This window comes from Mixophyes fleayi, chromosome 5 (assembly GCF_038048845.1).
Source record: "Mixophyes fleayi isolate aMixFle1 chromosome 5, aMixFle1.hap1, whole genome shotgun sequence".
Lineage (NCBI taxonomy): Eukaryota > Metazoa > Chordata > Amphibia > Anura > Limnodynastidae > Mixophyes > Mixophyes fleayi.
This window is the reverse complement of record NC_134406.1, coordinates 147,342,765-147,486,943: the sequence shown is the minus strand read 5'-3', so window position 1 is coordinate 147,486,943 and position 144,179 is coordinate 147,342,765. Positions and strand designations below refer to the sequence as shown.

At 39.8% G+C, this 144,179-nt stretch overlaps 1 protein-coding gene across 1 annotated transcript; it reads right to left on the bottom strand.

Moving 5' to 3' along the window:
* Positions 1-36,135: 36,135 nt before the first annotated feature.
* Positions 36,136-114,198, bottom strand: MARCHF11 (membrane associated ring-CH-type finger 11). Its single transcript, XM_075211307.1, has 5 exons — positions 114,113-114,198; positions 113,353-113,676; positions 71,194-71,349; positions 44,173-44,365; positions 36,136-36,609 (listed from the first exon to the last, which is right to left on the bottom strand). The coding sequence occupies exons 2-5, from the start codon at positions 113,551-113,553 to the stop codon at positions 36,284-36,286; spliced, it is 876 nt and encodes a 291-aa protein (XP_075067408.1). The 5' UTR covers positions 113,554-113,676; positions 114,113-114,198; the 3' UTR covers positions 36,136-36,283.
* Between the last annotated feature and the right edge of the window lie 29,981 nt (positions 114,199-144,179).

The following is a 144,179-nucleotide window of genomic DNA, read 5'->3' as shown; positions in this document are numbered from 1 at the left end:
TAGAGGGGGGACCCCACGCTTTTATTTTTTTTTATCACCGCAGGAACTTGAGCACTTTTGAATTTCCCGACCCCAGCTCAGTGCAGTGAATATATTAACTGACGTCACTGAGGGGGGGGGAGTTTAAAACGGACTCTGTAACAACCCCCTCTGGCACTGCACGGACCCATTAAACTTTAGAAAGAGAGAGGTGCCAAGGCTAAAAACGCTAGTGAGTGTCACCCGCTGCCCCAAAACCCCAGCCCTCTTTCTTTTATCAGGCAAATGTGGGTAATTTCTCTGGCTAACAGTAGAGATTTTATTAGCGAGAGGGTCCAGCCATATTCGTGCTCTCAAGTGAAGCCAGTCTGAGTACACCCAGCACACACCTCTATCTGACATGCGTAACGTTATGAAATCCCCTATCTTTAAAATAGGACATATTTTACCAAATTGTAAAAAAAACTAAATTTCTCAAAATTTTAAACCCTCAAAGGCACTCTGCAGCCCTAATAGCTTTCTTACAAAACAAACACCAAGGACTAGATGTACTAAACTGTGGGTTTGAAGAAGCTGAGATGTTGCCTATAGCAACCAATCAGATTCTAGCTTTCATTTTGTAGAATGCACTAAATAAATGATAGCTAGAATATAATTGGTTGCTATAGGCAACATCTCCACTTTTTCAAACCCGCCGTTTAGTAAATATACTGCCAAGTTTTTAAACGCCCTGTACACTGAGTTACACTCTCCCAAAGAACCCAAAAAAAACGGTGACTTTTGCAAAACAGAAAGTGGAAAAAAAACGGCGAGATTTTGAAGTTTAGATTATTCCTAATTTCTCATTTTGTATTATTTTTTCTGAAATTTGGCATGCGGCACCTGTGGACAGTTCTCCATTCGCATGCCAAATTTCAGCTTAATAGCTGTGATGTGCACAATACATACATACAGGAAATGCCTTGCAAAACTACCTTAGAAAAGCAATAGTAATTATGCGCTCAATTCAATTTTTTTTAAGATATCAGAACCAGCTGATTGGACTATTGAGTTGACAATCAGCCCTATATGAATTTACCTTATGGATGGTGTACTGTGGTGATTGAGCTCTATATGAAGTGACAACTTCAATAGGACTAAAAGGGGGTCATATCTGTAAATAAATATATTTTATGTTTGACCAACTAATTATGACTAAATTGATGCTGTATTAATCGTATGAATTTAGTGTCGTAATTGTCTACCATAAGTGGTCAATGGTAATAAAATTGATAGATTTTGTACAGTATAAATGAATGTAAAGTTATAAAATTATAAAAATATCCAAATGTTATTGCTTAAAATACCAAAATCTAAATGACAATAAAATCTAATACCTTAGTTAACCAACAAAATCACAAATCAGATTCTAAAACTCCTAAGTCATAAACTCATACTTTGGTTCTCCAATATTAACACAGTTCATAGGTTCATAGAGACTTGAAAAAGTCTGATGCAATCATAATTTCTCCAATCCTTGCTATACCTTATTAGCATGACATCAAAGTCTCATTATTAAAAGCAACAATTCACAAGAACCAACATAAACAGAAACATAATTTAAATCCATCAACCCAGTTTTCCCTTATTAGCAAGACATAAAATTCATCATGGTTAAAAGCAACAATTCATAAGAACATGACCGAAAAACAGGGGATAAAATAGTAATCGCATATAGTCCAAAGCATTGACCAAGCTGGGATGTCTCTTAATACAGTCCAGATTCAGCACACCAATCCAATATAAATCACTGTCTCTAGCAAAACTACCTGTTGAATCAACAGCAATTGTTACTTTTACATTAAAATGTCAGTGTTACGTAAGTGAGACACAAGGTCTGTTTTGGCTATGGAGCTTTCAAAAACAGAAACAGGTACAGAAATATGGCTTAGATGTTACCACATGGACACTAGTTATATGCAGGAATATAGTTGCCAAGTAAATGTCAGACGAAAAGGTTGTACATGTAAAGTTGGCTTGGCAACCTTTAGTATGATCATAAATACAACTTAGTCTTGGAGGTGAAGGCAGGTATTTTTGGTAACAAACCAATATTCTGCCTGAGTAATGTCACTAGTTCCTAGTAAAATAAAACAATATGGCTGCCTTCACTACATATAGGTGACAGGAAAAATGAAATGATATATAGCCCTTTGTAGATGATTTGCTTTTGCAATAGTGTTTCACAGTCCTGGATTAGTGTATTCATATGATATTGATATTCTAATTCATCTGATTACCCTATAACAGATTTCTGGAAAAGGTTTAAGTATTAAAAAGCTACATGAAAAGTATAGGAAATGCTTCTCTCAAGTTTTTCTTTATATAATACTATGTAAAACAATATAGGTTACATGATCTGCCGGTATCATTATGCTTTGCAACACAAGGCTTTCACTAATTTAATATTTTATTAAGTAGTCATTATTATAAATGTCATACTAATTTACTAATGGATAGCATTGTTTATGTGCTTATATCCTAGAAAAATCTATCATTCTCTCAAATCTGAAACTGCAGGTATTAGAAACTTAATGTGTTATAATAATGGATAGATGACAGAAAACACAGTGTACCTGCTTCAAACATAACATTTCTGTTCTGTAGATGGTAGGAGCAGTTATCCCAGGTACTCTTCCAATTGTAAGGTGCACTCTCTGTTATCAGACTGAACCTCTACCTGACTTGGGTGCCTTAGACCAGAGTTTTAAGCTAGTCAATGCTTTCACAACACTATGTGTGATATCCTTAGGCCTATTGAGCAATTTCCACTGGTGAACTATATAGTAAAACTTTGTTCGAGAGAGAGGTTATTTTATCAGGTGTATCAAGGCCCCATGGGAACTGTGGACAGATGCATGTCAAATATTATTAACTTTAGGGCTATTGGAAATGATAGGGTTCAACTGTTTTTTCCCTGCATCCTTAATTTCAAGTAGTCCTGAGTTGCAGTGCAGGTGTGCCTTCCTGAGAATAGCTGATTTGTGAGCTGCACTATTTACGACCTCTTCTATTTGCATACCTTTGTCAGTGATAGCCGTTTCTGATCCCTGCATTATATTCAGTTGCACTCTGGTTCCTGATCCCTGGCATTACATTCAGCTGTACCCTGGTTCCCGATCCACTGGAACTACAGATGGTACACTGCTAATCCCTGATTCCTGGCTGTGAACTCATTGGAACTTTAATAAACTTCATCATCTCACAGTCTTTCATTTCCTGCAGCACGCTACTTATAGGTAGCACAGAGGCTCTGTCCAGGTCCATACATCTAGCACTGAGCAGCTTAGTCCTCATCTCAGTATCTTCCGCTGAGCTCTGCATTACATCACTGTAATGCTTGGACTGTCATCCTAAGCAAAACAATCAAAAACACTACAAAGGATTTCAGTGTTTTCTTTTTGAACTGTCAGCCATTTGAACTGTCTGCATATCTGTTTCCTGTATATCCTGAGTCTCCAGCATTTATGTGTACATCACACTAATCCATATTACTCTTGGTATCATATTATCTGGTGCAAGACTGTTGCGTTGGCAAAGTTGTTCAGCTTTGGCAATGCAAGTTGCACCATATTATCTGCATTACCTTAAGTTTACATAAATTGTTGCTTCTACATACAATTAAGTTGTTCTGCGAATCTGATCATACCCTGGGACTGTTCCTGCTTTTGCATTCCTGCCTTTTTCTGCCGTTTACTTCGACTTATCTGTTATAAGGCTGTAATAAACATTTGCTTATTTCTCAATACTTCCTCATATCTCTGCCTTTGAATCCTAACAAGGAACAGTTTCTGACACTGGCAACAAGAATGCCAAAACCACTCGGTTTTGCCTCCATTACCTACAGTTAAATAAAGTAAAAGTTACAGATGCTTATGCCATGCTGCTGAGCAGAAGAGTTGTTAGACCAACTTGGTGAAGTTCACTCTATATCAACCTTGGACTTGAGTTTGGGGTGTTGACAGATACCTCTGACTATGGAATGCAAAGCAGTTGACTTTTATCACCCTACTTGGACTTTCTCAGTTCCCCCTAATGTTTTTTTGGGATAAAAAAAGCACCTTCCAGTTTCAGTGGTTGGTTATAAATATCCTGGTGGGATGTAAATGGTCTACCAGGCATACCTGGATAATAATGCCATCTTCAATGACTTCCATGTTCCTAGGATCCTAAAGCAGAACCATAACACTGGTCTGACTATGCAGCCTGAAAAGTGCCAGATGGGAGTGGCAAGGATAAAGTATCTCAGTTGCTGTGTAACGGTAGGTATGAAATGGTATGAGCCAATTAAAAATGGAGGCCATCATCATCATTTTATTTTATTTTTTAAAACAAGTCTTTATTAATGATCAAAAAGAAAAAAACAGAACACAACAAATTCCAAATACAGTGGTACATAATTTTGAAGTACAAAAGAGCAAAAAAAATGAAAAAAAAATTCTCACTAGGAAGGTGACAGCAGTATTTTGGGACAATGTAGCTATAACTACAGAAAGACTGTGGATACTTTATTTGTATTGTAAGAAACGATCAGAATAAGAGAAAGGGATGAATGGAAGAAAGAGTAGACAGATCAGTTAATAGAGTAGAGAGAGGGAACGAAGGGGAGAGTAGGGTAAGGAGGGAAGAGGAAACAAGGAAGAGGCGGGCGGAATGGCAAACCGCCAAAGGATTAGAGGAGAGGGACATGGGAGAGGAGAGAGGGGAAAGGCATCATCTTCATTTTAATAAGAAGCAGGTCAGAGTCTTTCTAGGGACCCAGAGGTAATATAAGAGGTCTGTACCCCTAAACAGTATGGTAGACAAACCCCTGAGTGCATATCATCAACTTTTTCCAAAAATTTGACTTGACTCAATGTGTTTGTGCATGCATTTGTATGTGTGTAAAATTGTTAGGTTTATTATTGCCCGACTATTTACCTTTAGGCAGCTACTGTACAGTAACTCAAATAACTTTTGGAGTCACTCACACAAAATAAGAAATATTATGAGCCTGCCATGAGTTTCCCACATGAATGTTTCTGAGTATACCGCATTATGTTGATAAACTGTGTTTTCTGGCCAACCCCCTATCAGAAATATAGGGTCAATCAGGGGGCTTCTCCAAATTACACGCACCAGTAACCTGCCCACAGTTATTCTTTTTAGTTTAATATCCTGTATTTGTCCCTTTAGTTGATCACTTCTCTTCTTATCAGGCCCAACACCCAGTGATCCTAATGCTGATTGCGGCAGGCTACTGCCCCTGATCTAACACTGTTGAGTGTTCAAACTCTTTAAGACTGTGTTGCATCTTGCTTCCTATGCTGCCAATTGCCCTTCTCAGGGCTTAGCAATATTGCTATAAACATATAGTCGAGAAAGCAAGAAAACGACAAGTAAGATAGACTTCAGGGAAATAAGCTTTGCTAGACTTGACTAGTGGGAGAAGAAAAACTTCAGGATCAACCCCAACAGAAGAACCCCTCTTCACTGCGGAAGATCCTGCTCTTCTCTGCCCAGTGGGAAGAAATCTGTATAGCTCCAACCCCTTGAAGATCTACCTTCAGACAAGCTTCTCGCCCCTTCTGTTCCAGGAAAACAAGCAGAAAGATGGCTTCAGCTGCCCCAGCTCTTGCCTCCTCCTCTGCTCCAACCCCTAGGAAGAAGAGAGAAAAGAAGCCAGCACCAAAGCTTCTCCATGAGGTTGGAACCTCTGCCTTCACCACACCTGCTGCTTTAGGAGAAGGGCAGCCAAGTCAGGATATCCCCCCCAGAACTTCCACCCTGGAACCCTGGATGAGGCAGACTGTCGTCCTGAAACTGGGGGAAATGGAGGGAAGAATTCCAGACCTCACACCTGGGACCTTTGATAAGAAGATGGTCCTGGCTTCTCGAAGGCTGAAACTCTCAGCATCCAGACCTACATCAAGTGCATTATCTACATCACTTTTGCCTCCATGGCGATTTGCAAGAAGTCAGCAAGACCGGAATCACCATTTTTCCAGTTTGTGGGTAACTGCCCATCCAGAGAAAGTAATGAAGTGTGACGGTCTCCATGAGAAATTCTCACACCTGTCACAGACATCGATAGCTTCCTGAGCCACTTCTGCACCATGGTCAAGGACCCCTCCAAGACCCTGGATGATAACGGCTTCTGAACAGGCAAGTGGTCTATCATTGTCAGGCTTAGGAAGGATGATGAAACAGTCAGTCTGCAGCATATGTCATCAAGCTTTGTCCTAAGTGGCTCTACAGGTGTTATGCCCATCAGCAAGAAACTGCAGGAAGTGCGGGGGAACTGACCACATGTAGAGAAGCTGCAAAGTTCAGCCTGCAGGAATTGCAGAGTGGCAGACCAAGGACTTGCCAAGAAAGACATCCTGCAACCTCTGTGGCCTGGCCAACCACATCTACAGGGACTACCCCAAGAGGGCCAAAACCTATGCTGCAGCAGCCAGGAAAGGTGTGCTGGAAAGTCAACCTGCCTCTGCTCTGCAGCCAAAGCCAGCACAGAGGAAGCAGAAGAAGCTTTAACCTCAGCCACGAGTGGGTAGGCAACCTTCCAACCTCCCTCTCACCCCACCCCCTCTGAACCTCCCTTCCCACTCCTTCCTCCATAGCTCGCATTGTGACAGCATCCCCCTCCCTTCCTGCTGTTTCAAGCCCCCCCGCCTCAGTCCAAACTCACTCCTCCCCCTGCTGCAACCCTCTACCCTTTTTCCCCTTCAGTAGCATTAACCTTTCTCCCCTTTAGTAGCACGAGTCCATGGCTTCTTTACCTGCAGGATCAATAGTGTTAGTGATACAGGACAGGAATGAATCAGTTGCTTTGGTGTCAATAGTCTTAGGGGAGTAGAGGTTGCTGTAGTAGTCCAGAATGACTCCCACGGTGCCCTCTTAACCCTTTCCTGGAATGCCAGTCTCATCTTGCAGCTCAGTCAGGGGCGTGTGACCGGAGTGAAGTTTTCTGAAACAGAGTTACATTTCTCACTCTTCTCCATATTCTCCACCTTGAAATGGAAGATAATGTGTCTGGATTCTTTCTCAAAGTACCTCTTCAGGCCCCCCTTGGTCTCCACCAGATCACCCTTCACATCCCAGTCACAAAGTTGGAGATCCAGCAAGGACTGCAGTTGTCTCTGCAGCCTCTTGAAGATTCTCTTCCTCTCACACACCTATTGTCCACCTTGAGCCTGCTAGAAACTGCAAATTTTTACCTTAATACATTCCCACCAGTCAGACATATAATCAAAATAACAGTTGTCATTTTTCCATGTGATGTAGGCATCCCTCAACTCATTCAACACATCCTCTCTCTCCACCTAAGTCCATCAAATAGTCCACCGTCACAAAAATAAAATGTTTGGTTGCCTGTGTAAAAGACAAAAAACAATGTTTGCAAGTCCCAGCCATCCCAGGGTGCCCTAAACAGTCTGGGCATGCTGATGCTTGTATAACTACATGCACCAGCATACCCATGGCAGCCAGGTCATGCTGGCACTTGGAGAACCACAAGTGCCAACATGGCCTGACACCCATGGCTGGCTGCAACCTGTATTCCACAAAGCAAAATGTTAAAAAAAATGACAACACCCTGTTTAACACCCCAAAAATTTTATAAAAATAAGAAAGCCCAGTAAATACATAACACACCCTCTTTAATACAACATCAATTTATTAAAAATAATAAAACCCAATAAACTCACCAATACAATGTCTTCATCTTTTGTCAGCAACTTTTAATCCAAAAATGCTTGTATACCATGTCCCAAAATATTTGTAGGGATATAGATCTATTTATTTAATTGGAATACTATTATATATCCCTACAACCAACCCCAACATTAAAGTAATAGCATTCTCATTTAATAAATAAGCCTATTTCCCTCACTCCAAACAGCCCCAGCAATAAATTAATAGCATTTGCATATAATAAATATACCTATTTCTCGCAACCATCACTGCCATTAAATAATTTATATTCACATTTAATAAATAGACCTCATGCTCCTCAAACTCAGGCCCACATTAAATTATTAGCCCCCAAACCACCCCATCTTAAATTAATAGTCCCCACTATAAAATTAAATTACCCCACCATCAACCCACAAACAAAATAGCACCAATTAATTAGCCACCACCTACCTCACACACACACACACACACTACATTGCTACAAGCCCCCTGTGCCATAACACACACATACTACATTGCCACAAGCCCCCTGTTCCATCACACACACATACTACATTGCCACAAGCCCCCTGGGCCATCACACACACATACTACATTACCACAAGCCCCTGTGCCATAACACACACATTACTGTGCCCCTTCATCACCATGCTATGCCCCCATATGATCACACTGCACCCTCCATGCTGCTTTTGCTCCCCCCTTCATCACATTGTGCCATGCTGCTTTTGCTCTCCCCTTCTCCTGGCCCCCCCTTCATCACCCTGTGCCATGCTGCTTTTGCTCCCCCTTCTCCTGGCCCCACTTCATCACCCTGTGCTATGCTGAATTTGCTCCCCCCTTTATCACTCTGTGCCATCCTGCTTTTCATCCCCCTTCATCACTCTGTGTCATCCTGCTCCACTCCCCTTCATCACTCTGTGCCATCCTGCTTCCCCACTTTCATTACTCTCTGCCATCCTGCTTCCCCCATTCATCACTCTGTGCCATTCTGCTCCCCCTTGATCACTCTGTGCCATCCTGCTCCCCCCTGTTATTACTCTCTGCCATCCTTCTCCCCCCTTTCTTCATCACTCTGTGCCATCACGCTCCACCACTCCCTTCATCACTATGTGCCATCCTGCTTTCCCACCCTCATCACTCTGTTCCATCCTGACCCCCCCCCCCCTTCATCACTATGTGCTATCCTGCTTTCCTCCCCATGCCTCCATTAATCTATTTGCCTTACTAATGGCTTGTTTTTTCCTTTTATTCTCTTCTCTTTTTTTGTTTATCTTCTTGTCTTCTGTTTTCTTGCTTGCTGGCTCCTCTCTGCGCTGCTCCTCACTGAATGTCGGGTGTGAAGTGATGACATCATGCTCGACATTCAGTGCAAACAGAGCAGAGAGCAGGGACGAGGGGAGCCGGTGCCGCGATCATGTGAGTATTATTTTTTTTAAAAGTACCCTGCTCCCCCCATCAGCGAAGAGGGCGAAGCTATCAGGTGTCGGGGGCCCACTGGGAAATACCTCAGCTCTCTGGCGGGCCAGTCTGACCCTGTCACTATCGAAGGGAAAGCACTGCTGCTGACAGCGAAAGCCTTTCCATTCTGCAATACATGGTCCAAGCTTTCCCACATCTTGCTGCTGTTTGCAAGACCATCACAAGGGCAGTCTTCCACTTCTTCTGGGGCTACAAAATGGACATACTGAAGCAGTCAGTTATGTACAAGGAGCCCCTCAAAGGTGGGAAAGGGATCCCCAATATCCCCACCATGCGAGCCTTCTTTGTTTGTAACTGCATCTGCAGGACTCTTAATAAATAGAACACTTGCTCTGCTGGATAGTCCATGTCTCTCTTTTTCCTCCTACCTCTTTGGAGGTTGGTTGGAACAAGCGGGACAGCTCCTTTCCTTTCCTTACAACTGCACTGGACAACAGGTTTTACCTTTTGGACAATTTGTGAGGGAACACCACCTGGAGGGACTAAAAGCAGGCTTGTGGAATCCAAAAGCTATCCGCAAGCTCATCAGAGCTAAGGATGTTATGGAGTCTGTTCCATGTGTGGGAGAATGTGGCCTCTAAGACGCTGACTAATAGACATAAAGACATTGCATGGATAGCTATCTGGGGGGTTTGCCTCTGAGGACATTCATGCACTCCCAGAACCTGTGCAAATATGTTTACACCTCCTTCTACATTACCAGAAGGGAAACTTCTCAGCATATTTTTGGGGACTGCCCCATTGCACAGGCACTGTTGGACATCTTGGAACACGAAATTAAGGACAGTGTGCCCAGGACTTGCCTTTCATACCATTCTGTATTTTATTAATTATTTCTTAGGGCCCACACTATTAAGGCAATCCAGGAAGCCTGGCGCCTTATGAACTGCTTTAAGTATGCTATATGGCTTCCAGGAATCGCCTCATTTTTATAAGGAAGAAGAAGTGTATCTAGGATTGACACAGGCTGATCCAGAGCCTGCTAATAGACTATAACACCATTGAAAGCCTTGAGGAGAAGAAAGATAATTGATTTTTGTCACCTTCTACTCTTTCTCCCCTGTGTTTCTGTTTTCCAATAAAGCTTTGGGCTTGTGACTCCCCCCTTCCTTACCCCTTCCACCCCATTTTTCATCACTGTTTTATTGAATTTTATTGATACCCCTTGCCTTTAATTTCTGTACCCTATCCTATATGTGTGTCTGTTCTTCATTAAAGCTTTGGGCCTGTGATCTGCACCCCTATCCCCTTCACCCACCCTACCCCTTATATCCATTACTTATTTGAATCTGTTGCGTTATTTATTGTTTATGTTTGATGGTGTATTGTGCTTTCAGACTTGAATGTAATGTATTGCATATTTTTTGTACCTTTATACAAAACAAAGATGCTTTTTCAATCAGAAAAATGACAGTTTTCTCATTCCACTGGAGAAAATATTTAATTTTAGCCTTGACCACATAATTGTAGGTATCATTTAACAATTAGTCTAGTTTTCTCCATTTGTGTTGTATTTGATTTTAAAGGTCAACCTATTGCTGGCAGCCTTGTGGTAATTAAATCAATTTCCATGTTTCATTTGTATACAAGAAGTAAATTTCCTCATGTGCTATCATTTCTAATTCAGTATCTGGAATCTGTAAAATGAGGCTTCCTTGTGCTCCTTCAGTTTTTCTTGCGTCTTACTTTTGTGTCTCATTAATGGTATGACCGGTTTTAAGAGGGGTAAGGTACTTCTTCTTTCAATTATCAACGTCCTTCAGTTTGTCTGCGATTTATTAAAAAACAGTTAGCTGGGAGTCCAGTAATCAAGACACACACGGGTATATACTTTTAAGATTCTGAGCTGAGGTAATTTATTTGAATCACCTTTTTATAGAGCTTATTGCGTCACTACATTAATTATTCCTCCCAAGCCTTTTAAGGATATAACATACTTTGCTGCAAGCTACAGCATAACATATTCAACAACGCCCCCAGTCCTTATTTGGATATCAGTAGTTTTCTATCTCACATGAACAGTCACCAGTTGAATTTCTTTATCTGTATTCTTCAGTTTCCAGCTTGCAATGTTGTGGGGGGACAACCAAATTCCATTTTCAGGTAGCACAACTCAAAGTGTTTTCTTATATTATCACCACCATTCTGACTTGTAAGCCTCCTAAACCTCCACAAGAGCATGCTCCAAGGCATCTCCAAGACAATGGTTGAGCTGATTAGTTTTTTTTAGCTATGCTTCAGAGCTGGAGCAGGAAAACTGGAGCTGGAGTAGAGCCACAAACAGAATAGAGCAGGGCTCCTGAAATTGGTTAGACAATTCCATCAAATATTCTATATTTATCCAAAATGGACAGTGAACCTATAAAGTATTCAGTCTACTAATAGCTTGAGTTTGTGAAGATAGCTAGAGGGTCGGTGGCAGTGTGGAACTCCTGTGGAGTTGTCTCGGGGGAGGGGTGTAGTGGCAGTTGCGAGCCAGAGATATTAGCCAGATATTAGCCAGAGAGGCTAATGCAGCCACTCCAGTGCCTGCACCTGGTGCACTGGTCTAGGCAGAGAGACGATAGTCTTGAGGGATATCAGAGCAGAGGGGGGTGGTGAACAGAACATGCTGGAAAGTCACAGCTTGAAGCTGAAGGGGGAGGATTCCACACACAACTCTGAGGAAGGAAATTTTGCAAGTCAGCCTTTTTTGGAGGGAGTCAAGTTCAGATCCTGGGACACACACTGTGCAGATAAGTAACTGTGGGTAATTTACATATCTGGGTAAATAATGTGGGGTTGGACTATATCCGTCGATATGGGCTGAATAGTCAGGGATAGATGAGTAGGCAGGTAAATGTGCATCAAGCATTTTTTTTAAAGCAGCATTTGAGCTTTTACCACAATGTGACCCCACTGGTGTTAAAATAAAGTTGTGGAACTACAAGTCCTAGGACTCTCCCACTCTACAGCCCCCTACATCTCTAACCTCCTCTCCATTCACACTCCTGCCCGCTCCCTTCGCTCAGCCAATGATCGACGCCTCTCCTCCACTCTTATCACCTCTTCCCACTCCAGAATCCAAGATTTTTCCCGTGCTGCCCCCTTCACTAGAATGACCTCCCTCGTTCCATCCGCCTCTCTCCTACTCTGTGCTCCTTCAAACGTGCACTGAAAACCCACCTCTTCCTTAAAGCCTACCAACCTTCCGCATAACCCCTTCATCTCCTCCACTCGCTCTCTCCCTTGCCTCATCTAGCTCCCCTTGTGCCTGTTCTGTTTTCCCTCCCTTAGGATGTAAGCTCACTTGAGCAGGGCCCTCTTTCCTCCTGTCTCCTCACCTGTTTTTCTGCTCCGTGTTTATTGCTTTTCCCTGCCTGGAGTTCCTGAAGTAGTGGTATCTCTGTTTATTGTCTTGTACTGTTTCACCCTGTATAGTGTACTGTCTGTATGGTGTACAACGCTGCGGAAATCTTGTGGCGCCTAACAAAGGATAATAATAATAATAATAATAATAGGATACAATTAAGCAAGGATACAAGTGAGGATTTCAAAGTTGTTGCTACAGTAGGGTTTGCATACTGTGACTTTTCTACCTTATTGCAAGTGATTGAAAGACCCTTAAAATCTGCAAACTGGACACCTGGTGCTTCCATTCCCTGCTGGCATCCATACAGAAGGGCCTCAACTTACAGTGCACTGCGCCATCTCTGTGGTGGGTTTCAGTACTGCCAGTGTGTGTGTTTGGCAGTATATTGTAGAAATATAAGTAAATATATATACATTCACCCCTTAAAATAATTCCCTGTATCAGGAGCCATTATGGTTAGCATCTGATATATTGATCCAGTGTAAAGGGTTGTGACCCAATTGATGTTAATGTCTACTGTGGTTGATTTTATTGTATTGTTCACTGCTATTTCAAACTATGCCAAAGTATATTTTTCACAAAAGCTGCATTCAGTGGTTCCAGTTCATTAAATGTGCCTAGCTGGCTTTTGCAGCACAGAGTGTGTCACAGTGTGTTTGTACTGGGCAGGGGGTTTCCCGAATCTCCCCTTGGTGTATTGCCAGAACACCCCCCAGAAGAGAAAGTGGCGATTCGGGTGGAGGCACTGAAAACTAAGTAGAGAGGTGAGAAGCATCAACATATCAATATATATACCCCTCACAACACATAATACAGAAGGGGGTGTCCGATACAATTAACTAGTTTTGACGGATTTCAATCAGGATGGGACACAAGTAGAATGACTCATCAGCCTGATAATTGGTCAATGTGTGTTTTTACACATTGACCGTGTGCTATGTCGTTTAACACATATGATAAAATAGATGCTGCAGAACAAGTAAATCCAAAATAAGCCTGGTTCAGTTAGCTATAACTGGCATTCCATTGTTCTTAAAGGGTATGTAAAAATGTAGCAATGCGTTGGTGATGTTGAATTGCACAAGTTTAAAATGTGTGTTTACTAATGGTGCATTTGTAGTGACACTTTAATCCCAAGGTCCTGCAGTCATCTTTCATTTTCTGGCAAATAAAACTAGCCTCTGTTGATAGAAATGATGCCCTGCCCTAAGCTGTGGGAGTGGGTAAGTATAGAGAAGAGGTGGGTTGTTGTTCATTTACTGCAGTTGAACTCTCATATATAGTCTGTCACTGCATTATCATCATCATCATGATCATTTATTTATATAGCGCCACTAATTCCGCAGCGCTGTACAGAGAACTCATTCCCATCAGTCCCTGCCCCATTGGGGCTTACAGTCTAAATTTCCTACTATAGACACACACTCACACACATACAGACAGAGAGGGAGAGACTAGGGTCAATTTTTGATTGCAGCCAATTAACCTACCAGTATATTTTTGGAGCGTGGGAGGAAACCGGAGCACCCGGAGGAAACCCATGCAAACACAGGGAGAACATACAAACTCCACACAGATAAGGCCATGGTTGGGAATCGAACTCATGACCCCAGTGCTGTGAGGCAGACGTGCTAACCACTACGCCACTGTGCTGCATTAGCAGAATGGAAGCAACAAAAGGGCAGTCATAAGTCAAAGTTCCATTTTACTGAGTGTGAAAAAACCAAACCAAACCACTGTCTTTTTAAAAGTGAAACTGAACACCCAAAAATTTAACAACAGCAAAACACTGAGTTTGAAATGCCAAGTTCTTGAATATTATTTAAACATAAAGAACAAAAGAAAGAGAGGAAAATGAAACCATTAAGGACTTCATAACAAAGTAGGAACTGCACATGAAAGCAGTGCCATCTACTGGTAGAAATTGAGAACTGAATGGAAGCAATTAAAAAAAAAAGATGGACATGAAAAATCATCATCATCATTTATTTATATAGTGCCAGCAAATTCCGTAGCGCTTTAATATAAAATAATATAAGATACTGTAGCTTTTTTTATATATATTCTACTGATATAACACTGCTGTTTTGTTTTATTTTAATCCAAATGCCTGTACTGTGAATAAAAACCACAAAGCAACACAACTTTCTTTTATACCAAATAAAATTTATATTCACCCTGATTTGGACCCACTTTTGTGACATAATTGGTTTCTTTTGTAACAATAATATAATAATTTAGTTATAGTATGTATGTATAAGGGGTGCAGTGCATATATGACCATGGGGCAGGGGACGCCACGCCAGCTGCTTAACTCATGGGACCACCCTGCACTCATGGAATGGGCCAATCCCCACCTCAGACATACTCTTAGAGGGGGTTTCCAGTTGGCCAGAAACCCACCCTCCAGTCCAGGACCAACCATTTTAATGATCAGTGTGTGTCTGCCATCATCTAACACGTGAGGTGCACACCACATAATACAAGGACTCTTAATGTAATGCTGGGGGGTGGATGTGCGTGGACTGTTAATTTAATAGTGTGGGTGGGAGCTAATAATTTGATAGTGATTTGAAGATATTAATTTATTGGTAAGGGTAATTTATATGATCATGTAAGCTATTTATTAATAGTGGCACCATGGCGGTGCCTGTTGATTTAGGGTAAGGTGATGGGAATATTTATTTAATGCTGAGGTGGTTTGGAGACTAGTAATTGAATGTAGGGTTGACTTTGGAAGGAGGGCTATTTGTTAAATGTAAATACTACATTTTTAACGCCAGGGCAGTATGGGGGGATATATGTGTACTTATTAAAAATGAATACTCTTAATTTAATGTCAGGGCTGGTTGGGAGGAAATAAGTCTATTCATTCATTCTGAATGCTATAAATTTAATGTCTGGGCTGTTTGGGGGTGAGGGGGCATAGGTCTATTATGTGAATTAGGGCTGGTTGCAGGTATGGAGGCCTAATTATTAAAGAAATATGCTATTAATTTTAAGTTGGGGTTGGTTGGGTGGTGTAATGTGGAGGCTATTCATGTAATGTAGCAGCTGGTTTTGCTATTAGTTTAATATTTTATAAAATGTGTAGCTATTTATTTTATTTGGTATTGGTGAGGGTTATGTTAAACATGCATAGGAATAACAATCCCATAGATTGTAAGCTTGCGAGCAGGGCCCTCTTACCTCTCTGTCCGTATGTATTACCCAGTATTGTTTTATTAATGCTTGTTCCCATTTGTAAAGTGCTACAAAATAAGTGTTGATGATAACAAGGCTGTGTTGTAGCGAAAACAGGGGGGGAAAAACAGGAAAAGTATAAACACTGAAGTAATGCAGGAATTAATAATTGCCACAATGAAATTCAGGAGTTAATCAGCTTTTTGTTGCATCACTAAAATAAACAATATCTCTTGAAGTATCACTGGATCAGATATACAGTCTTTAGACAAGGCAAGATAATGCAGAATATCTCTTGAAGCAACTCTGGTGCAAATCAACACAGAGTCCAGTTATCACTGCAAAGCCCTTCTAGAGAGCAAATGATAGTTACCGCAGTCAGTGCCTGGGTATTCTGAGTTGAGCTATATGCAAATAACTTGTAGATGGAGACCAGTAGGCAGAAGCCAGAAGACAATTAGAAACAGACTTGAATGATGCCACCAGCTATCAGGAGTCCATTAGAAATACAGTCAGAACCCAGGAGATTTGTATGATGCAATCCAGATATTACAATATAAATAATGCAGAACCAGGAAACACTGCAAGGTCAAGAACCAACTTGGACAAGATGCAGGAGTAAACAAGCATGAATATCCAACGCTATCCAACTCTACACTGGCAAAGTATGAAGACAGGAGGGGTCTTTAAATATTGCTGCTCACAAATGAGCTATTCAGAGAAAGCACATCTGCACTGCAGCTCAGACTTGATTGAAATAAAGGATACAGGGAAAAGCTCTTCAAAGGGAGACACATCTGCAAAGCTGCTCAGACTTGACAGTAAGCAAGACGTAACGAACAATCAGCTGAACCTTAGGTTATTAATATATAGTAGGGGCTAATAATGCAATGTGGGTTCTCTGTATTAAATGTGGGGCTAATAAATTAAATAAGGGGCTAGATGGGGGAAGGAGGCCTATTTATTAAATGTGGGTTCTATTGATTGAATGTTGAGGAGTAGAAGGTCAAACGTGATCCCTTGAAACTTTCCAGGAGGTGAACAATACCAATGCCTTTTCTAAACAGGGTCCCAACATTCCAGGATCCAACAAAGGAGAATAAAACATCAGTAGCAGCAGGTTGTCAATGCTGCAAAAATAGATAAAGCCTTAGGATCAAGTCTTTGGTTATGAGGTAATTTTGTCCTTTGGGTGTATTATGATATTGGGTCTAATGATTTTTTTACCCCAATGATTTCCTATAATTATTCTTGTGTAAGATGGTACTGTTTTTTTCTCAAACCCTTTATTAAATGAAAAGAGGAGACGAAAATATTTCTATTTACTGTGAAGAAGGGTTGGGTACACTTTAGCGGTGCAAAAAATTCTGACACCGAGGAGTCCTACACCTAAAATCCGAATGTCTGAAAAAACAATTTTAATATAAGCAGACTTACCTCCAACCCAATGCTGCAGATCTCCGATCGCAGCAGGATGCTGACCGCAGTTATTCCAAATAGACAGGTTTTACATCTTCGCGACCTTTATCAATTTTACGATATTGATGGTAATCGTGAAATTGCATAATTGCATAATTGACTTTATTTCCATTTAGTCTGGAGCGGCCCCATCCCCGGCTCCTACTGTCAAGTTAGGGAGGCTGGCAGGAAGCTAAATGCAATATTATGCTGTCACTGTAAGTGCCGGCACGGTGCGCAGTAAGCTCCCTAGTGAGGAGTTCTCGTTAGAGTGAGACTATGGGGCATATTCAATTAGCTTTTTGATTCGCGGTAACGCGCGTTGCCGCGAAAAGTGCGCGTTCTTGCGGGTATTACGGTACCGCATTAACGCGGATTTTCGTTCGCAACCCTATGGGCTGCGAACGAAAATCCACGTTATTGCGGTACCGTGTATTACGTTTCGCGGCTGTTCCGGCGCGTTACCGCGAATCTAAAAGCTAATTGAATATGCCCCTATGAATGGTAGTCTCAGTCTCACAAGACCTCTTTACTAAGAAGCTTACTGCGTCCTCAATTACAGTGACAGAAGAACACCTGCCGCCTGCTGCAGGCAGGATGGTGAGGAGGACCACAAGTAATTAGTAGCTAAGTGTGCTATTAATTGATTGTGGGGTTGTTTGGGGAAAATGAAGTCTATTAAATGTGATTATGAATTATTTAATGCTTATTGTTGTAGGAAATGGTTATATTTATTAAACTTAAAAGCTATTTAATTTATTGCTCAGGCTGGTTGAAGGAGGGAAGTAGGTTTATTTATTAAATGTGTATGCTATTAATTTAATGTTGGGACTAGTTGGAGGGATATAGATGTATTTATCAAATGTGAATACTATAATTTTAATATTGGGGCTAGAGGGAGGCCTAGTTATAAAACAGGGGTGCTGTTTTGATTTAACCCTGGGGCTGGTTGGAGTTTTCTGAATTTCATGTACCAATTTTTTTTCCAAATAGGGCCCCCAACATTCCAGGATATTGTTATGCACGTCTATTTGCTATCCAATAACGATTGTCCAATTGCTGTGATGTGGTTCCAAAGCACAATGTGATTTAATAGCCAAAAGTAGCAGAAAAACAAGTCAGAATAAAGTAAGTACAGCCGTTACTTTTAGCAGGCACCCTGGATCCAGTATACAGTCATTCAGGTCTGAAGGCTGTGGTCAAGTAGACTGAACAATGGTCCCAGAGCCCCCACTTATATACCATCAGTGATACAGTGAAAACAATACAGATGATGTGGCTTGCTTCCATAGGTTTAGGCTTCAGGAAGGTCCAATGTAATGCAGGTCATTGGCCAATTCAAACGATGCCATCAAGGGCTGGGGGTCAGCTCTCCAGAAGATGCATACTTAATCTTCCCGCCAAGACTTGGTCTAAACTGGTCTATTAGCATTACACAGACAATACCATTCTAATCATTTATTCCCTATCATTCATAACTAGTATACGCAATGTGCGATCCCTTCGGCGAATGAACCGAACAACTGCGGATAAATAAGGGATTAGAATGATACCAAACATGACATGTTTCCTGTGACTTGAAGCTTTGATCTCACTAACATGTATATAACATTATAATACTTCACCATAAACTCTGCTACATTTCAGTACAAATAACTATGTAGCGCATAATTTCAGACAAAGACAATCAAGTTGTTAGATATTAACTGAAATGACCATATCCAATTATCTGACTTCGACAATCCAGACAAGCAGCAACTGATCTAAAGAAACCAGCAGCCACAATTGCTGAAAGTGACAAGAACAGGTAGGAGAGAGCAGGACAGTCTACCAAATGTTCTAAATCTGGTGAGGCAATCGCGAATTTGGGTGACTGTCTTGCTTAGTCAGGATTTGGTCTGACTGCAAGGACAGTTGGTAGATATGTCCTGCTTCACACTGTACTGTTTGTGAAGACAGATTTGCGTGCACCTAACAGTAGTGCACACAGTATTGCCTGTGTATGTGTTCTGCAGTTTTGGGAATGAGAAATGTTATTAGCTTCCTAACCTCTTTCTATCTGTAAAAATTCACTGTAAGTGACTTTTTTGGGGGAATTTTTGATAATATTAGAATTAATATAGAGAATGATTTAAAAAAATAGAAACTGCCTGCTCAATCCATTGACCTTTGTTTTAAGCTATGTTTTCATGTGCAAATAGATCTAGTAGCAACTTATTAGTAGGAAATGACAATGAATATAAATTATATTTGTTAATGGCTTCCTCATTCTACAGATATTGCAAGCTTTCAGGATACACAGGCAGGATACCCTAAAAAAATGCAACATCTGAGAAATTGTTCACCATTAAAAGGTATCGCATTGTAGGCAAGCACAGAAGTGAATTACAAGGGTTGCAATGTTATTTCTTCACTACAAAAGACAATTGTTACTGTAGGGATCCTTGACATGTAACAATGGAGACCATAATATGTTAAATAACCTGATTCTAACTTTAATAATAGTAATGGTAATGCTGCTATTGATATCAATTTTCAGATTCAACATATTTATTCAGAGGTTTTGTGAAACATCTGTCTAGATGTTCAATAACACTCTCTTCACTTCAGACATAGGAATCTGTCAAATTGATCAGTAAGGCCTCTTGCACACAAGCGTTACTGCCAATGCACATGTTTAAAACTTAATAATAGTGCTTTGACATTAAAACTGCATTGAGCAGGGTTAGTGCTCTGTAAAATATAACAGAGTTCTATGGAAGCACTCATCCAGTACACAGTACACTATGCTTAAAGGAAGCTTTGAGAATATGTCCTAACCGTCTGTTAGAATAAGGACAAAGTACAAGATATTGTCTGCCCTATTAACTATTTTTGGTTCTCAATTTTGCACAAATTCCGCACAAACCCTTAAGGAGATAATGCACTCTACTGGATCCAGTTAGAACAGTACTTCACTCCAGAATACTGTGGTCAGAGAATGACTGACTAGCTGGTCCCAGGGAGTTTGTATATATATACACTCAGTGTTACAGAGAAAACAATACAGATGACGTGGCTTGCTTCTATAGGTCCAGGCTTCAGGAGGGTCCAGTGTAAACAGGTCATAGGCTAGTTCAAACAACCCCCTCCAAGGGTGAGGGTCAACTTTCCAGATGATTCTCCCGCCCAGAAACCAGTTTAAGCTAGTCTATTCACAATACAAAGTCAGTAACATTTTAAACATTTATTCCCTAACATCGCTAACTAGAGTATGCAATGTGCGATCCCTTCGGCCAATGAACCGGACAACTGCTGATGAATAGGGGATTAAAATGATACTAAGCATGACATAGTTCCTGCAACCTGAACCTCAAATATCACTAAAGTGTACATATAATCTTAATATATAAACTAAATAATAAACTAAATACTATCTGCTCATAAATCACTGGGGAATGGAACCATTATAATATGAGATATATAAATAACTACATGTTAGAGTGTGAGTGTGTGCGTGCGTATTTTACCGTGGGATCGCACCATGCCACGTGTTATTTGGCATACTGATCGCAATCGCACGGTAAAAAAATATTAACCAATATACTTTTGTTCATCCAATTATACAACTTCGACACATGTAATATAGCATCTTCCAATTAAACTGAAAAATGCAAGTATGATAACAGGGCTAGTAATGCATTAGATAAACTGAGCTCACATATAATAATTGGAAATAGCAATAATAATTATAATATTAATTACACCAATGTGGAAAAAACATTTTTATTAAAAAATGAGAAATAAGAGGAAATGGGACATTTCCATAAAACACATTTTACTTGTTTGGGGCGTCAAGTAAACAAAATTATTATAGAAACCTAAAATCAGTGTTAAGAATTCCTACACATTCCTGAGAAAACTTGGTCATTCGATGACTCAATGCATTAATGTAAACCCATAGCGCACTTCTCTATGATCATTTCATTATTTAATCATGTTTACAATGTCGTATTATCTACATAATCCCTGTTAAATGTTCATAGAACACAGTACCTTTGCGAAAGTGTCACTTTCTCATGGACTTGTTTAGAATCATCATTATTATAATTAGACTTCACAGCTTGAATGCATTAGCTTCCAAGAAATGTCATGAAGATATAAAACAGTTATCGTGAAAGATGAATTCATACTTATTGCAAATTCCTTTTACTTCTCACTCCCTAAAGAAGCACATTCAAGAGAAAGAGGCCACTGTGTGACTGGCAGTTTCTTGTATAGACAAAATGATCAGAAACATACCACCAAAAGAGCTACTCTAGAAATATATTAACAGGGACCTGTCTCCTGTTAACAGAGACTCCAGGATGTAATACTAGTAAATTTAAGAAATACTATAAATCTAAAAGCTTAAAGTAAAATACTTACTTTATATAATGCAGACTAACAACACAACACTAAGGGACATATTCAGTGATTGGATAACAATGTGTATATATCGGGCGCTTATGAGTTCACATAATAAAGTTCTTAATGAGACAGCGGATTGTCTTAGTTCACTATATTCCTGTAAAAATAATTCCTCCGTAGTGAATAATTCTGGAGTAACTGATCAATTATCAAAATACAGAAACCTTGGCGCTAAATTATTGTCACACTGGGAAAGAGAAAAACCCTGCAGCTATGAAGGGGTGGTGCTGACACCCCCACAGTATAGAATAATAAAAACAAGATATTAACAGCGCTGGGAAAAACTCAAACCATGACAAACATCATTAGTGAGATGTTAATCAATAATGTAATAATGCATTAATAATAATGTCATATGAAAAACAAGTGAGCATAAAAAGCATATAGTGCATTATCTTCAAGTACGCTTTTTAATACTTCATATAATCACCGACCAACATGACATAAGGTAGCAAATGCAGTAAAAGATATATAAAATATAAAATACAATAACATAAAAAAGGTTTCAGACAATCCTAGAGTGTACGTAGCAAGTTCACTCCTACCGGGTTTCAAAAGGTTATAGTGTATATCATATATTGAGAGAGATTATTGCTGAATTGTCTTTTTCTGTTTTTTCCTTCGTTTATATGAGAAAATATAGGAGGGATCCAAACAAAGACATTGATCAGTTACTAAAAACAAGATATTAACAGCGCTGGGAAAAACTCAAACCATGACAAACATCATTAGTGAGATGTTAATCAATAATGTAATCTCCAAATAGTGATGAACAGGAGAAACTATGGAGATTGTAATTAACTAATGATTTAATCACATACACAGTAGAGAATAAATGCACATCTCAATTATCATAGCAACAGTTACATCACAAAGAATATAAAACATCAATTAAAATAATCACCAAGGGTATAACATCGATCGTCTGCCTCGATAATGCTAAAATAAAAAATGGATACAGACAATTATAATCAGTGATAGTCCTGAATGTATGGACTCTATATCCAAATGAATAGACATGCACAAAGTGGACCATCAGTAGAAATTCCAATGTTGTAATGGAAAATGAATGTCTATGGATTAAAGACTGGATGGATAATTAAGATGTGTATACCACAATCTTACTAACTTCCGTAGAATCCACCGATGGTGTAGGTAGACCAGGGAGACCAATAATCTCTGGTTTGGGATCATTAACATCTAATTTGTCCTTTTATGTAGATCATTATCTCCAAAAATATGTGATTGCCCAGAGATCTTACATTAGAGATTCTATGCATATCCTCCAACTGACCCGGAATATTAGATGGAAACCAGGTTTTGCCTTTCTAACTGTAGATGTGCAGGCGTTGTATACGCATATTCCCCATAAGGAAGGTTTAAAAGTTATTGAAGATGTGCTTAGTAGGGATGACACATCTATGATTGATCATAACAACTTTTTGCTTAGTGCTATTGAATTTATTTTGACGCATAATTATTTTACTTTTGATTTGGTTACGTTTTTGCAGGTCATGGGGACTGCTATGGGGACCAGGTTTGCCCCGAGCTATGCTAACCTCTATATGGGGGCGTTCAAAGAGCGTTACCTGTGGGGGGGACCGTTCGGGGCGAACCTGGTCCTCTATGGCCGTTTCATCGATGACCTGTTTATAATTTGGGAAGGTGGTTTAGACTTGGCACTTCAATTTGTGGAATTTTTAAATTCTAATTGTTTTAATCTCAAGTTTACTCATGCATTCAGTTTAATTGAGACAAATTTTTTGGACATCACCTTTTTTGTGAAAGATGAGCAGATTATGTCTTCTAATTATACTAAACCGGTAGACACTAACTCTTACCTCCATTATACCAGTGGACACCATCGTCCCTGGATAGATAATATCCCTAAAGGGCAGATGTTGAGGTTACGTCGGAATTGTACAGAAATCGAAGATTTTAAGAATCAAGCACAAATATTAGAAGGCAAATTCCATGAAAGGGGATATCCCAAGTTGTTGGTAGATGCTGCAAAGGTGTGTGCTATGAATACAGATAGGGATGGTCTGTTAGTTCCCTGGACTAAACCAAGAGGTAATATGGGGGCTTGGAAGGAAGACAATCTTCCATTATTCGTTTCGAAATATAACAACAAATCTTATAGGATTAAAAAGATTATTACTGAGAATTTTAAAGTTTTGCAACAAGACAATATTTTACGTAATCACTTAGGGGTTAAACCTAAAATTGTGTTTAGGAAGAATTACAACCTAAAAAGCTTCTTGGCACCCAGTTTTTTTAAATCACAACTGTCTAGATCTTGCACAAAGCAAACCTGGATTCCATCACCATTAAATGGTTGTTTCAGATGCAATAAAAATACTTGTTTGACATGCAAATATATCTGTAATGGGGTTAAAGAGGTCAAATCTACCTCCAATGGAGCAGTATTTAAAATCTCACAATTTATTAATTGTGAAACGCAATATGTTGTGTACGTATTGAAGTGCCCATGTGGCCTTCAATACGTGGGCAGAACCACTCGCCCTTTAAAATCTAGATTTAGAGAACATCGAACCAATATTACCAAAGAACTCCTTACACATGGAGTCTCAAGACACTTTGCGGAGAAGCATAATAGTGATGCTTCAGGTATATCATTATTAGGGTTGGAGAAATTTGAAGCTACACCTAGGGGGGGAGATAGATTATCCAAGCTGTGTAGGGGCGAAGCAATGTGGATCTTTAGGTTACAAACCTTATTTCCGGAAGGCCTAAACGAGACAATTGAGTTCAACGATTGGTATAACTAGATTAGGGATGACCATAGATTAACTGTTCCATGGCGGTTTAGGTGTGTTTTTAGCAGCCATCTTTTAGATGGGATCTTGACCCATTAATTATATCTCCCTGTTTAACTTAGTATAGGTGGGTGATATCATTGGCTCATAATCTTATCTCCCACGATTATAGTTATATCTCATTTGTAGCAGTGTATGTTTATATATATTTATAGCAACTTTATCATCTGTATATCGTTTATTATTTTATGTCATTATTATCCTAATGATTTTTGATATTTGTCTTATTAGGTTTTTTTATCCTTATTATGTTATACATTTTGCATATTTTCTTTAAAAATATTGTTTATTTCTATTAAAGAGTTTTTATTATTAAACAAGTCATCAAAATTTTCTACATAGTTCTCTATTGTAGATATTGATTTACTTAAATATTGTATACATTTGTTTTATTATCATCATTACTACTAGAAAGGTACTACCATTAAGATCATTATGCACAAGGTGTGACCCTATCAATTAAGCCCATTCAGGAAGGGCTATTTAAAGATCCTGGATTTTGATTACCATCATTAAGGCTTGAGAAAGTCCACAGTACGGTGGACGAAACGCGTTGCCGTTGTTATCATATCAGCATTACGCTGTAAGCTATTTTTGAACAATCACATCTTTACCAGCTGAGCAGTGACCCAGTCCTATCCATTGATGCGAGTACGCTGAGTAAGGACATAATAGGAACACTCCGGCAGTAATCTTGTTTCCTACGGACCATTAGCAGGTGCGCACCTGCTTCCATCGTTTTCTCTACAGCAGAGCTAGCGAGCTGGCATGCTGTGAGTATCACTACCAATGAGCTGCAATCGGGATTCCTCCAATATTTAAGGCAAGTGTTGCATTTTATGAGATTCTGGAGGTACCAAGCTCATAGACTGTTTATCCGATTGAGAAGTAACCCGGTTATATCAAACTCTACCTACACCATCGGTGGATTCTGCGGAAGTTAGTAAGATTGTGGTATACACATCTTAATTATCCATCCAGTCTTTAATCCATAGACATTCATTTTCCATTACAACATTGGAATTTCTACTGATGGTCCACTTTGTGCATGTCTATTCATTTGGATATAGAGTCCATACATTCAGGACTATCACTGATTATAATTGTCTGTATCCATTTTTTATTTTAGCATTATCGAGGCAGACGATCGATGTTATACCCTTGGTGATTATTTTAATTGATGTTTTATATTCTTTGTGATGTAACTGTTGCTATGATAATTGAGATGTGCATTTATTCTCTACTGTGTATGTGATTAAATCATTAGTTAATTACAATCTCCATAGTTTCTCCTGTTCATCACTATTTGGAGATTACATTATTGATTAACATCTCACTAATGATGTTTGTCATGGTTTGAGTTTTTCCCAGCGCTGTTAATATCTTGTTTTTAGTAACTGATCAATGTCTTTGTCTGATCCCTCCTATATTTTCTCATATATACGAAGGAAAAAACAGAAAAAGACAATTCAGCAATAATCTCTCTCAATATATGATATACACTATAACCTTTTGAAACCCGGTAGGAGTGAACTTGCTACGTACACTCTAGGATTGTCTGAAACCTTTTTTATGTTATTGTGTTTTATATTTTATATATCTTTTACTGCATTTGCTACCTTATGTCATGTTGGTCGGTGATTATATGAAGTATTAAAAAGCGTACTTGAAGATAATGCACTATATGCTTTTTATGCTCACTTGTTTTTCATATGACATTTGGAGTTGAATTTACACCGCAGAAATTGGGATCTTAATGGTTGCCTATTCGTGCCTTAAAAGTAAGCAGACTGGAAGGGGTTTTCTAACCCCACCAATTTTATATTATACTATTTATGTTGTGATAAACACTTTGTGAAGTTGCACTTTCATATACCCTACATGTGGTGCGCACTAGGAGTGTTTGTCCATATACACACAATTATTTCTTAAAAGCCTTATTTAGGTTATAGTGTATATCATATATTGGGAGAGATTATTGCTGAATTGTCTTTTTCTGTTTTTTCCTTCGTATATATGAGAAAATATCGGAGGGATCAGACAAAGTCTTGGACATTTCCAAACAAAGACATTGATCAGTTACTCCAGAATTATTCACTACGGAGGAATTATTTTTACAGGAATATAGTGAACTAAGACAATCCGCTGTCTCATTAAGAACTTTATTGTGTGAACTCATAAGCGCCCGATATATACACATTGTTATCTATTCTGTATTGTCTTGTAGAGGAAAGTGGGTTCTACAGTGTCATATTAGGGCAGCTTTATATGAGAGCGCTGATAAAAGCCACAAATCCTGTTTATTTAATATTCAGTGATTACCTGATATTCCATCCTCACCTTTTTTAACACAAACAATTGCTATTTAACATTCATGTATTAATATTTTGATATGTGTACAATAAGTACACAATATCTCCATACCATGCCTGTCATTTATTTTTTTTCACTATAACACTCAGTAAGTATATACTGTATGTGCACTATGCGAGACCAGAAAAGGAAGGGGTATTTCCTAGACCACTTGGCTGGCAATCATGATCTTAGATAAACCTGAAACAATGGGTTGTCCCCAGGGCCATAACGAGGGTGGTGCGGGTGATGCCGTTGACAAGGGCGTAAGGCCAAGGGGGAGCAGCAGCCGCCCGCTACCTGCCTCCATACCTTCAGCCCTTAAGTTCCGCTTAAAGGCTGAAGAGAGAGAGATATAGTAACTTACAAAAGTCTGATGCTTCTGCCCATAAGTTCCGCAGTGGAATGCAAGTTTGCGTTCCAAATGCCGAACTTCCTGTCAGTGGAACGCACATGCGTTCCACTGCGGAACTTATGGGCGGAAGCATCAGACTTTTGTAAGTTAATGTTAAAAACCTCTCTCTCTCTCTCTCATGCAACAACATAATGAATAAATCATACCATTAAAACATTTTCCAGTATAACACTTTAAAAAGAATTCAGCTAAATTTCTGAACAGATGCTTTGCACTGGCTATTTTCACTGAGCGGTTAATATGATTTTGGATGGTTGTAGTTGTGTTACGATGTTTCACAGTGCTCAGAAAGTGTTGGGAGAACTGTATATGAATGAATGTTTTTAGTGTGTACCATGGATGGGCTCTCTCTCATTATATGAAGTAAATTCATAATATTAAAAGTACTTCAACCCTCCCTTAAATTCATGCCCACTGCAGTTTTTGTAATTAAGTTTATATATATATATATATATATATATATATATATATATATATATATATATAAAACAGAAACAGACATAGATCCTCTGCACTCACCATGTACGGACAGGGGTGCAAGAGGAGGTTGCCCACATTGTAGAGACAAAAAAACAGGGATACTCTGTACTCTCCAAACACATAATTAATGCTGTACTAAATACTGTTCTATATTAAAAACAGGGAATGTTAGTTCCACATATTGCAATATATGTTAAGCTGACCAACTCACGCCAAAGTCTTCCCAATCTGGTCAGTCCTAACATGATCAAATGCTATGCTATTTTATCTGGGCGTAAGGCTTACCTGCACACAGCTTTTAAAGGCAAGTCTTTCCCAAGCACTAGCAGCCATGGGAGACCTGGGACTCACCTGACACAAGTTGGAATTAATTAATGTAAAGAATGGGGTGCAAGAGTGATGGGACTTACATTGTATAAACAGAAACAGACATAGATCCTCTGCACTCACCATGTACAGATTGGGGTGCAAGAGGGGGTTGCCCACATTGTATAGACAAAAAAACAGGTTTGGAGAGTGTAGAGTATCCCTGTTTTTTTGATCATAGCATTTGATCATGTTAGGACTGACCAGATTGGGAAGACTTTGGCGTGAGTTGGTCAGCTTAACATATATTGCAATATGTGGAACTAACATTCCCTGTTTTTAATATAGAACAGTATTTAGTACAGCATTAATTATGTGTTTGGAGAGTGCAGAGTATCCCTGTTTTTATATATATATATATATATATATATATATATATATGATTTTTTTTTCAGTAAAGTGCTAGCCACACCCACACATTAGGTTGGCCACACCCACTTGTCAAATGCCACTCCCACTTAGATGGGGGCGGCGGTGCCCTGTCTCGCCCAGGGCACTAAAATGTCTAGTTACGGCACTGGTTGTCCCCATACAATAACGGCTCATTGTAGTCAGTGCTGCACTGCTTCTTAGTAAAGGGAGCAACAAATTAGAGAGTGGCACACTCTATAGCGGCAATCATACAATGGTGATTAGAAAAACAAGAAAAAGTGGGATCTGTTCTACCCTTCTTGTGTACCTGTGTTACAGGTAAGTAGTATTGCAAGATGTTTGACCACAAGTAATAATACTGCAATCACCACTTTACACCCACTGCAATATATGGTAGTATAGCCAACCTTATCAACGGAACCCCTGATTTAGGCTATCCCAATACTATTAACATTATTCATACTGCTTTTTAGCTGAACTTTACCAAATCCTCTCTTTATTAGGGTAAAGTAAATCCCAAAAGACTTCAATTGCCAATCGCATAATTCTAAACTGCCTTTTATACTGCAAAGGCAAATGTACATAAAATATCCAAGAACCAAACCAAAATATAAATGGTGCTATTCATTCATAGAATTAGCGTGTAACACTTTAAAGACACAAACAATGTTGCTGATTAAAGATACTAGACAGATTTTCAAAACAATTATTTTTTTTTGCCTAAGGCAACTAGCCTTGTCAAGATGAAGATGTGTAGACTAAAACCAGATATTTGAGTTTAGGGCATAAGAAAAGTAACTAACTAGAAATAGCAAAATGATGATGCAGTTTATGAATTTAAGTGACAACATGCACCACAAGACTAAATTGAAAACAGCGAACCAGATGAAGGTTTAAAAATGTTTATATTTAATTCTCCAAAACTAGAAGAAGAGCAATACAATTTCACGGTATCTTTTGGTCTATCCTTGTACAGTTCACTCTTATGTTCTCTCTAGAGACAATGATTTAGTTAAGGATAAAAAATGTTGCTGTCAGCGTAAACAATCTCATTTTTCATTTGTACATGCTTTTATGACACCCGATGCTCACAATTAAAAATTAACTGCAATGATTCAAACAAAGGTCCAATTGTAAACTGTGATTGCAAAATGTAACCAATGTGCAAGAATGCAGATTTAAAGGGCATTGCTAATCTCCTGATGACCGGGCAGCAACAGATTTGAAAGCATGGAGTGTGATGTCTTGTGGTGAAGGCGCCACATGAGTAGTTAGTCCATTCCTGTATCCATTCAGGTGCTCCCTTTTCCTGATATGTTTTATCTCCACCTTTAAAATCCCCTGTAGGTTGATCATGATCAAAAACATGATCAAAAACTGGGCTTTATGCCAGGAGAGGGTGGAAGCCCTTTAATTCTATTTCTACTGCAACATGCAGATGGTTGGATCAAAATATGGCATTAGCAACAAAAATCCATGGATCCATCCTGCCTTATGGCAATGGTGTAGGCTGGCTGTGATACCATTTAAGCATGGTTTAAATGTCACAGCCTACCTGTGGATCACTTTATGGGCACAGTCTACCCATCTTTTTCATGGCTACACTTCCAGCAGGACAACACAACATGTCACAAAGCACATCATCCCAAGTTGGTTCCACAAACATGACTATGAGTTCCGTGTACTCCACTGGCCTCCACAATAGGCAGATCTCAATTCAATAGAGCATCATAAGGATGTAGTGGAAATTGAGACTGACTGCATGATTGTGAAGCCAACAAATCTGCAACTAAAGAATGTTTCCAGCACCATGTTGAATCCATTTCACAAAGAATTCAGGCTGTTCGGAGGGAAAACAGGGATCCCACTCAGTCCTAGAAAGGTGTACCTAATATAGTGGAAACCTTGTGTATGTATTCCTCTTTAAATCAACAATGTAATTATTGTCCCCATTGAACATATTATATTTTCCCATATATTCTAAAGGGCTTGTGCAGATTGAAGTTCAAAAATAACAATAGTTAAAAGTGTAGACAAAATCTTGTACTGTGTTGTTACTTTTAGCAGACTGACAATGTTCTCAAAGCTTCCCTGCAATATTGCAAATTACATTCAGTACGTTCTGCTCTGGCTTTCTGGTGAGTACAGGCAACCAATACCAGAGGACCCTCCCGAATATACGGGTGTTTAACAGTCACATGTGGACAGACTCTAGTGCAGTGGTGTGATGCCGTGCAATGAAATATTGGGCGCCAGGCCATCTCAGTTCAAAACAGAATAAAACTTTATTGAACTCCTCTTCTACTCCAGCACAAAAGAGTATAACGGTTGCAGGTAAAGGTTATATGACCACTTCCCTGTGATTGGCTGTTTGCGATTGCACCACTGATGCTAATTGGCTATTTCTTTGTCGCTTGGACATATACTATGTTTTTGTTTGCGTGTCTAAGCATAACTTTTTTATTCATACACAAGGCAGGGAGTTGTTTTAGCTGTATTAGAGAAGTTTTAGCAGTTTTATTGATGTCTAATACGGAATGAGTTTGTTATATATAAAATAAGAACATGGGCGCAAAAGGGGCATTAGTGTCTTGATGTGTGCCTGGGGTAAACCAGGCGCATATACTACTGGTGCAGACTGGCACGGATCTTAATTTGCGTGCAATTCAGCATAATATATTTACCCTATTTTTATGGATGCCCAATTTGCAACCAACTCCGCATCAGATCCATTGTATATACAGTGGCTTTTTTTCTTTTTCTTTTACATTTCATCCAAAATGCAGACTTATACTCCATGTTATAATCTTTGTATTACTGTCATTATTTTTTGTATAGAATTATATTTGCTAGTAACAAGTATAACAAATTCTTGATAATCACAATATTTTGTAAAAAACCTTATTATTTATAACAACATGGAATACAGAGTGTAGAGAATGGAAACAGAAGTACTAGTCATAGATATATAAAAAAAAAGAACTAGGAAAGGGACTAGGAAAAAGATATGTATAGGTCTAAGAAAGCAGGTGGTAAGGGGCAGGTGTAAATAGTTGCTGATGATGGCGGCCAACAGCACTAGCAATATTGTCTACAGAGTAACCCTTCACAGGAAGGCCAACCATATGTGATGGTAGTGTAGAGTTTGGGTATAGGGCTATCAGCATATCTCTGCTATGAACATAGGTCAGGATGTGCAGTCAATGCAAATGCCTGGATTTTTGTTGGCTGTACAACACATATGTCCTCTTGCTTAGGGTATAGCACATATGGTATGAACATTTTATTAAACAAATCTTGTCACAATAATAGTGTTTTGGACAGTGATTTATTCTGGATAGTAGTTGACAATATTCAGAACGTATTTCTCACTAGGTTCACTGTGTGGCATTTTGTAATTTAGTAAAGGTGCTGGGACAGATTTGTTGAACATAGAAGATATAATAGATTTGACCATATTGCCATTATATTAAACCATGATGCTTAGATTGTGATTTTGGGAGATGTGCACATTTGTATAATATTTCATTGTTTATTAACTGATTTATTCAAGAAACCAACAAAGCCAAACAACATTTTACAGAAAAGCACTCATCACTCACTAGACTAGCGAGTTCATAAACACAAGGAGAATCATGTTTTATGTCTACTTGTGTCAAAAGAAAGTACCTTCCTTGACAAACACATTATCTGACAAGAGATATAATCGATGTGCAACATAGTACAACTACTGCAATCCAGAATGCATTAGTAGAGAGGCCTAGACCTTGAAAACTGAGACTATAAATCAAGTCAAACAGGATCCTTTTTATTTCTATGTATTATATTTTTGTACTCAGCAGACCCTACATAATAAAAAATATTGGCCTGTTTTGACAGTTAATAATATATATTGTAAACTTTAAAACCATCATTGTGATGATCTTTTAAATAAATCTGGCATCAGCAACACCAAACACTGGGCCTGATATAAAAATAAGCCCAAAAATTCCTATAATACATTCACGATTAATGCAGAAAGCACCTATCAGCTTCAGAGCTGAATTTCAGATGCAGCCAATCAAAAGTGACTAGCTAGTGCTAACAACCGTCATCATCATCAGCTTGTATTTGGACCTGCCCTCTTGCAGGTGCAAAAGATATGGCTTCTGACAGGCGTATATGCGTCTCCATACTGGTCTACCTCAGTATGCATGAACATGCCTTTCCTGTGCTTGGCCTACATTAGACTGCCACTTGCTACGCTGTCCTGTCTCTCCAGTTGTAAGGAGGCGCAAGTGTCAGATTCATGCAGCTCTGCATACACGCATATACATGTGCTCTCTTCGCAGTGCAATTTTTGTCATTTCCACTACGCAAAGTGATGTAAGTTCAACTAAGCTTCAGGCCCATTGTGTCACACCCTATGAAATTAAATCAGATATAACTGCATTACTTCTGTACCTGTAATATCTGAATTTGCTCACTTAAATATGAAGGTAACATTTCTCATGTCAATATAGAAAAATATTATTAAATGGACAAAAACAAATGTGAAGCATCTAAAAACATAAATGTGGGACTGTTAAGACCATACAAAATGTAGGTGTGAGTTTCATATAAAAATGACCATACTATGAACTTTATTGACTTTATTGGTTAAATGCTTGGATTCTGAATAGGAATTACCATTTCAAATATTTTTTGTGATTAAATAAAAGACATTTCCACCTTGGAGCTTGCGTTAATTAAATATGCTCCTTGCGAGGGGTCAATCTGAAAGAGCAGCCAAAAATATCCCCACTTATCCTGTTAATTAAGGAATATCAGGAGTCTGGTTTCTGAGGAAATAAGCAATATGAGTCAAAGGGGCTCATTCAATTGAAAGCTATGTGTCTGGAATTATTACGAAGGCACTCCGTTGCTAAGCAACATTGTAGATTTTTCCTTGCATCTCATAGAGCTGCAAAGGAAAATCTGCAATATCGGGGTACCCTAGAACCCTGAAATGTGCATAGCCAGACATTGTAGTGGTGTCAGGCAGCACATCGCTTTTATTTGAATCAGCCCCTAAATGTATGGTGGCTACAATCAGTAAACACAGAAATACATTTTCATGTTCTGCTATTTCTAAGCTATGGGAGTTTTAATCTAATTGCCACATCCTGCAATGAAATGAATATCATCACTGTTAAATAGATACCATGAAACTTTAGCAGTTTAGCTAATCATTCATTGAAATTGATGTCATTTTTTTAGTGCTTAAGTTGTGTTGTTATAAAGGGGCTGCAACCTGAAAGTTGTATCTGCTTATTTGGGCCTCTCACAGTGTAATGAATGTATTAGACATTGTTTTATGTTATCCCTCTCTGCAGGCTATGAACAGAATGAGGGGGTTGGTCTGACACTTATTTGCCCTTTGTTCTCTGAAATATGTATGGTCCTCTCCAGTGCACCTTACTTAAGTGACAAAAATAAAATATTTTGGCTCATTTATGCATGGACAAACTCAGTCTTATTTATTAGTCAGATTGAGGTCACTTGTAAGGGCTGAGGCTATTAAAGAGGCAATGTGAGGACCCGTTGGCTGTATAATGTTTTTTAGGAAGAGTTCTACATTATAAAGCTGGCGGATCCTCGCATTGCCCCCTTAATAGCCTCAGCCCTTACCAGTGACCTCAATTTGACTGTCAGGATGTCTGTTTCTCTGAATTCTGGTATGTCACTATTTAAAAACATCTAATTTTACTCAAGTCGCCAATTACATCTGTCGCTTTTCAAATACCGTTGAAACTGTTGTCAGCATTTAGGTCTTCGGAATCGAGTACTCAACCTCTCCAAACTATTATATTGCGAGATGATTATCACACCTCAAATTGATTGACAGATCTATGTGTAAAAAAGACAGTTAAAGGTATCTCAGATGAAGGGTAAGCTCTGCAAATAGACTAACTAGCACAATCACAGAAACTATAATATTCTTATACAGTCATCCCTCAACATTTACATTAGACATATACAAAGGGACATATTAAAAAATATAAGACTCCCTTTAGAATAAGTATGAAAACTTTCATAATAGAGCAATTTCATGTAAGGTTTTCAATCTGATTTTTTTTCTGGTTTCCAAATCTAAATGCAAACTTAGCCTTATTACTGTATTGATTTACCATAATTGTGTCCACTGTTAACAGGATTTATGAGGTATATCTATTAAATAACGAGACTGATTAAATAACTCACCTTTATTTATTGGTATTACAAATTTAATATTTGTCCCCTTCAATATACTCCCCATTAGCACTTATACATCGCTGTAGTCTTGTTTCCAATGGTCGAAGGCATGGAGCAAATCAATTTCTGTCACTTGTTTCAACATATCTCCTATTTTCTTCTTTATAGCATCAACTAATGGAAAATTTGTCTCTTTAAGCACTGATTTAAGTTTTGGGAAAAGATAAAAATCGTAAGGTGCTAAATCAGGTGAATATAGAGAAGTGTAGTAATGTGTTTGTCGGTCAAAAACTGCTTCACAAAAAGTGCTGTGTGAGCAGGCGCATAGTCCCGGTGAAGATAGAAACCATTTTTCCACAGTTGCGGCCGTTTCTTTCTGACTCTTTCTCTCAGCTTTTTAAAAACTTCCTTATAATAATACTCATTAACTGTTGTGTTTTCTGGAACCCATTATTCCAAAATTACACCCTTGATATCGAAAAAAACAATGAGCATTGCCTTGAATTTTGACTTGCTTTGACAAGCATTTTACATTCTTGGTTATGACGTTGTTTTCCAGTGCATAGATTGTCTTTTGGTTTCAGGATCGTACTGGAAGATCCAGGTCTCATCACAAGTGATTACTTTATGAAACAGGTTTGGATCTATGTCAAGTTGCTGCAGAATGTCAACACAACATTCATTACGACGTTCTTTTTGCTCTGGTGTGAGAACTCTTGGGATCATCGTTGCACAAACTTTTGTCATGTTAAGATCTTCACGCAAAATTTTTCATATGGTGTCTTTGTCAATGTTCACGGATTCATTCGAACACTGAGTGGGCGGTCTTTTAGAACAATCTGATTTTGAAGTGCAAAGTCGTCCAGGGCGTTCATCATCTTCGACATTCTCACGTCCCTCGCTAAATCTTTTGTGCCACTTAAACACATGCACACAAGACAGGCAGTCATTCCCATAGGCCGTAGTAAGCAGTTGAAAACATTCTGTTGGTGTTTTGTGCAATTTTACTAAAAATTTCAAATTAACACATTGTTCAACTTTTAAACCTTTTCGGCACTCTACAGAGAACACAACCAAACTAAATGGCGACTCACAATAAACTAAACGTCATAGAGTGTTGCAGCTTGTCATGCAGGTTCAGACAGGTTCAAGGTTACTACATATGCAGTTATAACCGGTTCTGACTGCTTTGTTTACTGGGTGGAATCACTATCTCGTTATTTAATAGACATACCTCGTATGTCTTGTGACACAATTAGAACATAGGACAAAATCAAAACAAAACTGCCCACTTAATAAAAACATTCATAAATGCTCATAAAAATATATTTCAAATCTAATTCACTCTTCACTAATTTGATGTTGCTCATACCCATTTTGATAAACTAAGTACAACTGTTCCACAATGTATAAAAAATACAAACAGCCAAATAAAATATTTTGAATCTGAAAACTGTATTTTTAATATAACAGCTTCTATAAAAAAGAATTAAGTTAAAAAAATGTTTTATTATATATTTAAATACTTTAAAAGTGCTTTGGGTTCATTGCACCAACATTCAAAAACATTGTCCACAGCCTGGGGGAATGTTTGTAGTTGTCTTTACAGAACAGACGTTTTCTTCCTTATACTGAAGTCACTCTCATAACAACCTCACCAGAAGTATTGTCCTCTATGGATTCTTCTGGAGAAGTTCTCATTCGATTGAACAAATGTAGCAGTACATATCCACATTGCAATCGGGGAGAGCTTAACTGTGTAGAATTAACCAAGGTCCTGGATCGCAATGCAGTCAGTGGTAACCACAATGTCCTACTAGTTGAAGGCACTGCACGGCTGCTCTCCTCTATGTCTGTTGCTTTGTCATAATTCAACACATCCCAATGCAAGTTCACAGCTCTCCATCTTCTGAAGACCTTATACACAGCCGCTCCTTCATGGATAATTAAACCTACAATCACATGAAATATATATTTTAATCAGGCTTAAAAAGTTAACGTTTATTGAATAAACAATTAAAAGTGCTGATGATTGAAAGAAAAACTCATGAGAAGCTGAAAACAAAACATAAACAAAATGAAGGAAGAAGGCAATGACTTGTGTTTTCCTTACATGTGCATCTGTTTACTGCTATTATATACAGAGCTAGCAAACGTAACAGTTTAGTTTCATAGATCCAAAATATTTATTAATTCCAATAAATACATACCTCCAAATATATCAAATGGTCAAAGATGGGCACTTAAGATTTGTTATAAAAAGATGCATACTTTGGGGCTGATGCCGTGAGTACTATCCCAGTTGGTGCATCGTATCTTGTGTGAAATCACTCTGCGCTTGCCCAGAAAGTGAGCACACACATGTGCCCATGCAGATTTGCACAATTCTGCAACTGAGAGATTGGATAGGGGTGTTCTAACGTAGGCTGCATACAGTAAGGGTGTGTACAATTGTGAATGGATGCAGACCAGGCGTATATTATGCTTTTGTGTGCATATTTAAGCAAGATAAAATGTAGTACACGAGACAGGGAGTTCTCTCAGCTATTTAAGATTGGGTTCTTAAGTTTTTATTAATAGTGAATGTGTTTATTGCACGTAAACAAATGAATAAAAACATGGGCACAAGTGGGAAGTAAATGTCTGTGATGTGTGCCTGATGTAAAATGAGTGCATATGCTACTGGTGCGAACGTGCACGGGATCTCAACATATGGGCGTAAATGCACAATTTTTTTGATGTCCAGGTTTTTTCAACTGTGAAAAAGTTTTTGCCCCCTTTCTGATATCTTCTATTTTTGCATATTTGTCATCTAATTGTTTCAGATCTTCAAACAAAACTGAATATAAAATAAAGACAACCTGAGTAAACACAAAATACATTTTTTAAATGTTTATTTCATCTATTGAAGGAAAAAGTTATTTAAAAACAACTGCCCTGTGTGAAACAGTAATTGCCCCAGTAGTTACTCATTCAACCAATGAATCAAATTGAATTGATAATTTGCTTCAATTAGACAAGACACAATCAGGCTTGATTACTGCCAGCCCTGTTGAATCTAAATATCACTAAAATATAACATTTCCAGCAATGGGAAGTTTTTAAGGTATCAGCAAGTAGAACGCTATGCCGCGATCAAAAGAAATTCCAGGAGAGAAAGTGGGAGCTTTTATTTCCAAATGGAGAAAGCTTGGAACAGTGGTGAATCTTCCAATCTATCCAGGAGTGGCTGAGCCTACCAAAATTCCTCCAAGAGCGCACAGTCGACTCATCCAGAAAGAACCCAGAAAAACATATAAGGAACTGCAGACCTTCCTCGGATTAGTTAATGTCAACGTTCATGATTCCACCATAAGAAAGAGTGGACAAAAATGGTATCCATGGGAGAGCTGCAAGACGAAAACCACCGCTAACCAATACGAACATAAATGATCATCTCACATTTGCCAACAAACACACTGATAACCCCCCAAACCATTTGGATTAATATTTAGTAGACTGATGAGTCATAATTAGAACTTTGTGGAAGACATGGGTACTGTTACATCTGGCGTCAAGCTAACACAGCATTCCACAATAAAAACATCAAAACAACAGTGAAAAATGGTGGTTGTAGTAGTGTGATGGTGTGGGGTTGCTTTGCTGCTTCAGGACCTGGGTAACTTGCCATAATTGACGGAATAATAAATTTTGAGGGATTATTTCCAATCATCAGTCCGTGATCTGAAGCTTAAGTACAATTGGGTTATGCAGCAAGACATCAATTCGAAGCACAAGAGCAAGTCCACCTCTGAATGACTCAAAAGAAACAAAATTAAGAATTAAGGTTTTGGAGTGACCTAGTCATAGTCCTGACTTGAATCCAGTTGAAATGCTGTGATCAGACCTTAGACTGACACTATTCATGCTCGAAAACCCTCCAATATGTGTCAATATTTCTCCACAGCAGCCTATTTATTAATTTTCATAATTTTAGCCATCTTTTATCAACGCTTTTCACAGCAAGAAGAGATGCATTAATACAGCAATTTACAAACATAGTCATACAGGGACAGCGCCTCAGATAAACGGTTCTTCCATTGAAGACTGCAAAAGTAAGATATTTCTAATCACAGTGGCAAAAGATTACTTCTGGGGTCTCTCCTAGGCTGTATAAATTGTACACGCGCGTCCATAAGAGCGTTCCATTGGATTACATCTATTAACGCCATCCTCGGATGGCGTTACCAAGCTCTGAAAAGGTAAGCATTTTAGAGCTTGATAAATAAGCCTAGTGCACTGTAGAAAGTCTAGTGATATCTCCACCATTACAATGTTACAGGATTAATAAATAGGTCTAATACTTCATTTTGCTATAATCCTGCGAAAACGGCCATAATTAAAGGCAAAGCTAGACTTGCAGCATCCATCATTGTTCTCCTTCTCTACATTCACTTCATTAGCCTTTCCATAAGCAGATAGTAGGGCTTCATCAAATAAATATTTCCAGTAGGGATGGCAAAATTACTTCAGACCACCTAAGCATGCATAAATATCACTATTTTTGGATGCTTTATTTCTAAGATGACCTTTACCCCTTTAAATCCAAATTAACGGATTCAATGGAAGATTTATAAGAGCACTATAATACTCATTCACAAGTCATGGGTTCATAATATTTTAATATAATATATATATATAAGCTTGTTTTTTATTATTGTTATATGTTCACTGATAAAAAAATATTATTACGTGTTATTTTGAAAGTGTTGTTAATATAAACCACAATGAGGAAATCCCTCTTGCTTAGCAATTGTTTTGTTATTTCCTTTGGCTATGGCTGTTTGTTGACTCTTTCAGCATTAAATGTGAAACAATACTTGAATGGCCTGCAGTAACTCATGCCCTTCTCATAATGAATTTTTGGTCAGCTTGCTTTGCAATTAATACTTATAAACTAAGAGATTTAATGATGTATGCACTGCTGTGGAAATGTCAATAAATGTCACATGTTGTCTTTTCCAGGCTTTGTCTTAATTAATTGTAATCAAATACAATAAAGCAAATGTGATTTTTAAGTACATTCTCATAGCATACATTGCAGCTGATTTGCATCAGTGTTTCTCAATACCAAGCACTAAATAAATATCATATCAACTATCGCTACACAATTTTGGAAATTAATTAGTGTGACTGAGCTATGAAGAGGAACGGATTGTGAGTCTTGTAACACTATGATATGGAAGGTTGCAGGTTCCTTATTCAGGCAAAATGGCAGTGACTGCTATGACATACATAAACATGACATACATAAACAAACTGAATGGTCGGGAACCAGTTTAGTGGATGTGTATATTAGTTAAATGAACTGATGTGAGCATGCAGGAACACAGGTACATGCAATATTCTGGCTATGTTGGATTATTCTGACTTACACTGTATGAACAACTGACCTCAAATAGCTGTGTAGTTTGGTGTTATTTGTGTTATTGTGACTATAAAAACAACTGTACACAGAAGGGTTGAGAAAGAGAGAATGAGGCAGCTGCAGAATCAAATGAGCATTTATAAAGAGTAGAAAGACAGAGAGCAGAGAGACATAGCTAGAAGAGTGTAGATGAAAAGATGGAGGACTTTTGAAAAGTTACGATAATAGTTAAATAAAAACATAATCTGCACAGAGGGTAAAGCGGGAAAGTCACACATGTATTGGTAAAGGAGAAAAAAATGGATAAAATAAAGAGAAATATAAATGGGAAAAATATTGGCAAATTATACAGAGAATGATGGAAAGAGTCCAGTATTGTTAGTGAGAAATCACTGCCGTTTCAGAGTATATGTACAACAAGAATTAGGTTAAGTCCAGAACTGATCTTGTTTGACTCCCTTCCTTTTATTTTCTTCTTCAAAATGATATAACCATCTGGTGATCTACCTAAATATAAATAAATCCCCATCAAGCCACATCCCCACAACTATTTCCTCTGGGGTTTTTTTGTGTGTTTTTTTTACTGTGATGTGTCCCTATATCCCATCTCTGCAAAAATCATGTCATCTTAAGGTCTGTAATATATCTATAATCTGCCCATGTTACCAAAAATGCAATTAAGATCTTTAAATATTACACTACTATTATTGCTACTACTAGATCTGGTATCACCTCCAGTCCCCCACACGGTACCACCCTATTTGTGCCTTCCCCTTCCCTTTAGGAAGTAAGCTCTCACGTGCAGGGCCCTCTTCCCACCTATTCTCCTTCTACTATTGCACTACCCTCTGCATCTCCAGGCTTGGTCCCCTAGCCATTTTCTTGAGGCCAAACCTACTACACATCGGACTTACCTTCACTTTTACTAACTGTCCTGCAAATACCATGATCTGCTTTACCATGTTACCTGTGTAATCTTTTAATTAATGTTTGGCCATTGTGTTATTATGTTTAGTCTGCTAACTGATTATCTAATGTATTAAGAATCGCAGCTGCCTGTGTATTGTATACTACTGTAAATTTCAAGTACAGCGCTGTGGATCTTTTTGTGATGCCTTATAAATAAAAGATAATAATACTATTGCCCCAATATAATTCCCTCCTCTTTTTCCTCTCACATGCCTGCAAGGCTTTGTGCAGCTCAGGAAATTCCTGCCTCTGAACTTTTAGAAGACCTCTTAAAACTCACATTTTAAAAAAGGTCTATACTTATAGCAAACCAAAATTCTTGGTTTGGGATTAGAGGTTAATTTATGGTTATCTTTTAGAACCAAGTGGATAGTAAACGGTACATATGTATGTACGTATTAGGTCTGAACTTAACACATTATACGAGATTTTGGTCTCTAAAGACCATAGTGCGATCTATAAAAGAAAAGAAGAGATGTTGATATGAGTAGTAGTTAGCAGGGTTTATATTCCTTGTATATACTCTCTATTTTTGGCTTTTGGCGATTAGCGTAATATAACTATACAAATGTAGTCGCTACACTGAATAAGTTCCTAGTGCTATTTTTAGTATGTTAGTTTCGTTACACTTTTTATTTATCATGCAGATGATGGACGAAAAATTACCATAACTATTAGGGAGGTTTTCTATTCTGGTATTGATTATAAACTTGCAGTCACAGAATAAATGAGGTTGGCATTTAATATATGTGCCAGAATCTACACAAAAAATTAGGTGCAAAAAAAAAAAAAAAAATAACAAATAAGATTAAGAATTGTTACAACATACGATCTTGAGATCCTTATGTACCTCTAGATTCTCTTAAGGATTAATAGACGTGGAGGGTTGAGATCTTTGTATTATGTGATGTTATTTGATATTATTATCATCAAAGGGTCTTTTAGTGACCCGACTGAACATCAGATAATATGTCTGTAACTAATATGGTACCAAACACAAGATTAATAAATTAAAAATTAAGAATGAGGAATTCTGAAAGGAAAAAATACTAAGAAGGGAAAAAATACTAAGTTAAATGTAAGGTTTTTATCATGTGCTAGAGACACGTTGTTAATAAAGGGTGTTTCTCTGAGTGGATAAATCGGTCTTTGCAATGTGGATTAATTAATAATTAATTATTAATTGGTATAATGTCAGGTGTATGAGATATAATGATTCTTAATTACCTGTGCCTAGACTATATAATACATAAATGGGTGACTTGATCACTATCTCTGATGAAGTTGTAACACACAATGAAACGCGTAAGATAAGTTACCCAAGCTTCCAGGGTGATTGTTACTCATTCGCAGAATCAGCTTACAGAGCTCACACCAATACGGGAGTTAATAGCAGAATTGCAAAGGTTCATTTAAGATCTTGGAGCGGCGGTTGACGATACCAGAAAGTACCGCAAGAGACCTTTTACCTTACCACACATCATAACATAGGACGGAGTGGAACAAATTCTCGGCACATATACACATAGGAACCAGGAATCTGGTGTCCAGTGCGGAAGGAGGATCCCGACTGTAACACACTGGCGGCTCGCCAGTAACGGAGTCAGCAGTGCAGATCGAGCATGTCAATCTGAACCTAATATCGGGTAAGCTCATGCTTTCTACTACGGATGACTTTTTTGCACAGATACCGATGGTTTATACATGATTATGCTGACTAATATTATACTTACCGTTTAAAATCTTTGACATCGTTTGGATAAATTCGGGACTCTGTATACCCTCTATTGGTGATCAGAAGTACGTGATACCGAGACACCACGGACTCCTTGTGATATGAGTACATCTTTACCAAGTTTGAATTGGATATGATCTTATGAGGTCTCAATTGCATTTATATTGTGAGCTTATCTATATAGGTTTGACTATATTTATACTGTTTGGGGAAGTGTTGCATAGGTGCACCTAATGTATGTATCTTCCTTGATATATCAATGATATCTGCACATAATATGAGTATGTTTATATATAATTTTAATTGTTTTTTATATTAAAGTTTTTAAGATCCACATTGCATTCGCTGTTTTTTTGGAGGACAAATTGACACTACTGCATTGCTGTTTGTTCTATACTTATAGCAAACTGTATCTTATCTGACACACTTTGCCCTCTATTTGTCCAAAGTTTTTCAATACATAAAAATTCAGCTTTGTGGCTAGTTCTTACAAACAGCTAAAATGACAAAGTTATGATTCTTCATTCTTAGTTCTATACAGGGTTGGTCCTTCTGGAGAACACAAACTAGTTGAAGCTACTGATCACCAACAAACTGAATAAACTGCAAGCCCAATGGGTTCATTTACTATTGGGCAAAAAGTTAAATTCAAAACATCTTCTTTCGTGCTTTTTAATTGCCTTTCATTGGTCTGCTTTCCAGGAGGCAAATTTGCAGTGATATTACATGCTGATATCACTAAGGATTTCTTCTTTTAATGTGGAAAGGCCTTACTCTACCACATTAGCTAAACACATCATAGAACGCTATGTACAGTGATCAAGAAGGTGGGAACCATACGGACAGTTCCTGCCTCGCTAGACATCCAATTTGTCATTGACAGCTGTGATTCACAGATGATAGCACACGGGAAATACGGGTCTCTTGATATGTATGTTCATAGATATCTTTATGGAAGAAGATGTTAATATATGATGTTTCCCCTTTGTTTGCAAATCTAACATTGATGTAGAACAAAACTTCATATGGTTTTAAGATTATAGGCAAAATATAATTAACTCTGACATTATCCCTTACTATTAAATATTTCTTATAATTACACTGTGACTTGCAAATTTAACACATCTTCCACTTTTTTTTCTTGGATCTTAAAATGAAACAAAAGAAGTCTCAATTGCCAATTAAATTATTTGTTATAAAGAAATAACAATGTCTTCAAGTCACTGCAAAGAACACACTTGAACAAATTATGTGTGCATTAATTATCTGTAGTACACTAACATTAGTAAAACAATATTCAACATGAAAACAAAGGAAGCTAAAATAATATAAATGTATTAAATACATGAATAAATACAGTTCCCCAAATTCAGTCATTGCCTAAAAAGCATTTGAAAAACTTACCTATACACACTAGATCCATAAAGCCATACATGCCGTAGCATATTTGAAAAAGGATGTCTCTTCTTTGCCATACTGCGAAAGGGCTAAATGCTGACCACAGAAGCCACGTCACACTAGATACTAGGAATAATGATCCAAGGATTACAGCAATCATTTGAACCTTTTCCACCAGCGTCACTGTAATACGCTGCCACTAAAAAAGAAAGAATAGTTTATCAACTAAATAGTGTAATACTTATTATTTGCTCTTTAACAATAAACATTATTTATTTTATTATAAAACATGTTTCTTTTATACAGCTTTCCAGGTGGTGGAAAAAAATCAACGTTTCCTTATATAAGAGACAAAAGAGCTAATTTACTAACAGCGCATTTAAGTGCAAAATTTGCACTGAACCATAGCAACTAATCAGCAATAGATTTATATTTCTAGTGCAAATTAGACAATAAAAGAAAGTGTCTAATTGGTCGATGTGGTGTAGAGCAAATTTGCACCTAGATGCATTTATTATTTCATATTATACATATTTTACTATAAGTAAAATGATAATTTGTCCACTAGAGACATTATTGCATTTTAGAATGGGGCTCATGTAGAGTTGGGCGTACGTCAATTTTCTTGCATCCTGTGCATGAGCACCAGGAATGCGTATGCAGAAGTCTGAATATTTTTTTTGCATATTGTTCACCTGCATCTCCATACTCCTGGGGAGGTGGAATAGCACAGGTAGGTGAGAGCAAGCATAGGCCGTGTAAAGTAGGAATGTGTGCGCGCAATTACAACACTGTTACATGTGGACGCATCCACAGATACACCTTTCAGACGTATCTCTTAGAGATGCTGGAATGTTGGTGCAAGGTTTTGCAGTTACAATGATGACTGTTAGCAGCACTAGCTGCTTCTGATTGACTGCTTGGATCGTGACTCCTCCAGATGATAGTACTTAAATCATTAGCGCTGTGGCTATATTATATGTAATTATTGCCGCCTTTTAGCATTACCTAATTGATATTTCCATTTGGTCTACTGCAGAAAAGAAAACTCCCTTTTGATTTTTAAAGGTGATAACATATGTTTGTATTTAATTTTATTTGATAAGTCATTTGTATTTATTTAAATTTTATATTGAAACTTATATTGCGGCTTAAGTGTTCTCCCTTGTATATATGACACTTCATTACATTATTATATTGAGTACAAATAGGGTAATGTGACTTTAGCATTCACTACTAACACTGTCAAATCACCTCTCTACACTATCCTGGGATGTAAGCATACGCACTTCTTACGTCTGACGCATGTCTGACGCTAATTCTACTATTTTAAAGCTGGATGCACATTGAGATGCGTCTGACTGAACAAATGTACTTCAATGTGTTTTCTTGGGCTTCTTTTCCTACCTATGTTCAGGGCAGAAATCCAACTCTTATTGAGCATCATACTATTTTGCCTTGATCAGCAGTATGGTTCTCTGCGCAGAATATTATGCTACAGTGAGGTCACACACATGTTCCTGTATGAAATATAATCATAGACTATATTATATAACTAGATGGTAAACGTCAAATAAAATGTTGCAGCTGTTTATTTTAGTTTCAAAATGAAAGTGCAAAAATGTGCCTTTAAAAAGTGTTTTGTTTTGTTAAGCATCAACCTTCCATATGACCAGGGCCGGATTAACCATAGGGCTAACTGGGCTACAGCCCAGGGGCCTATGGCATCCAGGGGGCCCTTGAAAGTGCTCAGCAGCAGTATTGATCCGTCGGGGGCGGGGGCGCCCCCGGCGCGATCAGTGCTGCTGAGCACTTTCCCTGCAGTCCTTCGCCGGCGCACTGTAGTCTCCTTACTGAGGAGATCTCGTGAGTCTCACTCTCACGAGATCTCCTCAGTAAAGAGAGCACAGCGCGCCGGAGAAGGAGGTAAGTGCCGGGGGGGGGGGCGCGGTCAGCTCGGGCAGCTCCGATCACGGGGGGGAGAGGGGGGGCCCGCAATCAGCTCCGATCACGGGGGGGGGGGGGCCCTCACTGGGGAATGGAGGCCCCCTTAGCCCATGGGCCTCCATTCCCTTAATCCGGCCCTGCATATGACTAGTAGTTCCAAAGTAGCCAAAATAGCGAGAGGCTGTTTTCTCAGTGGTGAAAATTTACTAGTAAGAAAAAAAATGTCACATTTTTGCCAATCAGAAGGAAAAATTAGAGATCAGTAAAAACAATTTTTGACACTACAAAATAAAACAGCATTCACCTCACTGATGGTTATGGAGAGTTTTTCCCTTATGTTTACAAATTCAACATTAGTGCAGAACAAAACTTTCTCATATGGTTTTATGATTAAAAGTAAAGTAATGATCAAGAGTACCATTGCATTGGAGGATAAAATAAAACAAAAGAAGTCTCAACAGCCAAATGAATTATTTGGTATTGCTCTATTTGGTGAAATGGCAGAACTTCAAGTCAGTGCATAGAACATATCTATGTATGCATTAATTAACTGTAGTAAGCTATCATTGGTGACACATTCTTCAATATGAAAACAAATGTAAGCTAAAAATATATCAATAAATAAAGTTCCCCAAATAGGGTAATTTTCAATTCCAGACTTCTACTGTCCTCTAGTTTCACTTTCTGATACATTGCAGAACAGAATGAATAATCTGTCAATCAATATATTATCCATTAGTAAATGTTTAAAAAGCTGTTAGTAAAAATTATTTTCAGATTTTATATATAAAAGCATAAAATAATCACAAAGCTATCAAAGATGCACTTTACATAGATTAGATATGGAAAGATATCTTGACACTCACAGATGTATTTGTTTGCAATTATTTATGTAGCACCTACAAATTCCACAGCACTGTACAGTGCTCATTCACATTAGTACCTGCTCCAGTGGAGTTTACAATCTATATTCCCTGCTGCACAGATTAATTATTTTTTCAGAAGTCAACCTACCCACCAATATGTCTTTGGAGGGTTGGAGGGAACCAGAGCACATGCACAGAAACACAGGAGAACAAACTCCACACAGATAGGGCCCTGGTTGGAACTGAACCCATTGTGCCACAGTGCTGGTCACAATCAATCATAGGAGTTAAAAAAAACTTGGTGTAGCATTATATCTAATTCACTGCAAGCTACTGCCTTCTTTTATTAGTCACAAGCCTTGCAAATTAGTTATATACCTTTCAGCAGTTTACAGTTGAATAAGGTCTTAGCATTGTATTAAGGGCAGTGAATTGCATTGTACATGTCCCGTTTTTAGGATGCATTAAAATTTAAGATCCAGTTGTAGAATATATCTGCTGATGATTCCAAAGATATCTGATAGGACATCCTCCCACCCTGGACATTCTTCAGCAGACAACCCCACTCAAGACATTATTTGAATGATTACTACGCATATACAAGACCAACACTAGCAATGTGCTTAGAAATACCAGTGTCTAAAAGATGTCTCTTAAATGGAATGGAGTGTCTTACCTATCTCACCACTGCAGTCTAATAGCTGCAGTAGTGTCCTGAACTTTCTGAGGGTGGGGTCTCTGATATTTGGATTACCCAATAATATCTGAAATGGACTGGTGCATCTAAACTGACTTCTGGGTCATACCTGCAGTCTCTGTTGTAGCTGTCTCTCATAATGCCTAAAAGGGGTCCTTTGATAATAGGGCTCTCCTAAAAATGGTGGGGTCTCTGTCATATAATGGGTGTAGCATCCTTCTCCTGGCCTGGGTCAGCTCTTGCAGTCTCTGTTGCAAATCTCTCTTATAGTTTTTGGCCGCGTTTTCATACTCTCCTTTGCCTGCACTAGGAGCTAATCTATTTCAGCCTCCTGCATCTCGCTCTCCATACTCAACACGCACACTGCAACTGCCAGCTCTGTTCTGTGTACCGTTGTGCCCTGAGCTTCTCTCAGGAACAGAAGCGAAAGCTGGAACTACGCGTCCCATCATCCCCCATGGCATAATCGGCCTTATTACTGAACGCACAAACTTTATTAGCAAGTGACTCAGGCCCATTAGCAGAGTTTGGGGATTCAGCTATTTTTGAGATAGAGATGCCATCAGCTTTCCACTGCCTGGGCAATGAGGAAAAGCTCACTGCCACCAGGATCGTTTGCGGGCCCCTGGTGAGTCCAAGCCCCTTATAATAGTACTCCCCATACCGCCCTGATGGCGGCCCTGCATATAGACATTAAATAAACATGCATAATGTATAATTTTAAAGCTAGATACTGAAGTCTTCAACCAAAAACACGGTGTCATCAAGTTTTTCTGTTTCATTTATTAAAAATGAATATTTGATGTTATTTTACATTTCATTCCCTATTTGACCTAATAAATTATTATATGCTATGGTAGCTTGCAAAAGATTTGTTGTCTTTAGAGTAGATCAAGTCTACTCTAAAAACAAGTACAAAAGTCTAGCAATCCCTGCCTCACAGTGTCCTTCTTTAGGGTGGTGTTATACAAGATGTTTTTCTGCTACAATTTTTCTCCCAGGAAGGTGCAACACTTTTTTTGAAAAACAGGTTTGCAATTGAAATTATTGTTACCTTTTATTTTATTTTTATCCACTTACATAGTATGCATTGCTTTACAGGGAATATTTAATCATTCAGATCTGTCACTGCCCCAATGGAATGTCTGATTCCTCTCTGAAGTTACCACATGTAACAAAATGTGCATGCGTAATTTTAATATTGTTACAACACTGAAAGCACACATATTATTCTGTATGGAATTTTTAAATGTGCACTAGCTTTCAGATTATTGGGCTACATCCAGCAGCATAACAAGTGCCAGGAATTTCCTGAGGATATCTCAATGAAACTTGTCGGCTAATTGAATCTCCAAGTGTGGAAACAGATTGCTACATTCACAGCTCACTGCTAAGCTGCAAACTATTAGAGCGGACGGCTGGGCCATCTTAGGAGCAACATCGGGATCCCTGCAAGTATTGGTATATAATATCACTTTTGGCACATTGACTTTAAGTTTCTGAAGAGTGGGTTGTGCGTTCCCTAAAAGACACATGTTTACATCATAAGGTATTTTGAATCTCATTTCAGGGTTTAAGATCCTTATTCATTTGAATGTAACTGTCTAGAGATTGGGACTTGGTACAACTTTACATTGAGCCATTTGTTTATTACTAATTGAGTTGTGAAGTTGCTCAATGGTTATATGTGTTGTATCTCCTGAGATCTAGGGGTTGATTTAATACAAAAGTGTTTTGTGCTCCAGTGTTCATGCTTATAGAATAGATTGTGTGCATTTTATGGTTAATTTGATGCATTTTTAGAACAAAAAATATTTTCATGTAACAGTGATGTGTGGCATTTTATATATAGTTTGATTTATAATTTTGTTCAAAAGCTTCAAGATCTATAGCGCTGTATATTTTTTTTCTCTTTTTCCTGCTACAGTGGAGCTTACAATCTATATTCTCGACTACACAAACACACACCCAATGGGGTTCATTTGGTCGGAACATACAAACTCCACACAGATAGTGTCAGGGTCTAACCTATGGCCCCTGCACTGTGACCCAGCATGAATGGAATTTGCGCAGATGGTATCACATGGGCAGATTTTTTTTTTAGTTTTGAAGTGGGTATTTTTACCGTATGCTTCTTTAGCTTGGTTTTGAAAACACGTTAAAATTGGAATGAGTCATGTCAAATCATCATCCTCACGATTTATTTATATAGCGCCACTGATTCCACAGCGCTGTACAGAGAACTCACTCATATCAGTCCCTGCCCCACTGGAGCTTACAGTCTAAATTCCCTAACATACACACACTACAGAAAAAGAGACTAGGGTCAATTTTGATAGCAGCCAATTAACCTACCAGTATGTTTTTGGAGTGTAGGAGGAAACCGGAGCACCCGGAGGAAACCCATGCTAACACAGGGAGAACATACAAACTCCACACAGATAAGGCCATGGTTGGGAATTGAACTCAGGACCCCAGCGCTGTGAGGCAGAAGCGCTAACCACTGAGCCACCGTGCTGCCCAAATAATGTAGTAGAACCTTATTGACAGGCCTGGTGTGATGGCCACACTACAATTTTACTGACAGGGAATCCTTTACACTAGCCACACCTATTGCAGTCTGCTTGTTTGGCCCAATATTTGAGTGACTGGCTCTGTGAGTAATTTGGCCACACACTTGCAGAACCATCTATACACACACACATATATATATATATATATATATATATATATATATATATATATATATATATATATATATATATATATAGATATATATGGCAGGGTATACTACTGTGATATATCTTTCTATTTTTTTCTATCAAATTTTGTATTTTTCTTATTACATGTGCTGGTCTGTTCGCTTGTTGAACAGCTATGTCCTAATTTCTTGAGCTTATTTTGTTTGGTTTACTTTGTTTTTTTGCGTGGCAATTACCATTTATAACTCTATTTTCTATTTAATATGAATATACTAATTAATTTAAGCAACAAAGGCCAATGTCTGTTGTGAGAGTAACTGCACAGCAAGCAGCAGAAAAAAGACGAAGGGCAGAGCCGGATAATGCCCGACTACAAACTATGACTGATGAACAAAGAGAACGCCAACCTGATTGTCATTGCCATGCAAATATGACTCCTCAGCAAACTGGCCGCCACAGAGAAAAACAATCGAAGAGCGGACAACACAGAGGTAATATCATGTCAATGTCTGCATTGTCAGTGGAAAAAAAGGCCACGCCATCCTTCATATCGGTAACTTTGATGAAACAAATATTAATGCTCATAACTGTGATCCAACATGTTCTTACTCTTATTTTTTCCGTCATTTTGACGGGCTTTTAACTAGTATTCTTTATTTGTTCAGATGTGGGGCTATGACTGGATTATAGTGCCCTTTGCCTCATACAGTACAGTCAATGACTCACACAAACTTCAAAAAGGGAACCGGACAAACTTATTTTCCACCCAGTCAAATCTGATGCGAGTCGACTTTGCTTTTGTATGGGGACATTCAAACATCTTAAGTTATGACAGGCTCTTCAAATATCCAGATACACATTAGTAGTGGTTGCAACTTGCATTTTAGGTTTATTTTAGGTCATATACCTAAAGAGGGAATCCAGAGCTGATGCACGGCCTTAGAGACATTGCAAACTATTTTTTATGTTTAAAATCAACCATTGTTAGTGGTCTGGATTATTCTATTATAGGCATGCTTCCTAAATTTTCCTAAATTTTCCTTTATTTACTAAGAATGACTTTTTTGAAAACGCACCTAGAGGAATACAGGTAAAAATATCAACTTGAAATCTAAACACCTACAAGTTACAAAAAAAACAAACTGCTACCATTTTCCAGAAGATGGCGCTACAACACAGTTTTTTTTCCACTGGTCCACAGAGTATACAATACCATATACTATTTATATTGTACATATACACTTTTTTCTTATTGCCCTAATAACTAAATAGATGTTTTTTATTGGACAATTAGCTCATTTGCTTTGCATCCAGTATGCACTTTATATTAATCTGCTGTGGCTCTGCAATAAACAAATACAGGTGGCAGCTTATCCCCAAAACAAAATATATGCACATGGATCACCACCGTATTTATGACTGCAGCAGATTGATTATTTCATCTGGAAAGTTTATGTCAAGCTTGGTAATGCATCACACAAGCTAAAAAGAAAATAATCCTCTCCATCTGGTTATCTGATTTCTGTACCAATGAATTTGGCACAAATATGCAGCCTGTCATGCAAATTTAAAAATGACACACATCTCAAATGTGACATGTGGCGATACGATACCATATGATACTATTAAGTTAGTTTGTCGATCTGACAGGAGTCTTCAATAGAGGTTAATAAAGATGTCAGTTTAACTCATTTTAATATCAAAAACATTTACAAAACACACACAATAAAGGTGTATATGAACCAATAAAAGCTGCATAATTAAGGAGATTCTGGTATCTGTGCATACGTCCCAACATTGAAAAGTGCAACATTTTATCAAAATAAGACCCATCACATATCCAACCAAACCTAGATTTGCTAAGGCGATGTCCATGTTCTGTTAGGCCACACCCCTTTTTGGGTCTGATAACCAGGGCAGTCAACCAAAATTGGGACTGTTGAAGGGTATGTCTTTGCAGACATACAGATGTGTTTTGGATTTGCATAAGGTGGTAACAAAACAATTGTATAACAACATACATGCAATCCAAAACAATGGCTAAGTAAGTGACAGTAAAAGTAAGCCTAAATTCTTGACAAAAGATGTCACAGAAATTTATGTTAGGAGATTCCATGACAAAAATTTACAGCGAATGCAAGATACTATCAATTTCACATTCTACATTTCACAGGTAAATGGAAAGTGATTACTGACATATCAACAATCAGAATAATGGATGATTCCTAAAACATAACAATAATTTGTACTGATAAATGGACAATTTTTTTAAAAAGAGTGGAGCAGTGGAATCATTTACACGTGTTGGGACATATATTACTGCTTTTGTGCTTGGGCCTGTTTTTGGTTGCTTTGTAAAATATTTGAGGAAAAAAAAATAGTTTTTTTATTTTGTTACAGTATAAGTGATGAGTTTGAGCAGGGGTGTCCAACCTTTTAGCTTCCCTGGGCCACATTGGAAGACGACGAGTTGGTTTGGGCCACACATAAAATACACTAACACTAACGATAGCTGATCATCCAAAAAAACATAGAAAACATAGTTAACATATTAAACTTACTTGGAAATGAAGTTTGTAAGAGTTAGGAAACCTGTTGCAGAATCATGATTAAAGCAGTAGTCCCATTACCAGCTGCAATTTAACTTACCTGCATCTGCCCCTTAGTGGGGTTCGGGGAATTAAATGGCAAAAACTTTTTTTTCCTCTCTTTCTGCACCCATGAATCATTTTTTTTATTGACCAGTTTGAAATTGTCACCGATATAGGTAGCATCAGGAGGACTAATAGAAATCTACAGAGATTTAAAGATAGGGTGGCGGGAAAATGGCTCATGGAGCAGCCTCCGATGAGGGTAACAGTGGGTGATAATTTCACCCTACTCAGCAGTGCACATTTAAAATGGTTTAAAATATAAAAAATACAATCATCTCTTAATATTTATATTAGATACATACAGAGAACACAGCTAGTTCATAATTGCATGGTGCAGAAAGTCCAAATTCAGAGTAACAACAATAAGATACTGGATAATCTTTCACTGCTGCTGATAGTTCGCGCAGGTGACTCCTCTGTGCTGCGCTAAGCAATGTGTGTTGGGTGTGATGACGTCACCCCCGACATTCACTGCGAGCACCGCACGGAGGAGGAGACCAGGGAGGGAGCCGGAGCGCCAGCTGACGTGACCGCAAGGTAAGTATTTTCTTTTTTTTTTTTTGCAGGATATTTTTTTCATTAACAGCGGTGCCCCCTTGCCACAACCGCTGGGCCACATTTACAGGCGGGCTGGGACAACCCTGAGTTAGAGCATTCCTTATGCATAAGTATTTTCTCAAAATTATGCGCATGACTGCATGTTTGAATCACTAAAACAAGACTATGTTCTGCACAAAAGATGTTAAAATGAGGTACAAAGTGTGAACAATAAAGCATTCACAATTTCTGTGGTATCATTGAGCTTTATCACTGCTCAAAAGGCCTTGCCTTTGACACCACTTGGAACTGGGATTATCAGCTACATTCAATAAAGTGATGTTTGCTCAAGCAAGGTAAACGAAATAGTAAGATGCTAATATAACAATGTATCTGATATTTCCAATTATGTAATATGCTTGAATTAAAGACTCTTCTCTTAGTACCACAAATTATTTTATTTCTATATGAGGGTTAAACAAACAGTACATTAGGGGTAATGTTAAAAATCCACATTTAATAGGATGAGGGGGCCTGATTCATCTTCGGACGTATCATTTGCACCAGCGACAGGGCAGGTGTAAGTGCTGATTGACAGTGATGAAGGTCACGTATGTATGCCAGAACATGTTTGCAATTAAGAGCAACTGTAAAGTGCATTTTATGCACAGTCGGCATTACTGTGTATAAAATGGAATATGGCATATAATCATGACCAAAAGTTTAGAGAATCACACAAGTATTGGTTTTTTTACAAAGTTTGATGCTTCAGTGTTTTTAGAGCTTTTTGTCAGATGTTACAAATGTATACTGAAGTAAAATTACTTCAGACCCCAAATTTCGATGTTTTGATCCCTGAGCCACTTAGTTATCACTTTTTCCTTAGGGCAAGGTGCTCCATCATGCTGAAAAAGGAATTGTTTGTCACCAAACTTTTGGATGGTTGGGAGCAGTTGCTCTTGGAGGATGTTTTGGTATCATTCTTTATTCATGGCTGTGTTCTTAGGCAAAATTGTGGATGAGCCCACTCTCTTGGCTGAGAAGCAACTCCACACATGAATGGTCTCAGGATGCTTTACTGTTGGCATGACACAGGACTGATGGTTGCTCTCATCCTTACTTCTCCAAACAAGCGTTTTTCCAGATGCCCCAAACAATCTGAAAAGGGGTTCATCAGAGAAAATGACGTTACCCTAGTCCTCAGCAGACCAATCCCTGTAGCTTTTGCAGAATATCAGTCTGCCCCTGATGTTTTTCCTGGAGAGAAGAGGCTTCTTTGCTGGCCTTCATGATACCAGGCCATCCTACAAAAGTCTTCTCCTCACTGTGCATGAAGATGCACTCATACCTGCCTGCTGCCATTCCTGAGCGAGCTCAGCACTGGCGGCGCCCCGATCCCGTAGCTGAATCAACTTTAGGAAATGGTTCTGGCACTTGCTGGACATTCTTGGGCACCCTGAAACCTTCTTCACAAGTATTGATCCTCTCTCCTTGAAGTTCTTGATGATCCGATAAATGGTTGATTTAGATGCAATATTACTAACAGCAATATCCTTGCCTGTGAAACCCCTTTTGTGCAAAATAATAATGACTGCACATCACATGTTTCCTTGCAGGTAACCATGGTTACCAGAAGAAGAACACTGATTTCAAGCACCACCCTCCATTTAAAGCTTCCAGTCTGTTATTCTAACTCAATCAGCATGAAAGAGTAATCTCCAGCCTTGCTCACCTGTGCTAACTAGGGAATCATTTACCTGATGTCAGCTGGTTCTTTTGTGGCAGGGATGAAATGTAGTTGAAATGTCGTTTTTGGGATAAAGTTCATTGTCATGGCAAAGAGGGACTTTGTGAAAAATAATATTTGTGTTATTCTCAACACTTTTGGCCATGACTGTACAATTTTGGTCATATCTGTTTTACAAAATCATAAATTATTAAAATACATGCTTTGTCAAATTCAATTCAATTATATTTGGTTGACAGAAACATGATAAATATTATTCCTAATACTGTGTAATGCCTGTTCACATTCAAAGCATTTCTCATACCGTAAACTTGACTATATGTAGTTTATGACAGTATGTTGTTAATGTAAAGAAAAAAATGTTTAAAAAATAAAATAAAATTTATTTTTACTAATGATTATAGTATTAAAAGGTGATAAGGTAGGTAATATATTTTATTTCCCATGTGTTTTAATGCGACTTTATATTGCACATTTGTGTTGTGCGTATCCTGCAGTTGTCCTGTCTGTGTGCATATGGCAAGCACCGTATAGTCATAGCGTACTTAAGCTAGGTACACACAAGAGAATTTTTAGACTGACGTGTTATCTACAACAACTTTACCTTCGACCAAAGGTCTAATCACTCGGACGGATAATGCGTACACATTAGTCACGTTTTAGAAGATTAACGAAAGACCGACCGTCCGGGCAGCTACTTTTCACAGCCAAGATTAGAATTTTGTACACACTGAAACGACTTATGATGTCCATGTAACGATATCCCCAAGAAATTTAAATAAAGGGCAGAGCAAGTTCAATTGTAACCACGGCAAACCTCATAAAAAAAGCTAGGTAACAAGGTAACACTTTTTTTCATACATCCATTAGCACGTGTACAGTGTACGTTTGTTCACAACTGCACATCAACAAATTTTTTTGCTGATGTACGAGGTTTTTATACATGAATGGCCTTCACCCACAATGGTCATATACAGGTACCACTACTGATTGGTCCACAACTGAAACAAACACCATGTCTGAGTGTATAAAATTACCATGGAGCCTGTCTGGCACTGAGGGACATTAGAAGATGGAGGATGAGGAGCATGAGTCGGTGGGGTGCAAGAAGAATAGAAGAAAATTGTAGAAATAGTGGTGGGGCATAGAGAAGAAGAAGAAATGCAATTAATGGCCATGAAAAGAGTAAAGGCAATGAGCCTGAGAGAGGTGGAGATGATGGTAAGAGTACTGAATCAGTACAACTACGACTGCCAAAAGAGAAAATACAGAAGAGTTAATACCAGAAAGGAAGTAAGTTCATTTTCATGGCAAAGAAATTACTAAAACAAATTAAGGAGAAACTTTGAAAGAAAAGAAAAATATTTCAAGTACAGAAATTTTGGTCAGACCTAAAAAGTAAAGAACAACGGAGACTGATGCGAATCCGTAGAAACATTAAAAAATGTGATTTTGACATGTTGTGCAACTGTTTGAAGGACTTGTTAGTGAATTTGTAGATGAACGACTGACAATAGCTTATAGTATGTTGAAAATGTTGTATTATTTCCAGAAAGAAGAAGGCATGATGACATGTGCTGTGTAAGTACTGAAAATTTTAAAGATGAACGCGTACTTGTTAAAGCAGAAAAAATAGATATCAAATTCGAAGAAAAAAAGATGTATTAAAAGAAGGTATTTGAAGTCACGTGTGGAAACTGTAAAATGTTTTGGGGAGAAATATATACCGTTATAATAACCAAAATGGCACCTGTTTTACATTACCTATGGAGGTAAAAGGCACCAGAAATATAACAAGAGGGACCACAACATAAACTTATTACGAGCAGTGCAAAAGGTTAGCAAATGGTTCTTTACTTGATGTTGGAAAAGAACTTAACTTTATTACAGATATAGAAGTTAAATGCTAAACAATTTTTTTCCGTTTCTCGTAGATATCACTGTCCTATTGGACGAACGTTCTGAGGGAGAAAAGAATGTTGGTAGTCCTTTGAAGGGTGTGGTCGAGAAGATGGGAAAGCTTGATGATATTTTAAAGAATTAAGGGCAAACATCAGTAATGTAAAAAAAAATAATCTAGAAAAACACTTTATGGAGATGTTTTTTTTTTCAGGTTATGTCACAAAGCACTAGCCACTTTAACCATTAAAAAGTCTAATGTTATATTGCTAATATAAATATGCTGAAACTTTATACTTTTCAACTGTTAATTTTTCCTACAGAATTCAACAATAAATCTGTTGGATTTACAATGTGTTGTTTATTATGTGTATTTTACAACTATATGCATTAACAAGTAAATAAAGGTTTGATTATAAAACATGTTGAATGTACATGTAAAGGGTTACAGAACACAGGTGCAAGATGCATTACCATTTACACAGGTGTACTAACATGCAACCAGACAAATATAAAATACACATCTATAGAAAACACAAAAACGTGTTATATACTAAAATTATAAAATTATGCAGGCCACAAAATGTAATACACATATTTTGCATTTTTACTAATGTGTATTGAGTATACAATAAAATGACAGATAGCTATAATTAAAATTAGTTTTTTTTATAACACTACACTGATATATAATTAATGCAATAGACACCTGCTAGTGCTTTACCGTTAGAAACACCTAATTACCAAATGAATGACGTACGGACACTGCACCACGTGGGTCTGGTACAGGCATCAGAAATTAACATACACACGCCCCCAAAGTAGTAGCAGCTTGAGGAACTATTGGCAGTTGCTCGTGGATCGATCGGAATCTTATACACACTACATGATCGTTAGGTGGATGGGAAAATATTAAACAGTACAACCAATCAAATTAGACGAAAATCGACACTATGGAATGACTTTCGACCATCGTGTCACTATACACACTAACCCGAATTCCGACCGAACGGTTGTATGTCGGCTGATTTGCCCGATTATTGTAAGAAAATGCTCCAGTGTATACCCAGCCTTACCCCCGTATTGAAATGGAAATGTTCCTTGAGATCTGATTGTACTTGTATATGGGCAGTCATGCCTGCATTATAAAAATCAAAACTGCTTTCCTTGATGAATCAGGTCCAGGAAGTCTAAGGGCCTGAGTCTTTAAGGAAAGTAAAGCATAAAAAAGGAGTAACTGTGCACCTGAGCAAAACCATGTTGCATTGGAGGGGGTTGTAAATTTAAAACGTGGGGACAGATTTATAGTTTGGGTAGGAAATGTCCTAGATCTACTTTAAATTTCACTGTAAAAATAAAGCTATCAAGTATTTGTGTGCTACATGAAAAAACAGCCAGTATTTTCCTTATGTGCAAAATAATAAACTAATTTGCACCCCTTGTATTGCAACATGGTTTGTCCCGGAGAACATTCCTTTTTTTGCCTAACTTTCCTTAATGACTCAGGTCCTAAATGTACAAGTAAGCAGTGTCTTCACCTAGGTTTTTCATCTTTACAAACTCAAAACCATCAGTGAACTTCAAGTCAAGCCCCAAGATGCTCATACAATTAATTACTAAAGTCTTTCAAAAACTATCTGCTAACTAAAGATGCTTCTATACAGACAAGGAGGCTAATATATTAACACAAACAATGTATGTAATATATTAAGAGAAACAGGCAAAAAGGTTTGTAAAATTGTTGCTTTTTCACTGCACAAATATTAAATATTCCATTGGTTATTAAAGCAGCAATCCCACAAAGAAGGCATTTTTTTTATAAATAGCAAGTTAAGTACCTTTTATGTATGCAAAAACTATGGCTGCCAGTTGCATAGACAGCTCTAAGCATGTCATGTGACTATAAAGGTGGAAGGAAGGGTCTGTACACAGAGCAGACAAGCTCAGAGGAGCATTCCAAAGCCTCTATGCTCACTACACAATGTGTCATGTGACTGTGGTTGTCATGGTATTTCATGAAACTATGCAGAATGATAAATAATTAATAGCTGCCTAAAGAAACAAAGAAATTAAATTTGTTAAATACCAACATAATTCTTATAGCCTGCCACAGAGATTTATGTTAAAAAACACATTTATTTTATTCATGGGATTGCTACTTAAACAGACATAAGCCCAAGATGAAGTCCAACCTTATCCACATGTGCATCCTTGCATGTTCTGTACTACAAAAGGGAAAATAATAATATGTCGCACTAGTATATAATATAAATAGACTTGCTATCTAAATATCTTATATTGTTTCACAGATCATTCTATTCTATCATTAAATTAGCATAAGGTGCAACCACCAGTGCAATTTACAATATCATTATAAAAACGAGAACGGACGCTAGGTAAACCCAGCGGTTTTTTTTGTAATGTTCTGTACTATGCTTTATGTATGTTCTATACCTTGCCTATTACGTCCTATGCATGCTTATTTTTTGGGTATTACTGTATTTATGCTTCTTGAAATGTCTGCATTTTGCATTTGCTTGTTGAACCTCTGTGTTTATGTACTGTGCTTTATTCCCCAAATATGTGGTGCTGCAGAAATCTGCAGCGCCTAATAAACAATAATAATAATGTTGAGAGTAGGAGAAGAACTGGAAGATGGTAAATGAAAAGACTAACTATGGAGAAATATCATTTATCATAGTATGTATAATTGTATGCCCATGTGAAAAAATAAGGCTTCTCCACAGAGCTCTGGTAATAATGACCTATTGACATATTAGTTACATTAAGACTGTGATAACTTGCAATATGCAGCAGAATATTGTTTCACAGTTTGCAATAATAAACATTTGTTATATATAATAAAATAGAAATATATGGTTTGGATATAAAAAGGAAAGGGGTTAACTAATAAGTATATTATAAACTGCTGTATATCCCCAGCTTACACAACTAAATGTGTAGAAAATCAGATTTAAGATATGCTTTACTGGGGGTATGCTAATCTCTATCCACTACTATAAACTGCACTCCATGCTTGAATGAATGGTAGCGATTAGGGAAGCAATCATTCAAATATCCAACATTTGTTCCCATGCATGGACATCATTCTGTGTTGCCCTTTATGCACAATGCAGTCTAGAAATGAGTTGCTGAAAAGTTTGTGTGAAACACATTTAGGAGCAGACTCAATTATTTACAGAGCTGCAAGGAAAAATCAGTGGAGAAATTACCATAGTAACGGTAGTAATGCGCAGCTACTACGGTAATAGTGCGCAGGGAATTGAATCTGCCCCTTATAGTCTAGAAACATAGCTGAGAAAACACTGGTTAATTCAGTCTGCTTTGAGGTATGGTTCCCCCAGCGTTTTAGATGTGGGTCCATGGCAGAGCCACATGGCCTGAAGTTAGAGCCTAGAGGAAGAGCCCCCATTACATATAATAACCGGGGGGGAGGGGGCAGAAAATGATGTGCGGCGGTGCCACGAGGCAAAATTTAATGACCCCTTTAAAGGAAATAAACAGCCCCATTTAAGGAAAGCCACATAATGAAGGGGCAGTGGCAGAGGGTGATCCCCACCTTCAGGGATACCCTAAGAAGAAGGAGCAGTGACAGTGTATATGAAACTGTGCATGAGATCTGCACATGACTAGAGGTCCCCAAGAAGAAGTCACCAAAAGGGGTCAGTGCTTAGTGACTGTCACAGTATGCAGAAAGGGAGGGAGAGAGTTCCACTAATTACAGCTCCTTAATTAAGCATTTAAGAGTGTCAGCACCCTTGGAGAGGATTTATGGCCAGAGGCCATGGCTGAGATCCATTGAACATAGAGAGTACATCATGATGTACTCAGCATGGTTGGATCCTACAGTCAGGAGAGTGCTGTGAGATATTGAGAGGCTGCACGTCTGCAGTGGAAGAATCCCTGATACCTGGGATGGGTAATACCTGAAAACAATCTGTAAGTGTTCCCTAAAGAATGGTTGCAGCATCAGGAGCTTTATGATGGAAGGTCACTGGATACTTTAGGACTACTACACAGCAGCAGTAGGAAAAGAGGATTTTTGTATTTGTGTTAAATCCTTTTCACTGATTCCATCTGGGGGATACTGCTACATTGGGGTGTATGAGGACGCATGGAGTTGGCACTAAAATAGTTAAACTGTTAATGTAACTCTTGACAGAATCTCCTCCCCTCTGCAACCCCTGTAGCTCCTCAGTGTAATTGAAAAGCCCCATGGAAGGGAAACAGAATAGTATGCAACCAGCAAAAGCAACAGAAGAGCGGAGGGCGGGAACACAGTGTCCCTCAGATGGAATTGGAGAAAAGGATTTAACATAAGTACAAAAATCCTCTTTACTCTTTCATCTAATCTGGGGGACACTGCTACCATGGGGACGTTCTAAAGTAACCCCTTAAGGGAGGGAAAGCACTGTCAATTCACCCTGCAAAGCTTTGCGGCCAAAACTTGCATCAGGAGATACAAAAACATGAAAATGGTAAAACCGGGTAAAGTGTGGACAGAGAACCTGGCTGGCGCCAGCCAGAGCTGATCTGCCGATGCACCATTGCGTGTAGCCCTAGAGGTCCTCCACAGAACGTATGGAATACGCAGCAACGCGATCAAGTACAGGCCGATCAGAACAAATATAAGCCTGCCTGACTGGGGAACATTATCCATGTAGCAGCAGTTTGTTTCGCAGCCATCCAGCACCTCTTGTGAGCATCATATTAAGATGAAAAAGAAATCCATCCTCCTCATAGCGGAAGTCCTGTCCACATACATTCTTAGAGCATGGACTACATCCAATGAAGTTAAGGATCCCTTATCCAAAAAGGCAGTCACCTCCTGGAAGACTGGGAACACAATCTTTTGATTAAGATGAAAAACAGACCACTTTTTGGTTGGAAGGAAGGTATCTTGCACAATACAGCCTTGTCAGAATGGAATACAAGATAATCTGAACGACAAGAGAGAGCCCAAAGTTATAAAAACATCAAAAGACCCAGAAGACCACAGAAAATAACTGTGGTGGATGACAGAAGAATTTTTTCCCTTTTGAAGAAAAACTCCTTCACAACATATGGCCAAATTAAGAACACTCTCCAGGAGGTAGGTGTATATGTGTCAAAGTCAACAATCAAGAGAAGACTTCACAAGAGTGAATATAGTGGGTTCACCATAAGATGTAAACCATTTGTGAGCCACAAAAACAGGAAGACCAGATTAGAGTTTCGCAAACAACATCTAAAAAAGCCATTACAGTTCTGGAACAACATCCTATGGACAGATGAGACAAAGATCAACTTGTACCAGAGTGATGGGAAGAGAAGAGTACGGAGAAGGAAATGAACTGCTCATGATCCAAAACATACCACCTCATTAGTGAAGCATGGTGGTGGTAGTGTCATGGCGTGGGCATGTATGGCTGCCTATGGAACTGGTTCCCTTGTATTTATTGATGATGTGACTGCTGACAAAAGCAGCAGGATGAATTCTGAAGTGTTTTGGGCAATATTATCTGCTCATATCCAGTCAAATGCTTCAGAATTCATTGGACGGCGATTCACAGTGCAGATGGACAATGACCCGAAGCATACTGCAAAAGCAACCAAAGAGTTTTTTAAGGCTAACAAGTGGAATGTTATGCAATGGCCAAGTCAATCACCTGACCTGAATCCTATTGAGCATGCATTTCACTTGATGAAGACAAAACTGAAGGGAAAATGTCCCAAGAACAAGCAGGAACTGAAGACATTTGCAGTAGAGGCCTGGCAGAGCATCACCAGGGATGAAACCCAGCGTCTGGTGATGTCTATGCGTTCCAGACTTCAGGCTGTAATTGACTGCAAAGGATTTGCAACAAAGTATTAAAAAGTGAAAGTTTGATGTAGGATTGTTTAGTTTGTCCCATTACTTTTGGTCCCTTAAAAAGTGGGAGGCACATATAAAAACCGTTGTAATTCCTACACCGTTCACCTAATTTGGATGTAAATACCCTCAATTTAAAGTCTGCAGTTAAAGCACATCTTGTTTGTTTCATTTTTAAATCCATTGTGGTGGTTTATAGAGCCCAAAATATGAGAATTGTGTCGATGTCCCAATATTTATGGACCTGACTTTATGTAAATGCGTATACACAGCTTTATATAGTTATGTGTTTATATAAATACACATATATATCGCCTAACTCTACAGGGATAAACCCAGAGTTGTACTCCCCAACACAATTTTGTGTTAATATACATAACAGAATAATCCTCACAAAAGAAATAATCTCAACAATAAGACTATCTATGTGAAGGAATTAGTAAAAGTATGTAAATATTCTACAGATATCTATTTGCACAGATATGTAAGACAAAACTGATGTAGGGTATTTATAACTACAGAACCATATTTAGGGCAGAGTACCCACAGATAGACAGCAGCCTGTCAGTCACACACAGTATACTGCTGATCAGTAGCAGCAGATAGACAGCAGCCTGTCAGTCACACACAGTATACTGCTGATCAGTAGCAGCAGATAGACAGCAGCCTGTCAGTCACACACAGTATACTGCTGATCAGTAGCAGCAGATAGACAGCAGCCTGTCAGTCACACACAGTATACTGCTGATCAGTAGCAGTGTCTGTGAGATAAAACTGCTCAGGAGTTTCTTTAACTGTCTCCAACTGTCACTTCTCCTGAACTGGCTCCAAGGAACATACCAATTTGCGAAGGGGGAGCAGTCTTATATGAAAATGACATGCTCCTCCTCAGTTTTTAACCACTATATGTGTATAATAGTACTTGTATCTGTCAAGTAAAAATGTTGTGTTATTATTTAAAAAGAAAACAGACAAGCCATAAACAATAACACCACAGAGATAAATAGATAGTATAATCACTTTTTTTTTTGACCCTGGCTAATGCCTTGAAACAGTATGGAAATTAATCTTTAGGTAATATGAATGTCTCAGAATAATTTAACTGAACACTCATGTAAAATACTGTCTCCATTAGCTTTAGAGCCTTATATAATAAAACTCCACGGGGGGGATTTCTTTTAACGCGCTAAAACAAAAAAAAATGAGCGCTCTAAAAATATAACAGTTTATACGGTAATATGCGCGTAAATACCGTTAATACGGGAGTTTACTCGCTGAATTTCATCTTGCAGCTCAGGGAGCTGCGAGATGAAATTTAGCGAGTAATTACCGTATTAACGCTAATATTTTTAGAGCGCTTTTTTTTTTGTTTTAGCGCGTTAAAAGCAACAATTGAATACCCCCCTACATGTAGTTAGATAAATATAGACAGTTTTCTCTCTATTACAACAAGGAACCTCATTAACTAGTTATTCCCCAGTGGGGTACTTAGCTGCTGAGCACCAAAGGCCTGTATGAGCATGAAGAGGGAAGGAACCTGGCCGCTGTAATTTAATAGCTGATGTCCCGTCTTCTGTGAGGTGAGCAGCAAACCTTTCATTTAGGCGCGAAAAGTTCCCACCCCCAAGTTCTGGGGGATTCTCTCTGCTCTCGCTCCCCGCATTGTTTGCTCTCTGACTGTTCTGATGAGCAGGGGACTTGGAATCTCCCTGTAATAGATGCTCACTGATCAGGGCACGACACTCTATGCCTGAGGCAGCGGGGACCTGTCAGGAGAAATCAGTGACAGCCTTGTCGGCGCGTGGCTGTCACTGCCTCTAACTGAAAAAATCTTCCAGCATAACTGAAATGAAAGGAACGGTGCTCCATTTAGTCCTATGGGTGTAAGTGCTGCTGACAGCACTTACCCCGTCCTAAGTAAAAATAAACAATAATAAAGGAAATCTAATCTAATTAACAGCAAGTACTGCAGAGCAGTACTGAAAACAGCAAAACTCCTTAGGCACTTAACTGAAACTGAGGAGCTACAGGGGTTGCAGAGGGGAGGAACTTCTGTCCACAGTTATATTAACAGTTTAATTAACTATTTAAGTGTCCCCCAGATTGGATGAAACAGAAAGTCCCCTTGGAAAGTATCCCCATACCGTGATGGGGGCGTCACTCAAAGAAGGTAGTATGATTGCAGTTGTAGAGGAGTGCAAGAATGTACTCCATGCCTACTGCGTCCCTATATTTATGAGTAGCACTCACTGTCTGCTGTGTAACAACTTCAGCCACAACAGCGCTATGCCTGGTGCCTAATATTTATTTAAGTTTGCATTGCACCGCCACTAGTGGCCACTCAACACAACAAATATGTTTAAATATCTGAATATTCAGGGAACACCTTTGTTGTGGATGCCACACCCATGCCATAGCTGGAGCAAAAGAGGAGAGCAACAGCGAGTGGGGTACCTCACAACAACAGGACACCCCAAATAAATGACCACACAACACCAGAACAGTGGGGTTCACATTAATACACCTATTGATCATTGTGTGAGAACTGTGACTCAATAGCACATCTGGGTGCTTCCTGTGCATAAATGGGTCCACCAGTTCCCAGGAGGTTTTCTTATCTATCCTATTTTACTGATTCTGTGCAGATAACACAAGTGAATATCCCAGAGTCACTAAAGGCCCCAGCATGTGGTAGTTTGAAGGATTCTTACACTAAGAAGGTGGTGCCTGCGGATCTCCTCTTACACCATGCTCCATTATGACTCAAGCTCAGAGACATGATCAGCAAAACCAGCTTGAGAGCTACATCCTGCCATGCTGAGAACTAGAAAAAAGGGAAAATGGTGCTTCATCCACCTCTACAACATCAGATAAAGTGCTAGGGTCAATGGTAGTCTCATGGTTATGGTTCACCGAAAGATCTGTCATGCCTAGGAGTCAAAAGCCACACATTCTATAGAGGCCTCCTGTTCTATGGCCACACCACCAATCTGTCTCAATGCCAGGGACTAATATGTGAAATTACATTATTACAGTGTTACCGACAGAAACAACTAATGTTGCCGATGAGGTTAAAGGAGGCAAAACCTTCCCCGAGCTGCACTCTTCTTGCCTTACCTTATTGTCAAACCTTCTTGCCTTAAATCAGGCCAAACAACACTTTGAGTGACAACTGGCAACCCAGAGACTTCAGTGTCACTCCATCCACCAGTTAAAAAAAATTGCTGCCAAAACTGTCAAGATGCCAAAGTCCCTTCCCAATCTAAATCAAGATGGCCATTTTAACATTTGGGAAAAAGGTTTTTTTGCTTTTTTAAACTTTTTTTTACATTTTTCATACTTAGATTGGGGGATCTATCACCTTGCCACTTGCCAAAAGTTTCCTGTGGTAGAATAAATCATTCTATATATGTAAGAATAATTGTTAAGATATATAATTCAAATAGTCCCTTTTTAAAATGCATGTGAATAATTTATTAAAGGCCTAAACATTCATATACAATATATACATATACAATATACAATTTATTTTTCACATAAAGTAATGATATCACAAGTAACTACCTTTTATGAAATAACAGAGGCCAGATAATCTTATGATTGGATAAATAAATTATAAAGATTTATTTGAACAGTCTCCTGTCATTCGCTTAACAGTACAAATCACTTGGTTGCATCAAATCTTTTGCAGTTTAAAATCACTTGGTTATATGGCAGTAGTAACACCAATATAACCTCAATACTTTGAACTCATTACTTGGCTGAAGAACTAACATAGCGGCACTGTCACTTCCATATCTCCTTGCAATTTTTAAACTGCAACTTTCAGATTCTGACTTTATTACATCATTCTCAACTGCTCTTAGGGTATAGCTAAATGCAGAACCAAAGTACCTTGGATACCTCTCAGACTAAGCATCCACAACAAGGGGCATAACCCATATTCGCCAGTGGGGACTTGCAATGCTTCGCCATCTCCTCCATAGGCCCCTCTATTCTGTTCACTTGCTCATGGCCCACTCACTGCCATGCCTCATAGTTGTCGCAATTCCCCAACAAAGGCTATAGTTCTGTCCCTGCTCGCAATGTTTGATTCACATACAAGTCAGGCTAGCAGCATTCCGTGATGACCTTACATTCCATCTTACCACTCTCACCGTGAGACAATAGAAATAAGAGCCCTGCTCAAAGAACAAAATCTAAACTATGGGGTATACGTATCAAGCCACATATAGAGGAATGAACGGAGCATTTCCACTCTTTTCTCCATTTTTGCCTCTGGGTGGCAGTAAGGCAGACTTGCATAGGGATGAATGCACTTAAATGCCAGGCTTGTAGGCTTCTGTTGCACTTAGCTTCAGACGATAAAGTTCCCGTGGCTTGTTTTGAATTTATATTGAATAGTCTGCCATTAACAGTGGCAAACATGCCTATATAGCATCCAAGTACAGGAAGTTCTACTCTCTTTTGCTTCACAAAATCCCTCCATCCCGCCCTGTCACAATATGTCTGTCAATTATGTGTGGTGTTTGTGTTGTTAATCTAATTTTATTTTTCCCTATTCAGATGAGGCACAGTTGGCTGGAAAGCATTGTAGTCAGCGGTTAGTACATGGTGCAAGCGTTTATGTTTGGCCGCAGCTGTCTGATTAAGTGCTTACTTCATTAAAGCAAGTATTTTATAGGCAGGCCCTGTTATGCATCAGTGTTTTGCAAAGTTGTTGTCTATTTTTGTTTCCATTTATCCATGTTAACAGATATTCTTTCAACAGGTTGACAGATAGAAGCCTCAGCAAAATTGTATTGCACCTGTTTCAGCCTTATGCCTAACTTTCAAATGCTGATGGAAAATCTGGTCGCACAGTAGTCACACTAAATTATCAGACTTGTTTGTTAAGTTGTGTAACATTGGTTTAACTTACATTAAAATTCCTGTTGATATGTTATTACAGGTTGGTGTATCTTTCTTTGATTTGCTGAGACTAAGAGATATGAGAGGCCTTTTTGAAGGTTAAAGGGTCGTATATGTGGATGTTGAAGTGTATCAGGTTGCCCACCATTGACTATTCTGTTCAGTACCACATGAGCAGTTTAAAGTGCAGTGATAGAAAATATCCTCTGTCTGACATATGTCTCTGTGCTATGCCAAATAAGAAAGCTGAACAGTGACCTAGTGTGTACTGATTGGATGGATGATTGGTGGCAAATCACTAAATACTGTGATAGTATTCAGACTTTCAAGTGGACAGTCTTACTTTCCACTAAATCTGAGTTGATTGTCTTAAGTTTCTGACAGATGCAAACATGTTGTGCCAAACTCGTGTTCTTGAGCTAGTGATGTCCTTAGTTACCTGGTTTATTTTTTGGAACTTAGTGTGTCTAGCTTAAAGCACTCACAAGCCTTTACAGTTGGATTCTACTAAAAGCCAGTGACCTAACATTTATGATGAGTGCTTCTTGCTATTCATGTATTATTATTTTAAAATAAATAGAATAATAAAATTGACCTCTACTCTTTCAAAATCAGTTTGGTCAAACCAATCCTATGTCAATTGGGTGGAGCTTTTCTCAATTTCCATAATTACATTGGATGAAAAGCTAATGGATGGATGCTGCCCATAAGATCTTACATTTAAAACACCAACTTTTGATATATGTGAGTACAATTGACTTGCTGGCTGGGGAATTATTAATACATTTTACCAGATGCCACCTTTTCTCTTTTCAATTCAGATGCCCGGGCCAGACAGAAAAAGTCTATTTTGGGCCGGTAGTGCGGCCGTCCCAAGTCTATTTCTTGGTGACTGGCCCCTCCTCCGGGAGCAGCCACCTTCCTTATGTGCCGCAGATCCTTCCGATCCGTCCCCCCTCTCCTCTCCTATGTGTGAGAGCCCAGCTGTCACATGGGATGTGCACCACGTGACAGGTGCCATCCCATGTGTGAGCAGCAGCAGACAGCGCGCGTGGAGGGAATAAGGTAAGTGTCTGTGTGATGTTAGTATAACAGTATGTTATGTTAATATTGTGTGTGCACCGCTATGTTAATAGTGTGTGTGTGTCTCACTGTGTTAATACAGTGGATGTGTGTAACTATTAATACAATTCTGTGTGCCACTTTGTTAATAGTGTGTGTTTGTGTCACTGTTCATACAGTTTGTTGTGTGTGAGTGTGGGCTACTATGTATGTAATATAGCGTGTGTGTGAGTGGGGGCCACTATGTATGTAATACAGTGTGTGTGTGAGTGGGGGCCACTATGTAATACAGTGTGTGTGTGAGTGGGGGTCACTAAGTATGTAATACAGTGTGTGTGTGACTGGGTGCCACCATGTTAATACATTGTGTGTGAGTGGGGTTCCACCATGTTAATACATTGTGTGTGAGTGGGGGGGGCACCATGATAATACATTGCATGTGAGTGGGGGCCACTATGTTAATAAATTGTGTGTGTGTGTGTTTGTGTAAGTGGGGGCCACCATGTTAATGCAGTGTGTGTGAGTGGGGGCCACTATGTTAATACAGTGTGTGTGAGTGGGGGCCACTATGTTAATACAGTGTGTGTGAGTGGAGGCTACTATGGTAATACAATGTGTGTGAGTGGGATCACTATATTATTATAGTGTGTTAGTGGGGGGGCCACTATGTTAATATATTGTGTGTGAGTGGGGCCATTATGTTAATATAGTGTATGAGGAAAGAATGGAGGGGGGTCTTAATATATTGTGGGAGGTAGGCTATTTTGTTCTTGGAGTGCATGTGGGTGATAATTATTTAATGGATGCTATTTTATTTGTGGGGCAATTTAATTTATTTTTTAGAACTATTTAATTTACTAGTGGGACCTATTAATTTAAGGTTAGGTGACAGGGTCTTTAATTTAATGCTGAGGTGGTGTGGGAATATTAATTGAACACGGAGCTGATTATGGGGAGGAGGGCTATTTATTAAATGTGAATATGAATTATTTAATGCCGGGGATGGTTGTGGGAAATGGTTATATTTAATGTAAATGCTATTTAATTTATTGCTGGGACTGTTTGGAGGGATGGAAATAGGTTTATATATTAAATGGGAACACTATTAATTTAATATTGGGGCTGATTGGATGGAAATAGGTTTATTTATTAAATTTGTTTGCTATTTAATGTCAGGGTTGGTTGGAGGGAAATATATCTATTTAGAAAATGTGAATATTATTATTTTAATGTTGGGGCTGGAGGGAGGCATAATTATAAAATGTGCGTGCTATTGATTTAACTCCGGGGCCGGTTGGAGTTTTCTAATTTTTATACCCATTTTTTTTCCAAATAGGGCATCTAACATTACAGGATCAAGAAAAGCAGCAACTGAGTTAAAGAAATCAGCTGCCCGAAGTGGTGAAAATGACAAGAACAAGTAGGAGAGAGCAGGACAGTCATTCAACTGCCCTGAATCTGGTGGGACAGTCCCAAATTTGGGTGACTGTCTCGCTTAGGACAGTTGGGAGGTATGTCCTGCTTCACATTGTACTGCTCGTGAAGGCAGAGCTGCGTACACCTAACAGTAGTGCACACAGTATTGCCTGTGTATTTGTCTAAAATGATAATCATGTTACATCATAGGAGTGCCCCCCAGAACCACCCCTAATATTATTTGGTTTAGATTAACCCTAAAACAATTAATAACCCTATTAGTATACAGGGCGAAGCAAAAACAAGCCCTTTGTTGGCAAAAACATCAGTTTTTTTTAAAGCAAATGGCCTTTTTGCATTTTGATAAATCCTATTATAATCAGCTAGGTATGTATAAAATTAAAAGGTGCTGTAGGGAGAAGGAACATGTCAAATAAACGCAATATAAAGTGAGGTTTGCTTTTTTGTTGCATTATTTATTTTTATTATTTAAGATTTTTCCTTTATAGTAATAAAGTATCGTTGGATTGAGCAACACTAAAATAGCCTCTCTTTATATTGATAAATATATATTGTACCGAAAACCACCTAAGAATGGGCCGCTACTTATGGGCCAGTGCTGGGTGCTTGCCTCCTGGGCTAAAGTCTGCCAGCCAGCCCCTGACCTGTGGATTGTGTATGAATTTGGTCAAAATAAAATCAAAAAAAATTTCTTACCTGACATGGTTTCTTCAGTTTAATTGCTATGACATGGTATCTATAGCAGCATAGTTCACAGGTCCATGATCCTCTTTCACTAATCCACTTTAGTAAGCAAAGCTGATGTGTGTACCTCACAGATCCATTGCAGCGACATGGGTTGAGCAACTCACCCTGGATGGAGAAACAGAAAGGAAATCAATATGAATGTTATATATATTTGGAAATATAGGTTTGCACAATTTTAGCAAATAAAAAAAACAAAAACCTTTATACATATATAAGATATAGATTGTAAGCTTGCGAACAGGGCTTTCTCACCTCTTTGTCCATTTTACCCAGTTTGTTTATTAGTTTACTATGTTTGTCCCCAATTGTAAAGCGCTACGGAATATGTTGGCGCTATATAAATAAATGATGATAATGATGAAGATATATATATTTATACATATATATATATGTATATTTATATATATATATATATATATATATATATATATATATATATATACACACACATATACACATACATACACACATGATCACCACAATGCCGGAATAAAGTCAAGTGGTTTATTTAAAAAGATCGAACTGTAAAATATTGTGTTATTTATGCTCTTACACTAGAGGTGCTGTGAGAGAAATGCTGTTGACCAAGAGTCTCCTATTCCTGAAGAGAAACGCCTGTGACCTTCATCACTTCATCACCAGGGTTTCAGTCAGACCCAGGATTGCCTCCAGCACTCAGTTTTTATGCTCAGGAAATAATTGAGTATCATTTCCTCATGTAAGTCGAGTTGGGTTCCTGTGTGTATTGCTTTGATGAACTGCATTCTCTTAGAGTACCACAGGGATGTAACATTTATTTAGCCCTCTGGAAGTGGAGGGCACACATGAGATTGGAAATATTATCTTAACCTTTAAAGAAATTAACCTTTAAAGAAAAACAAGTAAAACTTATTTTTCCTAACATATTAATGTTTCCAACACACATTCTGCTATTTACAGGGCACTTACAGGGAATGAACCAATTTAGCTGTTAAAAACAACACAGGGTGAACTTTATTTTTTTAAGCAAAGGGCTGGGATTGATTGGTCTGTTTCTGCTACCATTTCATTCTGCTGTTTTGTGTTTTTGTGTTATTCTCTTAATTCTATTTGTGCTTAATTGTGGGTAATATGCCTTACATTGTAAAGCAGCTGTTTATGTGAAACTGAATCTTTGAACACAAAATTGTTGATATAAAACAAGCTATCTAAATATTTTCAGAAGCTTTCTAATATACTCTATACCTGGATGGAAGCCACAAATTAATCATGCCAACTACTACCAGTCAAACATGGAGATTTTATGCATTAAAAGTAATACATTTACAAGTCAAAAAAAGACTATTTACAACCACTAATTAAAACAAATAGCACAAAACACTAGCCATGTTGTATATGTAAGTTTATTTCCTCACTCATTGTGGCCCCAGGGACATTACTAACACAGCTAGAGTACTCTGAAAACCATTAAATGGCAACTGGTAAAATACATTTGTTCGGCATCTACTCTTTAACGTGAATAGAAAATGTTGTGATAATATGATGTGATAACAATACATTATCTTTTAAAAGACCTAACCAGAGAATGTGTGAATTACACATAATTAATAATAATAATGATAATAATAATAATAATAATAATAATAATAATAATAATGCTTGACTCTTGGCTACCAATGTTTAAAACATGTTTATGTAAGTGGACCAATATAAACACCTAACCACAAAGCTAACACATCACTACGTATAAGAAAACCAAGGTGTAAATGTAATATTAATTATACAAACTTCATAAATAGTAAGTGGGCAGCAGGGTGCTGACAGTTTTAACTTCAAGTCAGTCCATTTAAAGAGGCCGTGGAGCTGATGCTAGGTGAAAGGGAACATTATTAATAGAGATGCTTGGGCTCGGTTTTCTGAAAACCGAACCCACCCAAACTTACGGGATCCGAGTAGGCTCGCAAGCTGGCTTTGTACTTTCGTGCGTCCTCAGATCTTAATCGAGGCAAAACATCATTGTTGCGTTGTCGGATCTTGCGGGATTTGGATTCCATAAGTACCTCCCTCCCAGGAGATCCAGCGCCATTGCTCACAAAGAAACAGGGGTTGCAGTGTTCTTGTCACACTCCATTCTCCAGTGACATTGCTCAGTGCCACTGCTCACACAGAAACAGGGGTAGCAGTGTTCTTGCTACTCTCCAGTCTCCAGTGCCATTGCTCATACAGAAACAGGAGGGGTAGCAGTGCTCTTGTCACTTGACAAAAATTGACTGGAAATTACTGGAAATTAATGTTATTGAGGTTAATAATAATGTAGGAACAAAAAAGAGCCAAATTATGTAATTTTAGCAAAAAAAAATAGGAATTTTAGAAAAAAAATAGGGATCCAAAACCAAAACATGCGAGGGCGGTTTTGCCAAAACCAAAACCAAAACACCGGGGTCAGTGAACATCTCTAATTATTAAGCTTGGTAAGCAGTGTGAGAAGGGGCTAAAGTTTAGGTCCAGCCTTGGTGGTTCCCATTAGGGTAAATAGATCAAGGGCTGTTACAACTGTACTACTTTAAAATAATGGACGCTTTATATCCATTACCCTGTTATTGGAATCTGTGGTTACTCAAAGGCTGGTCACTGTGTGCAAAGTCCTGTAGAGGCTTTCATGGATGGCTGGAGAGGGTATTGGAGGTCTCCAGAAGATTAACTGCTAGAGGCTACATATTTTTTGTTTTAATTATGTTAGTTTTTTGTAATCTAATAAGGCCTACAGTGGTTATTGACATTCAAGTCAAGCAGTTTGGGTTTATGCATTTAAAGAAGACTTATGTGTTGGAATATAGTGGAATTGGTAATGTGATCATATGCGCAGCAACCAATGGTCTGCCCTTCATAGGCTACTTTAATTACTGTACACAATGGCTTTTGTAAACTTATTGTGCGCCACTCCAACCAATAGACTACAGCACTGCTTAGCTCCTTCTTCATTTATGTCACTGCTGAGGTGAAGGCCAGGAAGAGGAATAGGTGGTATGTGGTATGTAAGTGACAAAGACCAGACAGGCTGGACACTTGGGCTAAAGATGAAGTAATGGTAATTTTCCCTATGCTGTAATAACTGCACAGTACAAGATTCTCTCTCGCTCTTCATTCAGAGCATGCCTGGCATTTATTATATGAGCACAGCAAAACTGCATAGAGTGAGAAGCATTATGCTTCTCTGCAGCACACTTTCTTCAGTGTAGCTCCCTGTTATCTCACTGTTATAGGGGACAGACTACTGAGGAATTAAAGTGATATCAACGGAAAATGTTACCGTTAAGAGTACTTGGCTATTGCAAGGTCAAAGGTAGTACATAATATTATACTTTAGAAGAGAACTTTGAACTATAGTCAAAACATGAACCTGGTATTAGCCATATTCTTTCTTGCTTGCTACAAATGAGCTCCCTGTGTGTTAATATTTTCACACGTTTTCATTAGCACTGTCATTTTGCTATGTGCATTTTTTGGGAACTGCAGCTGCTAATGACAGGGCAGCCACGAGGAAGCCATTGGTCTGTGCAGTCGCTTTCCATGCCTACAATCCAGTTTAGATGGTACTGTACATGTGTGGAAGTGGCGATAATCTGCTCCCTTCAGGCCCCCATAAACCGCCCACTCAGCTAGTAGAGTGTATAATTTGGGTACATGCAAATTTAACAAACCCTTAAAGAGCAAACATTTAAAAAAACATTCTGCTTGCATGTTAAAATGGATGTATTAGGCATTTCTGACACAGGTAGGGTTGTCACTTTTTCTTAAAAAATATACAGGCCTTCCTTTATATCTTATTTTTAGTGGCTAGAGGCCTGCTTTAGAATTGGGTAGAAGTACATTTCCGTATCATAAATTTGCATGACACATAATGTTAGTATTTTCAGCTGCATGTGCCATAACAACTGCAGCCCCTTGCATTTTGAGAGACAGATCAAGAGCGTTCACGTATAAGTGCAGTACAGTAAAGATGTGAAGATATGCAACTTGCATTCGTGTATATTTGCAACCAATGTGCAACGCTAACTCACACCATGGCTGGTAAGATATTGGTGACTAAACTAGTCACAGGTACTTTGTACAAACACATAGTCCCTTGTCCTGAGCTAGTCTGATAACATATATATGGAACAAAGACAAAGGGCATACCTACAATGCAGCTCCAATCTAGTGACATTCGGTGCCATTTAGCTATGCAATGTGCTTTTCATATTGAACTTTTGGGTGAAATTCTTCTTCAAGTCCTGGTATGGCTCTCACTGATATAGACACACATACTATTATTACATCATCTTTTCATTAAGATATAACAGTATACATATATCTACATTCTATCGTGTTTCATGTTCTTTATTAAAGTGTGTAAACAACATGATCTACACTAATTAATAAAGTAGTGTGTTTATACATTTTAAGAATTTGTTGGCCAACTGTCTCTAATTTCCAGGAACAGTCCCAGGATTTAGAGATTTGTCTGTAGAAATATTCCTACTTTTCTAAATTGGCTTGCAGCTGTGTAGAATTTCTCTTATTCTGTTCAGACAATGCTGTTCTTAGTATCTATTTGTATTCTATGGGTCATGTAAGTAAGTATTTATGAAATAATAGCATTTACAATGCAAATAAGTTGATTATAACTGACTTCAGTGAACATTTTATAATGGAGATTATAGTGCACCAAGATCCTGAAAATAATTTACAAATGGATCATTTTCACGTTACTGCTTTCTTTGATTTTGTGCATAACGAATTTATGCTGTATATATTATTAAAGTAATTCTATCGTTTTAAAATAAGCATTGCCCAATCAATTGAATGTGTTTCCAAAGCACAAAGTTATTTATTTTTAGCAGGTGTAAATAGTCAACAATTCAATACATTATTATATTCTAATAAAGTACAGTACAGCACAGCCAATACCAAAAGTTACATACATACATACCGCTGCAATCGCTGCGCTTCCATGGGTCCCAATGGAACAGTGTATCTGTTAAATAACTGTGGTCAGAGTAGACTGAGAGCCACAGGAAGCGCAGCTATATTATATACAGTACAGTGTTACACTTGAACAATAGAGATGACGTAGATTGTTTCTATAGGTCCAGACGTTGGGTGGGTCCAGGCCAGTCAGGTAATAGGTTGATTCAATCTAAGGAATCCAAAGGTGGGGGTCTTCTCTCCAGGGGGTTTGCTCCTTTCATAGCCAGTATCATACAAAGGTTTACTCTCTAATATCAATAACTAAAGTATGCAATGTGCGATCTCTTCGCTGACTGCACCGGACAGCTGCTGATGATTAGGGCTTCAATATGATATCAGGCATGACACCTTTCCTATAACCTAAACCTTTAATAACACTACAATGTACATATAATCACTATATATATATATGTATATATATAAACTAATAATAAACCGAATACTATCTGCTCCTGAATTACAGTGTAACAGAACCAATATGAGATTATATAAATAACTAAATGTTGTAATGAGAGTGTGTGCGTGCATATTTTACCGTGCGAACGCACCACGCTACGTAACACGTGGTGTACGCTTCGCAATACGCACGGCAAACCAATATTAAACCAATATACTTTCGTTCATACAATTATACAACTTCAACAGTCCACCCTTTGATAGTATAATAAACTATCACCTTAAAGATGTTATATGCAAGATCTCAGTGCCACGTTTCATTGTTATGTAATACAAATCCCCCTTGGTGTATGACCACGCTCTTTGTAGATCTAAACAAGTTATCATAAAAGAGAGTCTTAATCCTCTAAACGATTTCTTCTTTTACTATAAACCGTACACTTCTGGAGCTTGGAGATAACCTTTTGCATGCCCTTCAAGGGTGCAATAAAACACTTAATACATTATTTGGAAAGGTACAAGGTACAATAGAACATGTATCAGCTATACAGAATTCCCTACAACAGTTCTTCAAGTTTAACAGGTTCTTCTGTCCAACGCATGTCTTTAAGCTCAGAATACATTTAAACACTTCATGTTCATCAATAGCATCATCCTATGTCTATCAATAATGTCATATGCAATCTCCTTCAGCCTGCGTTAATATACACACTTCTAATAATGTCATCAGTTCTTTTCATCAACACTTGTGGGCGGGCTATTGTCTGTTCGTTCTTCCCAGTCTCTCAATACTCAGATTTAACAGTGATAGGCTTGCAAAGCATTGGGAGACTTCAGACTAAGGGACCTAGCTGTCCTACTTTTTCCCTTAGTGACCTCCCGCCTATAGTTTCGGGTACCTCAAGAATACTTAGTGGAAAGAGAACTAATCCTACTTGATATAATCACTGAGGCACGTGTGAGCACGCCCAGCACTTTGTTTGGTCTAAAACCTTACCCTCCCAAGAATGATAATCATTCTCAAGGATGCCTGCTCAAGTCCGAATATTACTGGACTGGCATCGCTGGGTGTATCTCTTTTTTAACCATGGGGTCGCTGTACTTACGGACGTAATGCTACTCAGACAATAGCCCCTCGCACTTTCTCCAAGGTTTCTAAATTTTCCTTTACCCCTGAATTGAATAGAGTAATTGGCTGGACTGATTATGCTACTAACTTCTTCCTCCCCAATACCTCCTTATCATTACCTGAACCAGTCTCTGTCACCTGCTTATAATCAAAAGAATTAACCGCCCTGAGAAGAGAATGAAATGAGAGAACACAAAACAGGAAAAACTATAACTTCATGCTGGACAACAGTCTTAGTCTTTGGCTCAGGTGCTACTAACTGCATTCGAGGCCTTCCAGTACAGACTCATGAGTGCCCTTGGACCCTTCTCTGAGTGTTGGCCCATCTGCAGTGGGTGGAATGGGCACCAGTGTGTCTCTGCTACCCTTGAAGCCGTGATGCTGGTAGCCTACACCTGGTACCTGTCTGTCAAATAACCTAAGCTTAAGAAATTTCTGCTCCACAACTTACTCTCCCGATCCAACATCCTGACAGTTAGTGTGACCTTTCAGGAAACAGTGTTTTGGACGTTCTTTGTTGCTGTCTCACTATTTACCTTCTCTCAAGATCTAACCTAGCCTCACAGTTACAATCTCATCTCACGAGGGGTCAAGAACATTTCAAAAACTGACAGGTTAGGAGTCTGCCCAGGAGTGATCTCTTGGTAGCGGGAAAGGACTAGTGGCCGAAGCTATCAGTCACTTCAATCAAGTTCCAACTCTTATTCTATTCAATTCGTTCTACCGAGTACCACTACTTTATGTTCACACTGGTTTATGGTTAATTGAAAGTATGTGATTTGTTACCACTACTCATACATTAAACCTCTATTATCAATAACATGAATACCCCTATCATCTATTATAACTCTAGGACTATCACATTGAATAACAAAAGCTTTCAGTATGATACAGTAATACATTAGACACATTTCAATACACCTCTACCCAGACATATTTCATTGGTACACCAGTGTATACTTGAGGATCCTGCATGGTGGTAATTGGATGACATGTATTTGTTTTACCTGGAGGAAAACCCATCAACAGGAGGGATATGGGATGGCTCTATTGGTCTACCTTGTCCATCTCTCCAGAGTCCACCAGACTCCTCACCACATCTCTTCACCTTCCAGACAGTTTATTCCTCAGGTAACACAAATCTTTATATATTAACCAATATCTGTATGTGTGCATGTTTGTGTGTGTGTGTGTTCACATTTTAAAACTAAAACAATACAACGAAAAACAAAGCAAAACATAGATTTGTTAACTGTCACATAAAACCCTGCTGTCTATTTGACAGCTATGTTCGCCCTGGTGTGACAGCCATGTATGGTCGTGTGTGTAAGTGTGGACTTTACTAGCAGCTACTTCAGTTGGTAACTGTGTCACTGTATAAAGTCCTCTATGTAGTGTCCTAATCATGTGCTGGTATTGCTATAAAACGATTTCTCAGTCACCTCAACATCGCCCTCTAGATGCAAAGTCTGTTTTAGGCGCATCTAAAAAAAAACCACTATCACGCATGTGCAGAAAGCACCAAATCCGCCTGCATCTTGGATGCAATTAACACTTGCAACAGTTTGCGACTCCCTACGAGAGAATGGGAGGAACGCAGAATTGTGAAGGTGTGACCATGTAAGTAAATCCCAGACGCAGTGAGGCGCAGACGCAACACACGTCAAGACAGGGCTAAAGCTGTGTGGCAGGAATTAGGTGGCGCAAGCGTTAGCTAACTGCAGGAACTGCTCGCAGCTTGATAGGGTATTAGGAGTGGGACGCAACTGGGGTTGCTTGCCACTCGTAATACGCTACCAAGCTGCGGTACACTCCCACTCCTACACTTCTTAAACGGACTTTGCGTCTGACTCTAAATGAGGTTCTAAAGCTCTAACATGTTTTAGACATGTTCACTTTGCTTGAATTTACCTCAAATTTGTTAGTCTTTCAAAAGTTCGAGAATCTCTTTGAAATCTCCTTGTATTCACTGGCAATGTTTATTTTACTAATTTTACTTTTATTATTTTGTTTAAAGCTGCATCACACCTAAATCGCCATAATTAGTGTGTTTGCAGCCTCTGTAGCTAATACTGCTACAATTTAAGATATATTTAAATGCGTATTAACACAAGTGAGTATAGAGGAAATGTAAATATTGATAATATGGTCATCATAAGCTAGAATTTAAAATAAATGATGAATATTTCCTATTTGAAAATTAGTCATTGCTGAAGGGTAAATAGACTGTGTTTTTGAGTGCAATTGTTACATATGAAAAACACAATGAAAACCTATTTTTGTACACTGTGATTAATTTGTTTACAGCTCAACCTTCTATACAAAAATCAGACTGATTTCGACTCACTTCTTGGAACCTGAGACAAATGAATTATGGCGACAACTGATTTATGAAGACATACTTATCCAAATTGTGGAAACAAAAAGTTTCATCTATAAAAAGTTTCATCCATAAAAAGTGTCTAGCTTTTTTGGCAGGATCCCCCAATGGTGAGCCAAAAGAGAGAGATACAAATTATAATTTCCTCGGTAAGAAAATCAGGAAGAGATGATTGTGCTGTTACTGTAACATTGTATAAAAATAAACACAAAACATAGGGGCAGATTTACTGTTACTACCGTAATAGCTGCACATTATTACCATTACTACGGCAATTTGCTGATTTGTGTGTGTGTGTGTTTGATGGCAAGGGAGCTTGTAGTGGCAATGTAATGTGTGTGATGTCAGTGCTGTGTGTGTGAAGAGGGGGGCTGTTGTCAGTGCTGTATGTGTGAAGAGGGGGGGGCTCATGTCAGTGCTGTGTGAGTGAAGAGCATACTTGCAGACTTTTTAAATAAGCTGTCCGGGAGGGTGTCCGTCGAGTGGGCGTGGCCACGCAAATAGCGTTGTTAGGCCCTGCCCTTGTCAAGCTTTGCTATTTTCAACCAATCGCAAGCAGGGTGCGATGCCACAATGACGTATTTAGCCCCGCCATCTCCCACTTCACCAATGAAGATAGCTGGATCTGGGAGGTTTGCCTACTTTCTCGGGAGTCGAGAGAACTCCCAAAAATTCGGGAGTCTCCTGGACATTCCAGGAGACTAGGCAACAATGGTGAAGAGGTGAGGGGGCTGATGTCAGTGTTGTGTGTGTGAAGAGGTGAGAAGGGGCTGATGTCAGTGTTGTGTGTGTGAAGAGATGGGGGGTGGCTGATGTCAGTGCTGGGTGTGTGTGAAGAGGTGGGGGGCTGATATCTGTGCTGTTTGTGTGTGTGTGTGAAGACCTGGGGGAGGGCTGATGTCAGTGCTGTGTGTGTGAAGAGGTGGGGGGGCTGATGTCAGTGTTGTGTGTGAAGAGGTGGGGGTGGGGCTGATGTCAGTGTTGTGTGTGAGGAGGTGGGGGTGGGGCTGATGTCAGTGTTGTGTGTGTAAAGAGGTGGGGGGTCTGATGTCAGTGTTGTGTGTGTGATGACAAGGGGGCTGATGTCAATATGTGTGTGTGATGACAAGGGGGCTGGTGTCAATATGTGTTTGTGATGACAAGGGGGCTGGTGCCAGCGTTGTGTGTGTGATGACAAGGGGAATGATGTCAGTGTTGTGTGTGTGTGTGTGTGTGTGTGTGATAATAAGGGGGCTGATGTCAGTGCTGTGTGTGTGTGTGTGATGACAAGGGAGCTGATGTCAGTTCTGTGTGTGTGTGTGTGTGTGTGTGTGTGTGTGTGTGTGTGTGTGTGTGTGTGTGTGATAATAAGGGGGCTGGTATCAGTGTTGTGTGTGATAACAAGGGGGCTGATGTCAGTGTTGTGTGTGTGTGTGTGTGTGTGATGACAAGTGGACTGATGTTAGTGTTGTGTGAGTGTGTGATGACAAGGGGGCTGATGTCAGTGTTGTGTGTGTGTGTGTGTGTGTGATGACAAGGGGGCTGATGTCAGTGTTGTGTGTGTGTCTGTGATGGCAAGGGGGCTGATGTCAGTGTTGTGCGTGTGTGTGTGATGACAAGGGGACTGATGTCAGTGTTGTGTGTGTGTGATGACAAGGGGGCTGATGTCAGTGTTGTATGTGTGTGTGTGTGTGTGTGTGTGTGTGAGATGACAAGGGGGCTGATATCAGTGTTGTGTTTGTTTGTGTGTGTTTGTGTGTGTGTGTGTGTGATGACAAGAAGGCTGATGTCAGTGTTGTGTGTGTGATGATAAGGGGACTGATGTCAGTGTTGTGTGTGTATGATGACAAGGGGGCTGATGTCAGTGTTGTGTGTGTGTCTGTGATGGCAAGGGGGCTGATGTCAGTGTTGTGTTTGTTTGTGTGTGTGTGTGTGTGTGTGTGTGTGTGTGTGTGTGTGTGATGACAAGTGGACTGATGTTAGTGTTGTGTGAGTGTGTGATGACAAGGGGGCTGATGCCAGTGTTGTGTGTGTGTGATGACAAGGGGGCTGATGTCAGTGTTGTATGTGTGTGTGTGTGTGTGTGTGTGTGTGTCTGTGTGTGATGACAAGGGGGCTGATATCAGTGTTGTGTTTGTTTGTGTGTGTGTGTGTGATGACAAGAAGGCTGATGTCAGTGTTGTGTGTGTGATGATAAGGGGACTGATGTCAGTGTTGTGTGTGTATGATGACAAGGGGGCTGATGTCAGTGTTGTGTGTGTGTCTGTGATGGCAAGGGGGCTGATGTCAGTGTGTAATGTGTGTTTGTGTGATGGCAAGGGGGTGTGTGGCATGTAATGTGTGTGTGTGTGTGTGTGTGTGTGTGTGTGTGTGTGTGATGGCAAGGGGCTTGAGGCAATGTAATGTGGGCGTGTTGGCGCAGGAGGCTTTTGACAATTTAATGTGTGTGTGATGTCAAGGGGGCGTGTAGTAATTTGTGTGTTGAGGGCAAGGGGGTGTGTGGAAATGTAATGTGTGTGTGAAGGTAATGGGGCGTATGGCAATGTAATGTGTGTGTGATGGCAAGGGGACTTGTGGCAATGTAATGTGTGTGTGATGGCAGGGGGGCTTGTGGCAATGCAATATATGTGTAATGGCAAGGAGGCTTGTAGCAATGTAATGTGGGTGTGAGGGAAAGGGGCTTGTGGCAATGTAATGTGGGTGTGAGGTAGGTGGCGGCTAATAGGTGCTATTTTGTATATGTGGTGATGGTGGCCCAAGCATTCCAGGATCCAGACAAGCGGCAAACTGAGACACCAGCAACCACAAGTAGGGAAAGCGACAAGAAAAGGTAAGAAAGAGCAGGACAGTCTGCCAACTGTATTTTTCTATATGGGCAGTTCCTTTGCACAATGTTATTAAATAAACACAAATATGTATATTGTGATAACATTTTCTGTTACTGGTTTACTACTGCCAAATTTAGTTGCTCATATTGTCCTACTTTCTATGTATTAGTCAAAGTGTACGGATCACTCATACACAGAGGAAATTATGTGGGTGATCCAATAATCATACCACTCAACTATCCCAATGTCAGCAGGACAGTCCTGATTTAGGGCTCTGTCACGCCCAGGGACATGTTTGTCCATTGGGTGGGAATGCTGAGGAAAGGGTGATATGTAATGAGCAGTGTAGCACTTTACAGGCTTCTGGTGGCATAGTCAACTTTGTACTAATCCCGCCTCCTTTTGTGTTTGCCCTGCTTATAGTTGATATGGTCCTGCCCACATGAGGCCACTTCCATACATTTTTCCAGGGCCACTTTAAGTTCCCAATATACGCCTGGCTGCTGTCCCCCCTTTTTATAAAAAAAATAAATAAAAATCATTTACAAACCGTTGTCCAAGTTGCATTACTTAAAAACATGTCGCCTGGATATGATTATTTTAATTAAGACTGGAATACAGTGGAAGATAGATTTATTTTTACACACTGAACTATCCTGATCAATGATCTGTTTTTGCGCATGCAATTTATATCTGAACGCAAATGACACTTACGACTGCCTGCAACTTGAAGGGCGGTACGGTGGAGGAAAGGAGCAGATGAACATAGACCATGTATAATAAGGGCATGCCAAGAGTGGTCCAATGCAGATGCAGCAGATTCAAGTCCTGGGTTTCTCGCAAGTACATTTGTTTCAGCCATAACATTTGTACCAACTACAGGGCAGGTGTAAGTGCCGACTGATAGCGATGATTGTCATGACATCCTCTTTGATTGCATAGCACTATATAGCACAGAACAACTTTATGCAAGTAAGATATTATTATTAATATTTATTTACAAGGCGCCACAAGGCATCCGCAGCGCCGTACAGAGACAAACAAAATCACAATACAATGGGAGACAGCACAGTACAGTAAACACAGCAACTCAGTACGCTCAATGCACAGCTAGAGAGGGCGGGGAAGGGGGAGGGAGGATCCGCAAACGACGGGGCCCAAGAAGGAGGGCGCGGAAGACAGGGAGACCCCCAGGGGGGAGGAGGGAGTGAGAGTGGACGTGGGGTGGAGGACCCTCGAGGAGGAGGGCTAAGTAGCTGGAGAGCAGAGTTAGAAGTGGTGGAAACAGGAGGAGAGATGGCCCTGCTCAGAGGAGCGTACAATCTAAGGGGAGGGGTGGACAGACAGAGAGACGCAGGGGAGAGAGGGAGAGTAGGGGGACAGAGGCAGAAGATAAGGTAGGAAGTTAAGTGGGAGACAGAAAGGCTTTAAGAAAAAGGTGGGTTTTTAGGGCCCGTTTGAAGCTGGACAGATTAGGGGAAGTTCTGATGGAGGGAGGGAGCTTGTTCCAGTGGAGGGGGGCAGCGCGGGCTAAGTTTTGGATACGCGCGTGGGAGGAGGTTATAAGGGGGGAAGAGAGGCGACGGTCAGAGGCAGAACGAAAGATAGATCATAAAAAACACATTGTATGTTCAGTATGTATTTAAAGTAAAAAAATATATAATTTATTTCATTATTCTTTAACAATCCATATTTTACTAATTATTAAACTGTTATTAGCTGTTAAATTATTTTTAACAGAATTATTTTGAATTGGTTTTGATACCAGCTCTGTCCAGTTGTGGGACCCACAGAGCTCAACTGTCATTGCTGTTTCAACATCTGTTCAGCTACTCACTGATCTCAGTTCTGTTTGCTGTTACCATCTCTGTTTGGCTGCTAAACCCTCTGAACTCAACTGTCAACATCCTGCTGGACCTCTTCATGTCAGTAAGGCAGAAACTGCTTACACCAGCCAGGGGCAGTAAAGTATCCCTCACCCTTTCAATTGCTGCACACAATTTGGATCAATTGTTCCTTTCTACTCTCTCATTACCTACCCTAGCTAATACACATTCATTCATGTCTCTTCATCATGCACCTACTCAATTTACAGTCTTTCTATTTTACAGTCTTTTTCTATTTACTGTCATCAAACTTCTCTCCAAACTCCTTTTCTTTCTCCATCATCCTATTCCTCCCCACCGATTATGATTTCCCCTTCGCTACTTCCCTCCTCGCTGTCAGTAGTCTCGGCGGCCATGGGCACCGCCGCGACACTCTCTTTACCTTCCTGCTGGCGTCCCGGCCGTTGCTATGGTGACCGGGACGTCAATTCCGGTTTCGGCGTCCCGGTTGCCTAGGCAACAACCGGGACACCTGTAGTTACATCGCACAGCGCCCGGCCAGCTGTCAGACAGCAGGGCGCGTGGGCACAGGGGCTCTGCTACTCATTTACTGGCTGTATGCTAGTAATTCATCATGCAGCCACCTGGCTGATTACTCCTAGCTGGGCACCCTGTAGCCTCATTGGCCATTAGCAAATTTATCATTAGGCTATTCCTGTGAATGCTGGTAGGGCTCTGTTCTGATTGGCTCCTTGTACTATTTAAGGAAGTGAGGACTGAGCCTCACTGCCGGTTATAGCGTCCTGTTCCAGTACTGCTGCCTGCTATTTGTTCCTGCGTTTGGTGTTTAAACCTGAGATTGATTACCCGTGTATGACCTTTGCCTGTTCCTGGACTCTAAACCTGTGCTTCTGACCCTGATCTATTGCCTGAACCCGGATTCTGAACCTCGGCTAGTAACCCTGATCTTACGCCTGTCCCTGGATCCTGAAACTGTGCCTGTGACCTTGACCTTTCTGCCTATACCTGACATATCCTCTGGTGCCCCACCCAGTCAGCTGACATCTGGCCTGTCGCTACTCCGTGTGCAACCTCCTATACCTGTGCGCTACCGTGTAAGCATAAACTCATACTACTCTGAGCATAAGACCTGGGGGCATCTGAGTACCTGTGAGCACAACCAGTTCCTACGGGAAAGGCGGCTGCTAAAGGTGAAGACCTCTTCTACCTGTTCTATGAGTTTATGCCGCACTGGTGGCCATAACACTCGCTAGGCTGTTCACATGAACTGTTTTGTCTCTTGCACACACCACACTCACCAGCCTATATAAACAGAAATAAACCTCACACCCACAAATCCTCCCACATGCCACCCTTCACTCCCTAGGTCTTCGCGAAACAGCTCTCTCCAAGTTTCCCTCTTACATCTCTGGCCGCTCTTTTAGTGTGTCTGCTTCTGGCTCCCCACCCCCTTTTCACCTTTCTATTGAAGTCCCACAAGGCTCTGTCCTTGGCCCTCTGCTCTTCTATCTGCACACCACCTCGCTTGGTAAATTCATTCAATCATTTGGCCTTCAACACCACCTCCATACTGATGACACGCAAATCTATCTTTCCTTCGCTGACCTTTCTCCCACTGTCCAGGTATCTAGCTGTCTCTCTGCTGTAACTACCTGGATGTCACAGCGCTTCCTGAAACTCAACATCTCCAAATCGGAACTCTTCTTTTTCTCATCTTTTCTCCTGCCAATGTTGCTATCCCTCCCAATATCTCCCTCTTGGTTGACAACATTACTCTTTCTCCTGTCACCCAAGCCGCTGCCTTGGAGTTACGCTTTATTTAGCCCTCAGCTTTACCCCTCATATCCAGTCCCTCACGAAATCCTGCCACTTCTGCCTTCGTAACATTGTGAAAATCCATCCCTCCCTCTCTCAGGAAGCAATCAAAATACTGGTCCATTCACTCATCATTTCTCATCTCGACTATTGCAAAATCCTTCTCACTGGTCTCCTTCGCTCTTTTGACCTTCAATCCATACAGAATGTTGCAGCTAGGCTCATCTTCCTCTCCCACCACACCTCTTCTGCTTCTCCTCTGCATGAATCACTTCATTGGCTCTCTGTCCATTTCAGAATTCAGTTCAAGCTCCTTACCCTCACTTACAAAGCCCTTACCAACACTTCTCCTCCTTTAATCTCTGACCTTGTCTCGAGGTACATACCTGCCCGGCCACTCCGCTCCACTTATTACCTCCACCTCAATTCACCTCTCATTACCTCTTTGCATGCTCACCTCCAAGACTTCTGCTGTGCTGCCTCTAATCTTTGGAACTTCCTATCCTGTCTCAATCGACTCTTCCCCAACCTTCAGTCCTTGAAACGCTGTCAAAACTCACCTTTTTAAGCTCACCTATCCTACCACCTCCTAACCATTCTATCCATCACATACTCTTCCTCGTCTGTCATCTAAATTTTTCTCCCAGTTTGTCCTACTGTGTCTCACCACCCCTCCCTTTAGAATGTAAGCCCTTGCGGGCAGGATCCTCTCTACCTATTGTCCCATGTCTGTATCCTCTTCCTCGTACGTCATATCACATCTTTTGTTGCACTCTGTGTGAGTCCCACATAGCATTACTCACACTCATCTGTGCTTGCTTCTGCATTCGGCGCTACAGAATCTGTGGTGCCTTATAAATAAATAAATAAATAAATAATAATAATAACATGTCCTCTTACTCACCCTGCTCCTTCTCATAGCTACTGTTGATATCTCACCTAACCCTGGGTCCCATACAATCCCCATTATCTGTTCACGCTCCTAGCTCCACCCCAAACCTTTCCATCCATCCCATACTTCCAATCCCATCAACCTTATCCACATATCTCCACTACCCTCTTTTCCCTTCTCCTGTGCACTATGGAACGCCATATCTGTTTGTTTTTCCTCTGACACTACATCCCCTTTCCTATGGGGGACTCTCCTTCAGCCACACTCATAGACCCAGAAACAAGCAAGGTGGTAAAGTAGGCATTCTACTCTTTCCAACCTGCACCTTCCATGTCATTCCCTCTCAACCCTCCCTCTCATTCTCTTCCTCTGAAGTCCACACTATTCATCTATTTTATCCTCTCCACCTTTGTATTGCTGTAATGTATCGCCCCCTCAGGTCCAGTTTCCCAATTCAGTGATAACTTTGCGGCCTGGCTCACTTATTTCCTATCCTTTGACCTGTCTACACTCATACTAGGTGATTTCAACATTTCCATTGAGAATCCCACTGTCTCTTGTGCCACTAAACTTTTTTCACTTACTTCCTTCTTTGGTCTCTCCCAATAGTCCTCATCTCTCACCCACTGTGATGGGCACTACCTTGAATTTGTCTTCTCCGGCTACTGCTCCATCTCTAGTTTTTCCAATTAAGCCTTCCCACTCTCGACCTTAACCTTCTTTCCTTCAGGCTCATCTTACCCCATGCCCTTCCCCCTGCACCCAAATACACACATACACAACGAAACTTAAGTAATCTTAACCCAATCCTCTTCTCATTCTCACTAAAACAACTATATTCTCCAATGACTGCATTGTCCTGTCCTAATCAGGATGCCTCTTGCTATAACAAAACACTCGCTTCAGCCCTAGACAACGCAGCTCCAGCTACTACATATAGTCTCTGATGATCCAAACCCCAGCCACGGCACAACAAACAAACCTGCTACCTACAAAGGTACTCTTGCACTGCAGAGCGTCACTGGAGGAAATCTCATTCCTATCCCGATTTCCTCCACTATAAATTCATCCTTTCATCTTACAGCATTGCCCTTTCAATTGCCAAACATACATTCTTTAAATCTCTAATATCCACCCATTCTTCTAACCCACATCACCTCTTTGCCACCTTCAACTCTCGTCTCTTCCCACCTGCACCTCCTCCTCTTTCCTCATTCACTGCCCATGATTTTACCACCTATTTCAAAGACAAAATTAACATAATTCGACAAGATATTTCCTAATGCCAAATTCCATTCACTCTACCCACCTTCACCTACACACCCCAATCCACCCTTAATTCATTTTCTCCAGTAACTGAAGATGAAGTCTCTGCACTCATCTTATCATCTCACCCTACAACATGTCCCTCTCAACTACTATGCTCCCTCTCCTCAACTGCATGCCCACCTCTAACTCACCTCTTCAACCTGTTTCTCTTCACTGGCACATTTCCATCCTCCTTTAAAAATGCACTCATCTCGCCTATTCTAAAGAAACCATCTCTCGATCCAGCCTCTCTTTCAAACTACCGCCCTATTTCTCTCTTCCCCTTTGCCTCCAAACTACTTGAGCGATTAGTGTACAAACACCTGTCTCATTTTATCTCCTATCATTCCATTCTCAACTCTCTGCAATCATGCTTCCGCCCCCAACATTCTACTGAATCTGCTCTCTCAAAAATGACCAATGACTTACTTACGCAAAATCTAATGGTAATTTCTCCATAGTCATTCTCCTGGACCTCTCAGCTGCTTTTGATACTGTTGATCACTCTCTTCTCCTTCCCTTCATTCCATTGGCCTTCTTGACACAGTTGTTTCCTGGTTCACTTCCTACCTATCAAACCGCTCTATCAGTGTTTCTACCTCTGGCACAACCTTCCCTCCACTCCCACTATCTGTTGGGGTCCCACAAGTCTCTGTTCTTGGCCCTTTATTATTTCATTGTACACTTCTTCTCTTGGGGCACTAATTTTGGCCTCCAATACCACCTCTACGCTGATGACACCCAAATCTGTATCTCTCCCCCTGGCCTCTCTCCTGTACAAACAACTGTCTTTCTACTATCTCCACATGGATGTCCCAACGCTACCTAAAGCTCAACATGTCCAAAACAGAGCTTATTATCTTCCCTCCTGCCAGAGTCACCACCTGCACTCAAATCTCCGTCACTGTCAATAACACCACAATTTAATAATAATTTGACCTTATACTGCACATATGCATGAGTGTATACTGCAGTCTATTCTGTCCGTCTAACATATAGCAGGTAACATTTGAAATGGAAACATATCTTGAGATCCCATTGGATTTGCATATGGTAGGAACTATGCTCAAGTTCCGTGCTCTTCTTTTGAATCAGGCTCAGTATGTACAATAGTACTTGTTGATACTTGTTACTTTAACTAATAAGCTGCTTTCTCTATTATTATTATTTTAGAAAGTTATTTATATATTTATATAGTGCCAACATATTACAAATTGCTGTACAGAGTGTGTCTATTTATTCACATCAACACCTGCCCCAGTGGGGCTTACAATCTATGTTCCCTACCAAACACACTAGGATTAATTTTGTCATAAGCCAACGAACCTATCAATCTTTGGAATGTGGGAGGAAGCTGGAGCACCAGGAGGAACCTTAAGCAAGTATGGGGATAACATACAAACTAGACGAGCTTAGAGATTCAGGGGGTCGTGTAGCGTTGGACGTAGTAAGAGCACAAAGTGCTTTTACTTATTGTGCATGCACAGAGGTCAGACTGAGAAATATCTCATTATTGTGCCTCTCTACACTTAGACGATGGCCTGGGCATGCTGGACCCTGTAGTGCGCCACAGAAAAAAATATTATTTACATCTATTTTATACTATAATATCTCACATCCACCGCGCCCAGGGGTGTGGCAATTGCCCTAATGCTATTCAGCATAGAACTGATCAATGGGAGAGGCACTTTTTTTTTTGTGTGTGCCTAACCCCCCTAGGGAAGCCAGGACCAGCATAGGGCTGGTTTTCACTATGGCAGCATAACCCCAAGCTGTGGGTTTCTCTGCTATATTGCCACCAGGCCTGGCATAGCCTAGTGCTGAGACTGGTAACTTCGCCCCTACACGTTTTATCTCACTGATTTTGATTTCTGATTTAGCATAAATTGTGGCCAATACTACATAAGGCCCTCATTCTCTGTACTGGCAATTTTGTATTAAAAATGGTTAGTCTATATTACAGTCAATACTACAGTAATCAACCAGTTTTCCTTTCTGTGATGTTTTCAAAGACTAGCCGAGAACATGTACATATTTCTGCCAAATCATAAATCTATCATTTTATTTACTAAATGGTATGTACAGTATCTACCCATACAGGCAGTACAAGTAAAGGTTAATGAAATAATTATTACTTTGGTTTTGGAGGTTGCTTGTGTTGAAGTGATACTTTATACTTGATACCTGTTTAAAAGGTGATATCTTTAAAGGGACTAACATAACAGTTTTAATTGATGAACTCCAAAGTCATTGAATACCAAAGGTTTCCTTTCAAGTTTCCCCAATTAATTATTCATTCATTACTTAGTGTTCTTTTAACTCTGCACATACTGTAAATGCCACAACTGATAAGAGAAGCCTCTAGGGGGGAGACTTACTAATCAGCAGAGTTTTTTTGCGGTTTGCAAACTGCCACACATAGGATGCGGTTTTCATATCCAAACTACATTTACTATCTTGTGGTTTTGAGGATGAAAACTTAAACCTTATCCAATGTGTAACCAGTTGCAAACCCCAGTTTTAACCCTTACATTGCCCAGTCTACTCAGCATCGGGTTTAGTTCTTTATTGGAAGTGTCCTAAAAAATGCTCAGGCCCTGCACCTAGAGAATACAGTCCCAATGCAGAGCAACTGTTGTGTATCATGGTATTACTGTAAAGATATAGTGCATGCACTGACAGACCATGACTGCAATGTTGCCCCACTAACAAATAAAAATTATTGCCCCATTTTCAGTAAATACTTAATGTTCATATAGATGAAATAATAAAAAAAGATTTCACGGATAGGTAAAAAAATGAATATAAATTGCCTCCATAAGTAATAATTTGTTTTGGTCAGCATAAAAAAACATGCACCCTTAATAAAAACCTACATAACACCTTTTCTGTCTTGGTCCAACATAATCTAATGGGAAGTTTAATCCGTATGGGAAAGTGAGAAAAACCCACATTGAAAAGACAGACCACTGTTTAAAAGCAATAAAATGCATGTCAGTGCATGCTGGCACTTGTAGTGCCACAAAAGCTTGCACTATATATTCACAGAAATTCCCTGGTATCCAATGGTCAGGGCTACCATGAGGAGTCCAGTGTTTATCAGCATTAGGCCAGTACTATATAGGTGTAGAGGCCCGATCATCCTTTCAGGCACCACTCTCAGGACTGAGTTCAGTTCTGATAGACAGGATAACTCAATCTCCTGTTATAACCACATCTTTTTTTTTTAACTAATAAGTTCAGTTCAATAAAGTGTTAAAGGTAGGACTGTGAAGTGACATTTCTCTCTTTGTTTTTATCCATCTTTTTTATTCTTTTTAAAATACTATTATAATTGCAACAATGTTATATCATATTTCTATTTGCATTATTGTTTATATCCATACTCGTGGACCATACTATCCTCTGGGTTTATTCTATACGTTTTCCTTTTAACTTTGATACACGATTGCTAATTGACTTTGTAGTTGATTAGTATGAACCATCTGGAGACTCTATATATTGAGACGGTACTCCCCGATAAAGCAATCCCCCCTTAACTAGTTGGAGGAATGACTTCCTTCATTGCTTCTGTTCTGAACTGGGTTTCCACAAGTAGCACAACGTGAGTTCCTAAGCACAGGCCAACAGGCTGGAAATGTATACTACCGGAATACCAGAATTAAAAGGAATGACTGATCTTTGCCAAAATGTATCTAGATGCAGACCAGCAATTTGTGCATAGGTGACAAAATGAAGCTTTTAAGGAGAAGAATGTTCCATAATCCATAATGTTGTGAGGCTGCTTCACTGCATCTTGTACTGGAGGCCATGACCGTATTTAAGGAATCATAAATTCAAAGGATTATCAAGGCATTTTGTAGAGTAATTGAAGTAGTTGTAAAATTTTTGATGACAAGTGACAATTTTGCTGACAGAACATAGATACAAATGATAATTTCTTTGTTTTTCAAATTAACAGGACAATGCATAGATAGCCAAGGCATTCCTAGTGTCTTTGTGTGCAAGAAGTATGCAAGGTGTGCCAAGACTCCTTACTTCTGCAGGTGAAAATGTTTGCACTCACACAGATGCTTCTATCTTCTCCCACACATCCATGCACTTCCCCCGAAAAAACTAGCAAAATTAGGCATGTGATATGCATGTGACGAAAGAGCATTTGCTATGCTGTTGTAGTTCGTCAATGACTTCTACTTAGCAGAAGCTATTACCTTTCTAATAACCAGTTCTAGGAACGTTCTGTATAATATATCCCATATATGTATTTCATATTCCTAAACTCCAGAGAACTACACCAATACATTCTATGGTAAATTAGACAAAATAGGGGGATGGCTAATGGCTTTAAATAAAACAATGAAAGTAAATGCAGATAGAGTCTTCTAAAAGACAATTAAACAGAAAATCATCTGGTGCATCTGTTTAACTGTCTAATATATCTGGAGGGATAGAGCTCCCCTTCTTATCTGCTATCAAGGCAGCAGATTTGTGTTAAATAAAACACTCAAATGGAGCACAGATTCCCAACCACTTATTCTAGTCTTCTAAAAGCCTATTATCTACGTTAAATGCCCTGCCAACGATTCACAGAATTAATATTATAGTCCTAAACCCAACCCCATATTCCCCCACAGGTCCAGATCAACTCACCCTACTGGTGTAAGTTTTTCCCAGGCATTGGAATCATCATCATCATCATCATTTATTTATATAGCGCCAACATATTTCATAGTGCTTTACAATTGGGGACAAACATAATAAACTAATAAACAAACTGGGTAAAACAGACAAAGAGGTGAGAAGGCCCTGCTCGCAAACTTACAATCTATGGGACAATGGGAGATTGACACATGAGGTTAAGTCTACATTTTGCATTTTGGCCCAGCCAGACTGCAAAGGTAAAAGTGGCTCATAAGCTAAATGAACCAGTCACACAACAATGTTGGTCAGGGGGTAGTTGTCTTGTTTGAAATTGTGTAACAGGCTAAAGGTAGCGAGGTTAAGAGGGTGGCTGAGGAATATTATAAGCTTGTCTGAAGAGGTAGGTTTTCAGAGAACGCTTGAAAGTTTGTAGACCAGAGGAGAGTCTTACTGTGCGAGGGAGAGAATTCCATAGAGTGGCTGCAGCCCGGAAAAAGTCCTGTAACCGGGAATGGGAGGATGTAATGAGGGTGGATGAGAGACGCAGATCTTGTGTAGAACGGAGTTGCTGAGTTGGGAGATATTTTGAGACAAGAGAGGAGATGTATGTTGGTTCAGCTTTGTTGATGGCCTTGTAGGTTAGTAAAAGTATTTTATATTGGATTCGGTACAAAATAAGCAACCAGTGTAGAGACATAAAGAGTGATTCAACTGAGGAAGAATGATTTGCAAGGAAAATCAGTCTTCCCGCAGCGTGCAAAATAGATTGTAGAGGTTTGAGTCTGTTTTTGGGAAGACCAGTAAGGAGGGAATTGCAATAGTCAATGCGGGAGATGATGAGTGCATGAATTAAGGTTTTTGCAGTGTCTTGCGTGAGATATGTGCGAATTCTGGAAATGTTCTTTAGATGTATGTAGCGGGATTTAGATATAGAGTCAATGTGGGGAACAAAGGATAGGTGTGAGTCAAGGATTACACATAGGCAGCGAGCTTGTGGGGTGGGATTTATGGTTATGTTATCAACAGAGATAGAAATGTCAGGTATGCTCTTGTTGGTGGGTGGGAATATTATAAACTCTGTTTTAGAAAGATTAAGTTTGCGTTGGCGAGAGGACATCCAAGTTGATATGGCAGAAAGACAGTCAGTTACACGGGACAACACAGATGTCGAGAGATCAGGAGAGGATAGATAGATTTGGGTATCATCCGCATAGAGATGATACTGAAAGCCAAAGGAACTTATTAGATTTCCAAGAGAAGCTATTAGTATAGGCTAGCCCAGACTGGCCATCTGGCACTTTTGGTAAATGCCAGAAGGGCCAGTGGACACAGAGCTGGCACTGCCTCGCTCTCACTGGGCCCTGCAGGTAAAATGCACCTGAATGCTGGGTAGTTCTTCCTTGGGTATAAATATACGCAGGTAAATGTTTTTACTTTATTCAATTTGTACTTCTAAAAGTGAACCAGTTTAACACTCACCATCCCATTAGTTAGTGGCCTATGGTTTAAGTTTGTTTGCATTGGAGTAAATATTGTGATTTATTTCAGTTCTATGTGTTGCGTATTCTTTCATGTTAACTTAAATACTTTATATAATGATAATAAATAGTAATAAAACATATTTGTTTGCTTAATGGTGTGGCTTAAATATGGTAAATTATCATGATGTTTTAAAGCATTACTATGGCATTTACCTGACAGGAATTATTACTGTGTCTTATTTGGTTCAGGGGGAAACATTATGTTTTTAAATACTTCTTTTATTTGTACACATTGGGCCTGATTCATTAAGGAACGTAAATGCCAATACGTGCTGTATTGTTGCGTTAAATTTCACTGCATATGCCCAGAACCAGACCATATGTCAGTGAACACAAAGGACACTTCCGACAGCCTACGTTTTCATGTGACGGAACAGGGTGGGGAAAGGGGCACATGCACATAGTCAATCTACAGTAAGGGAGTGCCACGCGATGGCCATCTCTAAGGTACATGTTTTTCAGTTACATCACTAGTTACAGGGCAGATCTAAGTGCCAAGTGATAGTGATGACGGTCACGTACACATGCTAGAACATGTGTTTGCAATCAAGAGCAACTGTAAAAATGCATTATATATACAACAGACATTAAAAACATCCTAATACATGTATTTCATTAAACAAAAAATTTTTAAAATGTTTTTCATTAATGATTATATTAGTAACAAGTTACAATAACTGAATATATTTATTTTTTCCTGTGCGTTATCCTGGGACTTTATGTTTCACATATGTATTATATGTATCCTGCAGTGTATTGTGTCTGTCTAAATAAGACAAGTGCTGTGTATGCAGAGCGTACCTAGACCCGCATTCAACAAGAGATGATTCTTAACACATAATACGTTCATTTTGCGTGCCTTAGTAAATCAGGCCGATTATTTCATTCTGTCCACAAAAACTTTAATAGATAGATACGAATAAAAATAAAGTTGACATTGTGTTCTAACATATATTCGTTTTAATAAACATTATTGCCAGTGACAATGCAAGACCTTGTCATTCTGAGTCAAAAAGTGTTGCCAAAAAAAATTCATGTGTGAAACCTGAGCTGGAAAAAACAATAAGGCAGTCGAAGACACTGTATGTTCGGAAATGACACAAATCCATGAAGAAACTCTATTCACGAGTGCTATGTCTAAGCCTGACCTTTCTGATACTGTACTCATAAAGAAGCCTCCTTTCACCATTTCTGCAAATGTGTGGATGAGGAGCCCAAGTGTAGCCGGTAATATAGAAACTGAGGATGCCACATTTGCAACAGGATGAGGGGGATATTTGTGTAGCTGACGACGGTGCTAATGAGAATGTTGATGATGATGATGTTGTTTGTGTAAGTCCTGTACCAGTGGAAGCAGTTCTGCCAGTGATAAGAAGAAGGCCAGTGTCATGCCTGGGCATAAGACCAAAAAATCCACCTCTTATGTGTGGAAATATTTTTACCCAAATCCTGACAACAGCTATCTAGCCATTTGCAGCTTTTATAAATCCACAGTCAGTACAGGTAGTGACCTTAACCATCTAGGAATCTAATTCATGTTACGCCACTTGAAGAGAGTTCATGGGAAGTTTTTGTGAAAATCAGAAACTTATGCTAAAAAAATAACAACATGCAGTCTAGCATCAGCTAGCTCCCTTCTCTCAGCTAGATCCCAGCACATGCAATCTACACTGAAAACACCATCTGAATCAATATTCTCACTACTGATCGGAGTCCTGCATCTAAGTTGCTAAGGCTAGATGACTCCTCCTCTATCCAGGATTCCTCTGAAGAATTCTTGAGTGTTAGGCCCGCTGCTGCTACTGCTGCTGGGTGTGGATCTTCATCCCAGAAGTAGACGAAGAAGAAGACTACTAGTAGTTTACAACAACTGACTGTTAAACAATCCTTTGCAAGAGGAAGCAGGCATGACAGCTGTCACCGAGTCGCACAGCGGATCACAGGCACCATGGCTACTATGCTAGTATTAGATCTGCGTCCAATATCCACAATTAATGCAGTTGGTTTTAGAAAGTAAATTGAGGTCCTGTGTCTCCGTTACCAAATTCCATCTCAACACCATTTTACTAGACAAGCAATTCCTCACCTGTACCAGAAGGTTAGAAAAAAATTTTATTATTGAGCTACAAAATGGCATTTTACCCACTGTGCAGTTAATCACAGATATGTGGACAAGCAGAACTGGGCAAACTAAAGATTATATGACTGTGACAGCCCACTGGGTTGGAGAACCACCTTCAGCAGCAGGAACAGCAGCTGCATCTACCAAACAAAGCCAGATTTTTCAGAGACAGGCTACTCTGTGTATCAGTGGCTTCACTAAGAGGCATACCACTGACAACCTGTTAGTAAAACCTTAGGATCTCATAGCAACATGGCTTATCCCGCTTGGACTCTCCTCAGTATATGTGCTTTCTGATAACGCCACCAATTTTTGTGAAAGCAGGGTGAATTCCATCACATTCCCTGTATAGCTCAAACAATCTACTTAGTGGTACAGAGATTTTTGATAAATGACAGGGACGTGCAGGAGATTCTGTCTGTGGCCTGAAAAATTTCGGGACATTTTTGGCATTCTGCAACAACATGTAGGAGATTACAGCAGATGCAAGAACAATTTGATTTGCCCTGCCGCCAACTGAAGCATGTGCTTCTGAGAACGGAAGAACAGCCAAAAGCCATCCATGTGAGCTCATCAAGCCATGACATTGGGAAGAGAGGAGGAATGTACTTTAGTCCAGCACAGTGGAGAATACTTTCCGTTTTGTGCAAGGTGCTGAAACCATTCAAAGCAGTCATCTGGTGAAGTGAGTTCAGACACTGCTAGCTTGACCAAATGATTCCCTCAATTAGACTCTTGGTAAAACAGCTTGAGAAATTGAAGGAGGAGATGAAACAAAGCAATTACGCTAAGTATATCGGACTTGTAGATCAAGTACTTTATTCGCTTTGCAGGAACCAAGAGTTATCAACTTCTTGAAATCAGATCACTATATTTTGGCGATTGTGCTTGATCCTGGGTTTAAAAGCTACGGCTTCTCTTTATTTCCAACTGACCCAGATCTCAAGAGATACAATGAAACTTCCCTTTACAAGGCAGCGCCGCTTTAAATTTAAGCTGCGAACACGCCGAACTCCCGCGAGTTGAACAAACAGGGGTATGATACATTTACCCCCTGGTCTGGTCTAAAAGAATTGCCCAAAAATTGTGACACGTCTGCCGTAAGTCCACCTGATCCTACAATCAACATCCAAAGAATGGTGGAGGACTATTTTAAGACAGCGTACAAATAGACACGTCAGACAGTTCCTTTACATACTGGGAGGAAAAAAAAGCAATTTGCAGACCCATGTTCAAACTCACTTTGTAATACCTAAGCTGCCCACCCTCCAGTGTGTACTAAGAACGAGTTTTCAGTACAGCTAGGAACCTTGTCAGCGATCAGCGTAGGAGGCCACTTCCTCAAAATGTGGAAAAAGTGATGTTCATCAAAATGAACTACAAATTCCATGAGGAAGGCCTTTATCGGCAATTACATCAAAGTACAGGGACTTCTGTAATGTAGGATTCCAGCGGGAATTAATTAATATTAAGTTAGGAGAATGAACACACTGATGAGGGTGAGGATGAGGCTGTGGATGATGACAACAACATCTTGCCACTGTAGATTTCACTGACAGCACTGTTAGCTTACCTGCCTTAATCCCATTGGTAGCTTGTTTTGTGGGAGCCCAAACAAACCGAGCACTTCAGCAATAAAAGTGGCAGTCCTTGTCACTGAAGTGCTAATTGGTTAAACTATACATGTCCATTTTAACATATTTCCAAGGACAATTCCATCTTGCACTGTTTCCCATTTAGGTCTTGGTCTATCAGCTTGTGTAACAGTCAACAATTCAGGTGTCAACAGTATTATTAGGTCACTAATTCACATGGTGGACAGTATAATTAGGTAGGCTATTCAAATGTGGACAGTATTATTATAGGGCTAGGGATATGGTTAAGGACAGGCCTAGGGACAGGGTCAGAGTTAGTGATAATACTGTCTACATTTGAATTGTCAACCTAATAAATACTGTCTACATTTCCATTGTTGCCCTAATAATACTGACAATGTCATTATATTATTGACTTTATAACCTTGTCTAGTCTGCTGCCCATCAATCATATTATGTCAATCCGACATAAGTGGCACTCCTTGTCGCTGAATTGATTGGTTTGTTAAATTGCACCTGCTACCCCTTCTGTTTCTGTGTGAGTTTGTTAAACCTTTCTGACATATGGGTGGGTGAGACAGCCCAAGGACAATTCCATCTTACACCACTTTCTGCCACTGCTGTGTGGCAATGTTTCCTAGATGTGCTATAAAATTGAGCGTGTTTGTGCCGTTGCTCTGTCACTTAGTATCCAGCCAGCTAGCTACAGTTTTTGGCCGAAAGTGGATAAAAATGATATTGTGACCTGTCAGGTGGTCAAAATTGATAATAATAATAATAATAATGTAGGAACAAAAAATTAGCCAAATTATGTGATTTTAACATATTTTAATAATTTTTCAAAAAAATATGGATCCAAAACCAAAACAACACATGTGAGAGCGGTTTTGCCAAAACCAAAACCAAAACGCGAAGTTAATACAGATCCAGAACCAAAACCAAAACACAGGGGTCAGTGAACATCTCCACTTATTTTTTTTTTTTTTTTAAATAAGTTTTTATTGGATTTTAATACCACAGACAGGTTATAAATGCAAATCCAACAAAATGGCAAGGTAGGCTATTGACAATGAAAGAATGGCATTATGGCACTAGACCAAAATGTACTCAAAAACCTATAAAGGGAAAAGAGGAAAGGGGGAACCACATTGGGGAGGGGAGGCGTTTAGCGAGAAATACTCACTCAAGACCTCAGTTTAGGGCTCCACTAATCCAGCAAATTGTATATCTGCCAGACACTTCTTGTTTTCTGGCAGATATACATATGAACCCATATGGCCCGCCTAACCAAGCCATTACTCGGATGCAAAGTAGGAACCAAAGCAATCAATTAGTCAAATCTGAGATTGGGGACTCTGGGGAATCTAAAAGGTCTAACCATGGGCCCCAGATAGCATAATACATTTCGAACGAGTCTGTGGCAGAAAGGTGTAACTCATCCATGACCCTATAATGTTCCAATTTATTAGACCAATCCCGAATATTCAGATAGTTGATTTCACTGGAATTACTGCCTTAGATAATACATAATAAAGAGATTTTTTAAAGCGTGAAAGGGGCATATCGACTTTATTTAACAGCCAGAACACCGGAGTGTTGGGTATGTTTTAACCTATTAACTTCTGCGTTTTGCTCACCACCCGGGACCAGAACGTTTGCAACATGGGGCAGTCCCACCAGATATGTAAAAGGGAACCAGATCCCTGGTTACATCTCCAACAGAACATCTCTCCTTCCAATATTCATGTTAGCTACAGTAAGTAGTGCATTACCCCATCTGTGAAATGATTCTTTTATTCAGATATAGACTAATAACATTTTTTAAAATTAAAATAACTTTTATTCTTTTACAAGCTATAAGATTGGTGTCAGCCAGTCCTATATCTAGATCATTCTGAAACAAGACCCAAGACCTAACTACTACTACAGCCTGAGAACAGCTTTTATAGCTTTAAATTCCCAACATGCAATACTTCCACCATTGTAAGTATATATTATTTAATAACCTGTAAATATTGTACATATATTTATTTATTTACAACTATTGCTAAGTAAATGCTAAATATCTATGTGTAAAAACAAAAAGATGTAGCTTAACAGCAAAACTTGTCACAAACAAAGCAATCACGTAATATCTATACACATATATAGCAAATATACCTTCCACTTCCACTATCACTGTATGGTGAGGACTCAAGAACAGGAAAGCAGCCAGTAGGATTAATAACAATTTGACTTCATTTAACATATTTATTCTATATTTATGCAACCTGATCGCAAGATGACTGCTACAGCACGGCAGGCATCAAAAACAATCTATGAGTTATCTAGTAAAGTACATTTAATAAATCTTCTGCAGTAGCTTTTAACTCCTTACTGATTAATATCATACTTGGCAACTTTATGTTGCTGGCATCCGGGAGATCCTGGAGAGGGGAAGTGGTGGAAGGGTGGAAGGGGGCAGGGGAATTTGTATTATTTTGGCCTCACAACAAAATCACCATTTTGTTCCAGGAGCAGCACCAAAATAACGTGATTCCCACAAATTGCTTCATTTTGGAACCCGATAGGCGAGATGCAGGAGACTTGCCTACTCTTTTGGGTGTCCAGGAGACCTACCCAGAATTCGGGAGTCTAACGGACATTCTGGGAGAGTGGGCAAGTATGATTAATATGTGCTTATGGGAAACTGCTTGCACCTATTTTGGATACCTGACTGAGAAGTGAGAACAGAAATGAGAGAGAAAATAGGAGTGTTTGCTGGCTGGCAGACAGAAAAAAAGTAAACAGTAAACAGTAAAAATGTTCTCCCTCTGTAGTCATGCAGCAGAAACTAAAAACAGTGATGTTATGCAGTATATTCCAACCTAAGAGGAGGGATAGTTTCTCTAGTGAAAGCAAGATATGTCTAACTTATAACCATGGCAGGGGCAAACGTAGGATTTGTAGAGAGGGGTTTTCATACCACACACCACCAGTGGGTGTGGCCAGCATGCTTCAGGGCGTGGCTATAATTTTAGACAGGACTGGCTGCACTCCAATTCTTCCTATCCCCATCATATACACGGGCAATGCTGCCAGCACTACTTTTCGAGCAGAGCCGTGTGAAGCAAGACATACCTCCCAACTGTCCCTAAAGTCAGGACAAAGTCCTGACTGAATGTGTCAAAACAGTTGACAGACTGTCCTGCTCCCTCTTACCTGTTCTTGCTGCTTTCAATACTTGTTGGGGAGAGATGGCTGTGAACAGTACAGACAGAAAAGATCTGCACACAAGCTGCAAAGTGGCTGGTCCAGGGTCCAGCCACCTCAAGCATATGGTACCCCAGGCTGGGACGGAGGTTTCCAGGCACTACTAGGTAGCCTTCCCCCCTTGGTTTGCTTATGCATGGTATTTAATAGATATTAAAAACAAACCATGTGTTTTACCTTTGCCTAGTAAATAACATTTACAATATTTTTCTAAATGTTTGCATTTACTTTAAACCCATTACAGATTAACACATGCTTCTGAGGCACCTATTTGTGATAACTGACTGAGAAGTGGCTCAGAAATGAGAGAGAAAATAAAAGTGGATAGTATAAGAGTTTGCAGACCAGCAGATAGAAAAAAATAAATAGGAAATAGTAAATATTTTCTCCTCTCTGTAGTTTTGTGGCAACAACTAAAAGCAGTGATGTTATACAGTATATTCTTACCTATTCTGCTCTTAACCTGTCATACCATATGTTACAAGTTGCTTCTATATTGTCATTTCGCTCATATACTGTATCTTCTACAGATGATATGATCCTAAATACACTTTCTATGGAAAGACTCAGATACTTATTTTATCCATTATGCTTCTCAAGTGGCAGGCATCTCAAACTAATACAAGCAACAAAAAATGCCCAGTCATTGTGATTGACTTCACCAAAGACATTGGGAAACACTCCAGAGTACAAATCTAATTTCCAAAGGATAAATCTTAGCAGACTGCAAAATGCATTAAGCTAATGCCTAATCATTATACTTGTTTGAGTCTTCGACTTTATTTTACTTTATTAGAGAGCCAAGAATCTATTTTGTCTGCTCTTATGAAACAAACTTCACCTGTAAAGATTACCAGTGATGTAATAACGTAAGGTGATAAAAAGTGAGAAAATCAGTGTTTATAAACACAGTGTCAATGCCAATATAAAAAAATCAGCTTTTTCTGTAATAATTAGAGATGCTCACTGACCCCCGTGTTTTGGTTTTGGATCTGGATTACCTTCATGTTTTGGTTTTGGTTTTGCAAAACCGCCCTTGCGTGTTTTGGTTTTGGTTTTGGTTTTGTTTGGTTTTGCAATTTTGTTTAAAAATCAATGTTTTTGTGCATAAAATAACCTAATTTAGTGCTCCACCTGTTTCTTGGATAAGTAAGGTAATTCTAAAGCTAATAAATTAGGAAGAAAACAGTTTAATCCCTGGTAGGCCGCCCTTAATTTCTCCACACAAACCTGGTTGTCTTCCTCTTCATCTGTGCCTATTGGCAATGCAGCCATCGTCTTTGGGTGTATATTACACCCTCCACTTGTAGTTGAATAGAAAAAAAAGCAGCCTGCATAAACTGTGCAATTAGAAAGTAAAAATAAATGGACCACGGTAGTTTGGTGGCTATCTATGCCCATCCCCCCCCCCACCCCCCCGCCCTCCACTTGTAGTTGAATAGAAGAAAAGCAGCCTGCATAGACTGTGGAATTAGAAAGTAAAAATAAATGGATCATGGTAGTTTGGTTGATATATATGCCCCCACCCTCCACTTGTAGTTGAATAGAAAAAAAACAGCCTGCATAGACTGTGGAATTAGAAAGTAAAAATAAATGGACCAAGGTAGTTTGGTATCTGTCTGCATCAGACCCCCTCTCCACTAGGAGTAAAATAGTAAACTATTCAGCCGTTATATGTCTGCATCATAATCATCAACATCATCATTAGCGCCCTCGTCGCCTACATAAATCTCCCCCTCATCCTTTTCTAATTCAAAAGTGGCATCCTCAATTGGTGTATCACCGACTACACTCGGGCTGTTAAGGCACACATGAGCAGAACTGCTGAAAGGAACCTTCTTTATGGGTACACTGTCACTAACAGAATGCTCACGATTAGGCATACCACTGGTGGATGGACTCTCCCCAGGGATTGGTGTCATTTCTGATTCAAAGCACACATTATCCTCTAATGCCTTACTGTTTTCTTGCAGCTCGGCTTTCACGTGTAACAGTACTTGTGCACCACTTGTTGGCTCAGTTACATTTTTTGATCTGCCACTAATAGACAAAGGTGAAGGCCTCATTCTCTCTTTGCCACTGTGTGTATAGAATGGCATGTTGGCAATTTTTTTTTTATCGGCACTTAACTTTTCCTCAGTTACACTTTTTTTGCGCTTCAACACAGTAAAAATTTTTGGGGTGTGTGTTTTTTTGACTGATTTCAAAAGACTGTGTAGTTTGACATCGCCTTTCCCAGATGACGTACTGGGAACACTACCATCAGGACTGGTGACAGAACCTGGTTGCTGATTCTGCTCATATGTGGACTGCTTAGAATCCATTATGAGACCAACACACTTGTAATGCTACAAAATGTTTTAGATACTGCTGACAAATATGACTTTTGACAGCCAGAAATATTAATGCAAAAGAATGAGGGACACCCCAAAATCACTTGAGAGTGCTAAAAATTATTTTTTTAATCTGCTGACAGATAGTACTTTTGACAGCCAGAAATATTAATGCAAAAGAATAGAGGACACCCCAAAAGCACTTGGGAGTGCTAAAAAATTATTTGGTAGATACTGCTGACAAATATGACTTTTGACAGCCAGAAATATTTATGCACAATTATGGGGGACACCCCAAAAGCACTTGGGAGTGCTAAAAATTATTTGGTAAATCTGCTGACAGATAATACTTTGGACAGGCAGAAATATTTATGCACAATTATGGGGGACACCCCAAAAGCACTTGGAAGTGCTAAAAATTATTTTTTAAATCTCCTGACAGATTATACTTTGGACAGCCAGAAATATTTATGCACAATTATGGGGGACACCCCAAAAGCACCGGGGAGTGCTAAAAATTATTTTGTAAATCTGCTGACAGATAATACTTTGGACAGCCAGAAATATTTATGCACAATTATGGGGGACACCCCAAAAGCACTGGGTAGTGCTAAAAATTATTATGTAAATCTGCTGACAGATAATACTTTGGACAGCAAGAAATATTTAGGCAAAAATAATGGGGGACACCAAAAAAGCACTTTGAGTGCCAAATATTGAAAAAAAAAAAAAAGACTCCTCTATCCTCCTCTCTTCTCTATCGATTGTTGTTAGCACAATTGGAATCAGAATATTGTATTGTTTGTCCTTGCTCTAATCAGCCTGACGTTCGGTCACGATTTGGATTCCGAGCGGGCAGGAGAGTACCAAGCCTACTCAGCTCGGTACTCGGATAGGCAAAGTTCGGGTGGGTTCGGTTATCGGGGAACCGAGCCCGCCCATCTCTAGTAAGAATATCCTTCTTTTTCTGTTATGAACCATCTTCTACTGTAGCAGAGCTCATGGATCCTCTAGTAAATAATGACAGTTCTCCCAGCACTTGTACTACTTAAACATTTTCCAAAGTGTATTACCACAAATGTTGCAACACTGTTTCTTTCCTATAGTCTTGGATATCTCAAGTTATTCACAGCTTAGGAAGAAATCAAGATCTGGGGATAAATGTATCAAGATGAGAGTTTTTCGGCAGGTTTGAAAAGTGGAGATGTTGCCCATAGCAACCAATCAGATTCTAGCTATCATTTTTTAGAATGTACTAAATAAATGATAGCTAGAATCTGATTGGTTTTTCAATCCCGCTGGAAAACTCTTGATACATTTACCCCCTGGAGGCTTGTATAAAGTGAAAATGACCAGATTTATGTATTTTTACAAATCAGGTACACACCTGGAGAGTATTCACACTAGCATAAATTCACAGTGCAAATAGGACACTCTCCCATTTCTGGGACATTCAATTAGATTTAATAGTTTTAAACAATGAAAAGAGGAAAAAAAACTGTAATATATTGCAAATATGCAGTACATAATAAGATTTTGTTTTCAGTAACAGTAACAAGTCTCATATTTCAGGAGTCAAAGCTTACATATCTTGAATACTGAGGCCTATTCTCTGATTTCTATACATAAGATCACATAACACAGTTCTCTATGCAACAACATAATTTCATACAGAAACAAATGCCGATGTTATTATCACACTTATACATTCCTTTTCTTCTCCATTTTTTCCTTATAGGGTACTTTAAGTCACATAAACAAATCCCGTCAAATCATAAGGTCTGACTATAAAGGCCAACTTACATACAAAGATTGTGTTTTTGCAATTACCTTGGATGTCTCAATCTACTCACAGCTAAGCTAATCACAAATATGTCACAAATAACATTGAATCTCCACTTAATATGCAGCCATGGTGCACAGATCATTGCAAAAGGCCTGAAAATTTTTTGTCCCCAAATAAAAAAACAAATAAAAAAAAAATCTACTGATGTGGGTTAGGTTGATGTATAGAAATAGGTGAAACATAGTAGTATCAATATATTCTGCCCTGTGACATGACAAATATGAACATCAGTGGAATAGGAACTTAAAGTTGGCCCTGAAAATATTCTGATAGGGGTCTCATGTAGGTGGGACCAGGGGCGGACTGGCCATCTGGCACTTCTGACAAATGCCAGAAGGGCCGATGGCTAGATTGGCTGGTGCGTGCTGGCATTACATATTCTGAGACCTGAGAGCTAATGGGGCCGGCACCAAAATTAATAGGCTTCCTGGTGGCTGGCTCCTCCTCAGGAACCTACATGTGCCGCTGCCGCGCGGAACATGGCTGTTCCGTCCCCTCCCTCCCCTCTTCCTTATCTTAACCTCCTTCTTTCCTCTGTTCCTGCTCCCGACTGCCTGTCTGAGCTGATAGCTGTGGATCCCTCCTCACCGGCGCTCCCAGTAGGAAAACAGAACATAGAATGCCAAATTCAGGTATATTAAAATATTTTCTTGTGTGCAATGCAGAGCCTGATCAACCAATAGGCTGATCAGGTTGCAGCCTGGGGCGCTGGGACCTTGGGGGGGGGGGGGGGTCGCAACGCCGGCAGCATTTAAGATTTTCTTTTTTTTTTTTTTTTATTATTGATTCTCCTGCACACGGAGCGCCCCTCCCCCTCCTACACACTGTCTCTCACTCCCCTCTCCTCTCCTCCCCTCTCCTCTCCTGCCTCCTCACTGGCTGTCGGGCGTGATGTCATCATCACGCGCCAACTGTGTCAGTGAAGAGCTGCAGTAAGAAGAGCTGACTGCCGAAGAGAAGACAGGTAAGTAGATTTGTGTTTATGCAGAAGGGGGACAGAGTGTGTGTTTATGTAGAAAGAGGGGACAGAGTGTGTGTTTATGCAGCAAGGGGGGACAGAGTGTGTGTTTATGCAGAAAGGGGGACAGAGTGTGTGTTTATGCTTAAAGGGGGGACAGAGTGTGTATTTATACAGAAAGGGGGGGAGCAGGGTGTGTGTTTTGAAGGGGGACAGAGTGTGTGCAGAAAGGGAGACAGTGTGCAGGAGAGTCATGAATTGGCTGCTGCAGTGTGATGAAATGGCTGGGGGTCATGAATTGGCTGCTTGTGGGGGATGTATGATCTCTGATTTGTGTAGCGTTCATGAGGATGCTCTCTAAAGAGCCTAATCATTGAGGAATTGTAATGTTTGCACATTTCCAAAACTGGACCACAACTTTCCAGAGGATAACAACAACAAAACTGCAAGAACAAGCAAGAAAGAACAGCAAGAACAGGTAAGAGAATCTGTTTAAATCTGTTTGCTGGAAAATACTCCTGAATTTTCCTTTAATGATTGGGGGGGGGGGGACACTACACATGTATTAGCCTAGGGTGGTCAGAACCCTTAATCCCATTGCACCAGGCCCTGGTGCAATGTATTTTTAATCACTTTTTAAACAACCTTTTTTTGAACTGGGGCACTACTGTATGGCAAGATATTATTTGGGGGGACTACTGTGTGGCTTAATATCATTTGGGGCACTACTGTGTGGAAAAAATGATTTGGGGGCACTACTGTGTGGCATAATATCATTTGAGGGCACTACTCAATGGCATATTATTAATTGAGGTCACTACTGTATGACATATTATTATTTGAGGGCACTACTGTATGGCATATTATTAATTGAGGGCACTACTGTATGGTATATTATTATTTGAGGGCAATACTGTATGACATTTTATTATTTGGAGGCACTAATGTGTGGCAGATTATTATTTGAAAACACTACTGTATAGCATAATATTATTTGGGGCACAACTGTGTGTCATAATATTATCTGGGGGCACTACTATATAGCATAATATTATTTGGGGGCACTACTCTGTATAATGTGATTTAGGGGCACTATTGTGGCATAATATAATTTGGAGGCACTACTGTATGGCATAATATGATTTGGGGGCACTACTGCATGGCATAATATGATTTGGGGCACTACTGTGTGTCATAATATTATTTGGGGGTTCTAGAGTGGCTTAATATCAATCGGGGGCATGCACTTAGGCGTGAGGGATGTGTGAGGGAAGAGGCTTAATATAATGTGGGAGGTAGGCTATTAATTTAATGGTGGAGTAGGTGGGGGCTAATTATTGAATGGGTGCTATTTTATTTGTAGGGTGATGGTGGAACAATTTAATTTATTGGTGGGGCTGTTTGGAGGGTGAGAAATAGGTTTATTTATTAAATAGGAATACTATTGATTTAATATCCGGGCTGATTGAAGGGAAATAGATCTATTTATCAAATGTGAATACTATTATTTAATTCTGGGGCTGGAGGGAGGCCTAATTATTAAATGTGGGTGCTATATTGATATGATGCCGGAGGTGGTTGGAGTTTTCTGAATTTCATGTGTCCTTTTTATTTTACAAATAGGGCCTCCAACATTCCAGGATCCAAACAAGCAACAAATAAAGAAACCAGCAGCCACAAATGGTGAAACTGACAAGAACAGGTTGGAGTGAGCAGAACAGTCTGTCAACTGTCCTGAATCTGGTAAAGCAGTCCCGAATTTGGATGACTGTCTCGTTAGGTCAGGATTTGGTCCGACAGGAAGGACAGTTGGAAGGTATGTTCCGCTTCACAACGTACTACTTGTGAAGGCAGAGCTGTGTGCATCTAACAGTAGTGCACACAGTATTGCCTGTGTATTTTTATAAAATTTGTCTAAAATGATAACCATGTTACATAATAAAAAAGGACCCTGCTGTCTTAAATACCCTGCCCCCTCCCAAGCCTTAGTCCAGATCTGGTTAGGGAAAGGGAGCTGATAGCTGCTCCCGGGCCCCAAACAGAACACTGCCTGCAGATCAAGCCGAGGTGCTCTAAGTATCACAAGATTTGGTAACCTCGTCAATGGCGGGCTGGCCCGGGGGGCAGGGCGGCCGCATCTGATGACATCAGATGCGGCCGTGTCAGCGCACAGGCGGCCGCATCACATGATAGGGGATGCGGCCGCATCCGCAGCCGCATCCCCTGTCATATGATGTGGCCGCCTGTGTGCCCCCCGGCGATCCCTCTCCCAGCCCGCGCCTGAACCTCGTGCGAGAAAGAGCTTCCCTGCTCACTCTGCATGAAGTTCCCACCCTGATGGATGTCATCAGCACCAGAAGCATAGATAAGTACAGTGGGCTGGGGTGTCATAATGTGGCTGGGAGGGCGTGATAAAAGTAATATTTTATTACAATGTATGTATCAACGCCCCATGTTGACCCCACCCCCAGCCCAATGTTGTCACGCTTTTTGCTGTGCCGCCACTCAGCGGCGGAACACCGTTTATTTGCTGCTTTTCTATGAAGGAGGGCTCCAAAAGTTCACTGTACCCTGGTTTCAAATGTCAATGATCTTTGCAAAAAGTACTGTAATTATTATTATTAATATTATTATTACCTGGAACTGAGGTGAGCCTGTGTGCTTTAAATGCCAGGGCTGATTTTTAGTCCAAATCCTGCCCAGGGTTGGACCAAAACAAATGTAGGCATAGCCAACACAAATTAGGCGGGGTTAGCACAACATTAGCCCTAGCCACAATGGTGGTAAGTGGGGCCAATACCTGAGATGACGATAACAGTACAGGTATTGTGGTGGTACAAATACCATCATGCTACATGTTATATAGGCTTCTCCATGCAAAGTCAATATTTCCGTGAGCGGTGATAGCTGCATTATCTCCGGTTGCAATCCTTTGAAGTGAGAAAAAGCCCTACTGATTTATTAAAGGGATTTTCTCCCTTTAATACAGCAGTCTCTTAGCGCATGCAAAATCTTCAATGAGGAATACCTGACCAGCAGTGTCTCAAAACTGGGGAGAAGTGCAGAGAAAGAAACACACATGGTGGGACAGGGACAGATGGGGAATCATTGGCACACCTAGAAAATTGGACACACACACACAAAGAGGTAGGCAGAGACACATACACAAAGGGGGGATATATGCCCACATACAAGGGGTGGCAGAGGCACACACACAATGGGGGAAGCATATGCACACATACAAGGGGAGGCAGAAGCACACACGTAAAAGGGGGGCAGAGAACCGCAGCGGTGGGGGTGTGCAGAATTGCGGAAAGGGGAAGCTTTTGCATTTTGCTGGGCTTTGTGGTGCACGGTAATAGGTCCAGCCAAAGGAAGAAGCTAGGAGGGAGGAGGAGGATGGGTCAGATGAAGAAGAGGTGGGGACGCACAGGTGCACAGAAATAGGCAGTGCTGCCTGTGTAATTGGCCGCACACACTGCCTCTCTAAGACAACATGCAGCAGGTGACCCAGCCTACAGAAATATCAGCCCAAATCATTCAATTTGAAACCGACCCAGCGCACCCCTGTCCCAAAGTGGCCCCATGATGTCATGTGGGGTCATCGGCCTACCAGGAAAACTCCAGCTAAAGTCTATGGTCCTGTCTATAATCACTAAATATGAAATGGGAGTGGTTCATTGATAGATTCAGTTTTAAGGAATCAAATGTTATGTGCTCACATGCTCCAGAGATAAATTTGGTTCTAACTGCAACAAAACTTTATAGACAAACAAACCAACAGAGTGATAGCCAGAATATACAACTATATATTTTAAATATTGCAAAGAATACAGATGAAGTACTAAAACACTCTGTATCAAGACTGCCCAGCTGATGGTCCAAGAGCTAAAGTCAGCTTTCAAAGAGTTTTTTTTGGCCCCCACCTTCCCTGACACCTCTATAAACCTTAATGTATGATAGACTTTTAATAGTATTCATGCCACAAAGCTGTATAAAATATGTTTTTTACTACAAGCCAGTGCTGGACTGTTCTGTGGGAACATGTCAGTGAGTCTATATAAACAGCACTGTTGATAGAAATATGTGACAATGCTGCTCTGAATACTCACACTACAGCTACTAAACTGAACATCTACCTGTATATACTGCCAGATTGGTATTGAAAGTGATAAGTGATAATGCATATATGTGTTGAGATCATCTGAGTTATGCAACCTTTAAAATAAATGAATATATTTATAGTATTTTCATGTCCTGTGAGGAATGCACTATCAAAACAACCATATTTTTTCCTCATTCTAGAAAGTAGAGAATATAATATGGACCATTGAATGTTTGATACTTTTAAGAAATTCTTGATATTTAACTTATTGTGAAATAAAAGCTACAATGTATAAGGTTACAGAAGGATGTCTCAAAGACTGATCTCAAATGTAAATATTCTTCACTTAGCTTTATCATAGCAGAAGACTAGTACAGTAGTTAGCTAAATCCTGATAAGTTACTGTGACTCTTATTTGCTTTAGAGAGCTCTCCTTGGTGCTGATTATGTTCAGCTTCCTATGACTCTATTTTTTTCAAATAACAAACATTAATCCCTGAACCGGCAGTATCTTTATGAACCTCTATAGATAGACTTGATTTTAAGACAGCTCAATTCATTATTAAAGACTTAGTTAGTAGGAACAGACTGGTTATGTACTGCAGAGAGTCAGTCAGATCCCTGATGAAAAGCCTAGTCTGTGACCTATTGTATGATATTGCATTATGACCTCAAATACATCTAAAGCTTATTGCAAAGAATATAGGCTACTACTACAAACTGAGCCATTAAAAGTATGTGCAAAATGTAGAAATACTGAAACCATATATAATTTCTGAACGTCAAAACTTGGAAGAAAAGTAAAAGCATTTGCATTGACTTACATTTTAGGCATGTGTTTACTTTTAACATGTGAAACATAAACACTCCATATTACATTTCTACATAAGTTACAGGACATGTGGGCAACATTAATGGAACTCAAAGTATATCCCACAGCAAACTATTTATCTAAACCATTCAAGCATCACAGTCACTAGTGCGTGCAAGTGTCTAGTTAACCCTATGGTAATGTAAGCTGCTATGTTGCATCTATAGGTCTATTTTCACATATGCTAGTTAATGTTTAACATGCACTTAAGAATATCCATATTAGGCTGCTTGTGATATGTACAACACACAACTGTATGCCAAACAGCACAAGCTGAAATAGAGACACATAAGTCAGTAGTTAATATTCAATATAATCAACACTACAAACATAGACAGTGAAATGGTAGTCAATTTAGCATTTCAAAATGGAGAGTGCTAATGGTTTGACTAAAACAAGGCCTACAAAATGATTAAAAAATAAATATAAACATTGGATGATATGGTACAGAATCACTCATTTAAAAGTTTATTTTTAATGTTAAACTATCATCTCAATTATGGTTTTTATTTACAACAATACACAGGAAGATGTGCTTTCTATTAATTTGGTAACTTCCCTAGCACATTGATGGTATGTTGAAAATGTAGTATGTGAGCATTCATAGATATTTGAAGTAAAGGTGATAGTGACAAGGCTGTCAAGGGCTGGTAGATACAGAAGGATGTGTAGAGAAACACATAGTAGCATGTATGTGAAGTATACAGGTGGGTAATATAAGATGCAGAGACATATGTAAGGAGGGGAATTTTGTGTGTCTGTCCTGAGACAGTCAGAGATGAGACATTTAAGAATTGTGATATGGCAATGGTAACATGTAATATATAAACAAAAATGAAGTATTAAATGCACACAATGTTGCAGAGCTCTCTGATACTGAAGTGATTGATATAAAGATAGCGGTACTAATATGGGTGCAGTGAGATGTGTCAGTGTGCATAAATATACACATCCTATGGCAGATTTATATGTAAGATATTTTCAACCAATCCTGTATAAATTGATCATCTAGCTTGATCTGGTGTGTATAAACAATATAGGACAATATGTAAACCAATGGAACTGTAATCTGATCTGATCTTGTATGCAGTCTAATGTAGTTGCTATATAGTATTTACTGGTTAGGTCCTGGGCACATATATTTCTGTCAGTTGAGACATATGCTATATTATAAGCACAGTGATATGTCTTCCAGCCAGATCACTGAATATATTATAAGTACAACGATTATCACCTGCCCATAAATGCGGATGTTTCAGTCACTAGGTGAAACTAGCTTACCTGCTCAGGCCCCTGGAAGCAGATCTTGCAGGTCGGGGGGCTTGGGGTGTCACTGCTCTCCACACTATCCGAATCGGTCCTGAGGTCCCGGTGAGAGGCTGTTCCGGCAAGCACTGACTGCTCCTCATCCTCCTCCTCCGTGTCTTGTTTATCGTCCCCCGGCTCGTCCTCCGGCTTGTCATTCCCCCGCTCCTCCTGCATCCCGCCCGGCAGCCCTGAGCTGGGGTCCTGCTAGCGTGTGTGCGGTGCGGCCGGGTGTGCAGATGTGTGACACCAGCGATCGGTAAGGGGTCAGTGTGTGTCCGGCTCCATCGCTAGAGGAGGCTGCAAATCATCATATGGAGACATGAGGAGGAGGAGGAGACTGACTGACACTCAGCAATACACTAATGAGCACTCACTGCCTGTAATGTGTGTTCTTCACTATGTAATCATGTCAGTGTGCTGCCACCCGCTATAATAGCTATATATCTATCTCTATATACTTTCAGCCATATGGTACATGGCATTAATAGCACTGCCTGGCCGTTATATAGTCTGATATATAACAATGTGAATGTACTGAACTGGTACGGAATGTATGGAACTCTGTAAAAGATTACCTGCAAGTAAGTAAGTAAGTAAGTAAGTAAGTAAGTGTGTGTGTGTGTGTGTGTGTGTGTGTGTGTGTGTGTGTGTGTGTGTGTTAAACTGTATTTGTAATGTATAATAAATAGATCTGGATCTTGTGATAATCATTATCTCGATCTGTATATTGTACCTGCTCCGGTAACGGTCTTCCCCGTGGGGGCGTGTCTTTCTGTCACTGCGTCCTCTCCAGGCAGATCCGATATGTGTGGGAGCCGCGTAACTAACGGTCACTATGACGTCAGAAAAGTCGCAGCTGACCTCTATGATGACAAATACCGTTATGGTCACCGACCAATCCAATGAGAGAGCTACAGCACAACAGTCCTCTGCTTGGGATTTAGTATCTGTTTTAGGGGAATGTTTCATGTTACCCATTTATTATTTCTCAACAATGTATTTTCACACCCCTAAACACTTCAGTATTAAATTCGGTTTATTCCCTAACATGTATTTACTTCATATATTTCATTTCATCATGATTTGTATTGACTATTCACTATATGCTCCAGCTAGTGATAGTTACAATAAAAAGAATGCAAAGAATGGAATGGTAATGCTGAATTTCTATATAATATAACACCCCAATTCCCATGGATGGATTTACTTTTTTTTGTCACTTTTTGTACTAACCCATTTTCCCTTCCCCAATGTCTGAGCTCTCCAAGGTTTAATTTGAAATATATCTCATCTGCCTAAAGTAAATATATGGATGTAATTTAGGCCAAGGTAATCTTATGGTTCAACATTTTAAATGTACATAATATGTAAATAATTGATTATTAAGAAAAAAGACATAAACCAATTGTGTGCACAGTGCTTCTCCTTTGGTTCAGGGCTATGAAGCACCTGCAGAAATTTTGGATTGACCAGGCTCAGTGCCTAGAGAAGGAGGGCAGCAGCCTATGGGGCAGGGAAGGGAGGAGAGGTGGGGGGTTAGAGGTATACCTAAAGTGAAGGTTTGAAAAACCTGCCAACATGACACATTTGGTCATTTTCACAATGTAATACCAGTCAGTCATGTTTACCTACTTAGTTTCAAGTGGCAATAACCTAGACTGAACAAGGTTACAGATGTTAAAAAATATATATTTTCACAGCTTATTCATTTATTTAACTCAGGTAGTCAGAATGAAAAAATATCTCTGATGTGCAGTGCCTGCCTTCTGATGTCAGTCTTCTCCCCTCGATGCATAGTTTCAGGTACAAGACACAATAGTGGTTTATAACAGGACTGTTAAGGGTGGCAAGAGAACCCAGACGTTCACAACTGATATACAGCATTTTCAATAAACTTGGTGAAATATTCTATTTTTATCGGAAATAACTTTTTGTGGTCTGCGTGAAACGAGTAGGCTCGGTAATCTCCCGGCCGCTCGGAATCCAAATCGAGGCCAAACGTCATCGTGATGTCGTCGGATCTCGTGCTCGGTTCTCGCGATACTTAAAGATTTTAAATACACGCTTCCACAGCAATCCATCGCCATTTGACAGAGGGAGAGAGTAGGGTGTAGTCACAGGCTGATTGGAGCAGGGACAGAGAATACAATATTCTGATTCCAATTGTGCTAACCAAAATCGCTAGAGAAGAGAGGAGGGTAGACGAGTTTTGTTTTTTTTCAATATTTGGCACTCACTGCTTTTTAGATGTCCCCCATTATTTTGCCTAAATATTTCTGGCTGTCAAAATTACTATCTGTCAGCAGTATCTACCAAATAATTTTTAGCACTACAAGTGCTTTGGGCTGAGAATGGATTCAAAGCAGTCCACATATAAGCAGAATGAGCAACCAGGTTCTGTCACCAGTCCTGATCTTAGTGTTTCCAGTACGTCATCTGGGCAAGGCGATGTCAAACTACACAGTGTTTTGAAATCAGTCCAAAAAACAAAAAACAAAAAAAAATTTACTGTGTTGAAGCGAAAAAGAAGTGTTACTGAGCAAAAGTTAAGTGCCGATAAAAAAAAAAAATTGCCAACATGCCATTCTACACACGCAGTGACAAAGAGAGAATGAGGCTTTCACCTTTGGCTATTAGTGGCAGATCCCAAAAAGTTACCGAGCTTACAATTGGTGCACAACTACTGTTACGCGTCAAAGCCGAGCTGCAAGATAACAGTAAGGCATTAGAGGATAATGTTTGCTCTGATTCACAAATGACACCAATCCCTGTGAAGAGTCCATCCAACAGTGATATGTCTAATCGTGAGCATTCTGTTAGTGTACCCATAAAGAAGGGCCCTTTCAGCAGGTCTGCTGATGTGTACCTGAACAGCCCGAGTGTAGCCGGTGATACACAAATTGAGGATGCCACTTTGGAAATAGAAGAGGATGAGGGGGAGATTTGTGGAGGTGACGAGGGCGCTAATTAGGATGTTGATGATTATGATGCAGACAGATACCAAATTGCCTTTCTCAATTTCTATTTATAGTCTAGATTATATAATGGCTGAATAGTTTTCTATTTTACTCCTAGTGGAGAGGGGATCTGATGCAGACAGATACCAAACTGCCTTTGTCCATTTCTTTGTATATTCGAATTTCTAGTTCTACAGTCTATGCAGGCTGCTTTTTTTTCTAATTGACTACAAGTGGATGGGGAAGGGGGGGTCTGACGCAGACAGATACCAAACTGCCTTTGTCCATTTCTTTGTATATTCGAATTTCTAGTTCTACAGTCTATGCAGGCTGCTTTTTTTTCTATTTTACTACAAGTGGATGGGGAAGGGGGGGTCTGATGCAGACAGATACCAAACTGCCTTTGTCCATTTCTTTGTATATTCGAATTTCTAGTTCCACAGTCCGTGCAGGTTGCTTTTTTTATATTCAACTATAAGTGAAGGGCGGGAGGGGGGGGGGGCATAGATAGCCACCAAACTACCGTGGTCCATTTAATTTTACTTTCTAATTCCACAGTCTGTGCAGGCTGCTTTTTTTATATTCAACTACAAGTATAGGGTGTAATATACACCCAAAGACGATGGCTGCATTGCCAATAATCAAAGATGGAGGAGGTAGACAACCAGGTTTGTCTGTATAATTTGCAGACAAGTGTTCAAATTAAGGACGGCCTACCAGGGATTAAACTGTTTTTTTCATAATTTATTAGCTTTAGAATTACCTCACTTATCTAAGAAACTGGTGGAGCACTAAATTAGGTTATTTTAGACCAAAAAAAATTTATTTTTTCCAAAAATAGCAAAACAAAACCAAACAAAACCAAAACCAAAACACGCAAGGGCAGTTTTGCAAAACCAAAACCAAAACACGAAGGTAATCCAGATCCAAAACCAAAAACAAAACCAAAACACGGGGGTCAGTGACCATCTCTAATTCAAACAATCCTACGCTGTAATCTTCAGTAATGTTTTCTCTTTCCAGTGAGGTTAGCTACAATACCCTGGGCCTTAAAGTTCCTAATAACATTGCGTACAGTGGAAGTGGGAACAACAAGATCTCTGGAGATTGATTTGTAGCCTTAAGTTTGTCCATGCATGACTGCAATCTTCTGTCTGACCTCCTTAGCCAATTCTATGGCTTTCTTTTCTCTATGCTCATTACAGTACACAAAGTGGGCCTGATTCATTAAAGAGAGCAAAGCAAAATAAAAAGGAGTAACTTTGCACCTTGACAAAAACCATGTTGCATTGGAGAGGAAGGTACATTTAAAATGTGGGGACAGATTTATAGTGATTAACCAGCCTTAAGGTAGGTGGCAGCCATATTAATCTAGTGGTAGCACTGTTGTCAAAGAGATCACAAACACATGCCACCTGTTGTATATACACAATCTAGAGCAATGTTTCCCAACCCTGGTCCTCTAGTCCCCTTGATAGTCCAGATTTTAAAAATATGAATGTTTGAATAAGGGTGATTTAATTAGTGCCTCAGTCATTTTGAGTTAACCTGCATCACAAGCATGGATATCATTAAAACCTAAAATATTCAGGGGCCTTGAGGACTGGATCAGGGAACCACTGGTATAGAGTCTTATAAGGATTTCTGGGCTTGCTTCTGACACCTTACATCTAACATGGCCATGAATGATCATTATACATTTATAAATCATTACAATAATATAGTTGCTTATTTACATTTGTTATCATAGAAGATACAAAAATGTTAAAATTAAATATTTTCTTTAGGCTTCACTAGAACAGTGTCCCTATGTAGCCCAGTTATCATGCATTACATTACATAACATTTGGTTTTCATTTACTGAGTGGTAACATTTGAACAAACCATCTGGTAAAGACGGAAATAATGTTATTATAATCAACAAAAAGAGCTCAACAAAACATATATTCTTTTTCCAGTAAGATATATCAAGTTAAGTGTCAGCAAAGGTATGACAGTACAATACACAATACTTCTAATGCTTATCACAGCTCTGGGAAAAAATATTTTATCAGAATTTTTAAAATGCAACCAACACTTTTTGCATATACCCACTGAGATTTTTCTCTTATCCTTTGTCTCTCTGTTTTTGCATAAATGTTCAATTACTTTTTAGTATTATGTACATAATGTACGTACTTACAGAAAACAATGCAAGTCATATCATCTCACATAGGATGTTAAAGGATTTAGAGATCATTACAAATCATATTTTAGAGTAAATACTGGAAAGAAGAACAAAAATACACCAGGACTAATGGAAGAGGTGTCAGAGGTTAGTGAAAGCAGTTCTTTGTACTTTCTATGGACAGCAATATCTACATTTGGTTCTCAAAGGTTGAACACAGCTATTTGTCATTCAGTAGCAAATAGGATTAAATGAACTAAGACTTTAGCTTGAGTGGAGTGTAGCTATAATGGGTGCTGTAGGGAAAAGACAGAACACACTGTCAATCCCTTCACTGCACCCCAGGTACTTACCAGATCCTGAGGGACGACTATGGGGAAACCGTATGTACTTCACTACGAGCTCTACTGGTTCAAACTCGTCCAGGGGGAGGAGACCACAGGAGTGTATTAGCTATCAACCGGGAGGGAGACACAAAAGTCACATCCACAGTCAACTGCTGGATTTGTTTTGGCATCGGGGCGGGGACTATCTTGTTCACCACAGAAACGTTTCTGCATGCACATGTTGCTCACTACGTGAGGGCAAAACCAAAAAGAACAAATACAGCGCTGACTAAAAATAAATATCAATAAATTAGATCAAGAACAACCCTAACTGTTCCTGAAGATACACTATGAAAAGGACATAAAAAAACAGAGTGGTACTCTAAAAACAATAAATGTTTATTAGAATAAATACATGTACTTAACACAACATAAAAAATTACAAACATACAAGAAACAAAGGGGTTCCAATACACTCAGTGAAACAATATCTAATTGACTAAGTGCTTGGTTCATGTCACAACCAAAGGCATGTATATTATATAAGACACGTGGCTGCACTAATTAGTATATTCTAAGTTTTCACCCTCTCCAAAGGGCCAATAGACACAACAGTCGAATGAGGGACAGCAAGGAACAGCACAACGCAGAATGTCTTCACCTGGAACAGTCAGTGGCTGCTACCAGAACTCAGAACATAGAGAACACTGCCTAAATTGGAACTGCTGGATCCTCCAGCAGAACTCAAAAATAGGCACCTCAATTGGAACCACCAGCAGCAAACGGTGCTGTGGTGCACTGCCAACTGGGAACCTTCCAGACAGGGTCAGCCCACTAGTCCTCCAGAAACTGTCGCACTAGTCCTCCTGATACAGGCCGGTGTTAAGGCCACAGGGGCTTAACACCGACCTGAAAGGATATTTGAGCAGGGGAAATGAATGCTACTCTAAACAAGGACCTATCAAGGGAGCACAGAAACCAGTCCTATACTAACTGTTGATGTTGCACCAACAAAATTGGTGCTTAGAGGAATGAACAAGAAGGCTGAAAGCAGAAAGACCCACAGATCTTAAGTTCACTTACTAAAGAACCACAGGCCTGACATCTAAGTTACTTGGGTCACAGGCCCAGAGCCAGAACTAACTTGGGCCACAGGCCTAAAGCCTGATCTCCAATCATGCCACAGGCCGAAAATCTGAATCAGTTTGATGACTCAGGCCTAAAGCCTGAATGTACTTGTCCCACAGGCTAAGCCTGAATTTATTTGTCTCACAGACTAAGCCTGATGCTCCAGGGCCTTATAACCAAGTGTGGAAAAGAAAATGAGGACAGAGTGTAGGTCTGGGCCTGTAAGAGGTTCATCCTGCAAGGGCCTTACCTGGCTCTGGTCGTCCGGTGCTCTTCACAGGTCCCCGTCGCTGGTTCTCTGGCTGCCACAGTCTTCCTCTTGCCTCGCCATTGCCTTCTCTGCTGTCCGTCTTCTTTTCTGGCAGGGGCGCTCTTAATTATTAGTATTGTTTATTTATAATGCGACAATATATTACTCAGCAGTGTACATTGATGGGATCATAATACAAACATAATTCTGTACAATTACATGAAACTGAGGGTAAAGATAACCCCTGCAGAGGTGAGCTTACAATCTCAGAGGTATGGGGAACAAATGATACATAAGGTAGCAGCATAACAGTTGTATCTGCTGGTGAAGAAAGAGTGTTTGGCTCGGGCAAGGTAGAAGCATTATCAGCCACACATATTAAAGCAGACATTGGCTGTAGAAATGTGCAGTAACCCGCAGAACTGTCCCCCAGTCTGTGAGCTCAATTCAAGCTCTCCTGTAGATTGATGTTTCCAGAAGTCTGTCTGGTACTAACTGAAGGCATCACACACCTGCACTCTCACAATAACTTGCGGTTACTGGCAAATGCAGACTGTGAACAACACACATTCTACACCCCTGCCCTCCCCCCTCTTATTGTCAGAGTTTGGCAGGTCAAATGAGGTCTCCCAATCATTGGTTGAAGGACCTTTTGACCCTTTCTGCACTGATAGTGTCTGTGAGTTTCATGATTGGAATGTCACCTCTACTCAGTATGTTGCAGGTAAATTTTCATGTACCTGGAGAAACTGTTGCCTATTCCTCTCAAACATGTTGTGCTCGACCTGCACCACATAACTGTTTGGTCTTGTGGAATGTCCTGTCACAGTGGCCAGCCATTCATACCCAGATGTGGTCTACATGCGCATGGTCTGGCCTTTGATGAGAAGTGCCATCCTTGGTGACTTGTCATAGTGTCGCTTTCTCTCGTGCCTCTTTCTGGCTATTTTCTTTTGGGCCACTGTCTCCACTCGCAGTTGAAGTTGTGACTTGACCACAGGAATTGGGGTTCTAATGTCACATGACATCATATGCTATGCTGATGGTAGCAAACAATCCCTTACCATGTTCCTCAACCCTAGTAAAGCAGCATATATCTCTGTACCGTCACAAGTATATTTCTCAAGCATATGTTTGGAAGATCACACTGCCCTCTCTGTAAATCCTAATGGATTGGGGGTATAGTGTACTACTGATTATGTGCTTGAAATCCTAAGCATGTGCAAATTCCTGTTATGGCTAACGGCAGATTATCATAAGCTTGCAGAACAGGATGTAGAGGTCATCACCTATAGCAACCACCTTTCCTATAGAGCTTGTTACGTTCACAGGTACTAAAATGACCCAGGTCTTATACTCAGCGTAGTGTATACCTCAGCGAGGTGTAGGAGATGATGACAGGAAATAACCATGGTCAGGAATAAGCCAGGGTCCAAGGACAGAAGCAGGCAGCAAAGTAAGGTTCACGCAAAGGTCAGGGCTGGCAGAAAACAAGGATATCCGAGTCACAAGCCACCAGCAATAAATCACAGTCCAGAAAACAAGCCAAAGGTCATACACAGAAAATCAATCAGGAATCAGCAAAAACACAGTAGCAGGTCAGCAGCCAGGAACTGAACGATATAACCATAAAATTAGGACCAATGTGCATTTTAGATTGTGGATTTCATGAGGAGAAACACCAACATCTGAAGGAGTGGATCCGGTACTTTATCTTTTTTCCACTTGGGAACAGAAATCTACTGTGAGTAAATATATTGTTGTACTTTTAAGCCTGTGTGCAAATTATGAAGAGTGAATGGAGGTGTCTGTAGCTGATGGAGAGCACAACTGCCCACACAGCTGTGCCAAGCTCTATATACATACCTCTGCCAAAGTCAGGGAGCAGCTGAGATCAGCTTTACTAACTTTAGTTCCAGTTTAAAGTGGAATCACAAACTGGATCCCACTGTTAACATTGTTAGTTTGGAATACTTCTCTCAATCCTTTTAATCAGCATTTGATTTGAAAGTGAAAGGTTTAGAGACCTAAATGTTAAAAGTTTGAATCCCAAACATGAAATATTTATTTGAAGGATTGTTACAACTTACAAGATGACTATGTTCTACTAGTGCACAGTAGATCCAATGATAATATTGAATAGCACATTGGGTTCCTAATTGGAATAAATTGGGCTTTTTTATTAGTTTTTAAGTATTTTTAATTATTTCTTATTATAGTGTATATATCTATTGCATGTATTTTACATTAATTAAATTGCTATATGTGGATTGATAAATCTGTGGTGCTATGATTTACATGCTATAGGAGATTTGCGCTTTTCTTATCTGTGGATATTGTCCCAAATGACAGGGAGGCTAAGCCCTCCCTTCCTAATATACAGGAATGGACCAATGGCAACCTAGGGGCGAGCCCTGATATCACCAGCAGCAGCCTAATTAATAAGACAAGCCCATAAAGGCTACTGAAACCACTTAACTAAAACTGTGTACACACCCAGCACTGTCTCACACTGGGATGCAGTGCTACACTATCCTAGCAACCTGACCGTTGTCCAGTAGACGGTCGGGCCGACATCACCGGAAGTGATGTCCCAGTCATCATGACAACAGCTGGAATGCGGCTGGTAAGTGAGATGTGGAGGGTTGGAACCACTGCGGCTCGTAACAATGTGGGCCTTCTTCCAGATTACTCTAAGTTGTGATGTAGTAGGAAAGTGCAGGAAGACCAGAGGAAATTATGGAAGAAAGCAAATTACCCCTGGGATAGAAACCAAAGTTACAGAAAAACAGAGATATGCGGGTTGAGTAGTGACAAGAATTGTTATAGGCAAATTCAGTCCACGGGAATAGTGAAGACCAATTATCATGGAACCTGGAGATATACAAGTGAAGGAATTGCTCCAGGGACTGATTTACACTTTCCGTCTGCCCGTTGGATTGCAGATGGTAAGCAGATGACAAGCTAACCTTTAATCCCAGCAGACTGCAGAAACATTTCCAAAACTGGGTGACAATTTGAGAACCACGGTCAGAGACGATGTCTTCGGGAAGACCATGTAAGTGAAAGATATGCTGAATGAACAAGGAAGCCAGAGTTTGTGCACTAGGTAACTTAGTTAGCGGTACAAAGTGGTCCATCTTACTGAAGCGATCCACGACCACCTAGGTATTGTGGACAGATGACCATGGTAGATCTACAATGTAATTCATTGAGAGGTGTGTCCATGGTCAAAGTGGAGTAGGCAAGGGTATCAAATGACTCGAAGGACGACTCCTGGAGGACTTGGTTATGGCACATTCTTCACAAGAGAGGACATAGACCCTAACATCGGAGGACAAGGTGGGCCACCAGACCCAACATGAGAGGATTTCGATAGTCTTAGACATCCCTGGATGCCCAGTCAGTTTTGTGGCATTTTACGAATACCGTTTTCTTAAGATGGATGGGAACAAACAATCTGTCCGTAGAGGTTTCAGAGGGTGCATGTAACGATCCGGCCATTGTCATAAGGGCTAATGAAACCATTTAACTAAACCTGCGCATGCAGCTGGCACTGTCTCACACTGGGACACAGCGCTACACTATCCTGGAGTCCTGACTGTTGCCTAGGAGACTGATGGGCCATTGTCAGCGGAAGTGAAGTCCTGGTCGTCATGGTGACAGCCGGGACGTGACTGGTAAGTGAGTCCTACCGCAGCTCGTAACAATTCCTTAAATTGTTTGCCCATAAATTACATTACGTTATCAGTCATTAAATGTTCTGGGATGCCCTACACCACAAAGTGCAGTTTCAGCTTTGTGAGCATGGTTGCACTTGTAAGGTTGGGTAGGTAGTCGATTTCAAACCACCCTGAATATGAATAAACCCGGACCACCAGCTCTCTTCATCTTCATTCTAAGATATCAGCAGCTGTGAAGGACCATGACAAATAAGGTATGACTTTGGCTTCTTGGTCTGATATGGCCTGAGTGCATTACAAGGTAGACATCAGGAGATCTCTCTGACTATGCCAGTATACATGGAGTGCCAGATCATTGTCTCACTTCATGATCATCATTGTGCTCTAGACAAAATGTCCCTGATGGACATACGGTACTGGACATAATATTTTTATAAGGCAACAAACCCCTGACCACATAATAGCAGGCCATAATTCACTATGAGTTCATCACTCATAGCATAGAAGCTCTTTATCTCATGTGTAAGTTTTCTCACGGATGTGGGCCAACCTTGCATGATGACTTGCTAGAGACATTGTCAGAGGTAATCGGCCTGAGTTTCATATTTCAGTTCAACAAATCTGGTGGAAGACAACACCTGGAGGGTAATAAACTCGATATCCTCTGCAAGTTCAGCATGTTCTGAATGAGGCAAAGTACAACATGATTTCCTAAATACTACTTTATCAAGCAGTCTGTGTGTTTAATTCAAGCTCTCCTGTAGTGTGATCTTTCCAGAAGCCTGTCTGTTACTAACTGACCACATCACTCACTAGCTATTTCCACAATGCCTTCTGGGTACTGGTAATTGCAGATAGTGAGTAGCACACATTCTCTATTGTGACCAACATTTCTCTGCAACTACTTGTGAAGTGATATGGCTGGATTGAAGGAAGACAATAGAAATGGAGACATGAAAGATAAATTAATGGAAAAAAAGCGTACAACCTTCTATATAATTACTAAAAATGTATTATACAATAAAAGTCCTACAAATAAAGCCATATCCATGGCATATCAAAATAAGTGTAAAATACAGTATAGCCAATATCTTAAAAAACAAAATATCACATGAATAAAAATTCCATAGTGCCTCCAATGAGAAATCTTCATATAAAACAAAGTCCAAACTATTATGGTAAGGATATAAATAGTAGTCAATCCAGTATCTAATGCTGATGTGTTATAAAAAAATGTTTTTGCAATTACCAGATGTAATCTTCATAGTCCTTCAGATCCTGGTTAGTAAGATTAGTACCCATGTAACTAACTTTATGCTCCTTAATGTCTCCTGGAGCAGACAGCATACTTCCAGTTACTCATCTCTTTGGCATGCATTCCACCTCATTGCTTTTCAATGCACGCATACTCTCGATTTGCGCAAACGGTTTGGGCTGTCAAGTGTCCAAGGTCCAATGAATCCTGACGCGTTTTGTCACTACGGATTTCCGCAAAGAAGGTTGATACTATCATACAACATTGCCTCTTAAATAGTATGTTTCCTTGTTTTTACCTCATTCTATTCCGTCAATCAAAAAACATTCATATGGGGGAGGGGGGACATCCTATGTATATTTAACTTATTTACAAAAATATTCTAAAAGTTATACGGTAGCCATAAAAAATAAAAACAATATTATTGTAATAAAAATCTACAGCAAGATTCACAATAATAATAATAATAAATGTATATGCCAATGATATTCAAATAAAGTATATGTACAGACAGTAAAAGAGTGTGAACAGTGGGTTACTAGGTATATACGAAAAAAAAAGGGAGATTCTGATAAAAACATATATATATATATATATATATATATATATATATATATATATATGCAATTGTATAAATAATGTAGAGATATACATATAAAGTGATAGGAGGGAGGATAGAACAGATAAACTATCGACCATATTAAAAATGTATTAATAAAATTATCTCTCAAAAAATATGTATGATTATAGTTTCAACAAATAAGAAGGAATCAAAATAGACTTCAATATACAGAAAGGAATATACCATTCAGGTTCATGAATGAGAAGAGATGCCATCATATCATAAAACATTAGGAGAGAAATGAAAGAAAAGGAAAATCCTATTATATGAAAATTGGCAAGGAAAAGGGGTATGACCATCAATAAGAAAAGCGATCATACCGAAACAAAGTTAATGATAATAGTTCTAAGAATTTGAAAGAAAAATCAAGGAAAAATAGTAATGAGTTATCATTTAATGAAGGAGTTAAGGAGATGAAGAGAAGCACCAATATTACAATTACAGCTTTGATATATAAAATTAAAGTGAATCAGGAGGCAAATGACCATGAATTTTTAGGGCAGGAACAGTTATCAAACAAGAATTTGTATATCAAAGATCAAATTCCTTTTTTTTTTTTTTGTTTTCTTAAAGAACAGTCCCCAACCAAAAAAAGTCACCAACAAGAGAGCACCTGGATTGGAGAACCGGAAGGAGTATGGGGTGAAAAAGAATGCTAGAACTAGGAGAGGAAGAAGAGGAGAGAAGAATAAAGACTCAAAAGAAGTAGGAAGTTGTTACGGCTAACAGTATTATCATGAGCTTGTAGAACCGGTTGTAGAGGTCGTCACCTATAGCAGCCGCCTTTCCCGTAGAGCTGGTTACGCTTACAGGTATTCAAATGCCCCCAGGACTTAAAGTCAAATTTGTACACGCTTATGAACATACTGCCAGCCAAGATAGCGGGAGATGGTACAAGCGGAGTAAGGGACAAGCCAAAGGTCTAGGGACTGAAGCAGGAAAACGTGGTCAAGTGCAGGCAAATGGTCAGGGCTGGCAGCAATCCAAGGAGGTCCGGGTAACAAGGCAAAGGTCAAGGCAACGAGCAAACAATCAAGGTCCATGTTCCAGGCAAAACGTCAAACACAGTAATCAATCCAAAGGTTTCACAAGAAACAGGAGCAGGCAAGCAGACAGGGTACTGAGCTCTATAACCAGCAAGGAGGCTAAGTCCTCCCTGCCTTAAATACACATGCTGCCCAATGAAGATGCAGGATCCCACCTGCACTAATCAGCCCAGGAGGCTGTGATATTCTTTAAACAGTCTGTGCGCACACACAGCTGACAGACAGCTGGCCGAGTGCGGGGACAGTGGAGAGAACGCGTCCAGGCTGTTGCCCAGGCATCCAGGATGAAGAAGGCGGAAGTGACGTCCTGGTCATCATGGAGACAGCTGGGATGCCGACAAGCTGGGGCAGTGAATCGCGGCGGTTCCTCATGACAGAAGTGAAGGGATTTACAATTTGAGTACATTTCCTTTAGATCCAAGGCATATTAATGTTCTAAATAACAGTCTGAAATTTGCCCTACATAATAAATTAAACTAAATTAAAGTTCAAGACCTTTGTTGATTTTAACAAGTTTATTCGGAAACTCACACATACGAATCTGAAAATTCCATCAACCTTTTATCCAAATTTTAGGAAAGTTTATGAAAAATAATTTCATTAGTACTTTCGAAAAATTGTTGGAGACAACATTAATAACCTCAATTAAAGAGAACTCATCAAATATAATTTGTCTTTTGAGTAACATATGGAAATAAAAGAAGTCCAAAATAATGGGGAAGTGATTATAAAGCCTGAGAACAAAGAGGGGAAATCGTTATTTTAAATAAAACTACATTAAAGAAGCAGAACATGTATTGTGATAAAACACGTATGAATAAGCCACTCAACAACTGAATATAAGAATAAACTTTACAATCTATTAAAAGAAGGAAGATCTTTAGGTATTTTAAGTAGACAGGAATCTTAGGGATGATCATCCCAGGATACCTGTCTTCTACTACCTCCTTAAAATTCAAAAAGGCATAACAGAACCACCTGGGAGACCGATAGTCTTGGGTAATCACTCCCTGACATCTAAACTCTTGGACTATATTGACTTTTTCCTCCAACCAATAGCTGAGAAACAAAAGAGTTTTTTTTTTTTAAGAAACAACACAAGTGCTGAATATTTTAAGATCTATAGAGTAGAAATCAGACTTTTTATTAGCCACCTGTGATGTAAAGTCTCTATATACGGGTATCCAACACAAAGAGGGCTGTGACCATGTATAGTATATTCTGTCATCAGTGGGCAACCTAGACAGGTCTTATTATTAGACAGGCTTTATTATTAGAAGTTTGCCAACAGGCTTTATTATTAGAAGTTTATAGTTCATTTTGTCACACAATTATTTCTGGTTAATATTCATGGGAGACAACCATTTCACACAGATAAATGGCATAACAATGGGGATGACTTTTGCCTCAAGTTTTGCCAACTTATACATGGCAAAGTGAGAAGAGGATAACATTTGGGACAACAATCTGTATACGGAACATCTAATACAATGGTATAAATACATTGATGATATTTTGATTATTTGGCAAGGAGACCGTTCGAGTTTAGAAAATTTAATTATGTATATTACTTCAAAAAAGTTGACTCTTAAATTTCCGGCAGAAATTAGTGCCAAGTGTGTTACATTTTTGGATTTGGAGATTTTTATTCAAGATGATTCAGTATGTATAAAAACACTTGATAAACCAGTGGATTGTAATGGTTTCATCCTGACTTCCAGTAACCATTTTAAGAATTGGTTAGATAACGTACCGAAGGGTCAGTTTATGAGAATTTGGAGGAATTGCTCAAAATTGTCAAATTATATGGCACAATGTATAGTTCTGATGAAGTGATTTGAAGAGAACGGATATGGTTTGGATAAGAGTAACAAAGACTATGGAAGTTAAGTATATGGATAAATCCAATTGCTTGCTTACAATACAGATTAGAACAAAGGTTCTGATGGAACTAGAAACGATTTCAAATCTGAAATTACATTTTTTACCCAGTATAATAGCTCAGAAAATAAACTCAAAAGCATTTTGGCAAAACACTGGCATGTTTTGCTGAAAGATGAAGCATCGAAACAAGTTTTAACTTCTAAAGCAGTGGTAGTATATAAAAAGGCCCCAAACCTAAAACAGAAATTATTTTCAAGCAATATTAAATAAAAATGAGAATGGGATAGGCACATGGCTAAATGACCAGGCAGGATGGTTCTTTCATTGCCGAAACTGCTATGATTGCAAGCAGATGAGGAATCCATTCTATAAAGTGATAAATAAAGTAATCTCCTCCACAAACAAGCACGAATCAGAAATTAAACATAAAATCACGTGTGAAATTAAAAATGTAATTTATCTTCTAAGCTATCCATGTGGTTTACAATATATTGGACATACCAGAAGAAAACTGAAAACAAGAGTATATAAACATATGCGTAAAATTCGTATAGGATTACAAACTCACAGTGTTTCAGCACACTTTGATGAAGTACATAACCAAGACTATGACAGCCTGAGTTTTATGGGTATAGATGTAGTTAAACCACAGTGTAGGGCTGGTATAAGCCGATTTCACAAGACAAAACCAAATGGATTTTTTATTTTGGTGCACTGTCTCCAGGAGGACTATATATAGATTTCAATCTCAATTCCTTCTTATAATTGAGTAATTTTACTACGATATATCTGTAGAATAACAGTTTTATGTCAATATATTCCTTATTGAGGAAAAATACAACTCCCCCTCTTTTGCAGCTCACCTTTAATCATATGTAATTATATATAGTTTTTGAGAGATAATTTTATTAATACAATTATTAATATGGTTTTATAGGGAGATAGTTTATCCTTTTTCTCCTACCTCCTATCACTTTATATGTATACCTATACATTATTTATACATTTTCATATATATATATACATATATAATGTTTTTATCTCACTTTTTTCATATACATAATAACTAGAGATGTTCATTGACCCCCATGTTCTGGTTTTGGTTTTGAGTTTGGATCTGGATTATCTTCGTGTTTTGGTTTTGGCAAAACTGCCCACTTGTGTTTTGGTTTTGGTTTTGGATTTGTATTTTTTTGAAAAATTGCTAAAATATGGCAAAATCACATACTTTTGCTATTTTTTTTGTTCCTACATTATTATTATTATTAACCTCAATAACACTAATTTCCAGTCATTTGCAGTCATTTTTGACCACATCACAGGTCACAATATTATTTTCATACACTTTCGGACAAATACTGCAGCAACCTGGCTGGATGCTAAGCAACAGAGCAATAACTCAAACACACGGCACTTCCTAGCACATCTAGGAAACATTTCCACCCAGCAGTGTCAGTAAAGAAAAGTGGTGCAAGGTAGAATTGTCCTTGGATCATGAAATCAGTTATGGTTCATTTGATCGCTCCACCCGTTCCTTGGATAACTGTGGTAATTCTACAGCTAATAGAGGGACAGTGTGAAGCAGGAAGTCATGTACAAGGAGACCCACAAAAGTGGGAAAGGGATCCCGGATATCTGCAACTACATCCACAGAACTCTCATTGAAAAGAACATTTGCTCTGCTGGGAAGTCCATGTCTCGCTTTTTCCTCCTGCCTCTTTGGAGGACCCTTGGTTGGGACAAGTGGGACAGATCCTTCCCTTGCAACTGGACTACACCTTGGTTTTACATGGATGTTGGACAATTTGTGAGGGAACACCATCTGGAGGGACTTAAACCAATCTTGTGGAAGCCAATAACTGTCCACAAGCTCATCAGAGCTAAAGGCATTATGGAGTCTGTTCCAGGGCTCCCTGCTGCAACAACGAAACACGTTTGGGAGAATGTGGCCTCTAAGAGGCTGACTAATAGGCACAAAGACATTACATGGATGGCTATCCTGGGGGGTCTGTCTCTCAGGACATTCATTCACTCCCGGAACCTGTGCCGATATGTTCACTGCCCCTTCTGCATCCCCAGAAGGGAAACAGCACAACATATTTTTTGCGACTGCTCCACTGCACAGCCACTGTTGGATGCCTTGGAACATGAGCTTAAGGACAGTGTCATTGGGGCAATCCAGGAGGCCTGGCACCTTATGAACTGCTTTAAGGACACTATTTGGCTTTGCCAGGAATTGGCCTCATCTTGAAAAGGGAGATAATGACCATCCAAGACTGTCGTAGGCTGATCCACAGCCTACTAAGAGACTATAACATCATTGACAGTCCTGAGGAAGAGGAAGATGATTAATATTCTGTCTCCCTCTTCTCCTTCTCCCCCTATGTGTCTGTTTATTTAATAAAACCTTGGGCTTGTGTCGCCACCTCCCTTACCCCCTCCAACCAATTCCCCCATCACTGCTTGAAGTTTTGTTAAATGTTTTGCCTTAGTTTATGCACTATATTTGTGTCTGTCTCAATAAAGCTTCAGTCTTCTGTGTACTGCTGTGAATCCATTTTGATAACACAGTACAATGTGACTGCAGATTTACACCAAGACTGCCAGCCCTATTATTTCTATTTCAGCAATGACAATTTACAACGGAGCAATGAAGCTCTTCTCTTTGTGTGTTATCTATATAACACCGTGCCATTTGACTGCAGATTTATACCAAGCCTGTCATCAATAGTATTTGTATTTCAGCAATGACAATTAGCAATGGAGCAATGGAGCTCTTCTCTTTGTGTGTAACATATATAACACTGTACAAATTGTACAGTGTTATATACATTACACACAAAGAGGAGAGCTCCATTGCTCCATTGCTAATTGTCATTACTGAAATACAAATACTAGTGCTTGCAGGCTTGGTGTAAATCTGCAGTCAAATTGTATGGTGTTATATAGGTTACACACAAACAGGAGAGCTCCAATGCTCCATTGCTAATTGTCATTGCTGAAATAGAAATACTAGGACTGGCAGTATTGGTGTAAATCTGCAGTCAAATTGTACGGTGTTATATAGGTTACACACAAAGAGAAGAGCTCCATTGCTCCATTGCTAATTGTCAATGCTGAAATAAAGATACTAGGGCTGGCAGGCTTGGTCTTCTGAATTTGCAGTCAAAGTGTACAGTGTTCTCAAAATGGATTCACAGCAGTACACAGAAGAGCAGGAGCACCTAGCAGCTGCTGGCACCAGTCATGATGATAGTAAACATTCTACGTCATCTGGTAAAGCCTATGTTAAAGTGCATAGTGTTTGTAAGTCAGGGAAACCAAAATGTACAAAAAACACCCTTCACCTTGGTCAAGAATAAAAGACCTGTAATCCAGGCAAAGTTATCTGCAGAAAAAAATGCCAACATGCCATTCTACACACACAGTGGCAACTATAAGTGCTAGTTCTGCAACTGTCACTGAGGCATTTTCTTGTAAGGTGAGTCGTGACCAATCAAGACCTTGTCATTCAGACTCCAAAAGTGGTTTTATGTGTGAAAGCCGAGCTGGAAGAAAACAGTAAAGCATTAGAGGAAAATGTATGTTCATATTCAGAAATGACACAAAGCCCTGAGGAGAGTCTATCCACAAGTGCTATGTCTAAACCTGACCATTCTGATAGTGTACCCATAAAGAAGGCTCCTTTCAAGCATTTCTGCAGATGTGTGCCTGAACAGCCCAAGTGCAGCCGATGATACATAAATTGAGGATGCCACTTTGAATTGCAACAGGATGAGGGGGATATTTGTGTAGCCGACGAGGGCGCTAATGAAGATTTTGATGAGGATGATGTTGTTTGGGAAGTCCTGCACCAGTGGAAGCAGATCTGGCACGTGATAAGAAGAAGGCCATTGTCATTCCTGGACATGAGACCAGAAAATCCACCTCTTATATGTGGAGCTATTTTTACCCAAATCCTGCCAACAGTTGTCTAGCCATTTGTAGCGTTTGTAAAGCCACAGTCAGTAGAGGTAGGGACCTTAACCATCTACGAACCTCATCCATGTTACGCCATTTGAAGCGAGTTCGTGGCAAGCTGTTGGGAAAATCAGAAACTTATGCTAAAAAAATAACAGCAAGCAGTACATCATCAGCTAGGACCCTTCTCTCACCTACATCCCAACGCCTGCAATCTACACTCACAATACCGTCCTCATCAATATCCTCAGTAGCGATTGGAGTTAGTCCGGCATCCAATTTGGTAAGGCTAGATGACTCCTTCACTATCCTGGATTCCTCAGAAGAATTCTTGAGCGTTAGTCCCACTGCTGCTGTTGCTGCTGCTGCTGGGGGTGAATCTTCATCCCAGAAGCAGACCAAGAAGAAAACTGTTAAAGAATCCTTTGCAAGAGGAAGCAAGTATGGAAGCAAATATGAAAGTCGCAAAGCGGCTCACAGACGCCATGGCGACTATGCTCGTATTAGATCTGCGTCCAGTATCCACTATTAATGCAGTTGGTTTTAGACAGTTACTTGAGGATTTGTGTCCCTGTTACCAAATTCCATCACAACACCATTTAACTAGAAAAGCTATTGCTCACCTGTACCAGAAGGTTCGTAAAAATGTATTTATTGGGCTACAAAATGCCATTCTAGCCACTGTACACTTAACCACAGATATGTGGACAAGCAGAACTGGGCAAACTAAAGATTACATGACTGTGACAGCCCAGTGGGTTGGTGATTCGCCTTCGCCTGCAGGAACAGCAGAAGCATGTACCCAAGTACATCACATTTGTCAGAGGCAAGTTACTCTGTGTATCACTGACTTCACTAAGAGGCATACAGCTGACAATCTGTTACAAAAACTAAAGGATGGCATTGTAACATGGCTTATCCCGCTTGGATTCTCCTCAGGATATGTTATTTCTGATAACGCCACCAATATTTTCAGAGCATTACAGCTGGGTGAATTCCATCACATTCACTGTTTTGCTCACACAATAAACTTGGTGGTGCAGAGCTTTTTAAAAAATGAGAGGGACGTGCAGGAGATGCTGTCTGTGGCCCGTAAAATATCTGGACATTTCCGGCATTTGGCAACAGCGTGTAGGAGATTGCAGCAGCTGCAAGAGCAATTTAATTTCCCTTGCCACCAACTGAAGCAAGAGGTGGTGACAAGGTGGAATTCCACCCTGTATATGCTTCTGCGGATGGAGGAACAGTGAAAAGCCATCTACGCTTACTCCACAAGCCATGACATTGGGAAAGGAGGGGGGATGTATTTTAGTCAAGCGCACTGGAGAATACTTTCCGTGTTGTCTAAGGTGCTGAAACCATTTGAAGTAGTCACCTGTGAAGCAAGTTCAGACACTGCGAGCTTGAGTCAAGTTATTCCCTTAATTAAACTTTTGGAAAAGCAGCTTGACAAACTGAAGGAGGAGATTAAACAAAGCAATTCCGCTAACTATGTAGGACTTTATTCGCTTTGCCAGGATCCAAGAGTTATCAAAATCTTGAAATCGGATCACTACATTTTGGCGACTGTGCTTGATCCTCGGTTGCTGGCCGTGTCAACGACTGGGGCATACCGTCCGGAATTGCCCAGAGGCCGGTTCCTGGCCACCGTTAACCTAGAATCCCTTGCTGTCACAGGACAGACTGCAAGGGAATTTTCTGCTGAAAGCAGCATTGTCAACTCGGATGAGTTAGTTGGGGAATGTCCCGTGGTGGCCAGACTTCAAGGCAAGGAGCAGCCGTGTCTGATAACTACGGGGTCGCAAGCCTTGCTTCCAAGATAGTTACGACCATTTGCAACAAGATACCTCAGAAGCCTGGGTGACCCTCACAACTGCTAATAGCTTGACATCCCAATGGTGAGGGTGGGTTTGGATGGACCCTGAACTCTATGGTCAATCACTTAGAAAGAGAGGTATAATTATGGTGGGAGGGCCGGAGCTACAGCATGGGCCGGTTATCCATGGCATAAACATCCTTCAAGGATTAGATCAGAACTCGTGTTTGGAAAAACTACTCCACTACTGGATAGAACTAGGCCTACAGAGGCCAGTACAGCAAGCTTTTCAGAGAGTCATTCAACAGTGCAGTTTGGAATCAGATCAGATGGTAAGAATGCTGATCATTTGGGTTCCATTCACACAAATCATTGGCAGGTCCTAGTCATACTATCCAGGCAAAAACTCTTGCTCCAAATGGAGGTGTGAAGCCAGGGGTGCTTAGAAGGGAAGGCAGGCTTGGTAGGACCCAAAGAAATTGTGGAGTCCAAAGGGGGAGCTGGACTACCTCTCATTATCGCTCGATCCTTGGCCATCATCCGGAATGAGAGGTTTCCCTTTCGTTTCTCTAATGTGGGTGATCAGCCACAGAAGACCAATGCTGGAATGCAATAGGCCAAAGTGTGGCACCTGGTTGATGATGGTGGCAGTAGAACAGGAGGAGTAGCCCTCGGCCACGTGGAACAGAAGAGCGATCCTAGTAAGTATGGATGTGGCTTTAGGTAAATTGGAACTGAGGGTTGAAGAGAAACTTAAGCGGATCATGTGGAGGAAACAGAGAGTGATTCCCGTCACAAAGTTGATTTTGGATTTACCAACCAGTTAGAGCATAAGATCCATACTGGCAATTCAGTTTCCATGAGGGAACGGTATCGTCATATTCCACCTAAACTTTTCAGGAGGTAAAGACAATGCTAAAACAAATGTTGGACAACCACGTAGTACTGCTCCCATCGTGTTGGGACAGAAGAAGGATGGAACCATTCGCTTCTGAGTGGATTACTAATGAATGAATAATTGTACTTTGAGGGATGCATATCTGATGCCTCACTTTGAAGAGTCATTGGCCAAGCTAGGGCAGTCCAGATACTTCTCCACTTTGGCAATCGGATACTGGCAAGTACCAATAGCAGAAGGGGATCAGAAAAAAACAGCCTTTATCATGCCCATGGATTGTTTGTGTTCTGCCAGGTGCCCTTTGGCCTCACCAATGCCCCAGCAACGGTCCATGGTCTGATGGACAGATGCTTGGGTGATCTCAACTTTGAGACATTGTTCTTTATTTGTATGGATTTTAGAAGGAATACGACTCAAGATAGATAAGGTGGCTGCAGTTCTGGACTGTCGGACGCCAGTTACAGTAACAAAGTTCCGTGCCTTTCTAGGACTGGTAGGCTATTGATGGCACATCATTAAGGGCTTCTTGAAGATCTCTGGCCCTCTTTTTTTAACCGGTTTTGGGAATCCACTGGTACTAAGACTGTCACCTGGCGGACTGCTCAGGTGAGAGCCTTCATTCATCTGAAAGAGGAATTGACTAGACAGCTGGTGCTAGTCTATGTGGACTTTAGCAAGCCATTCATCTTGTACACAGATGGGAGTAACCAAAATCTTGGAGCAGCGCTCACTCAAGGACAGCCCTCCACAAGATGGAAAGGAATTCGGACAATTATAGCTTGTTCAATCTGGAATTTCTGGCCATGGTATGGGCCATGAATGAGAAATTCTGCCGAGGAAGTGGTAACTGACAACAGCACTTCAGTACACCCTGGTTTCTGCCAAATTGGGAGCCCTTGAGCAATGTTGGCAAGTTGGTCTGGCCTAATTCTCCTCTAAATTCCGCTATCGACCAGGAAAGAGTAATGAGAATGCAAATGACCTTTCCCGTTTTCCGAGGGAGGTTGCTAACAGATCCTGGGATGAAGCCCTAGATGGAGTAGAGATACCTGACCTCAATTGGGTACCAAGTTCTGATCGCAATAGACTCAATAGGGGTACTGTCTGCACCACCATCCTACAGAAAGGGGTAAAAGACTGGGCTGATGAGCAGGAGAAGGATCTGTGTCTGATATAGATCAGGCAGCAGAGACAAACTGTGTACTAGCCCTCAAAAAGGGAGAGAGATCGGTTTCACCACAGTACCTGAAAGATTCTACATTGCTGGGAGCAGCTGATTCTGAGATGGCATCTTGTGGTGGAGCATGAGGTGCGGCCGGTGTGGAAGGTGGTGGTACCGATGGGACTTGCTCGGGAGATTGTGGTCGTGGTCCACTTACAAGGGGCCCTTCTAGGTCCTCTTAAAACCATGCAATGGCTCAGACAACAGTACTTCTGGACGGTGCTGCAGGAGCTGGTAGATGAAGTGTGCAAGAGATGTTTCATAACCAAGCCCACTGAGCAACACACTTCCATTCAGACTATCAAGAAGGGCCGGCCCTTGGAATTGCTCATGGTGGACTACATGATAGTATGCTCTAATGATGACGAACCAGTTAACAAAGTTCACTGTGGTGGTACCCACCATGGTTTAGACTGCAGAGTCCACTACCAAGGCAACCATGGAATGCTTTATCTCGAGATATGGGTGTCCTGAGCGGATACATTCATACCAAGGAGCCCTGTTTCCAAAGCATGCTCATGGAGGGTCTTTATCAGATGTATGGCATTCGGAAGTCTAGGACCACTCCCTATCACCCCCAGGGTAATAGTGCTTGTGAGCGTTTTAACCAAACGCTTCTTCAGATGCTGTGGGTGCTGGAACAAGATACGAAGCTGCACTGGCCTGAGTTTGTTTGTTCAAGACTTGGTGTGGGTCTAGAGAACACGGGTGCTTCCCACCACAAAATGTACTCCCTACTTCTGGATGGTTGGTCGAGTAGGACAATGCTTGCAAGAATTGGTACTGGAGTTCTCAGAGGAACATTTTATGTTGTAGGGCTGGATGGAGGAGCAGCAATGGTGGTTAAAAATTGCTTGTGAAGAAGCAAAGAAATGCATCGACATGTTGGATCCTGGGAGAGTAAAGTTCCGTTTTCCGTCTGTCAACGGGTGCAGGTACATATGGCAAGGTCAGGGAAGAAACTGGATGAGAGATGGGAGTTGATCCAATATGTAGTTCAACGTCAGTTGAACCAAGATGGCCTGATATATGAAGTGGTCTCTACGGTTGGAGATGGTCGGACAGGGATCCTCAATCAAAACAGTTTGAGACCCTGTTTGTTTGCAGAAGAGGTTTCCTCGAATCCTGTAGCTAATGTTCGAACCAAAACCCCACCGGAAGTAAGGGAGGGGTGGTGGCTGTCCCCAACAAAGTAACCCCTACCTCCAACAGAGCCTCCTGTACCCACCATGCTAGTTCCTAATGTTGCTACAGAGGGAGAGCCCTTCATGGGCTCTAGTTTGGTATTCCATGAAGCAGCTCTGATGCCTAGAAGGTCGCAACGCAATAATCAGGCAGTGCCCAGCTTACGCTTTGCGTATCCAGGATTCGTCTGGTCACAAGCTTTCCTTCCCTTCCTTGTGGAGAACTCACCTGGTTATCCAGGGCCCGGTGAGTCCTTCATGTTTCTGGGTCATCGGCAGCGAACCGAGTGCGATTTTCCACCTATTTTGTGTGGGACGGAACAGGGAGCCAATTAGGACTCATTGTCTGGCCTTTTGAATATTTGGCGCCATGGTGAGCCAATCCTGGCTTGCTGCATCACCACACAGTGTTGTGACGTCGACACACCAGTGGCTATTTTAGCTACTGCACGCCGCCATTTTCTCAGTCCAACAGCAGAGTTCAAGAGAGAAGAACGGCGCAGAGGGTCTTGAAGAGAAAAAGAAGAAGGAGAAATGTAAGTCAGAAGAAGCAGATAACTGTGACGGGGAATCCTTGTAAGGGGTGAGAGAAGACTCTGGGATCAAGTGGAGAAGAACTGGAACTGAAGAAGATCTCTGCAGTGGCCACTGACAGTTCCAGACAGGTTTCCCTTGCTTAGCGTAGTGCTGTTTCAGTCTGGTTCCAGAGGTGAATATTTCCTAGTCGGTTGAGAACTAGTCTCCCCTGTGAGTCCCAGGGTAGGGTTATTGGATGGCACCCAAGAAGGAAGAAAGAGAGAAACATAGGCAGTGTAACCCAAAAGGTTTCCAACAGGGACCAGGAGTCAGGCCCCCCATTAAAGGTAGGCTTCTGGTATACCCTTACTCGTTCACGCATACGGTATTGTTGTCTTGGAACTGTGGAGGGGTAGTCAGGAAACTATACGACACCTATAAGGTCTATAGGATCAGGGAAACCTGTGGTGCTATAGCTAGTATAGGGGCAGGTGGTACATACCAGCCAGAAGGTAGAGTCAGGGCCGGACTGGGACTAAAAATAAGCCCTGGCATTTAAAACACACAGGCTCCTCTCTGTTCCAGATAATAATAATAATAATAATAATAATAATAATAATAATAATAATAATTGCAGTACTTTTTGCAAAGCTCATTATTATATGGTGACCCATGAGATATAAATGTATTATGTGCAGCTTGACTCTCTATTTACAGCATAGATCACACCAGTATTAGGCAATGGTATGTACAGGACCACCAAGAGAAATTTGGGGTCTGGGTACAGTGAACTTTTGGGGCCCCCCTCCATAGATGAGTAGGAAATAAACTGTTTCACCACTAAGAGCGCGATCACACATCCCTCACTACTGAGTACGTGCCCCCAATTGATATTAAGCCACTATAGAGCCCCCAAATAAAATTATGCTATACAGTAGTGCCCCAGTCCATATTATGTCACAATAGTGCCCCCATATCATATTATGCCAGACAGTAGTGCCCTCAAATTATATTATGCCAAAATAGTGACACTAAATCATATTATGCCACATAGTCGTACCCCCAATTCATATTATATTATACAGTAGTACCCCCCCCTTTTCATATTGTGCTATACAGTAGTGCCACAGATCATATTATGCCACATTAGTGTCACCAATTTATATTATGTAAAAATAGTGCCCCCAAATCACATTATGCCACGGAGTAGTGCCCCCAAATCACATTATATAACAGAGTAGTGTCCCCAAATCACAGTATACCACAGAGTAGTGTTCCCAAATCACTTTTCCTATAACCTGAACCTTATGTTTCACCAACATGCATATAACTTATAATACTAAACATAAATACTGCTATATTCTGACATAAATAACTATGTGTTGCAACTACAATTAATGTGTACTAATTACAAATATGTGTGTTCGTGTGAATATGTATAAAGTGTAAAAACTGTTATTGCCACGTGTTGCGGCTGGATACGCCCTTCCATGCCGTAGCGTGCTCTACGCATATTTTCAGACAGACAACCAAATTTGCTCGATATTAATTGAAATGACTTTATCCAATTTGCTGACTTCGACATGAATTACATCATCATATATATATATTTTATATATATATTGTATAGAAGGATGCATATGTACTATTCATTTGATCTCAAAGTCATCTGTGAAGTAAGGAATTTGGTACTATGGATTTTGTCTATATGTTTATACAATTGGTTAAGTTATCGATAAGACAGGTGTTGGAATAAGCAATGTTACACGTGGAAGTGGGTTACCTTGATGGGATTGACAAGCATGTGTGATACTAGGGCAACGGCCTGGTCAAAATGGGAAGTCACATAAGTAGCTCTTATGGACTTCTGGTTGTGATGCATTAATGTAGCAACAGGAACTACTCTGTTTATGGTTGGCCGTAGTACAAAATGAAAGTTTAGCAAGGTTGTATAGAAATGCTACATAGGAAAACCTGAGATGTCACGAGTAACAAATTGTTAGATATGAATGAAAATAGCAATAAAATATTGCAAATGATATAACCCATAATTAATGAGATTGGTTATTAAATGATTGTTAGCATATTTACCACATCATTGGACCTTCATGCTAACAGAGAGCAATAACAGACTCTCAGAAATATCACTGTTTTATGTACTCCTTTACAATCAGTGAAGGCCTAACCATGCAAATTTTACAAGTATTACAATAGTACTTTATTCTTTTTTTAATACGTTTTATTTATTTTTAAACTTTTCAATTTTTAACACATTAATGGAACTGTAAACCCAAATCTGGCAAACTAGTCCACAGATGTGCACATCTTATGTACCAAGGCAGGCCTGGTAAAGTGATAAGTTAATCCTTACAAATACTGGAGAGTGTCGCTGGCGCAGCTGGGCATTGCTGAACAACCTCTGCAATATTTTTTTTATAAATTGTGCCAATAAGAGATTTTTTATTGCCATCATAAGTAATTGGTTACCAAGAACACTCTATTTATCCTTCAACAAATGTTATCTATGGCATAGTTGTGTGTGCATCCTTCCCTGTTATCCTCCATCCACACTAGGGTCTGGAAAAAACTGCATGTGATTTACAATGTTAATAGTGATTGTGTGGCATGAAAAAATGGTCAGGCAGACCCAAAATATCCCCTGTAAACAACCTCTTTTTGTAAACCTTAAAAAACATTTGAACGTTTAAAAAGCTTAAACATTAAACAGCATCAAAACACATTCAGCTAGCTCCACCTTTGATATTACTATCACTTGACGCCGAGAAGGCTTTCAATAGGATCCATTGGAAATACATGTCCGCAGTCTTATTCAAATTTGGCTTTGGGGGATCTTTCCTCCAAGCTATCGCCACTCTGTACGCTACCCTATTGGCCAGGGTCTTCAGCAATGGGTTCCTCTACTCAGCATTCCAGATCACCAGCGGCACCAGACAGGGGTGCCCCCTCTCCCCATTGATCATGCATTGGCTCTGGAACCCCTAGCCACCAAGATTAAAATGGCGAAAGATGTTAAAGGGACTACTATTGGTAACTCTCACCACAAGATTTGCCTCTTTGCAGATGATGTACTCCTATTTGTCACAAAAAGTCCTCATTACCCTCATTATCTCGAATTCTGTAGGAATACTCAGAGGTATCGTACTATAAACTCAGCACTTCCAAATCAGAAGCATTAGGGGTGGCCAGCACACATGACTCCATAAAGTCCCTAAAATCAGTATACAAATTCCAATGGTGCCCCCTTTCTATGACGTATCTGGGTATACGTATCCCTCCAGATCCTACATTAGTTATTGAGAGCAACTATCAGCCATTATTGATACAGTTGCTTCTGAAGATCCTATATTTGTTCCGCTCTATCCCTTACCTGGTTTCCATATCCTTCTCAGTAAGTTCTATGCCATCACATTTAGCTTCATTTGGAGTAGCAAGCGCCCTAGGCTTTCTAGAGAGAGAATGTTTAGATATAAAATAAGAGGAGGCCTGGCACTCCCAAATTTGAAGCTTATAAGCATGCTGCCCTACTTGACCAACTTAGAGATTGGCACGCTCCTTCCCCGTTCAAACCTTGGGTGACTATTGAACCACACAGCTCCTCTCCATTCCCATTAGCAGACATTTTGTGGCTAGATAAACCTAGCAGACCGAGCATAGCATCTACACTTAGAAGCATTAAATATTCTCTTATTGTTTGGTATAAGATGCTGTCCCTTCCGCCACAGTACCACCTCCCCTCCTCTAATCTCTCTACTATAGCTCTGTCACAATTGACCCCAGATCTCCGCTCTGACTTTTGGAATAGGTAAGGAGCTAGACAAATACAGGATTTTCTGGATAGCGGTTCACTCCCTCCCTTTTCACACCTACAAGCCAAGTATGACATTCCAGCCCAAGATTTACATAAGTATCTTTGCTTCCCCTTTGCCCTGTTGACAACCATGACTTACAAGTCCAAACAGCCTGGGAAACTGATTGGGAGATCACTGTTTCAGAGGAGGATTGGGAGAAAATCTTTCTAAATATCAATATGATGTCAAAGTGTATTAACCACTCTGAGATGAAGAATAAACTGGTACATAGGCTGTATTTCACCCCAGATAAGCACCACAAAATCTGACCCTCGGAATCCAAATATTGTTGGAGGGACTGTGGCGAGATTGGCACGCTTGTGCATATTTTCTGGACATGCTCTAAACTAAAACCACTATGGGTCGAGGTCATCACCATATGAACTACAATATCTGTTCTACTTTAATCCCTCTGCTGCCAAACTCTACAAAACTTACTCATACCCACAGAAATCTTAACTCTATTAATTTTCAACAGCATGCCACTTCTCTGCAACACCTTCTCTTTCCAATTTCTATATTCTCCTCTCCTGATATGGCAGTACCACATCTTCACCAAACCCTAGCAACAACACCTGATCAAGCTACTCTTCACACACAGCGTTGACTTCGATATCAGCAATGGCACATAACATCTTGAAAAACTTTATAGCAAATCATTTGGCGTAAATCTTGTGCTAATGATTTCCTCACATATACTGCAATCAACCACTCCTACTGAAATGCTGTGAACACTACCAAACATACTTCCAATAACTCAAGTCTACTTAGGCTTCTAACCCCATGCACCATTTTAATACATTTTTTTTTTTTAAATCCAGTATTTTTATTGAAATTTTTTAAGATATAAACATACTAAACAACAAAAAGAAAAGAAAAACAATCGCATACATATCGGAATTAAATGACGGAATTTACAAGATTACATTAAAGCATAATAATAATAAATGTGCTATATTCATTCAGGATCATACATCGTAAATGCTTATACATAAGTATGTTACACATGCAGGGTTTATTACATGGACTCAGATACTTATTATAAGAACTGCGGTAGCCATACATTTAAGTAGATAGAGCATCTGTACTAGATGACATAGGATAGAATGGAGACTCTAACCATCTGTACCATATATTCTCAAATTCCTTCAGAGCCTGTCTGCTAGTATAAACAAATCTCTCGTGCCTTATGGTGGTATTGACCAGTGCCTTCCAATTTTTAACCGTGGGACTCGTCGGGGCCAACCACAGCCTCGCTATACAGACCTTAGCCAACATCAATAACTGTGAAATGTACATTTTTGTCAGTTTATTAACTTTCCCCTTCAATCGGAGCCCAAGGAGACAAGTGGCCGGTGAACTAAGAGACACTTCAATTCCAGTAACCTGAATACATCTCCTGATCCTTCGCCAGAAGATTTGTATACATGAACACTCCCATAGAAGGTGCCAAAAGTTAGCATTGATCGAATTGCATTTCGGACAGTTAGGGGTAGCATCCGGGCGAAATTTTGCCAATCTAATAGGGGTAAAGTAGGCCCTGTGTAAGATAAATACCTGTATTTGTTGAAATTTTAATGATGAAGTATAACCTTTAGTACTGTCTGTAACCATTTCCCACTCCTTGTCTGATAAAGGGCCAATATCTATTTCCCACTGATTCCTCAAACCATCCAAATCATCTGCAGTGGATTCATACAGAAGACATGAATACATTCGAGAGATCAGACCTCTATAACCCAAGGCCTGTAATTGTTTCCTCAGTGGATCCACCCCAAACACCAAAGTCTCCCCTTTAAATTGTGTGTTTAGGGCGTGTCGTAACTGAAGGTAAGAATAAAACATTGTTCTGGGTACAGAGAATTCCCCAACCAACTGTTCGAAGGATTTAAGTACATTTATATCATAAAGCTGACCTACCGACACCACACCCAACCGAGACCACTCCCTGGCCCTCTTCACTGTATTCAACTTCTCAAATTTCTTTGCCCCCCAGATAGGAGTATATGGATCAATG

What these genes read in the sequence shown, in the direction of transcription:
- MARCHF11 (XM_075211307.1), bottom strand. Translation starts at nt 113,553, where the DNA reads ATGCAGGAGGAGCGGGGGAATGACAAGCCGGAGGACGAGCCGGGGGAC. An exon ending in GCTTCCAGGGGCCTGAGCAG is followed by an intron (nt 71,350 to 113,352) that starts GTAAGCTAGTTT and finishes TTCTCCATCCAG; the next exon opens with GGTGAGTTGCTCAACCCATG. An exon ending in AACTGAAGAAACCATGTCAG is followed by an intron (nt 44,366 to 71,193) that starts GTAAGAAATTTT and finishes TTTCTTTTTTAG; the next exon opens with TGGCAGCGTATTACAGTGAC.